Source organism: Papio anubis, chromosome 1, assembly GCF_008728515.1.
Source record: "Papio anubis isolate 15944 chromosome 1, Panubis1.0, whole genome shotgun sequence".
Classification (NCBI taxonomy): domain Eukaryota; kingdom Metazoa; phylum Chordata; class Mammalia; order Primates; family Cercopithecidae; genus Papio; species Papio anubis.
The window spans coordinates 198,819,105-198,922,875 of record NC_044976.1 but is presented as its reverse complement, the minus strand read 5'-3'; the positions used below and the strand labels follow the sequence as shown (position 1 = coordinate 198,922,875).

Below are 103,771 nucleotides of genomic sequence, written 5' to 3'. Positions count from 1 at the left end.
AAGCATGCAAACTTATTTAAAAGTTTAACATGACATAGGAGCCTTTGGAAATGAAGACCCAAGCAAACAGGGAAACTTGTGCATTTTTATGCTTAGGTTTGATGAGTGGACAACTTGCGGAAAGGTATGACTGGACAAAGGTCTGATCTAATGGTAATAACTGGGGGAACTTGGTAAAGCCTGTTTGTTCAGACTCTTCTCTGTGGCCCTGTGTCTTCAGAGATAAGGGTGTTTCTTTCCTCCAGGTATGGGGAAGGCATCTCTCAAATGAGGGTCTTATGACCTGCTTTAGGGGAGAAGGGTGGAAGAAGGTCAGAGAATGATCTTCCTGCTTCTACTGTGTTCTCAAATGCCAAGATGTCACATTTTGGGGTGGTAAGTCCTAAACCCTGTCACTGCACACACTATTTTTTATTCTATAAGGTGTACATGATGTTGATATGTGTATGCATAGTAAACTATAGTCAAGCAAATTATCCTATCCATTATCTTCCAGAGTTACCTTTTTTGGGTGTTTTTGAGGAGTCTATAAAATCTCCTCTCAGCAAATTTTTAGGATATAATACAATGTTGTTAACTATAATCCTTATGCTGTACATTAGATCTCTAGACTTATGCATCTTATGTAACTGCAACTTTGACCTAATTCTCTGCACATACTATTTTTAACCAAACTGCTTTTTAGAAAATTTGCACGAATATTTTCCTACATTGTTAAGTGTTCATTACTCACGTCCATATGTATTCTTTTAAATATAGCTTTTCATAATGCTTTTTTTTTTCAGACTCAGGACCTTAGTATTTTTTTTTTCAGTTTTCCATAATGTGGATGCACTATAAATCTATAGTTGGCCATTTATGTTACTTTCTACTTTCTTCACTATTATAAACAATATTGTCTTTATTATTTTATTTTTTTCACATAAATTTCTAAGGTGAAATTGCCAAGTAATTATAAGGCTTTTTGATAGAAATTGTCCTCTTAAAAGATTGTACTTTTACAATCCCACCAGATAGATATGTAAGCAGTGCTTGTTTCCCCACAGCCTTTTCAATATGAACTGCTACCATTTCTTTTTTTCTACTCTGTTGCCCAGGCTGGAGTGCAGTGGCCAATCTTGGCTCACTGCAATCTCTGCCTCCCGGGTTCAAGCGATTCTCCTGCTTCAGCCTCCTGAGTAGCTGGGATTACAGTTATGGACCCACGATGCCCAGCTAATTTTTGTATCTTTTTTTCTTTTCTTTTTTCTTTTTTTTTTTTTTTTTGGAGATGGAGTCTCGCTGTGTCGCCCAGGCTGGAGTGTAGTGGCGCAATCTCAGCTCACTGCAACCTCTGCCTCCTGGATTCAAGCGATTTTCTGCCTCAGCCCCCCGAGTGGTTGGGATTACAGGTGCGTGCCACCACGCCCGGCTCATTTTTGTATTTTTAATAGAGACAGGATTTCACCATGTTGGCCAGGCTGGTCTCAAACTCCTGACCTCGTGATCCGCCCGCCTCGGCCTCCCAAAGTGCTGAGATTACAAGCGTGAGATATGCACCCGGCCACTGTTACCATCATAAAAAAACATCTTTGGGAGGGTAGGGGGAGGAAGAGCATCAGGAAAAATAGCTAATGCATGTGGGGCTTAATACCTCAGTGATGGATTTGACAGGTGCAGCAAACCACCATGGCACATATTTTATTATTTTTTTTTTTTGAGAGAAAGTCTTGCCCTGTCACCCAGGCTGGAGTGCAATGGCACGATCCTGGCTCACTGCAACCTCCGCCTCCCAGGTTCAAGCGATTCTCCTGCCTCAGCTTCGTGAATAGCTGGGATTACAGGCACGCACCACCCCACGCCTGGCTAATTTCTGTATTTTTAGTAGAGACGGGGTTTCACCGTGTTGGTCAGGCTGGTCTCGAACTCCTGACCTTGTGATCTGTCCGCTTCAGTCTCCCAAAGTGCTGGGATTACGTGCGTTAGCCACTGTGCCCAGCCTATTTACTTTTTGAGACAGAGTCTCGCTCTGTTGCTCAGGCGTGAGTACAGCGGCATAGTATCAGCTTACTGCAACCTCCACCTCCAAGGTTTAAGTGATTCTCCTGCCTCAGCCACCCAAATAGCTGGGACTACAGATGCGCACCACCACGCCTGGCTAATTTTTGTATTTTTAGTAGAGACGGGATATCACCAGGTTGGCCAGGCTGGTCTCGAACTCCTGACCTCAGGTGATCTGCCCGCATTGGCCTCCCAAAGTGCTGGGATTACAGGTGTAAGCCACCGCCCCCAGGCTCTAACATTCCTTTATTAAATTCTTTTAACTACCTAACTTGAGGGTACCATCTGTTTTCTCTAGAATTTTTTCTTTTCTTTTTTTTGAGACAGGGTTTTGCTCTGTTGCCCAGGTTGGAGTGCAGTGGCGCCATCATGGCTCACTGCAACCTCCACCTTCCTGGCTCAAGCAATTCCCCAGCCTCAGCCTCCCAAGTAGCTAGGATTACAGGTGCACACCACCATGCCCAGCTAATTTTTTGGTATTTTTAGTAGAGACGGGATTTCATCATGTTGGCCAGACTGGTCTTGAACTCCTGACCTCAGGCAATCCACCTGCCTGGGCCTCGCAAAGTGCTGGAATTACAGGCGTGAGCCACCACGCCCGGCATTCTCTAGGATCTTATTTGACAGAGCCTAAAGGCCCTTCATAGTCTCTCCTTATTTCTCCAATTTCCTTTACTTTTAGTCTTTCAGGTTGATTTGTCTGTTTAAAGTCCCTGGTTCTAATCCCAGCTACTCAGGAGGCTGAGGCTGGAGGATCACTTAAAGCCACAGGAGTTTGAGACCAGCCTGGGAAATATAGCAAGACCCCATTTTTTAAATTGTATTTTTTTAGAATTTAAAATAAAATTTCTTGGGGAGACAGGGTCTCCCTATGTTGCCCAGGGGCTGGTCTTGAACTACTGGCCTCAAGCCATCCTCCCACACCTTAGCCTTGCCAGGTTCTGGGATTACAGACGTGAGCCACTGTGCCTGGCCATGAGACCCCATTTCTAAAAATGTATACATAAATAAAAAATAGGCAGGTGTGGTGGTACATGCCCATGGTCCCAACTCTGAGGCTGAGGCAGGAGGATCACTGACGCCCAGAAGGTCAAGGATGTGGTGAGCTTTCATCACGCCACTGCACTCCAGCCTGGGCAACAGAGTAAGACCCAATCGCTAGAAAAATAATAAAGTAAAATAAAAATAAATAAAGTCCCTAGAATGCACCAAGTCCTTTGCTGCTTCAGGACCTTTGGCCAAGGATCCTCTGCCTGAAATATTCTTCCTCGTATTCTCTTATGCTTCACGTCTCAGGTTAAATGTCCTTTTCTCCCAGAGGCCTTTATAGACCTCCATCCAAAAATAGGAAGCCCCAGTGATTCTCTCTCATACACTTTGCTGTTTTATTTCATAGTACACATCTCAGCTTGTAGCTGGATATTTGTGTTCATTTTTTCAGTGTCTGTCTTTCTTATTGGTCTGTAATCTCCATGAGGGTGGGACCTGTTGGACTTTGTTTAGTTATAAACCTTAGCACTTATCACATAGCCTGACAAATAGTAGGTACTCACTAAATCCATAACGAATGGATGACTTTTAGTGCTGTCTGCTCACTATCCTTCAAGTCATACATTTGGACTCCAGGAAAGTTCTTGCTCAAAGGTGCCGGCAAGTCATTCTAACTCCTGCAAACAACAGCTTTTACAATAGGATGGTGGGGAAACCACTAACCAGTCCAACAAGGCACAAGAATACAATTGATCCCACCAATCCTCTCAGACACAACTATTAATACTCTTTATTGCCTATTTCACACCCCTCCTTGTAAGAATGAAACAGGAGGGAAATGCACTGGGCTCTCAGAGCCCTAAGACTCAACAAGCTGCCAAGTTGGATTAGACACCCAGGTTGGAGAAGGAGTAAAGCAGCTAGCCTATGGAACCTTGGCAAGATAACTGCTCAGATGCCACTGACATGCATAGATCGATGACTGGCTTCCCAGGGGAATGTCAACAACTGACACCCACACTGTGGTCTCCCACATGTGGATACATCAGTGTTTACTTAACCATTCCCTTATTTCAACACGTGTTGAATGAAAGTCTACTATATGTCTGTTACTGTGTGCCACAAAGGTAACAAAGTCACTGCTCCTGCTGCTTTTAAAAGACATTTAAAAGGAGGTACTTGAGAGACAGTTATGAAAACAAACTATTATGCAGGATAAAAATACAGTCTACACAAAGGAGCAGAGAGGACAAAAAGGATAAGGGGTATCTAATCCTGTGGAAGGTTTCACTGAGAAGGCAGCAACAGAACTGACTTGATGCGTAAGGTAGGCGCCTTCTGGACCAACAAGGCACGGAGTGCATTCCAGGTGAAAAGAAACATGTACATGCGCATTGGAGGGGGATTTGGGTTTTTAAGTTCTTGGAATGTGGAGTACAAGTGGGAAGTGGTGGAAGTACAACACGTACAGAAAAGCCAACCTGACTTAGATCACATAAGACCTTGCAAAGGAGCTTAGCAAATAACTACTGGCAATGGTCAGCCACTGAAGCATTTACAGGCCCAAGAGCAGCATTAGGTTTGCCTTAATTCATTGGGTTGGCACTGAGAAGATAGAGTGGAGTCAGACTAGACACAGGTAAGGAACCATCTCCCCGTCTCTCGTCTCTCCCACTCCCTCCCGCTGGCAGTAAAGAGGCTACGCAGTGGTTGAAGAAAAGTACCAGAACCAGGGCAGAGGCGGTGCAAATGTGTGATCTAATACAGATACGTAGGAGCTACAACGTATACCAGGATCTTAGGGTGGAGGTAAGTGTGAGGGATGACTGCAGATAGAGCTCCTCTCTTTGCCTTGGACAACTGGCCAGTCTTACCAAGCTGGGACAGAGATGGTGGTAGGAGAGGGGTCCTAAAGGAAAACATGAATGTGCTTTTCATAAGCGGATTGTGAGGAGTCCGCAAGACTTACAGGTGAATGTGTCCCCTAGGGAGCTGATTTGATAGGGGTCTGGGGGTTTTGAGCTGGATCCAGGTTAGAGACACGGATTTATGGCGTCATTAGCGTGGAAGAAACTGTGCAAAGTTGAATGGGAAAATGGCAAACCTAGAAAACAGCAAATATCACAGTGCGATACCAGTGTCAGCTTTACGGCTTTTCTCCGTCCTCAGCTTGGACTGAGGAACATCTTTCATTCCACAAGAGGCTCAGGAACTACCAGTGTGAAAAGAGGCTGCGTTCAAGTTGCTGGAGGGCCAGTTCCAACTAGGCGCCGTCAAGAAGGAGGCCTGGCTTTGCGGCTTCACGTCCCTGGAAGCTCTGCACTCCAACGGTTCTGGATCTGGGGCCACGGGCCGCCTTCCCAACCTCCCCCGCGGGCTGGGCACCGCCCTTAACGTCACGATCACGCCCCCTCCAGCGCTCCTACCGCAACCCGCGAGAGCCACTGCGTTTGACGTCATCATCGCGCGCCATCCCTCCCCTTAGGTGTTTAATCTCCGCGCGCAGGCCGCGCTGAAACCCGACGGCAAGATCCCTCGCCGTCAAAGTCGCTGCTCCTTCGAGTCATGTTCCCAGCCGCCCCTTCTCCGCGGACCCCGGGTCCCGGGTCCCGAAGGGGCCCCCTGGCCGGACTCGGGCCCGGCTCCACGCCCCGTACGGCCAGCAGGAAGGGTCTGCCCCTGGGGTCTGCAGTCAGCTCTCCAGTGCTCTTCTCACCGGTGGGCCGGCGTAGCTCGCTAAGCTCGCGGTAAGTGATCTTCTTGGTTGGGTCTGGCAACCAGCAGGCTCACCGGCCGCAGTGGGCCGGATCGGTTAGTGTCTTCAGAAGCCTTCGGAACCGGGGGCGGCGGAAGAGAATGCCAGAGTATTGGAAAATAGACGTTTTTCCACTCTTGCAGGTCATACCTGCTTCACTTTTTGAGTTGATTCCCCACTTTGCATTTTTCATGGATACCTTTGTGCAGAAGTGAAGTACAAACCGGATTCGCATCAGTGGTTACCCACTTCCCACCTACTACCGCTGTGCTCTGGCGTAAGTCACTCGTGATTTTCTTCTTCTGTGAAATGGCGATAATATATGTCACCTGAGCCAGAGGAGCTAGTATGAATTGCCACGATGCAGATGTAAGGTGATGGTGATAATGAGGACCTGCAACCCTGAAAGATCATTGTTTAATGCCTAACATACCAACTGACATTAATATCTGATGATTGGTAATTAAAGGGTTTCTAGCTACGGAATTTAACTTTCTAGGTAAATTATAGGGAAAAGGCTTTACATAAGTGAGATAAGTACTGTGGTAATTTAGTTACTAAAACTGCTGGTTTGGAGCACCAGTAAAATCACACACACCCTTCCCCCCGCCCCCAACACACACAACATGTTCATAATTAACCTAAAACTTTAGAAGATAACGTGTTTCTGCATAGTTTTCTCTGAATTCATCTATAATAAATGAATTTTTCCCTGCAGGAAAACACCGAGTATTGTGTCTTGAAATTGTGGTTAAAATTTATCTGTAAAATTTTGCAGTACTTTAAAGGAGAAGTGGTTTTTAAAGAATACACTGTATCTTTGACTTTTTTTTGGCATATTTTGAAAAGTACTTTACAAAGTGCTGATCTTGGCATTGTTTTCTATTCCTTTTACGAAAAGTTGGAGAATAAAAGCGTACTTTATTTACTGTGTGTGTTGTTTTATTTAAATCTCTTCTTTCTGGTGATCATTTGAAGAAAAACTTTTGTTATCCTCTGTCAGGAAACAAAGCCCTCAGCCATTCTGTATGTGCATCTCCTCATTAATTCTCATAAGACATAGAATAACTTATTCTGGTGGCTTTACAGTATTCTAAATGTTAAGAGGGTGAGCAGGAAATAAAGTTTTTACTCTGATATCTGCTGTTGAAGACCATGTAACAGCTGATACTCGTAACCTGTTTGATTTCTTGCTTGGTTGTACAGATCTGATAGATTTTTTTTTCTTTTTTAAAGAGACAGGGTCTCACTCTCTGTCACCCAGGCTACAAGCTGGTGCCACAATGCCTGGCTAATTTAAAATTTTTTTTGTAGAGACAAGGTCTTGCCATGTTGCCCAGGCTGGTCTTGAACTCTTGGTCTCAAGCAGTCCTCCCACTTCAGCCACCCAAAGTGCTGAGATTATAGGCATGAGCCACTGCCCCGGCCAGATCTGGTAGATTCTTAAAACCCTAAAGCCAAATGAGAGCTTAAATCTCATCTAAGCCAATATTTGTAAAATATATTTGACCACAACATATGGTAAAAGCTGATTTTGTATTCTGTCTTTCAAAAATATTGATTGAGATCTGCAAAACGACCCACTGTTTGAAAAAAACACTGGTCTAGTTAAGCCTTATTTCACAGCTAAAGAGGCAGAATTATAAGGAGTTTAGGTGGATACAGGCATGCATTTTATTACTAGAGCATATGGAATTGAAGCCAAGTTTTCCTAAATCCTGTCTTTTTTTTTTTTTACATGAAAAATATTACATTTAATTACATGGTAAATATAAGCCAGTGTTAATTTTTTTCAAAGAACTCCTTACTGGGAAAATACATACATAAATAATTAGGATAATGGAAAATTTTAAGTTATAAGTAAGGTAATTAGACTTTTTTCTTTAGAGGAACACCAACACGAATGTTCCCACACCACTCCATAACTGAGTCTGTGAACTATGATGTGAAAACGTTTGGATCTTCTCTTCCTGTTAAAGTCATGGAAGCGCTAACATTGGCTGAAGGTAGGTGTCATCTTTCCATTTACCTATATTAGCAATTTAGGATGGAGCCTAGATGCGGCATAGAGATTAAATTTGTGTTTTCTCACGTATACCTTTACTTAAATGGAGAGAGATGGTAGCCTCTCTAGGTTTTGTTTTGTTTTGTTTTTTGAGAGAGAGTCTCACTCTGTCCCCCAGACTGGAGTCCAGTGGCACGATCTCAGCTCACTGCAACCACCACCTCCCAGGTTCAAGCGAGTTTCCTGCCTCAGCCTCCCAAGTGGCTGGGATTATAGGTGCGAGCCACCATGCCGGGCTAATTTTTTGTATTTTTAGTAGAGACAGGGTTTCACCATGTTGGCCAGGCTCATCTCAAGCTCCTGACCTCCGGTGATCTGCCCACCTTGGCCTCCCGAAGTGCTGGGATTACAGGCGTGAGCCACCACACCCAGCCACCTGTCTAGTTTCTTATTTTATTTTACTTTTTTTTTTTGAGATGGAGTCTCGCTCTGTTGCCTAGGCTGGAGTGCAGTGGCGTGATCTCAGCTTACTGCAAGCTCCTCCTCCTGGGTTCACGCCATTCTCCTGCCTCAGCCTCCCGAGAAGTTGGGACTACAGGCGCCTGCCACCATGCCTGACTAATATTTTGAATTTTTAGTAGAGACTGCGTTTCACTGTGTTAGGATGATCTTGATCTCCTGACCTCGTGATCCGCCTGCCTCAGCCTCCCAAAGTGCTGGGATTACAGACGTGAGCCACCGTGCCCAGCCCTAGTGTTTTACTATAATTGAGATATATAATAAATTTGAGAAGGAGAATGAGTTCATTTGAACACAATCAAATTAATGGTTTTAGGTACTGTACAGTAGTCCCCCATTATCTTTGAGGGATATCTTCCAAGATTCCCCAGTGGATGCCTGAAACCTCGTATAGTACCAAACCCTATATATACTGTGTTTTTTTCATACGTACACACCTATGATAAAGTTTAGTTTATAAATTAGGCACAGTAAGAGATGGACAGCAATAACTAATAATAAAGTGGAACAGTTACAACAATATACCAGCACTACTCTTGTATTTTGGGATCATTAAATAAGAATACAAGCATTGCATTACTGCAACAGTTGATCTGGTAACTGAGACAGCTACTAAGTGACAAACAGCTGGATAGTCTCGGGGTGTCCAATCTTTTGGCTTCCCTGGGCCACACATAAAATACACTTACCCTAACAATAGCTGATGAGCTAAAAATAAATAAATAAATACATAGATCTGTGTGTAAATCTCATAATGTTTTAAAAAGTTTACAAACTTGTGTTGGGCCGCATTCAAAGCTGTCCTGGGCCACACGTGTCCCTGGGCTGTGGGTTGGACAAGCTTGGTGTATACAGTATGGAAATGCTGCACAAAGGGTTGATTCACAACCTTTAGACAGGACAGTATGAGATTTTTATCACTTTACCCAGAACAACATGCAATTTACAACTTAGGAATTGTTGATTTGAATTTTCCATTTAATATTTTCAGACTACAATTGACCACAGGTATTTGAAACTGCAGATAAAAGGGGAAAATACTGTATATGCAAAATTCAGTCCTGTTTGAAGAGTTGATCAGGTTTATCAAGTTTACCATTAAAAAAAACCCCCAAAACTGGCACTTTATGTTATTGGGTTTAACAATACAGTAAAATCAAGTCCTACCTCTATTTCTGGATCCTATGTAGCATCCCAGAGGCTGTGTGCACAAATTTATGATGTTACCATTGTGGTGGTGTACCTTTAGAAGAGTCTGTTGGCAGAGAATTAGTGTGGAATTTTGACAGATACAATCAACACAAGCTTAGAAAGGCAACTTTAAAGATGAGCAATTGGATGACACTGAAAGAGCAAAGTTGAGAGCATCCTTAATATCTGCTGAAGTCATTTTTATTAAGGATTGAATTCTAGATCTTTGTGATTTTTCTGGAACAGTGTTTTTCAAATTGTAGGAGTGACCAAAATTTAGCGGTTCTTGACCAGCATTTAAAAAAAGAAGAAATAGAATGCATCTCATATAATGTTTAGTAAATTTTGTTTTACTTAAATTGTATATGGGTGTATCATGATGTAAAGTGTATTATACTGTGAATAACTCTGTATTCTGTATTTACTGTATATATTACTGTTAACAGTAAAAAAAAAAAAAGGCTGAAAGTACTCTGTTTTACAAGAAGGAATATATCTCATCAACTGGAACTTGCACATCTTGCCTATAGGTCCTTGGGAGCTTTAGGGATAGTTGTTTTCAGACAACTAAACTACCAACCTCTGTATACATTGTTCTGTTTTAAATAAATAAATATACATATTGTGTATATATATGTATATTTTTCTCCTCTAAAAATTTCAGTTTAAATTACATTTAAACCTTTTAACGTACTCCTGGTATTTTAACAGACTAGATTAAATAACACAGCCCCACATCTAGAAATTCAGAGAGTCCCTAGGAGTCAGGATATATAAAACAAAGAGATGTGTCAACTTGAAGAACTCTTCCACGCTTAGAATCCTGCCAACTACTGTTAAGTCAGCCCTTAAGGGCACACCAGTCGAAGATCTGGAGTAGTTGTAGTGCTTTCAAGAAAAAGGAAATTACTGAGCAGATAGTTCAGTTGAGCAAAAAGTCCTCACTTTAGCCTGGGCTTGGTTTGATATTTTCGCTTGTACATTATGCCTTTTACTTAGCCCTTCTACCTTTCTTTAAAGAGCAAAGTTCGACTTAATAAAATTTCCAGGGCTGTTAACACGTTTGTGGAGGTTTACCACCAATACTAAGACGTATGCTAATTTGGTTTTGTCACTTAATAGAGAATGTAACTCTTTGTCTCCATATAATAAATAGTTTATCATTTCTTTAAGGAGCTCTTATTTGAAAATTATGTGCTTTTGAAGGAGCATTATTTTCCTTGAAATGTTTTATATAGTTAATGAGTTTATTATTTGTGTTACTTTATCGATATAAATGTTGCTAAATATTTCTTTTTTGTTTGTTTGTTTGTTTTGAGATAGAGTCTCGCTCTGTCGCCCAGGCTGGAGTGCAGTGGCGCGATCTCGGCTCATTGCAATCTCTGCCTCCCAGGTTCAAACCATTCTCCTACCTCAGCCTCCCAAGTAGCTGGGATTACAGGTGCACGCCACCACACCTGGCTAATTTTTTTTTCTGTTTTTGGTAGAGACGGGTTTTCATCATGTTGGCCAGGCTGGTCTCAAACTCCTGACCTCATGATCTGCCCACCTCGGCTTCCCAAAGTGCTGGGATTACAGGCATGAGCCACCTCACCCAACCTTTTTTTGTTTTTGTTTCTGCTTTATTTTTTGATATGGAGTCTTGCTCTCTTGACCAGGTGGGAGTGATGTGATCATGGTTTACTGCGGCTTCAGTCTCCTGGGCTCAAGTGGTCCTCCTGTGCCTCAGTCACTCTAGTAGCTGGGAAGTGCACCACCAAGCCTGGCTGTTTTTTTTTTTGTTTTTGTTTTTTTTTTAAAGAGATAGGGTCTCACTTTGTTGCCCAGGCTGGCCTCAAGCAGTCCTCCCACATTGGCCTCCCAAAGTATTGGGATTTATAAGCATGAGCCACCATGCCTGGCCTAAATATGTCTTATAGAAAATAAGCTATCTGGTCTGTTTATAACAAAAAATTAAGGAATATTAAATGTCCCAAATACAACTGTTGCCTTTAGATATATTTCTTTTTTTTTGAGATGGAGTCTGACTCTGTTGCCCAGGCTGGAGTGCAGTGGTGCGATCTTGGCTCACTGGAACCTCCACCTCCCGGATTCAAGCAATTCTCCTTCTCAGCCTCCTGAGTAGCTGGGACTACAGGCACGTGCCACCACACCCAGCTAATTTTTTGTAGTTTTAGTAGAGATGGAGTTTCACCATTTTAGCCAGGATGGTCTCGATCTCCTGACCTTGTGATCCACCCACCCTGACTTCCCAAAGTGCTGGGATTACAGGCATTAGATATATTTCTAAAGCTGGTTATCAGAGTTAAGTAGATCTCTTGTTTTTGGTGTTGATAATTTTGGAACATTCAAACGTATTTGTTGTGAATTAGTCCTTTCTGAGTGTGCCAATTACTTTTTTTTTCCTTTTTTTTTGATAAAGCGTGTGGTAATAAAGATTTATACTATATGATTAGTCACTCACCTCATTTTTTCCTTTAGTCGATGATCAGCTGACCGTTAATATAGATGAAGGTGGATGGGCTTGTCTGGTGTGCAAAGAGAAGCTCATTATTTGGAAGATTGCTCTGTCACCTATTACTAAGGTAATGGCTCTTCAGAGAGCTGGAAGTAGATAGAGGAGAGGAATGCCAATTGACTTTTTATTTTTACCCTTATTTTTTTACAGTTGGAGGATAGTTAATATGAAACTACTTAGGCATTAAGGGTTTGCATTTTCATAGTGATGTGAAATAATGAGCATGCATACACATTTGTATATTGGGAAAAAAGTCTCCCCCTTTTAAAGATCTGTATTTACATTTAATAAAATTAGAGACATTGAAATTTTCAGTGAATATTGTGCTAATCCGTCTGCCTAATGAAGTATCAGACTAAATGCTACCTATATAAGCAAATGAACTTTGAGTTTGCATATTTCCGAGAAGATAGAACTATGTTTTGTTGAACCTACTGAATGATGCTTAATAAAATAAGAAAATATGATACCAATTGCTAGTTAAACTTTTCCCTTGTCCACTTCCAACAGTGGGTTATCATTTGCATGTCTAGTAACTTATCCTCAGCAACCTTTTTCTATTCGTTACAGCTTAGATGCACTACTCTTTTCCACCACTCATTACTCACTTGGCCATGTTCCATTGGAACTCAGGGCTCCTGGTTACCTCAACTCTTCACTTCTGCTGAACTGTGTTGCTGCTGCCTAGAAAAGGGTATATGTGGTTAGGAGTAATAGGTGAGGGAGAAGTCCTGGGGGACATACTGAGTTAGCTGAGGGATCCTGATATTTGGCTGAGAGTCTAAGAAATATTTCCTGGGTAACTTGGTATAATTACTCTATGTTCATGCTAATTTTAAATGTCAAATAAACAAATCAATAGTAGATTGGGAAAGTTCCATAGGAAGCCTAAGCACTTCTCTTAACCTCATTTAGCCTTCTCTTAAGTGGACTTTTCTAGCCCAGGAAGAGGTTAGGATAGTCGTTCTTCAGAGTTTGGTCTAGCTTTAAGTTTTCATGATTCAATATCTCTTAAGATACTTTGTTTTAAAATTACTGAAAGCCTGATTAAAAGGAGATGTGAGAAGAAAGAATATTTGTAGAATGGTGTTTCCAGCAATGAGTCAGAATCTAAAGTATGCAGAGAAGGGAAATCAGATGCATCTTCAAAATATTGGATTTGATGTGAAAGATTTTCTGTTTGGGTTTGTTCTACAGTTATCTGTTTGCAAAGAACTTCAGCTGCCATCTAGTGATTTCCACTGGAGTGCTGACTTAGTGGCTCTTTCTTACTCTGCTCCCTCAGGTGAAGCACATTCTACTCAGGTAGGTGACTTAAAAGCTTATTGAAATAAACTTTTTACAGTAAGGACATCCAAAGTTGAAGGAATCATCCTATTTGATTTTGAGACATAACTATAAAGCTATAGAAATCAAGATATTGCGGTATTGGCAAAGAGAGCCACACACATGGGGCAGTGTAACAGAATAGAGAATACAGTTACAGATCCACATAAAGGCGCCAGTTTGATCTTTGACGAAGGTGCAAAAGCAATTCAGAAAGGATGGTCTTTTACGATGATTTTTCTCTATCAATGCATAGTGTAGGAACATTTGTGATTTTAAAATTACAGATGACCAATTTGTATTGTATTGAATTTTCCCTTAAACCTCATACCTTGTTATAAAGATTAATTTGAAATGGGTCATAGATCTAAATGTAAAACAGTAAAACTTTTAGAAGAAAACAGGAGAAAATCATTATGACCTGAGATTAGACAGAGTTCTTGGAAATCACCAAAAGCATGATCCATAAAAGAAAAGTTTGATAAAATTAGTATTAAAATTAAAGTAAAATAAAAATTTAAAGCATTGCTTTGCCAAAGACAAGAAAATGAGGAGACAAGCTACAGAGTGGAAGAAGACATTTGTAAATCATGTATCCAGTAAACGACTTGTATCCAGAATATTTTTTAAAATTCTAAAAACTTGATAAGAAGACAATGCAGTTTGAAAATAGGGACTAGGACTTGAACGGACACTTTGTGAGGACATAGGATGGCAAATAAGCACATAAAGAGATGTTCAGCATCATTAGCCATTAGAGAAATGCAAACCAAAACCCTAGTGAGTTCTTATTTCTGATTTTTCTTGATCAAATAGTAGATTGTCCTGTTTTTTATATCAAATAGTAGATTGTCCTGTTTTTTATATCAGTGTCATCAGACTCCTGGGTTTGGGGTTCTTCTTGTATTGTGATTGCTGATTGTTGTGATCTTGTTTTGAGGCTGTTGCTGTCATGGTTGCCACCAGAGAAGGATCCATCCGCTATTGGCCAAGCCTTGCTAGTGAAGATACCTACACAGAGACTTTTGTTGATTCGGGAGGTGATAAGACTTACAGTTTCCTAACAGCAGTGCAGGTATACCATGGATATTCCTTTATATTTATTGGAAAGCTGTGATTTGGCTTGGAAATGAGATTTTTATTTATTTTTTAAAATAGAGACCAGATCTCCTTATGTTGCCCAGGCAATTCTCAAACTCCTGGGCTCAAGCAATAACTCCTGCTTTGGCCTCCCAAAATACTGGGATTACAAGCATGAGCCACTGCACCCAGCCGTGGAAATGAGATTTGATGACTAAAAATGTGGAGTTTTGAAGAGACTGTAGAGACCAGGGAGGAATCAAAAAGAGACAAGGAAGAGAAGAATGTAAGGATCTATGATCTGAACAGTTAGACGAGGGAGGCTCTTCTCACAGGCTCTAAAATACCAATTTCAGATAGTAGTTTGTGATATCTTTTAGAAACATTTTATGAGAGTGGCTTGTTTTTAAGCCACCATCAGACACTGTAAAGAATAGTTTGCATTATCTTCTTTGTAGGTTCACAAAGAAAATCTGGCTGAGCATAGTGGCTCATGCCTGTAATCTCACCACTTTGGGTAGCTGAAGTGGAAGGATTGTTTGAGGCCAGGAGTTCAAGACTAGCCTGTGCCACATAACGAAACTTTGTCTCTACAAAAAAATTTGAAAATTATCTGGACGTGGTGGTGTGTGCCTGTAGTCCCAGCTGCTCAGGAGGCTGAGGCAAGAGGATCTCTTGAGCCCAGGAGATTGAGGCTGCAGTGAACTATGATCTCACCAATGCACTTCAGCCTGGGTGACAGAGCGAGACCCTGTCTCTGATAAAATAGCAGACAAAAAATATAAATAAAAATAAAATCTGATAACCTAATTTGTTGAATCTGAAATATGAGCTTGTAGTTTAAAAATCAGAATTTAAAAAACATGGACTTTTTTTCTGCTACAGAAGTTTTGTGTTTTTTTTTTTCTTTTTTTTTTTCTTTTTTCAAGACACAGTTTTACTCTGTCACCCAGACTGGAGTGCAACGGTGTGCAATCTCAGCTCACTGCAACCTCTACCTCGTGGGTTCAAGCAATTCTTGTGCCTCAGCCTCCCAAGTGGCTGGGATTACAGGTGCGTGCCGCCATACCCAGCTAATTTTTGTATTTTTAACAGAGACAGGGTTTCACCCTGTTGGCCAGGATGGTCTCAATCTCCTGACCTCAAGTGATCCACCCACCTTGGGCTCCCAAAGTGCTGGGATAACAGGTGTGAGCCACCATGCCCAGCCAGTTTTTCTTTTTTCTTATGAGAGTTTTTCTATGTAGGATTAATGATATCAACTGAATGGATTCTGAAATGTATTACTTTAATAAAATAACAACATTCTATTTTGTATTCTTTCAGATTTATTTCAATTACAATGATTTTTCTCTGTATCAAAGAATTTTTTGTTAGCTTTCTTTATCTTAGCGTTAGATGCTAAACTGAACTAATCTCATATTTTTTCACAGGGAGGAAGTTTTATTTTGTCCTCGTCAGGAAGCCAACTAATTCGGTTGATACCTGAGAGCTCAGGAAAGATTCATCAGCATATCCTGCCTCAGGGGCAAGGCATGCTTTCAGGAATTGGTCGAAAGGTTTCTTCTCTTTTTGGAATTTTATCTCCTAGTAGTGATCTCACAGTAAGTTTATAAAATAACTATTTTACAAGCTTATTTCTTAGTTAAATCAATAAGTTGAAAGTATGCTCTGAAGTTAGTGTTGCCTCCATATGGACAATAGTTTATGCAAAATAGAACCTTTGATCTTTTTAGTGAACTATTTTTATTATGATGAAATGAGTTCATACTAGCCTTCTCCCATAACTTGTAACACTAATATCTTTAAATCAGATTATCTCACAAGAACATTTTTGGAACTAAAACTATTATGTAAAATTTAAAATGTATTTCTTAAAGATTAATTTGACTTTTTCGATTTAACCGGAAGCGTGTCTCTACTGCCATGCCTCCAGCTGTCTGTGTGGATGACTGAAATCTAGATCTGTTGGTTGGATTTGTCTGCCCCATATACTCTAGTATAGTGAAGGGAGGATGATAGGAACTAATATTTATGGACCATCTACTCACTGCTCGGTGCTCCGTAGTTGTTATATTCATATTGTGTAATCATTGTGACAACCTGTAAGATAGTGCGCTTTCCCTCCAGTTTACAGATGAGGAAGCACCCTCAGCGGGAAGGTGTGTAACTGCTGAGTGGCAGAGCTGGGGATCATACCCAGGCCTGCTCTTTTTACTGTGCTGTTTCCCTCTTGTTTCAGATAATTATCATCACCTGCTTCCTTGAATGTTCTTTAAACCTAAACTTAACATGTTTAAAAACAAATTTATTGTATTCTTTCATCTCTCCTATTGACTACTCACCCCTATAAAACTCATTTCTCTTTTGATCTGTTTTTGTTAAGAGCACCATCACTTTTTCTCAGTGACCCAGGTATAAAACCTTGTTATTTTTTGTGTCTCGCTCTCCTTCTATAGCAAACTAGTTATTTACCAGGTGCTGTAGATTTAACTTCTGTCCAGTCTGGTTTCCATCCCCATCTTTCTGCTTTTGATGTTATGCCCTAACCTATATTCTTGATAAATTTCACCTAAGTTCCTGGTACCTGCTCAGTTTGCTTGCTGTTGACCTTTCTGCCCCATCACTGATGGGTTTTAACACAAAGCAATCATGTATATCCAGCTTTAAAAAGCCAAATACCTATACTTCATGATTAAGCATATTGTGAACAATTCTGTGTTCAGAAGCTATTGATAATATCTCCCTTGCTTGCTACACTTACAAATTCACATTCAACACTCTCTGCTGTATGTCCCTGATTTTTCATTTTTTATTTTTATTTATTTTTAAAAATAGACACATGGTCTCACTATGTTGCCCAGGCTGGTCTCAAGCTCCTGAGCTCAAGTGAGCCTCCCTCCTTGGTATCCCAAACTGTTGGAATTATAAGCATGAGCCACCACACCTGGCCTCATTTTCCAAAAAATCCTTATTTTTGCTTCTTTTTGACTTGTCATCTACATTCCAATGTTAGAGGATGACTTTTTATTCTCTAAAGACGCTGTAACTTTCCCACCTTTCAGCTCTGCTCCTCCTGGGCCTTCCGCCTGTATCCTTCTTCCTCTAGAGTCCAATGTTGCCCTCAAACTCTATTTCAGGATCACTTCTGCTGCTGCTGTTGTTGAGATGGAGTCTCACTCTGTCAGCAGGCTGAAGTACAATGGTACGATCTCGGCACCTCTGCAACCTCTGCCTCCCGGATTCAAGTGATTCTCCTGCCTCAGTCTCCCAAGTAGCTGGGACTATAGGCGTGTGCCACCACACCCGGCTACTTTTTTGTATTTTAGTGGAGATGAGGTTTCACCATGTTGCCCAGGGTGGTCTTGAACTCCTGAGCTCAGGCAATCTACCTGCCTCGGCCTCTCAAAGTACTAGGATTGCAGGGGTAAGACAGCACACCTGGCCCAGGATTACTGCTTTCTTTAAATCCCAAAGGAAGAATTCTGCTAGGATTACTAATCACATATGTGAAATTTGAGTTTTAAAACAATATTTCCTTAACATTAGAACTTAATCTATGAATTTGACTTCTTTTTCTTTTCTGAATAGCTTTCAAGTGTTCTTTGGGATAGTGAGAGATCAAGCTTTTATAGCTTGACAAGTTCAAACATCAGTAAATGGGAATTAGATGATTCTTCAGAAAAACATGCATACAGTTGGGATATAAATAGAGCCCTGAAGGAAAACATTACCGATGCTATTTGGGTAAGAAAAAATAATATTCATCTCTAATTCATGCTCTGGTTGTATGATAATGCTGGTTCCGTTAATTATTTATTTCAACACATTTCAGTGTAATAAACAACATAATGTATAGTTATCAGATTAAGTGGAAATGGGGTAGTCAATCTCTAGAAATATTGGAATGTACTGGTTTACTTGCTTAGCAATTTTTTTAAATGTATACATTATTTATTCATCAACTGAGTTACGGATGAAGCACTTCACTAGGTGCTAGGGGTATAAAGGTGAAAATAAATCATTCCTACACTCAAGCTTACATTATTGATATTTTCATGTAGGGATCTGAAAGTAACTATGAAGCTATTAAAGAAGGAGTCAACATTCGATATTTGGACTTGAAACAAAACTGGTAAGCAATTAATTTGTCATAAAGAACATAGATAAGAGTTTGCAAAAAATAAGTTGATATTTATTATAAAATGATGAGCAATCTCACTGTCTGCTCTTTTTTTGGAGACAGGGTCTCACTCTGTAACCCAGGCTGGAATACAGTGGCGCCATGATAGCTCACTGCAGCCATGACTTGCTGGGCTGAAGTGATCCTTCTGCCTCAGCCTCCTAGTAGCTTATACTGCAGGCGTGTGCCGTCACACCTGTCTGATTTTTAAAATTTTTCGTAGAGATAGGGTCTCACCATGTCACCTAGGTTGGTCTTGAACTCCTGGGCTCAAGCAACCCTCCTGCCTCAGCATCCCAAAGTATTGGGATTACAGGTGTGAGCTGCTGTGCCCAGCCTGTTCTTTTAATGCTGATCTTCTCATGCTATCTATTAAGCTTTACTGAATGGTCTTGCTGTTGTTTATTGAGTGATGCTAGTTCATTTGGGAAATTGAGACATTTGTCAGCCTTAAATGGTATAATCTTACATTGGTATCTCATTCATTAGAGACAAAGCTTTTCTGCTCTTACAAGTAGAGCTTCTCTTCTTCACTGCCAAGAGATACCTGAGACCCTGTCATTGCCCACTGCTGTGGGTGCCCCATGGTGTGATCTTTCTCTTATTGGATGTATCAGGCACATGTTTCCCACCCTCTGTTGCTCAAGGAGCTTTCAGCCTACGTTTGTGGCTATGCTGAGTTAAGAATGGGATAAGGCTTTGTCTTGTTAGTACAAATTAGAACTTTATCATAGTTCATACTCAGAGTAAATTTCCTCATAGAAGCAGTGCTCTAAGTGGTGCATAGGATCCCGGGTTAGTCTGATAAAGCTAATTATCCCATGTTACTATTTAACTTGAATGCTCAAGGTCACATGGAACTTAAAAACAATTTGTAACATTGCTCATAATGAATCCAAATATATAACTAGTAATCCTTCAGAAGACAACTTCTCAGAAGTTGAAGACTATTTTTTACAAGTTTTAGAGTAATTTTTACTGTTCTTGTTACACATTTTGGGTTAGTAGAACGAATTCTACTTGTTCCTTGGAGAGAGATTGCAGTTGTACTGCTTTGTGTAATTTTTCTCTCCGTTGGGCTGTTTAGACTATTAGTAGGCTCCTTTACAGTCTGGAAACCTTATAAAAGCTATCAAAGAGGTAAAAGTAGAGGCCGGGCGCGGTGGCTCAAGCCTGTAATCCCAGCACTTTGGGAGGCCGAGACGGGCGGATTACGAGGTCAGGAGATCGAGACCATCCTGGCTAACACGGTGAAACCTCGTCTCTACTAAAAAAAAAATACAAAAAATTAGCCGGGCGAGGTGGCGGGCGCCTGTAGTCCCAGCTACTCGGGAGGCTGAGGCAGAAGAATGGCATGAACCTGGGAGGCGGAGCTTGCAGTGAGCTGAGATCTGGCCACTGCACTCCAGCCTGGGCGACAGAGCGAGACTCCGTCTCCAAAAAAAAAAAAAAATCATTTACATATATATGTATATTTTTAAACATTAGAGACAGGGTTGCCCTGTTTGGTCTTGAACTACTGGGCTCAAGCGATCCTCCTGCTTCAGCCTCTCCCAAAGTGCTTGGATTAAACACATAAGCCACTGTGCCTGGCCTAAAATTATTATTATTATTTTTTTTTAGTTAGAGTCTCACACTGTTGCCCAGGCTGGAGTGCAGTGGTATGATCTTGGCTCACTGTAACCTCTGCATCCCAGGTTCAAGTGATTCTCATGCCTCAGCCTCCCGAGTAGCTGAGATTACAGGCACATGCCACCATGCTGGGTGTTTTGTATTTTAGTTGAGATGGGATTTTGCCATGTTGGCCAGGGTGGTCTCGAACTCCTGGCCTCAAGTGATATGCCCACCTCGGCCTCCCAAAGTGCTGGAGTTATAGGTGTGAACCACCACACCTGGCCTTTTAAATTTATTTTAGAGATACATGGTCTCATAGTGTTGCCCAGGCTGGTCTTGAACTCTTGGGCTCAAATGATCCTCCTATCTCAGCCTCCCAAAGTGTTGGGATTACAGGTGTGAGCCATCGCACCTGGTGGTAAAATTTTTTTTTTTTAATGTTTTTCCTCTGGACAAAAGCGAGTAACCTTTAAATAACTGGGTACATCAGGGATTGGCAAACCTTTTCTGTAAAGGGCCAAAAGTAACTGTTTTAGGCTTTGGTGGCCATATAGTCTTTACTGCAGCTACTCTATTTCACCAATAGTATCATGAAACATCCCTAGAAAATGCATAAATGAATGTGTATGGTTGCCTTCCAACAAAACTTCGTTTATAAAAACTGGTTTGAGATCAGTTTCACTGGAGGGCTGTACTTTGCTAATCCCTGGATCAGATAGTTGTTTTGATCTTTTTTTTAAAGTCCGGTTTATTGAGCTATAATTTGTATAGAGTAAAAAATTTACCCTCTTTAGTGTATAATTCTACAAATTTTTTTTCTTCTTTTTTTTTTTAAGATGGAGTGTTACTCTATCACCTAGACTGGAGTGCAGTGGTGCGATCTCAGCTCACTGCAACCTCCGCCTCCCGGGTTCAAGCAGTTCTCCTGCCTCAGCCTCCCAAATAGCTGGGACGACAGGCATGTGCCACCATGCCTGGCTAATTTTTGTAGAGATTGCTTTGCCACATTGGCCAGGCTGGTCTTAAACTCCTGATCTCAGGTTATCTGTCCACTTTGGCCTCCCAAAGTGCTGGGATTATAGACGTGAGCCACTGCACCCAGCCCTAATTCTGCAAATTTTGACAGATACATAGTTTAGTCATTTAATCATAACAATCAATACAGAACAGTTGTATAACCCCCCAGATTCCCTTGTGCTATTCTGTAATCGACCCCTCCATCCACCCTTAGCCCCTGGAGACCACTGATGTGGTTTCTGTCTCTATAGTTTTGCCTTTTGCTTAATGCCATAGAAATGGAACATACAGTGTAAAGCCTTTTGAGTCTGGCTTCTGTCACTTAGCATAATACATTTCAAATTCATTTGTTTTTTTTTTTTTAACTACTGAATAGTATTCTTTTGTATGGAGATACCATCGTTTGTTTGGCTGTTCAGCAGTTGGAAGACATTGGGTTGTTTTCAGTTTTAGGCAATTATGAATAAAGCCACTACAGTCATTGGTACACAGGTTTTCGTGTGAACATAGTTATTGGTTTTTTGTTTTTGTTTTTTAATTTTCTCTTGTATAGGTATCCACGGATGGGATTGCTAGGTTATTGGAAGCATATGTTTACTTTTATAGGAAACTCCTAAGTTGTTTTTTAGGGAGGCTTTACATCTTTATTTTTTATTGATTAGTGATGGGCTGGTGATTTTGGCAGCAGCATGGCACTCAGCAGACAATCCGTGTCTCATCTATTACTCTCTGATAACAATAGAAGATAATGGTTGCCAAATGTCAGATGCAGTTACTGTAGAAGTCACTCAATATAATCCACCTTTTCAGGTAAGATTTATGTTGGTTAAATTACAAAGTAATAATATGTTGAATAGTTTTCTAAGTATTTCAGGGTCTTATTTATTTATTTACAGAGTTTTGCTCTGTCACCCAGGCTGGAGTGCAGTGCCTTGATCTCAGCTCACTGCAACCTCTGCCTCCTCTTCCAGGTTCAAGTGGCTCTCCTGCCTCAGCCTCCCGAGTAGCTGGGACTGTAGGCGTGTGCCACTATGCCCAGCTAATTTTTATAGTTTTAGTAGAGACAAGGTTTCACCATGTTGGCCAGACTGGTCTCGAACTCCTGATCTCAAGTGATTCCCTCAACTTGGCCTCCCAAAGTGTTGGGATTACAGGCGTGAGCCATGATGCCCGGCCCATTTCAGGGTCAGATTTCTTGACAGATTTCATCTGCAGGGCTTGGCAATATTTTAAAATAGCTTGTTTCTAGACATTGTTGCATTTTCTTTGCCATCTCAGGCTTGTTCTTTTGCTTAGTTTTGGCTAAAGGAAAATTAGAATGGAAGCAACTAGCAGAAAGCAGTTTGTTTATTCTGCTCTAGGTCTTTGGAGGTATTGTCATCTCTGTATTTAAGTAGAAAGAAGGTATTGATTAATTTCAGGGTGAAAGTAAGGAAGAAACCACGCTGGGCATGATGAGTACATGCCTGTAGTCCCAGCTACTCAAAAGGCTGAGGCAGGCAGATCACTTGAGCCCAGGAGTTTGAGGCTGTTGTGTGCCATGTTCACACCTGTGAATAACCACTGCATTCCAGCTTAGGCAATATAGTGAGACCCCATCCTAAAAAAAGAAGAAAAAGAAAAGAAGAAAGCTGGTAGGAATTAGGGTTTGGTTTAGAGCTTTGCATATTATAGAAAAATCCCCCTTTTTACCCAAAGCAAGATTATATTTGTATTCAGCAGTGTTACATAGTCATCAAAGTTCTTGTAGACAACTGAAAGGCAGGCTTTCTAATTTTAAGTTCATTAATAGCAGTTAAACATGTTTAATAACAGATATTCATGAAGAAAACGCTGAACATCTATAAATTTATTGTATTTACTCTTACATGGTATCTAATTCTGTTAAATCCTTGTTTGTTTATTTTTGAAGAGGGAAAGTCTTGATATGTTGCTTGGACTGGAGTGCAGTGATATTCACAGGTCCGTCAATAGTGCATGGTAGCCTCCAACTCCTGGGCTCAAGCAATCCTCTCAGGTAGCTGGGATTACAGGTGTGCACCACCGTTCCTGGCTTAAATCCTCACTTTTTTTTTTTTTTTTAAAATCCTTACTCTTAACATGACTTGTTTAATTGAATCCTGTAAGAAAATCTTTTGATTTGTTCTTTTATGTCAAACAGAAATAAACTTTATCGTGTGTTCTGATTATGCAGTGTGGAAAACATGCTCAGTGTTAGAAAAAAATTCAGCCAGGGCAGAAGACTATAAAGATAATTTGAAGATTAAAAAACAATTCTAGGACCTCGCATTTAATGTTTCTATAAAATAACTTCTTTAATAACAGCTTATTTTTAGCATATTCTAATTTTATTTAATGAGATTTATTTTTATTTCTGCCTCTGATTTTATATGTAAACAAATCAACTAAGTTTTCTTGTCATTAGTATCTTGCCAGTAAGGTAAGAACCAAAATGTTTGTTTTTCAGGGATCATTTATAAAAAATTGCCAGTTCTTAATACAATGAATTAGTGCTTTCATTTTCTCCCTTGAATTTGTCATAGGCTTCTAGTTATAGTCATCATCATGGAAATGTTTTCAAAATTTGTTAATTTTGGACATTAACAAATTAGGCCAGGTGTGGTGTCTCATGCCTGTAATCCCATCACTTTGGGAGGCTGAGGTGGGTGGATCACCTGAGGTCAGGGGTCTCTACTAAAAATACAAAAAAAATAGCTGAGTGTGGTGGCATGCGCCTGTAATCCCAGCTACTCAGGAGGCTGAGGCAGGAGAATCGTTTGAACCTGGGAGGCGGAGGTTGCAGTGAGCCAAGATTGCACCACTGCACTCCAGCCTGGGCAACAGAGTGGGACTCTGTCTCAAATAAATAAAGAAAGAAAGAAATTTTTTTAAAATAAGCAAATTATAAGCAAGTTAACAAAATATATGTCTAATTGATGTTTATAAACTTTGTAACGTTTTGCTAATCATCTCATGGGTAGTGTTTAGATTTTTACAAAGAAAATAGGTGAATTATTTTATCATTTTTATGAAATGTACAAAAATGAATTTTAAAAATCATACAAACAAATATTTTTGTTTTACTTCTTGTTAAATGTAATCTTAAATTTAACTTTCAGTCTGAAGACCTGATTTTGTGTCGGTTGACGGTCCCAAACTTTTCAAACCAGACTGCCTATCTGTATAATGAAAGTGCTGTCTATGTGTGCTCCACAGGAACTGGGAAATTTTCTCTTCCCCAGGAGAAAATTGTCTTTAATGCACAAGGTATGGTAGCAGTTTTAGAAAGCATGATTGGTGAGCTCATTAGTCATTCTGAGTGCTTTTTTTCTCTTTCCCTGAGTGTCACTTCAAGCATGCTGCCCTCAAATGTTACTGAGACATTTCATACCACAACTACAGCAGCTGAAGTGACAACCCTACTAAGAAACCAAAAGGGTACTAGAATTTCCAAACTATTATATTTACAGGCAAAAATAGTAACATTTGTTCCAGGAGAAGATGCCAAGAAGCAAAGAACTAATGCCAAGAGAAGTAATTGCTCATTCCTAGTTAGTAAAAGTGACTTATTCTGAGTCGATGCTCTTTAACTTTTCCACACCCCTGGATAAGAGCCTCAGGTGCTGGACTCATGCAGGGGGGCCGGTCAGGATTGAAGAGAAACCAAGCAGATACTTAGCTGAAGGGGTTGAGCAGAGGACAGAGTCCAGGTAGGCAACAGCATGGAACCCAGGTTTAACAGCATGGAACCCAGGTTTTCTAGTCCCAGCACAAGAACCTTGATGGAGGGTGGGTAGGCTGTTACTAAGGCGCAAGGTAGGCTTAGACTTTTTTATTTTTTTTTCAGTCCCTGTTGACTGATGTGGTAAGTTAAAGTCAGAATTAAGCAAGAGAACTCCACAGGATTGAAAAAGCTCTTCTGAGTTTTGCAGAATGAATATTTTTTTTTGGCTTACTAGATTGCTCTCTGGCAAAGCTAGTTTTTATTGTCTTTAAAGCTGAAAGACACAGAGCCTGCTTCTTCAAATAGCAGCTGGTTCTTAACATTTGATTCTGGGATTTAAAGGATGAGTTTGAAGTAGGAATAATACTGTAAAGGAAAAAATGTGCTTAATATATCATCAAGATGATTTTCTGCCCAGGGTGGTAGATTTTACAAAGCATTTTGTTGTTCTTGTTAAATGTATTTGACTCTATGTTTTTCTTTCTTTTAGGAGATAGTGTTTTAGGTGCTGGTGCCTGTGGTGGTGTTCCTATCATTTTTTCTAGAAACAGTGGACTGGTGTCCATTACTTCACGGGAAAATGTGTCCATATTGGCAGAAGACCTGGAAGAGTCCTTAGCATCTTCATTTGCTGGACCAAACAATGAGGTAATGTGATTCTATAAGATTTTGAAGTTTTTATGTTATTTATTTTTTAGAGATAGGGTCTCACGCTGTCACCCAGGCTAGAGTGCAGTGGCACAATTATAGTTCACTGCAGCCTCTAACTCCTGGCCTCAAGCAATCATCCTCAGGGCTTTAGTAGGTGCCTGGCTAATTTTGGTTTGGTTTGGTTTGGTTTGGTTTGGTTTGGTTTGGTTTGGTTTGGTTTGGTTTGGTTTGGTTTTGAGACAGAGTCTCACTCTGTTGCCCAGGCTAGAGTGCAGTGGCATAATGCCGCTTACTGCCGGCTCCTCATCTGGGATCCAGCAGATCCCTCCCTCTTAGCCTCCCAAATAGCTGGAACTACAGACATGTGCCATCTCACCTGACTAATTTTTTATTTGTTGTAGAGACAGGATCTCCCTATGCTGCCTAACCTGGTCTCAAACTCCTGGGCTCAAGCATCCTCCTGCCTCAGCCTCCTAAAGTGCTGGGATTACTGGCATGGAGCCACCATGCCCAGCCTAATTTTTATTTTTATCAGAGTATTTTATACAAATGGTCTCAACACTGAGACAGTTTTCAAAGACTTAACGATGCAGACATTAGTTCTTTTTGTCTTCCTCATCCCCTCTGTCCTCTTTGCCTGAAGCAACTACGTTTAAGCCTTTTAGTGATTTATTCTGGTATTTTTCTCCATATATCTAAGTAATGTACATATATTCCTGTCTCCTGATTCATCTGTTGATTTTCTACTATAGAAAATGAGGTTTTGGGTTACCTTATACTCCTTCCTCTGCCTTTATCATTCTAACATAAATTTTTTCCATTGTAATGACAATGTGAATATTGTTTATGGTTTGCTGAGCCAAATACTGATTACATTTCCTTTATTATACAACTTTGTGCGACTCTTGGAGTGTATCATGACCTCATTTTATATTTTCTCACTTTCCTTTCATATGTGACTTAATCTTTTTACACACTCCGGGAGTTCTGTAGAGTGCCCCTCAGTGTGGTTTTTCCCAAAGTCAAGTCTCCACAAACCTTCCATCTGCACAGCTCTCATCCCGGAACTTCTCTCCTCCACGGTCCTCAAATCCTCGGGAGCTGTCCCTGCACCATGCATAGGTGGCCTCATTTCCTGTCAGTGCTGCCATTTCCTGTTCCTTCTGCTTTCTGTCTTCCTTTGTTGTAGTTAGAATCACAGATATTTCCATGGAACTTGTATTTCTGTTTCTTTTTATTCTGGGATGATTTTTTTGAGAGGAATAGCCAGGTAAAAATTACCAATTTTTTTTCCTGTTGTCTTGAAACCTGAAATATCCCATCCATGAGGTTTTTATCATTCTTTTACAGAAGACTAAGAATAATTAATACTGTTTGGGGTAATTTCCATTTGAATAGTGTATGAAATATACAGACTACCTCTATAATTCAAAATTAAAATGATTGAGTCTAGTTTTAAAGGAAAGTAACAATTTTTTACTTTTTTTTCTTTTCACAAAAAGGATTAATACTTTGCTTATTTTGTAATTGTATGGTTATTGTAATACTGTTACACATTCTGAAGCAATTTTAGTGTTCCATTTCTTTAAAATTTTTCTAAATCCTTGTTTAAATTTGTAATCAACCATTATGCTTAGGTGGTATACACGGTGGTGAGTCGTGTAAGAGCAAACCTATAAAAAGATTCTGTTAATTGTGATGAAATCTCCAAATTGTTTTACTTACAGCATAATCCCCGAATTACCTGTACCTTTTCTGTATGACTGGTTGATCATTTGGTGCTATTTATAGTGTTTCAATAAGTATACGAATAACTGGTATAGACCAAGCTTGTTCAACCCACGACCCATGGGCTGCATGTGGCCCAGGATGGCTTTGAATGCAGCCCAGCACAAATTCGTAAACTTTCTTGAAACATGACTTTTTTTTTAAACTCATCAGCTATCATTAATGTTAGTGTATTTTATGTGTGGGCCAAGACAATTCTTCCAATGTGGCCCAGGGAAGCCGAAAGATTGCATACCCCTGGTACAGACAATATGGCAAACCGCTTGTGTATATGCAGAGTTGCTGTCATAGGATGGGTACAGTTTTTAGTCCAATAATTAAGAATATTCAGATACCTTTACCTCTAAACTATACTTTGTTATTTTGCAGAGTATGATTTTTGAGACCACTACAAAGAATGAAACTATAGCCCAGGAAGATAAAATCAAGTTGCTGAAAGCTGCCTTTCTGCAATACTGCAGGTATAACATGTTTTTTAAGTTATGGATTATTTTATGTGTGAGGATGTGTTTTACTGACATGTGCTACTTATTGACTGGTGGGAGCAAGTTGGAGGAATGATGCTATCAAGAGGATAATTTTTTTTGAGCTTTAGCACTTTAATAGACTGTTCTTCTGAAGTTAGTAGCCATGGGAGGTTTCCAGCTAGCTAGGCTAGGGATCTAACATACTCTCTCCACTTCATGAAAAACAACGCACCATTAAAAATGGTGATCATGAAGACATCTTGCAAGCGTCTTTTATGAATAATGTTAAGGTGCAAATAAGTTGCTTACAAAGTTTTCTTTTTTTTTTTCTTGAGACACAATCTCACTCTGTCACCCAGGCTAGAGTGCAGTGGCATGATCTCAGCTCACTGCAACCTCTGCCTCCTGGGTTCAAGCGATTCTCCTGCCTCAGCCTCCCAAGTATGCGGGACTGCATGCGTGTGCCACTATGCCTGGCTACTTTTTTTATTTTTAGTAGAAACGGGGTTTCACCATGTTGGCCAGGCTGGTCTCAAACTCCTGACTTTAGGCTGACTCCTAAAGTGCTGGGATTACAGGCGTGAGCCACCACTTCCAGCTGCATACAAAGTTTTATTGGTAATATGAAAGAATTATGGCCTGGTGTAGTGGCTCACACCTGTAATTCCAGCACTTTGGGAGGCTGAGGCAGAAGGATCTCTTGAGCATGGGAGTTCAAGACCAGTCTGGACAACATAGAAAGACCTCATCTCTACGAAGAAAAAGTTTAAAAATAATTAGTGGGGATGGTGATGCATGCCTCTAGTCCCAGCTACTCAGAGAGGCTGAGTTGGGAGGATCATATGAACCCAGGAGGCCAAGTCTACTGTGAGCCATAATCACACCGCTGTACTCTAGCCTGAGTGACAGATCAAGACCCTGTCTCAAAAAAAGCAAAAGAATTAGACCTGGCCTATTAGTTGAGTTTTGCTTTATGCAAAATCACCACAAACCTTAGTGACTCAATTAACATAGCTGATGATTCTGCAGTTTGACTCTTGGGGCTGGGCTTGGGGGGTAGTTTTACTGTTCTGAGTAGACTCACTCATTTTGGTCTGCTACTGGGCTGGCTGCTCTTTACTGTACTCACATTTTTGGGCCATTGGCTGGCCAGCTCGCTCTCTACTTTCTGTGACATCTCCTCAACTAGCAGGCTGCCCTGGGCTTATTCACGTATCACAGGGTTCTAGAGTGGCAAGAGAGCAAGTGTCACTGCACAAGCACTCTAAGTCTTTGCTTAGATGGCGTTTGCTAGTGTCCTGTTGGCCAGAGCAAGTCCAGTTGTGTGAAAGCGTGCCTAAGCAGATGCGTGTATGGGGTGGGGAGTGATTGTCCTCACTTGGTCACACTTGCTGCTCTAATTCTCTTCTGGGTTTAAGGCGAATGCAGATTTCAGTTTATCTTAGACATGTATTCTGCTCATGTATTCTGGTACTTTCCTTAAAAGGTATGGCAAATTCACATTTGAATAAATACTCAGAAAAATGGTGATCCAGCCCCCATGCGCTGCCTGTTGTTAGCTGTGGGAAACTTTGGACAGATTGCTGAACATTTCTGCCATTCTGTTTGTATTTCTTCCTTTTTGAAGTATTGAGTGGGGAGTGAGTTAGAATGGCTAAAGGATCATTAGTTTATCGTCAGATCTTTGTTTTGAAGGAATATGCTGAGTTTACTACCTTCATTTCCCCCAGTTCTCAGCCCATGATTCCATAATCCCACTCATACTGGTATCTGAGGCATAAAGGCTCACTCACAGAGACAACAGATTCCGAAGTGCTTTTACAGTTCTAACATTCTGTGTCTCATGATCTACTGAGCTTAGTTTGTCGCCAGAAGGGGGCATCATTAGGCAAGTTTTTTGTTTCCGTTTAAAATTGTGTTCTTTTAATCTTGTTCTTTTACATGGTTCAGTCTTCAAAAATCTTGGTTGAAATGATGAGTTTTTATCTTTCACAAGTTTATCCTGTAATGAAAATTCTGTCAGATTTGTGGCATCTCAAAATGTAAATGATAATGCAGCAAGTGACTAGTCATTAGATTTGTTTCCTGTGGCTGCCGTAACAAATCACCACAAACCAGGAGCTTCAAACATCAGAAGTGTCTTCTCTCACAGTTCTGGAGGCCGAAAGTCTGAGAGCGAGGCATGAACAGAGCCCTCTCTCTGAAGGCTTTGGGAAAGGATCTGTCCTCACCTCTCAGCTCCTGGTGGTTGCTGGCAATCCTTGGCTTGTAGATATGTCACTCCAGTTTCTGCCTCCATTGTCACGTAGCTGTCCTCACATTCACGTGGCCTTCTTTTTTTTTTTGAGACAGTTTCACTCCGTCACCCAGACTGTAGTGCAGTGGTGCGATCTCTGCTCACTGCAACCTCCGCCTCCCTGGTTCAAGCAATTCTGCCTCAGCCTCCCAAGCAGCAGGTACACACTGCCATGCCTGGCTAATTTTTTGTATTTTTAGTAGAGACGAGGTTTCACCACATTGGCCAGACTGGTCTCAAACTCCTCGACTCGAGATCCGCCCACCTCAGCCTTCCAGAGTGCTGGGATTACAGGCATGAGCCACCATGCCCGGCCCACATGGCCTTCTTAGAAGGACAACAGTCATTGGATTTAGACTCATCGTAATTTAACACATTGTATCTGCAAAAACCTTATTTCTAAATAAAGTTGCATTTTGAGGCACTGGGTAGATACGAATTTGTGGGAGACACTGTTCAACCTGGTGTAGTCATCTTAAGATGTTTTACAGGGGAAAATTAATTAGGCACAAGAAGGGACCCCTGATCTAAGTGCTGAGCAAGCAGTAGCCTCAGGAACAGTGTCATGGGCCCTGTAACACAGCTGTGCTGAACTCATCCTGCCCAGCATGGGTGAAGTACTGTGGACTTAACAAGGGATGATTTCTGGGGGAGTGTCAGCTAGCTCTCTTAAAGATGTAGACTCCTTACAAACAGAACTGTGGTGCCTTTAAAGCAGAATTTCTCAACCCCATTAACATTGACATTTGAGGCCAGACTTGGTGGTTCACACCTGTAATCCCAGTACTTTGGGAGGCCAAGGCAGGCAGATCATTTGAGGTCAGGACTTCGAGACCAGCCTGACCAACGTGGTGAAACCTTGTCTCTACTAACCAAAAAAAAAAAAAAAAAAAAAATTAGCTGGGTGTGGTGGCACATGCCTGTAATCTCAGCTACTTGGGAGGCTGAGGCAGTAGAATCACTTAAACCCAAGAGGCGGAGGTTGCAGTGAGCCCAGATCCCGCCACTGCACTCCAGCGGTGCAATGTAGGCTGTTTAGCAGCATCACCAGCTGTTTCCTTGATGTCATTAGCACCCTTTCCCCCAACTTGTGATGACCAAAGTTATCGTCAGACATTGCCAGATGGTCCCTGGGGTCACAATTGGTAGATAACACTTTTAAGTGTTATTATCTGTTTAATTTTTTGCTAAGATAGTATTACTGTTTTTATAGCATTATTTCTTTGAAATTAATTTTTATGTTATTTCGGTTTTCATTTTACTTAGCCCAAAAAATACAAAATCTTTTGTTCATGAGAGTTTTGGGGAACTTTTTCTGTAATTTTTTATTAAATCTTGCCATAGTCACCTTTGTATTTCCATAATCTGTAGCATGACTGGGTCTCCAGTTTTACCCTGGCCTTTCATGTTTTCAAGAGTTTTTCTGCGTTTCTCCAGTCAGCTGTGTCTCCTGTTCTACCAAGGGACCATGACAGCCCTTTTCCAATCTCCTCCCACTTCCCATTTCTCTCCCACTTCCCTCAGACTTAGCAGAGGACTTAACTTCATACTTCACAGAAATCACAGAAGCCCTTGATAAGAGCTCCCTGTACCTCCTAGCTTACTAGCTATGAATGTATCTGGATCCCAAATCCTCTTCCTCTTTCCCTCCCAATAAAGTAGGAAGGTGAGCTCTTCTTCCTATCAGAGACTGTTCTTTGTTTTGAAGGCCACTCTCTCCTGCTTCACTTAAGACTACATCCTTTCAGTTCTCCCTTTCCTCTGTCTTTTGACCTTTCTCGTGCTGGCTCCTTCTCATCAGCAATTAATCATATGTAGTCTGCCGTTTGTAAAAAGAACAGTCTTTGACTTTGCATCCTTTGAGCTACCACGTTATCTATTTGTTCCCGTTAATGGCTAAACCACCTGAAAGGTTGTCTACATTCGCTATTGTCGACCACATTCCCCGTTTCTCTACTCCCTTAGTGATCTTTTCTCCTCCATGGCTTCATTTGCTGAAGAAACAGATGTACCATGAGCTGGGCCATTATATGAAAATGGAGTGTCCAGCAGCAGTATATATTTCACAGGCACCTGCATTTCAACGTATCCAAAACCGAGCTTATCTTCTCCAAAGCTTATTCTTCCATCCCTACCTCCTGCTCCAGTGACAGGCACTACTATCTCTTCAGTTCAAAGCAACAACAGAGGAGTCATCCTTATATAGACATTCCCCCTTACCCACAGGGCGATATGTCTTAAGACCCCCAGTGGAAACCTGAAACTGCATATAGTACTGAATCATATATATATACACTATGTTTTTCCTATACATACCTATAATGCTTAATAGGCACCCTAAGAGATTAAGAACAATAGTAATAAAACAACGATAACAATATACAATTGACCTTTGAACAACATGGCTTTGAACTGCGTGGGTCTACATAATATGCAGGCTGTTTTCAATCAAATGCAGATCAAAAAAATCACAGCATGTTTTCAACCAAAAGCAGATCAGAAATTCACTTACCTATACAGAGGGCCACCTTTTTGTACACTGGAGCTCCACACAGCCAGCTGCAGGACTTGAATATGGGTGGATTTTGGTGTATGTTGGGGGTCCTGTAACCATTCCCCTACGTATACTGAGAGATGACTGTACTGTAATAAAAATATGTGAACGTGGTCGGTCTCTCCTTCTCTCTTTCTGTCTCTGTCATCTGTTTTCAGACTGCAGTTGACTTCAGGTAACTGTGACTGTGGGAAGTGAAACCATGGATAAGAGGGGGCTACTGTACCTCCGATCCAGCAGTAACCTTCTATACCTCCGATCCAGCAGTAACCTTCTAACTGGATTTTTCTCTTTCCTATGTTTTCCTTTCTGCAGTAACCTCCTAACTGGATTTTTCTCTTGTCTGATCCGACATCCGATCCCGTCTCCATATGATAGAGCAATCTTTTGGGACACTGGAACAGACTGTGACACTCCTTTACAGTGCCTGTCCATCGTCCTTGGTGTTAGGTTCAAACCCCATAACATGGTTTACAAGACTGTATCCTCTAATTTTGTGATTCATCCCTTCTCAGTATCCCTCAGTTCTTCATATGTGCCATGGTTAATCCCCTGGTGGATTCATGGACACGCTGGTTGTCCCCTAATCTCTCTAAGTTAGAAGAGTCTGCTGCTTTTTATGGGCTCACCCTTCCTTTAACTGGTTATCCTGCAAGCTTTTTTCCAAACTCTTGCTTCCTGGGTGATCTCAGCCTCTCCCGTAGGCTCAGTTCTCTCCTGAGATAGAGGCTTACTTGGTGACGAATGTGGATGTATGTTCTGTGTGTAGCTATATACCCCTCTCCCAATTCTCCCCAGCCTTCCATGACCTCCTCTTTACCAGTTAGGAAGTTTTCCCCATCTCTGTCAGTTTTTATCCCCTGTGTCATTGCTTGCTTAATTGCCTGGACTGTTTTTTAAGTCTTTCTATCTTTCTGTGTCCAGAGCCTAGCACGTTGTAAGTATTCCATGTGTATTTATTGAATTAATGAATGGATAATAGTTTTGTCCCTTTTAATTAAATAAATTTTATTAAAAGTGACTTTGAGCCAAAACCTATAAATGGTTTTTAGGTTACATTTAACTTGACAATTAACTTAAAAAAATTTTTTTTTAAAATTTTTATGGGTACATAGTAGATATATAACGTTTGTGGGGTACCTGAGATATTTTCATACGGGCATACAATGTGTAAATAATCACATCAGGGTAAATGGGATATCCATCACCTCAAGCATTCATCTTTTTTGTGTGTTATGAACATTCTAATTATGCTCTTAGTTACAGTACAATAAATTGTTGACTGTAGTCAGCCTGTTGTGCTATCAGATACTAGCTCTTCTTCATTCTGTCTATATTGTTTTACCCATTAGCCATTTCCACTCCCCGCCACTGCCACTACTCTTCCTACCCTTCCTACCCTCTGGTAACCATCACTCTGTTGTCTATCTCCATGAGTTCAGTTGTTTTAGTTTTTAGCTCCCACGAGTGAGAACATGTAAAGTTGGTTACATGCCTTTCTGTGCCTGACTTATTTCACTTAACATGTCCTCCAGTTCCATCCATACTGTTCCAAATGACAGGATCTCATTCTTTTTTTTGGCTGAATAGTACTCCACAATTAATTTTTTTTCTTGGTGACTTTTGAAAATATTTTGCCTTCCTTAATACTTGTGGTTTCTGATTTTATTTCAGAAAAGATTTAGGTCATGCTCAAATGGTGGTTGATGAGCTCTTTTCCTCTCACTCTGATTTGGATTCTGATTCTGAACTAGACAGGGCAGTTACCCAAATCAGTGTCGACCTGATGGATGACTACCCAGCATCTGACCCACGGTGGGCTGAGTCTGTCCCTGAGGGTAAGAACGTTTCAATTATGGAATGGTGTGTTTTGAACATACTCTGGTTTCTTTATTAGAGGCATCTCTTAAAGCGTGTTTTTTAGCTTCTCAAACAATTTAATACTAATTCAATATTTTTTAAAATATTGTAACCTTCCTTATAGTATGTTTTGAAAAAGGCTCAGAACAGGTCTAAATAACAGAATAAGAAACTAAAGGAACATTGGGGCAAATCCTAATTATTCTATCTGAGGCAGATTAATCAGCTTTACTTAGCTTTCCTGGCTTTTGTTTCGAAAACAAAATTGGTAGCATAGGTAGATAGTTGGCACTTACCTGCCCCCCAGTTTGCTTTTGGTTTTGTTTTTGTTTTGTTTTGTTTTTTTTGAGACAGAGTCTCCATTACTCTGTCACCGAGACTGCAGCCTCCACCTCCTGGGTTCAAGTGATCCTCCCACCTCAGCCTTCCGAGTAACTGAGATTACAGGTGTGTACCACCACGCCTGGCTGATTTTTGTATTTTTAGTAGAGATGTGATTTCACCATGTTGCCTGGGCTGGTCTCGAAGTCCTGACCTCAGATGGTCCACCCACTTTGACCTCCCAAAGTGCTGGGATTATAGGTGTGAGCCACCATGCCCAGCTTACTTACCCCCAAATTAAATAATTTTGGCATAATCAGTATATTTGACTAATAGAAATGGTCCATTCCCCTAAGAGCAGCAGTGATCAAATGTCAATATGTAGAAGTAGGCGAGACATGTCTTGCTGCCTATCCCAGGTGACTGCCCCTCTTACGCTTACTTCCACTTCAGCAACTTGAGGGGAATTCTGGGGTCCCCAGGTGCCAGGGAACTGTCTCAAACATGTTTCTCTCCCTAATTATCCTACTTCTTAGCAAGTTCACTAAGCTACATTAGAGATTTAGGAAGAAAACATCAGAGTTCATCTCCTTTCTTTGACTGTTTTTGTTAGTGCTGTCGAGCTTAAATTGTTATAAATGATTAAACTAAAAATAACATATTTTGCCTTTTGAATAAATACAGTATGAATTATGTCAAACCTCCAGAATTTTCTCCTAAATTTTAAAAACTCCTGAGTAATGTTATAAATAATTGTATTATAAGGTTGATATTTTTCTTTTGTATAGACTTTCTTAACTTCTTTTTTTTTCCTTTTCTTTTTTGAGACAGAGTGTTGCTGTGTCGCCAGGCTGGAGTGCAGTGGCGCAATCTCGGCTCACTGCAACTTCTGCCTCCTGGGTTCAAGCGATTCTCCTGTCTCAGTCTCCCGAGTAGCTGGGACTACAGGTGCATGCCACCATGCTCAGCTAATTTTTGCATTTTTAGTAGAGACGGGGTTTCACCATGTTTGCCAGGATGGTCTTGATCTCTTGACTTCGTGATCTGCCCGCCTCAGCCTTCCAAAGTGCTGGGATTACAGGCGTGAGCCACCACGCCTAACCTTAGCTTTTTATTTTAATAGCAGTTGGCCACTAATATTAAAATAGCATAGTTGTAAAACCACTATGTCCTATGTTTAAGTTTTATCACTATGTTTTAACAGAAGCACCTGGGTTCAGCAATACGTCACTGATTATCCTTCACCAGCTGGAAGACAAAATGAAAGCTCACTCTTTCCTTATGGACTTCATTCATCAAGTAAGAGCCCGCAGTGTCTGTCTGCTCTGCCTTTGTCAGTCTCTCCAACACAGTGGGAAGTCCCTTCTCTCTATTTTGAGGTGTTTCATTGGTTGGGGCATGACTAGTGTTTTCCATTTTCTGTACTAATTTAAAAGTCCATAATTCCTGGGCTGGGTACAAGCCTGTTAATCCAGGTATAAGAAGCAGGACTTCATTCGGATTTCCTGTGTGCATTTGTGGAAAAAGTTTTCATGAGTCGATTTTGTATTTGACAGATTTTTACATATGACTTTTAGTTTTGAGGTGCCGTTAGAATCAAATCCTCATTTAAAGTATTCCTTTTATTTTTTGTGTAAAGGTTATCCTCATATATATTGTGCCTTAATTAGAAAATGTTTTTGCTACTGGACAGAATTGTTACATAAATTCACCCATTCTTGTCTCATCATTAAAAGTGACTTGCAGACATATTACATAGCCAAATGAATGAATTTCAACCTGTTTTGGGTTTTGTTTATTTTTTGAGACAGGGCACTCTGTCGCCCAGTCTGGAGTGTAGTGGCACAGTCTTGGCTCACTGCAGCCTTGACCTCCTAGGCTCGAGCAATCCTTTCAGAGCCTCCTGGGTAGCTGGGACTGCAGGTTTGTGCCACCATGCCCATATAGGTTTTGTTTGTTTTTTTTTTTAATTTTTGTAGAGACAGAGTCTTACTACGTTGCCTAGGCTGGTCTGGAACTCTTGGGCTCAAGCAATCCCTGCACTTCAGCCTCCCAAGGTGCTGAGGTTTACAGGCATGAGCTACCAGTCTCTTCCCTGATTGTTTTTCAAACTCAGTAGTGCCTACTCACTACTACACCTGGCTAATTTTTTATGTTAAGGAGATTCTAGTGAGTGCTGTCCAATCCAGTGCTTTCTGTGATCATAGGAATGTTCTCCTAGTGTGACGTCTAGTGGGACAGCTGCTGGCCACGTGTAACCTGAACAGTTGAAATGTGACTAGCAACTAAACTGAATTTTAACTTATTTAAACAGCCACTGTGGGCAGTGGCTACCTTAATGGACAGTGCAGCACTAGATAATTTCAGGAATAACTGATTGTTCCTAATCCCACATTCTTTTTCAATTTTGTGCATGGTTTGTCTCCTGTCTACTCTTGTATCGTCTTGGCAAGGAAACTAATCATTCATTTAGTCTCTTTTTTTGTTGGTATTTTAGGTGGGATATGGATTAATGAGGAAAAAACACATTTTCTCCCGATATGGTCGTTTAATTAGCCAGATGTATCAGTTAACTATTACTGCCTTATAAACCACCCCAAAACACTGTGGCTTAACACAATTCTGTGGGTTAGTCAGGCAGTTCTTCTGTTGGTTTCACCTGGAATCACTCGAACTCCATTTAGGATGCACTGAGCTGGAGAGTCTGCCTGCCTCTTCCCGCTTTCTGACAGTTGGTTCTGTCAGCAAAGGCTATGTAGTTCTCCTCCATTTAGTTGCTCATCCTGCTCCGAGCTGGACTGGCTTCCTGTGGTCTCAGTGGACGAACATAGAAGCTGTGAGCTTCTTAAGGGCTTATCTCAGATGTCACATAATGTTACTTACAGTAAAGTGACATTGGTCAAAGCAAGTCACAAGCTCAGCTGGGATGAAAGATTAAATAATTGATTATACCTCTTTTTTTGTATGTGTGTGACAGGGTTTCACTCCCACCGACCAGGCTGGAGCGCAGTGGCGCAATCTCAGCTCACTGCAACCTTTGCCTCCTGGGCTCAAGTGATTCTCCTGCCTCAGCCTCCCCAGTAGCTGGGACTACAGGCACATGGTGCTGAACCTGGCTAAATTTTTGTATTTTTTGTAGAGAAGGGGTTTTGCCATGTTGCTCAGGCTGGTCTCGAACTCCTAAGCTCAAGTGATCCGCCTGTCTCTGCCTTCCAAAGTGTGAGATTACAGGTGTGAGCCACTGTGCCCAGTGTGATTGTACCTCTTGATGGGAAGAGTGGCAAAGTCATTCTCCTTGGAAGAGGATGTGCATATTGGGCCGGGAGGAACTTGCCCTGACCTGATTTGGCACACTGAGAGCATGGATGTATCAGAGGCCCGAAAGCCATGAGGGCATGAGCACTCATGGCTCAGCCTTCCTGGGTTCCAGAGAACCCTGACAAAGTCCCACGGCTGCTGGTAGCAGTATCTGTCCCAAGGCAATCTGTAGCTAGTTCTGAAAACCCCATTCCAGCCATGCCTTTTATGTTTCTATTTCCTTTACTATTTAGAGCTCATTTTACTAATCGGGAAGAATTTATATTAATAATCAGGAAAGCCGTGTGCTGTGGCTCACACCTGTAATCCCAGCACTTTGGGAGGCTGAGGCGAGCAGATCACAAGGTCAGACCATCCTGGCTAACATGGTGAAACTCCGTCTCTACTAAAAACATAAAAAAAAAAAGCCAGGCGTGATGGCAGGCGCCTGTATTCCCAGCTACTTGGGAGGCTGAGGCGGGAGAATGGCGTGAACGCAGGAGGCAGAGGTTGCAGTGAGCTGAGATCGCACCACCGCACTCCAGCCTGGGCGACAACGAGACTCCATCTCAAAAAAAAAATATTAAATAGTAATAATAATAATCAGCAAAAAGCATAACTAGATACTTCTAAGGAAAGTTTTTTTGGATACAGGGTCTCTATTGCCCAAGGTGGAGTGCAGTGGCATGATCACAGCTCATTGCAGACTCAACCACCTGGGCTCAAGCAATCTTCCCACTTCTGCCTCCCCAATAGCTGGGACCACAGACACTCACTACCACGCCCAGCTAATTTTTTTATTTTCTGTAGAAACAGGGTCTCATAATGTTGCCCAGGCTTGTCTCAAATTCCTGGCCTCAAGTGATCCTCTTGCCTAGGCTTCCTAAAGTGCTAGGATTATAAGCCTGAGCCGCTGCACCCAGCCCCAGGGAATACTTCTGAATATAGAGAAGTATTCCTTTTCTCCTTGAGCCAAACTTGGCATCTGTGGGGCCATATCTTCATTCTGAAGGAAGTGGAGTAACACCAGTGCGTCAGAACAGTACCCTTGCCTCTAGTTTTCTGATGTTGAGGGAAGCCTCTGTGTTCATACATTGTATCTCCATACAATACAGAAGCAGGGAGGTAATCTGATCATATTCACTGTGTGACTAGAATGATTTTTTTTTTTTTTTTTTTTTTTTTAGTTTTTTAATTTTTTTGAGACAGGGTCTCACTCTTGTCACCCAGGCTAGAGTGCAGTGGCATGATCATAGCTCACTGTAGCTACAGCCTGCCTGGGCTTAGCTGATCTTCCCATCTCAGCCTCCCAAGTAGCTGTGACTACAGGCATGTGCCACGAAGTCAGCTAATTTTTGTATTTTCTGTAGAGACAGGGTTTTACCACATTACCCAGGTGATGGCCTGCTTCTGCCTCCCACCAAGTGCTGGTATTACAGGTGTGAGCCACCGTGCCTGGCCTAGAGTAGTTTTAATCTAGAACTGTTGCTTCCCTGTCAGTGCCACAATCAAAGCAAAGTAGAGCAGGCAATTGGGATAACCTTGCGTGAAAACTACACCTAAAATTTTTTTTTTTTTTGAGACGGAGTCTTCTCTGTCACCCAGGTTGGAGTGCGGTGGCACAGTCTCTGCTCACTGCAAGCTCCGTCTCCTGGGTTCATGCCATTCTCCTGCGTCAGCTTCCAGAGTAGCTGGGACAACAGGTACCCACCACCACGCCCGGCTAATTTTTTTTTATTTTTAGTAGAGCCTCCTACCTCAGCCTCCCGAGTATTTTTATTTTCACTGTGTCAGCCAGGACGGTCTCGATGTCCTGAACTCATGATCCACCTGCCTTGGCCTCCCAAAGTACTGGGATTACAGTTGTGAGCCACCACGCCTGGCCAACTACACATAAAATATTTTTGAGGGAACCAGGAAGTAAATTCAAGTCAGGAAACACCATGTAACTTTTATTTTAAAATAATAAGGTGAACAGGTTGAATACATTAGGATTCAGTGAAGTATTCCACAGTCATTAAAAATAAAGAAGAATATCTAAATGTGTTATAAAAAATACGATACTATCAAATAAAACAAGGTACAGAACAATATATATAGTGTGACCCCTTTTGTGTTATAAAAAAGATATCTCCTAGCATGTAAATACTACAAGAGCATGCAGAAAATGAAGGATAAGAAAATCAGATCACTTATTAACGAAAGAGAATTATACTTAAAATGTGAAAAAGTATTCATTATTTATGCCTGTCTTTTGGCTTCTTCCGAGTTCAGGTTATTGTAATGTCGTATGCAATGAGAAAGCTTAGGAAAACCCCTAGAAGATCATAACACAGCACAGATGGGCACCACGCAACTCAGTAGGAGATGCAAAGGGTTGAAGACGTCTTCACCCTCCCGGCAGCATTAGGGGTATGGAATCAATCCTTGAAGGTGGAGGTTGCTGAGTTTCTGATTCCCGAAAGTCTGGAATCTAGGGGAGTTAACTGATATAGCTAGCAAAGGGCAGTGTGAGGCTAGGTGCAGTGGTTCACACCTGTAATTCCAGTGCTTTGAGAGGCCGAGTCAGGAGGCTCACTTGTGGCCAGGAGTTCAAGATCAGCCTTGTAGAGACCCCCATCTCTACAAAAATAAAATGTAAAAATTATCCTGTTGTGGGGGTGTGCTGCTTGGGAGGCTGAGGTGGAAGACGGCTTGAGTTGAGGGTTCAAGGTTAGGGTGACCTGTGATTGTGATTGTACCATTGCACTCCAGCCTGGGCAACAGAGCAAAACCCTGTCTCAAAAAAGGCGAAAAGAGCAGTGTGACTGTTTTGATAACCGTAAACAATAATTTGGGAAACATGATATGTAGAGACAATAGTAGTGGACAGAAGCCCTGGAGTGACCCTGCTCTTAGAACAGGAATGTCTGCACTTCCTTGTGGGTGTTACTGGCCTGGCTGAAGTGTGTCTGTGTGTTAGAAACAGCTAAAACAAGAGAGAGCTGGAGGGACTTGCTGGGGGAGAGCTGGGGCCAGTGACTGCCCAGGGTGCTTCTGGGGAAAATACAGCTATGGTATTTTGCATGTTACCATATTGCTTTCTAAGAATATATGTTTGCCTTTTTGCAAGGTTGGCTTATTTGGACGTCTAGGCAGTTTTCCAGTTAGAGGGACACCGATGGCCACTCGACTGTTGCTCTGTGAGCATGCCGAAAAGCTGTCAGCCACCATTGTTCTCAAGAACCACCACTCCCGGCTTTCTGATCTCGTCAACACGGCCATATTGATTGCTTTGAACAAGAGGGAGTATGAAATCCCATCCAACCTGACTCCTGCAGATGTCTTTTTCAGGGAGGTAAGATGAGTCCTCTTTCATGTGGCTTTGTAGAACTATGCCATTTAGTGATCATGCCCTAGGCAGGAAAGTGGGTGAGGACAAGTTAAATCACAAAAGATCTCACTGAAATGTTAAATTGGACCCCAGATTTTCTGGCTAAAGTATCACTCAGAAGTAAAAGAAGAGCTTGCAAAGTTGACTGAGAAGTGCTCCCTGTTGACTTTTTTTTCCCCTTGGTGACTATCTCCAAGTACCTATTTGCTTTGCGTGCTGATCTTCTCCTTTTTTTTTTTTTTTTTGAGATGGAGTCTCACTCGGTTGCCCAGGTACCTCCGCCTCCCGGGTTCCGGCGATTCTCCTATCTCAGCCTCCCGAGTAGCTGGGATTACAGGTGCCAGCCACCACGCCTGGCTAATTTTCATATTTTTAGTAGAGGTGGGGTTTCGCCATGTTGGTCAGGCTGATATTGAACTCTGACCTCAGGTGATCCACCCCTTCAGCCTCCCAAAGTAATGGGATTACAGGCGTGAGCCACTGCATCCATCCTGATCTTCTCCTTACTTTGTCTCTCGATCTACTGTTTTTTTTTGAGACTGAGTCTTGCTCTGTGGCCAGGCTGGAGTGCAATGGTGCAATGTCGGCTCACTGCAACCTGTGCCTCCCAGCTTCAAGCAGTTCTCCTGCCTCAGCCTCTCAAGTAGCTGGGACTACAGGCCTGTGCCACCACACCCAGCTAATTTTTGTATTTTTAGTAGAGACCCTGTTTCACCCTGTTGACCAGGCAGATCTACCCTTGACTCTGCCACGGCCAAGTGGCCTTCCTGAGTGGGCTCCCTTGCCCTCCCGCTTCTGCCAGGTCAGATGAATGGGAGGCCCTGCCAGAAGGCCGGAAGTTGGAGTAGTTATTCCCCCAGCTTTCTTCCTTGCCTGTGCCCACTTTACATTGGCTGTGCCCCTCTGTCAGAGACCATGCCTCCTGTCCAACTGCTTTCTCTTGTTTCCAGTAGCTGCCCCCTCCTCTTGCCTCTTCAGGCCCAAGGTTGATAATGACTCATCCTAGGGTGCTGCCCCATCCCCTTTTGGACCCCTTAATATTGTCCACACCTTTGCAAACAGTCCCTTCACTGAACTCCTCAGCTACCTCCTAGGATCCTGTTGCTACACCTTACTTGTATAATCAGATTTATTTTCAGAGAAAAAGTAAAGTCTGCTACAAACTTCAGAGACAGAAATGGTTAAGATGCTGGTCAGCCAGTGACAGCTGGACATTGTGGAAATAGTGGCACAGTCCTCACGCTTTTGTGAAGCTTCACAGCCTGTTGAGGCAGCAGGGTAGACTTCGCTGTCTCCCTTTAAAGGTGTGACATTAGAACTTAGACCTATTGTCTTAACTGAGACTGCAGAATGATCTAGTTTTAGAAACAGTGCCAACTCTTCCCTCAGCTCAGTGAAATTTGGAATTCCTTATGCATCTGAGGAACTTCAAACTCTATTTGGTATCTCAGATTTTGCTTCCTTCCTCCTATAGCCTAACTGTATTCTAGCATGTAACACATTATGCCAACAGGTGTCTTTTTCTTAATGCTTGATATACTGTAACCTAAGTTTGATGTACTATAACCTAAGTTCAGTCTTCTGTTGATTCCATAAATGTGTTTAGTGTGAATTCTTTGTTTTTATACGTTTGGGTTAGTTCCTAGGGAATGGAAGGAAAAGGGCTTTGTTGTGTTTTGTTTTTAATCTAGAGAGTATGCCAGAAATCTGAAAGAAAAACAAATCACCTCAAGTTTTATGATCTAACAAATCAAATTGTTGTCTTTTTTGTGTCCTTTTTGGTTTTTATTCATACGTAGTTTTATATGGTAAGACAATGAATTTTAAAAAATTAATGACAGACTACTTGTAAGAACTGAGCAAGAGCCTGGTTTATTATTCTGCATTTGTATCAAAGGGCAAAGTGTAATTGTCAATGCAGTGTATGTACATGTTTCAGTTAGCTGAATTGTTAGAGAAGGGTCTGGAAATTATCAGTTGGATACATAATATAGAATAGTATTTTAGGACTATGATACAGCAAAACTAAAAATGTGATTGGCTCCTCAAAAGAATGTTCCATATGAAAAATGGTAATGTTTAGGACTGTTCACGTCACTATTTATCTTCATTTCTCATGATGTTCATTGGTCTTCACCTTCTCTGGGGTGTAGTTCTAAAGGTTTTCCCCCCTGTCATAATCATCATGAAAAGAGAATATAATAGCTATGTACATATAGTAGTTTTTCTTTTTACCTGTCCTTCCCCTTGGGGGTGACAAAGTACCTTTCTAAGGAGTATTTGTGTTTTGGGACGAGCTGGTTAACCAAAATCAATCTCTGATTGGTGAGCCATATAGAAAAATATTTTGACTTGGCAGCCCTGATAGAAAGTAAAACAATACAGAGCCTGCCTGAGGGTGCACTCTCCACTTTGCCTCTGTCTCCAGTTTGGGAAGGCCCTGTACCTCCCAGGGCTCTGGAAAAGCAGAGCTCACTGCTTAAGAAACAGACTATGTTGACACGGCATATGAGCAATATTTGAAATCACTGAATATATACATGATAAGATAATTTAACAAGTGTTTTGGCATTTTATGCGCTTTTATGTTATTTTCTGTCTTTTATGCTCTCCTTTTTTTTTTTTTTCTTTGGAGACAGAGTCTCGTTCTGTCACCAGGCTGGAGTGCAGTGGCACAATCTCTGCTCACTGCAACCTCCGCCTTGGTTCAAGCAATTCTCCTGCCTCAGCCTCCCAAGTAGCTGGGACTCCAGGTGTGTGCCACCACGCCCAGCTAATTTTTGCATTTTTAGTGGAGATGGGGTTTCACCGTGTTTGCCTGGATGGTCTTGATCTCCTGACCTCGTTATCTGCCCACCTCCAAAGTGCTGGGATTGCGGGCGTGAGCCACCGCGCCGGTCCATTATATAGGCTTTCATTGTGTTTTTCACGTTAACAATGTAAAATATTCTTGTGCTTAATCTTACAAATTAAACGTGCTAAAGATTTCTTGCCTGGGCTGTTAGGATGCCTTTGGCTCACATCAGAAATGCAAAAGGAAGAACAAGGTTTGCAAAAGGGAGGGATTTTGTTTGGGTCTTGTTTTATCTGTGACTGTGTATCTTGTTCCTTCAGCCAGTTTGTGAGGTCCTTGAGGGCAGCTGATCTGATTTTTCTTTCCTCTTATCTCTGTCCATTGCTATGCAAACTCTAATAACAGGGGCAAGCTCAAATGCAGACTTGAACTTGAAACAGGAGTTTCAGTGCCTGATGGTATTTTTGCATTGTTACCTCCATGTATTAATTAATGACAAAGGAAGAGTCAGAAGTTATGTATTTAGTTCATTATTCTCTTATGTTGCTTACTTCTATTCTGCAAACATTTCTTTTATGTCTGAAGAAGGGGAATTCCTCAAAGAAAGAAATTAGCAAGTTCATGTTTTGAGGTCATTATTTTAGTCTAGTAGTGCATTAGTTTGGGGTATGACATTGTAAAGTGACGTCATCTGTAACGTAGTGCCATTTAAAGGTGCCCGGAGCAGAGTAGCTATAATAAATAATGTTGTTTAAAGAAAAAAATCTACTTGGTAACAATCCAGAATTTGCCTGTTTATAAGGCTTACTTGGGCACTCTTAAAAGTTAGGAGATCTGACTTTTCTTGATTTTTGAATTTATTTTTACCATCAACTGTCAATAAATTTTCTTCCATCTATAGGTCTGAGGATATGGCTTAATGAGTAAAACTCACTGGGTAGTTGTTATCCATCACCATAATTTTTGTTGAAGTCATTGACTTCTGTGTATTCTCTCAGGTGTCCCAAGTAGATACCATCTGTGAGTGCTTACTGGAGCATGAGGAGCAAGTCTTGAGGGATACACCTATGGATGCCATTGAATGGGCTGAAGTGGTGATCAATGTGAACAATATTCTCAAGGTACAAAAATATAGTAAAGGTTTCAGTATTTCAAAGCCCAGAGCATGGATAGACAAGGAAGTCCTACTCTGTATTGCCAATAATTTATAAGGTTGTAGACATTTGTTAATCCCAAAAAAGTTAGAAAAATGTCAGTCATCTTGTTATTAATCAGCTAATGAATATTTTGAATGTTAACCTGGTGCCTATTAATAAATTCCTATAATCCTGAGTTTCTATTTGGTAGAATAGTAAACCTTTCATTTGGGAAGATGTGTTTGTATCTTTGCTGTTTTTTTAGTTGGTTTTTTTTCGGAGAGAAGGTCTCACTGTCACCCAAGCTGGAGTGCAGTGGCACCATCGTAGCTCACTGTAACCTTGAACTCTTGGGCTCACAAGTCCTCCTGCCTCAGCCCCCAAGAGTGTTGGGATTACATACCTGAGACACCATGCCTGATTGCAAACGTATTGTTAATGTAACTGTCTAAATATTTCTCATTTCTATTTTTTTAATTACTCAAAACCTTGCTACTTTTACTGTTGACTAAAGTGTTGCATTTAATTTTAGCTAGTGGACTTATAGTAATGATTTTCCTACTTTGGTAACTATTGTTTGCCAAAACTTGAAGCTAAATTACGGAGTAAAACAAACTTCAGAAGCAGAAAGAACCAAAAAGTAATCATGCAGATCTGTGCTGACTTTTTTCTCTTATTTTCTTTTCTTTTTTATTTTTTTTTTTTTCATTTTTTAATTTTTTTTTGAGACATGGTCTCACTCCATTGCCCAGGCTGGGTTTGCAGTGGCTTGATTATAGCTCACTGTAGCCTCCACATCCTGGGCTCCAGCAATCCTTCTGCCTCAGTCTCCCAAGTAGCTGGGGCTGCAGGTGCACACCACAATGCCCAGGTAATTTTTTAAATTTTTTTGTAGAGAGGGGCTCTCACTATGTTGTCAGGCTAGGAGCAATCCTCCTACCTCAGCCTCCGAAAGCACTGGGATTACAGGTGTGAGCCAACATTTCTGGCCCCTGAGTATTTTTTCTTACTAATTTACTTTGATGTCTTAAGTTATCTTCAGAAATACTGTGATCCATCACCTTTTGCATGTGATAACACATTAATTTTTTTTCCAGGATATGCTGCAGGCTGCTAGTCATTATCGCCAAAATAGAAACTCTTTGTATAGAAGAGAAGAATCACTAGAAAAAGAACCTGAATATGTTCCATGGACGGGTAATATACTGATTTATTAACGGTTGTTCAAAATATATTTCTAATGACCCATCATTTTTAGAAGTTGTGTTATTCCCCTAGTGTAGGTTTGTAACTGAAATGAAAAAGTGCCGTCTCCAAAATGAGCAGCTCTTGTCAAAATCACTTTATTCTTCCCTTGCTCTTATTTATTGATCTCTCTATAATGTATGTATTTAACTGGTACTTTTGCATTTACTAGGTTTTAGTTCAAATAGTTATTCATAGAAGCAGGTCCTGGCCTTGGAGGTATGAACTATATTTTGTGTCGATTTAATACAAGAAAGTAAGTGGAGTAGTGGAGTTGCATTAAAGGAATTTAGATGGAAGAAGAATCATGTTTACCTGGCTTTGCTGAAGAAATCTCTTTAGAGAAGATGGGGTTCAAGCAGGGCATTGACAGGTATCACCTGAATCCCTGTTTGATTTAATTTTCCAGCAGTGATGAAAAGGCATAATTTTTATGCAATTAGTCTTTCCTTTAGCCATCACTAGAACCCTTACTTAACCATATTATTTTGTGTAATTTCACAGCAACGAGTGGTCCTGGGGGCATCCGAACGGTAATAATACGCCAGCATGAGATTGTCCTGAAGGTGGTTTATCCACAGGCAGACAGCAACCTCCGAAACATCGTGACCGAGCAACTGGTAGCCCTGATCGATTGCTTCCTGGATGGTTATGTTTCTCAGCTTAAGTCGGTGGATAAATCCAGTAATCGGGAAAGATATGACAATCTGGAGATGGAATACCTACAGAAAAGATCAGATCTCTTATCTCCTCTTCGTAAGTTCATGATACTTGGCAAGCGTTTTAAATTTGCTGAATGGATGAAAGGGTCGAATAGTTAATGCAATATATTCAGTGTAGTCATGTTAATCCAACTGTAATAAAGAACTTAAAGCAAATATGCACAGCTTTCTGTTCTCATTTATTCAACTTTTTTTTCCAGTACTATCTAGGTATAAGTACCATAGATGATACTGAAGGTGATTAATGAATACATAAATAAACAGTATGTGGAGACTACCCTTAAAGAGCTTAGCATCACAGACCTTTACATGAGTAACTAGATTGCAAAGTAGAGCCTAATGAGGGCTGCTTGAGGGGGACAGATAAATAGTATGGCTCTTCAGCCAAGGACACATTATACTCCAGGCTAGGATTGGGAAGAGTTTGCTTTACTCTTACACGAAGGAAGGGAATAGCGTTTTGGGGAGGCAGTGATGAAACAAGGGTCTGAATTTGCATCTTTTTTTTGTTGAGGCAGAGTATCACTCTCTCGCCCAGGCTGTAGTGCAGTGGTATAATCTCAGCTCACTACAGCCTCTGCCTCCTGGGTTCAAGCAATTCTCCTGCCTCAGCCTCCCAAGTAGCTGGGATTACAGGCGTGTGCCACCACACCTGGCTAATTTTGTATTTTTGGTAGGGACGGGGTTTCACTATGTTGGCCTGGCAGGACTTGAACTCCTGGCCTCAGGTGATCTATCCACCTCAGCCTCCCAAAGTGCTGGGATTGCAGGTGTGAGCCACCACACCTGGCCTGAATTTGCAGCTTTAAGGAATTGATGTGAATTGTGAAACTAAGTGCCAGTAAGTGGGAAGGTTTCCATTCCATTAATGATTCTTGATTTATAATAGGAATAAAGATAACATTTCAAGTCATATTTTTTATTACAGATTTTAAGTTTTGTTAACAGGATTTTTTCCCATCTGTTCTCATTCCCACAGTTACACTAGGCCAGTACCTGTGGGCTGCTTCTCTAGCAGAGAAATACTGTGACTTTGATATCTTGGTACAAATGTGTGAGCAGACTGACAACCAGAGCCGACTCCAGCGCTACATGACCCAGTTTGCTGATCAGGTGATGAGTGTTGGGTGTGTGGCCACTGAGTCCTTTAGTAATCAGGGCTTTTGGAATATGATACGATCTTTTTGTAGTTAACTTTGATGAGAAAATACTAATTCGTATGTTGTGTTTCTTTGTAAATTTTGTGCAGTAGCGAGATCACAGCTCACGACAGCCTCAACCTCCTGGGTCCAATCACTTCTCCCACCTCACCCTGTCCCACACCTCCCGCCTTCCAGTTGATGGGACCACAGGAGCTCGCTACCACGCCTGGCTAATTTTGTTTATTTTTCAGTAGAGACAAAGTCTCACTATGTTGCCCAGGCTGGTCTCAAACTCCTGGGCTCAAGCGATCCTCCTGCTTCAGCCTCCCGAAATGCTGGGATAACAGGCTTGAACCATCGCCTGGCCACACAATTCTTTATATATAAATATTACTGAAAGATTCTTTGACCTTTGGAAAATATGTTATAACTTTCATTTCTGTTTATATATTTTCTAGTTATTATAAAACTACTTAGGTATATGAATGTTGATAAAGTTCTTAAAAATTGGATAGAAGATATTCAGGAGCGTAGAACACTACTTTAAGAGAGCTTAGCTTTACATACACCTAACATTCTCGTTTTCCTTGAGGGATATTATGCTTCCTGTTTAAAAAACAAAGTTCCCAGCCAGCCTCAGTGGCTTATGCTGTAATCCCAGCACTTTGAAAGGCCAAGGCGGTAGGATCACTTGAGGCCAGGAGTTTGAGGCCAGCCTGGGCAACATAGTGAGACTCTGCCTTTACCAAAAAAAAAAAATTTTTTTTTAAAACATGCCAGCACACGCCCATGGCCACACCTATTCAGGAGGCTAAGGTGGGAGGATCATGTGAGCCCAGGAGGTCAAGGCAGTGAGCCAAGATTGTGCCACTACACTATAGCTAGGTGACAGAGCAAGACCCTATCTTTAAAAAAAAAAAAAAGTTTCCATTGTGACACTATCTTAAGTAAATTTAAAGTTGTTTCTTAAAGCCAGTCTAGTCAGTTGATTACTATGAAAAGCTTATTTTTTTATTACTGTAAAAGTGATACTGTATAAAATTTAGAAAACCACTATAAACAGGAAAGATAAAAATCACTCAAAACGCCACCACCCAGAGAGAACTTTTTAAACATTTGCTTTTTATTTTCAGTCTTTCCACTCTATGTATTATAGACAAACGTGTTTTGTCAATTGCTTTTTTCACTTGATACATTGCAAACATTTGTTCATGTTATTAAATATTCTATAGCAGCATTTTTAATAGCATTATAGAATTTCATTGGGTATGACTTACTTGATTAACGATCAGTTGTTGGGCTGGGTGCGGTGGCTCATGCCTGTAATCCCAGCACTTTGGAAGGCCGAGGTGGGTGGATCACCTAAGGTCAGGATTTCGTGGCTGGAGGTTGAGGCAGGAGAATCACTTGAACCCAGGAGGAGGAGGTTGCAGTGAGCCGAGATTGTGTCACTGCACTCCAGGCTGGGCAACAGAGCAAAGACTCCGTCTCAAAAAAAAAAAAAAGTCGTTGTACATGAACTTATTTAGTATTTCAAAACATTGCTAAATAAATATTTTTTGCACTGATCATGATTTTAAAATTATTTTTATGGATTTTCTTTCTCTTTTGACATTTTGATGCATTTTTGCATTTTTTCTTATATTTTCTTTAACATGTTTAAATGTTATTTTAAAGTCCTTTTGTGCTTACTCTGATCATCTTTGAGTCTGTTTCTGTTGCCTGCTTTTATGTTGCTTGAATCATATTTTTCTGCTTCTTATATCTGGCAATTTTTAAATTGTATTTTAGACATTGTATATTTTTAAAACTCCATAGTATGGAAATCGATGTTATTTGTTCCCTAGTGGATTTTTCTTTTTCTGTGTTAGGCAATTTAGAGGAGAGGAAGATTACTCAGTCCATTAAGAATAGAGGTGGCCCAGGACTCAGTCTCAGCTTTTGTAATATTCATTTCATTTCTGGTTTCAGAAGTCTTTCATGGCAGGATCCCTGCTTTAGGGGAAGCATCTCTTAAACACTGTGAGACTGTAGGACGTCTTGGTCTTCCTCTCCAGCTCAGCCTCCACACCACCCCAGCACTCCACAAACAGCCAGTGAGGAAAACTGGCTGGGCATTTGGGCCTTTCTAGATTCTAATGTATCGTGCCAGCCCATGTGGCCAGCTGGCACATAATTCTGGAATGTTACAGTCTCAATGCTGTTCCACAGAGCTTTCTGTGATAATGGAGCTGTTGATATTTGCTGTCCAAATGGGAGCCACTGGCCAAATGGGGCTACTGAGCACTTGAAATGTGGCTAATGTACCTGAGGAACTGAATTTTAAATTTCAATCTAATTTTTTATTTAAGTTGCTACCATATTGGCCAACGCAATCTAGATTCTGCCATTAATCTTGTCAGTGATCTTGAGCGAGGTGCCCTTTCTGAATCTGAATGTACACATTTGTCAAATGAGATGATTGAATTAAGTGATCCTACAATATAGGAAATCATTGTTTAGAACAGGTTTTGGAGGCCTTTAGAACAAAGTTATGTTTTGTTATCAGAAATGTATTTTTTAAAACTATTACGAATAGATTATATGTTCTGTTATTTGTAGAATTTTTCAGACTTTCTCTTCCGTTGGTATCTGGAGAAAGGAAAGCGAGGCAAATTATTATCTCAGCCCGTTTCTCAGCATGGACAGTTGGCGAATTTTTTGCAAGCTCATGAACATCTCAGCTGGTTACATGAAATTAATAGCCAAGAATTAGAAAAGGTAAGAAGGATTTTTATATGGAGCAGATGTGTGCAATTTAGGTAGTTTTAATTAGTTTTGTTTTTAGTAATTAAAATACTGTTTACTGTCATACACCTGAGAAGGGGTTACTATCCAAAATATATATAGGAGCTGGGCATGGTGGCTTATACCTGTAATCCCAGTACTTTGGGAGGCTGAGGCAGGTGGATCTCTTGAGTGCAGGAGTTCAAGACCGGCCTAGGAAATATAAATACAAAAACATTAGCCAGGTGTGATGCACACCTATAGTGTCAGCTACTTGGGAGGCTGAGGCAGGAGGATCACTTGAGCTCTGGAGGTCGAGGCTGCAGTGAGCTGAGATTGCACCATTGCACTCCAGCCTGGGCAACAGAGTGAGGCCTTGTCTCGAATGAATGAATGGCAAAAGACCTGAATAGACATTTCTCAAAAGAAGACATGCAGATGAGCAGCAGATGTGTGAAAAAAATGTTCTGCATCACTTATCATTAGGGAAATGCAAATTTATACCACAATGAGACATCACCTTACATTTGTTCAAATGGCTATTATCAAAAAGGTGAAGGTAACAAGTGCTGGAGAAGACACGGAGAAAAGGGAACCCTGATGCACTCTTGGTGGGAATGTAAGTTAGTACAACCATTATGGGAAACTGTATGAGGGTTCCTGAAAAAGTTAAACTTAGAAATACCATATGATCTGGCAATCCCACTTGTGAGTATATATCCAGAGGAGTTGAAGTCAGTATGTTGAAGAGATACCTGCACTCCCATGTTCATTGCAGCATTTTCATGATAGCCAAGTTACGGAATCTACCTAAGTGTCCATCAATCAGTGTAAATGATAAAGAAGATGTATGTAGAATACACAAAGCAGTAATAGCCTTAAGAAAGAAGGACATTCTCTCATTTGCAACAACATTGATGAAGCTGGAGGACATTACACTAAACCAAATAAGCCAGACACAGAAAGGCAAATACCACATGATCTCACTCATATCTGGAATCCAAAACAGTTGAACTCATGGAAGCAGAAGAATGGTGGTTGTCAGAAGGGTGAAGGGATTTTATACCCACACATATACACACACATACACATATCCATATATACATATATAAGGAACTCAGCTCAATTGCAAGGAAACAAATAACCCAATTTAAAAATGGGCAAAAGGGCCAGAGAAGTTGGTCAAAGGGTACAAGTTTCAGTTAGGAGGAAGATTATTTTTATTTTTGTTTTTGTTTTTTAGAGACAGGGTCTCACTGTGTTGCCCAGGCTGGTCTCGAATTCCTGGGCTCAGGCGATCCACCCACCTCAGCCTCCCAAAGTGCTGGGATGATAGGCATGGGCCACTGCACCCAGCCAGGAAGATTTTTTAAATACATTGCACAGTATGGTGGCTAAAGTTAATAATAGTGTATTGAACATTTTAGAATTTCCAAGAGAACAAATTTGAAATGTTCTCACCATAGTAATAGGTATTTGAGGTGATGGGCATGTTAATTCACTTGATTTAATCATTCCACATCACATACATATAACATTACTTTGTATCCATAAATATATACAATTATAATTCATCAGTATACAATAATTTTTTTAAATTTTAAAGCATTTATTATGGATTATTTAGAATGTGTACTCCTATTCTCTCACATAATTTGCATAAAACGTTCTTAATTTGTGATGATATTGCCATTACGTCTAATATCTCAATGAAAATATGCAGTCCAGGCTGGGCGCCGTGGCTCATGCCTGTAATCCCAGCACTTTGAGGGGCCAAGGTGGGTGGATCGCTTGAGCTCAGGAGTTTGAGACCAGCCTGGCCAACATGGTGAAACCCCGTCTCTACTAAAAAAAACAAAAATCAGCCAGGCATGGAGGCACATGCCTGTAATCCCAGCTACTCAGGAGCCTGAGGCAGGAGAATCACTTGAACCGGGAGGCGGAGGTTGAGTGAGCTGAGACTACACCACTGCACTCCAGCCTGGGTGACAGAGTGAGGCGCTCTCTCAAAAAAAAAAAAAAGTAGTCCATCATGGTTTGACATCACATTAAAATCACAAAAATTTTAATGATGTGTCTGTAACAATCATTGGCCTTTTTGCAATGAGTATATTGTTGTAATAAATATGCAAATTATGAGTAAAAACACACACATTAATTTTAAAATTTGTTCTTGACAGGATGTTCAGGTGAATATGTAATTGTTTTAGAGCAAATGTTTTGTACATGTCTCTTTTCCCAATGTTTAATGAGGATGGTTGATATTTTGCTGTGTGATTACTCTCAATGTTATGGTACTGCTCAGTTTTTAGGTTTGCTAACTGTTGACTTTTCATTCATTGATATGGCTTGGGGAGAAAAACAAGTTTGGGGTTTACTTACCTTTGTTTCAACTTGAATTGGTACTCAGTATCTTACAATGGTTTGCATATTTTATTGTAGGCTCATGCAACACTTCTGGGTTTGGCAAATATGGAAACTCGTTACTTTGCAAAGAAGAAAACCCTTCTTGGCTTGAGTAAATTGGCTGCATTAGCTTCAGACTTTCCAGAGGATATACTGCAAGAAAAAATTGAAGGTGAAAGAATTTAAACAAAAAGATTTACAAATTGGTCATGCCATCAATTAACTCATGATGTATTCCTGTCATCAGTTAGCAGGATCTGTCTGTTAGAAACAGGACCTGTCTCTAAGAGGAATGCATTTAGTTAATGTCCAGGTGTAGTTACTCAATTATATACTTGGAATTTTTTTTAGAGAAAAGTTATTTGTATTTTAAATAAGAATTCCTAAAGAATAGATTCAAATGGTTTTGAATGGAGAGGTCTGATTTTGTACCCTTAGTGATACATATTCCAAGGTCAAAAAGAACTACAAAGCAATCTTGACCTTTACACAGTGGGTTTGTTGTAGGTAGTGTGGTATAGGTGCAATAATTCTGAACAATTTTGTGTATATTATAGATGAAAACTATTACATGTAGTACAGTTGACCCTCCATATTCTTGGATTCCACATCTGCAGATTTGACCAAACATCAAACATATTTGAGGAAAAAAAGAATTAAAAATAATTCAACAGCAGTTAAAATTACAACAATAAAAAATTAAAACAAAAATAATGCAAAATTGAAACAAAATAGTGTAAATTTTAAAAAACCAGTACAGTATAACAGCTATTTACATCGCATTGACTTTGTATTAGGTATTATAATCTAGAGGTGATTTAAAGTATATGGGAGGATGTATGTGGGTTATGTGCAAGTAACTACCATTTTTATATAAGGGACTTGAGCTTTTTGGTATTCCCAGGGGTCCTAGAACCAGTTGTCAGCGGATATTGAGGCATGAGGGTATTATTTTCTGAACCAAGGAGAAAGGAGATACAAAGAGAAAGACAGTGAAGAAGAACTCTGTATTACTGAATTTGCATTGGAAATACCAGATAGAATCTGATTTTTAAAAACAATATATTTTCTTGTTTGAGGTGATGGATATTCTAATTACCCTGTGATCATTACACAATGTATACATGTACTGAAGCATCACATTGTACCCCATAAATATGTATAATTATTATGCATTAATTAAAAAAATACATTGGCTGGGTGTGGTGGCTCACGCCTGTAATCCCAGCACTTTGGGAGGCTGATGTGGGAGGATTGCTTGAGCCCGGAGATTGAGACCAGCCTAGGCAACTTAGAACTTGTCTCTACAAAAAATTTAAAACTTAGCCAGGTGTGGTGGTGTGCGCCTGTAGTCCCAGCTGCGGGGAGGCTGAGGTGAGAGAATCACTTGGGCCTAGGAGGTCGAGGTGGCAGTGAGATGTGATTGTGCCACTGCCCTCCAACTGGGGCAACGGAGTAAAAACCCTGCCTCAGGAAAAAAAAGTAAGTCTCAGTCTCTCTCTCTCTATATATATATATATATATACATAAAATATTATATATTATATATATAATGTAGATATAGATAGCAAAATGTGTGTATATATAAAATTGTGTGTATATATACGTAATACACATATATATGCATTTTATTATATATACACACACACATCTTGTCTCTTGCAGTGACACACCAGTAGCATGAGTATACCTAGTTCCGTATTTTGGTTTCTGAGTACCATTTTCCAGTAAAAGAAATGAGGGCTAATTGAAGAAATCTTGGAGAGTCTTATTGGGCCAGAAAGCAAGGTTAATGTACAGATACTAAAAGAGTACAAGAGCCTTGAACAGCTCCCACTGTTCAAGTTTGGGGACAATTTTAATATCGAAAGAAAGGTAGTAAAGGGTATATTCCACAGTCTATAAAAGAAGAAAATTCATGAATCTATAGTGATTTTCAAAAAGGGAAAGGGTCAGTGAAATGCTTCTTTACAGGAGAATGCCAACTAATAATTGTGGAAAGAATGGCAGAAGTCACTATTACAACCACAGTGAATAACTGTCACCAAAGGATACTGAGACCATTGAGTTTAGGGGCTAGGGGAACAAGATATTCCCGTGTTTTTGGAGTATCAGTAGACAGATCTAATAGACCCTGTCATCAACCACAAAACAAACCCACATTGTGTACTTCTGAAGCAGTGTACTACCATCACCTGTGTCCTGTTCTTGCCAAAATGTTCACCATGATTCTAATCACATGAGAACAATCAGACATAACCTGCTGGTGGGACATTGTATAATACAGTTGCCCTAGACTCTTCAAAAATTTTACCAATATGAAATGAAAGACAAAGATAGAGGCTCTTTTAGATGAAAGGAACCTAAGAGCCATGACACATAAGCAAATGCAGGGTGAGATTCTCAATCCTGAATCACCCTCAGAATAACCATAACAGTTATGGTGAATGTTGTGGAAACAAGTGGGAAAGTTTGAACATACTTTTAATATTAGGTGATATAACTGAGTTGATGTTAAATTCTATAAGTCTGATAATCATATTGTGGTTGAATGTCCTTGTTTTTAGGAGACGATGCTGAGTATTTAGAAAGGAAATGTCATGATGTCTGCAACCTTCATATGCTAAAAAAAAAAATTACCTATATACATAATTCGCAAAAGGGACAGAGTGTTAGCAACAGATAACTCTAGCTGGAGGATATAAAGTGCACATTGGCATTTAAAATTTTTTTTCTGTAGATTTGGCCTTTTTCTGTTTTATTTATTTATTTATTTATTTATTTATTTATTTATTTTCTTTGAGACAGGGTCTCACTCTGTTGCCCAGGCTGGAGCACAGTGGCAAAATCATGGCTCACTGCAGCCTCGAACTCCTGGGCTCAGGTGATGCTCTTGCTTCAGCTTCCCCAGTAGCTGGGACTACAGGTGCATACTCCATGCCCAGCTAATTTTTGTATTTTTTTTGTAGAGATGGGGTTTCACCATGTGTACCCAGGCTGGTCTCAAACTTCTGAGCTCAAGCAGTGTGTCCACCTTGCCCTCCCAAAGTGCTGGGATTATAGATGTGAGCCACCACACCCAGCCTGGAATTTTTCAAAATAAAAATTGGAGTGGGGAATCTCAGCTATGTGGTTTGGATCAAGTATATGCAGATATGGATATCTGGTTATGTGACTTATCCACAGAGTCCAGCCTAAGATCTGGGTTTAAATTTTACTGCTGTCATTTTTTTCCTTTTGAGGGAGTGGATATAGTAGAAAGAATTGGGATTTCAAATATTTTCTCCAGAACTTACTAGCTTTGTGACCTTGGATAGTTGATTTATGCTCCTTCATCTGAGTTTGTTCATCTATAACAAGGGTAGTTGTAAGGATTGAGGACACTGTCTTGAGAAAAATGGCTTACATACATTAAGTACTCAGTAAATTCTAGATATTAGCCCCTTTTATTATTAAAATTATTTTTCACTGTTTGGGATAATCTTCCTTCAATCTTTTTATTTTTTGTACTAGTAGTGTCTCTTCTAAAAAACGTGTGTTTATATTCTATAGGACTGGCTGATAGTCTGAGAGGGGAAGCCATATTTTAGCCTGGCCACCAGAGATAGATCATGTTAATCAAAGTATTTTACCACAGGGCTTTCCTGTTTCTTCTTTCTCCCTGCTTTGCATTTGATCACTTCTTAGCTTTTACTTCTTAACACAATGGGAACATTTGCAGGTCTCAGTGATTCTACGGACTGTTAGCACAGTGTATCTAATCGGAGGGGATAGGCTTTTTTAAAATAACTCTTGTAATTAAATAATTCCTCATGGAAAATGTGTAAATTATAGAAAAAATACAACAGAAAAAATAAGTCGTGTATAGTCCCACCTCCGCAGAGATAACCACTGGTACTGTTTTGTAGGTATCCTCCCAGTCTGTTTTTCTAGGTATAGAAATGGACAAAAATGTTCCATTTAATTTTTCCAAAACCAGGATCATGGGAAATGCTGCCAGTATTTGAACGAAAGTATCTGTGCTTTGGTCACTATTTTGCTGTGAATGCTACCTATTATGAGGCTACCTAGCAGTTCTCACCCTTTCCTGCAACTCGGCACATTCCCTGGGGTAGAGCCAGGTCATGGGCTGCAACCTGGGGAGTTTATGACAAACAGAAGCCCCTGTTACCTCTTCCAGTGGAGATAACCCTTGCTACCTAGGATATGTGCTGTATATTCTTCCAGGTCTTGTTTTTCTTGATAGACTCATGGTAGCTTTTATATCATTTCCATTTGTGAATGAAACTGCAGTTAACCCTTGAACAACATGGGTTTGAACTGCATGGGTCCACTTACATGCAGATTATTTTCAATCAATATATTTCGGAGATTTTCAACAACATGAAAACACTCATAGATATACACCATGTATAACCGTGTAGCCTAGAAATACCAAAAACAAACAAACAAACAAACAAAAAAACAGAAAAAGACAGGTTATGAATACATAAAATATGTAGTCTATTTTATCATTTACTACCATAGAACATGCACAGATCTGTTATAAAAAGTTAAAATTTATCAACACACAAACACAGACCTCACATAGCACCATTCACAGTGGAGGCAAATGTAAACAATGTAAATACACAGCGTTAAATCACAACTGCCTGAAATTAACTGTAATACTGTCCTTACCATAATAATTTCATAGCCATATCCTGTTGCTATTGTGGGCAAGTGTCCGCTTGTTCAAGTGTTACCAGTATTCAATTAAAACCCCAATTAAAGTGATGATCCAGTTAAAATGATTCTGATCATCTCTGTGTGAGAATTTTGTTTACACTCCAGTAAACTGCCTATTGCAGCAAGAAGTAAATTTCCTATTGCAGTAAGAAGTGATTTCTCATAGTTCTCAAGTATTTTTTCCTGTGTTTAGTGCAATACCATAAACCTTTAATAACATCTTGGGACTCATATGAAGTGCCACTAAGTGATGCTTGGCATGCTCCCAAGAAGCATAGGAGAGTCATGACATTACAAGAAGTGGAATTGCTTGATAGGCACCTCAGATTGAGGTCTGCAGTTTTGGTTGCCCCCATTTCAATATAAATGAGTCTTCCTTAATGACCATTGTTTAAGAAAAAAAAAAAAGAAAATTTATGAAGCTGGCAGCAGCAGTTAAGTTTTTGGGAAGTCAAAAGTTACCCTCCCAGCACTTTGGGAGGCTAGAACAGGAGGATCACTCAAGCCCAAGAGTTTGAGACCAGCCTGGGCAGCATAGCAAGACTCCATCTCTTTAAAAAGTTTTGCTGGGATTTTTGACAGCACAGGAGCTTAGTGGCCCATCCTCCTTGTTATTTAAGGGCCAACTATATATTAAAAATTCCAGTGGGAAAAATTTTACTGAATTATAAAATATGATTGAGAGATCTCCACATTTAGGAAGTTTATACCTCATGAAATAGCTATCTGCTGTCCAACTTCTTCAAGCAGTAGAACGTATTTCCTTACCTGTTCTCTCCCCTCCTATTTCTCATTGCTGCGATAATTTATAAGACTTTGATCAAACCATGGATATGTTGTAAACATAACCAGCAATCAAGAATAAGAATTAAAAGCATTCTAAGATCATTGAATAACGATGGGATTACCTCTGGAGCTATTTTTTTCTTTTAAAATTCAGATTTGTTTTATGACAGCAAAAATGAGAGCAAAAATCAAAGTTCCATCATTTTCTCTTTCCCTCTCTCTCATCTTGAATACTAGAAATGGCTGAGCAGGAACGCTTTCTACTGCATCAGGAGACCCTACCTGAACAGCTGCTAGCGGAGAAACAGCTACATCTCAGTGCGATGCCAGTATTGACTGCACCACAACTCATTGGTGTATGTGCTTTTCAAATCCTTAACACTGTTTCTTAAACTCAAAACATTGTTGGTGTTTATTGGGCCATGTAGTATAGTTCCTAAGGGGAGTTACCGTTCTACTTCCTACCTTCCAGAAAACTCTCCTAGAAAAATATTTTTGGAAGCTGTTTGGGAACAGAAAGTTCATTACAGAACAATTCATCAGCATCTGCCTCCCCATACATTCCACCTAAAGGTGCTGTATCTAGGCGACCAGGAGAAATTACTGATATTTTGCTTTTCTAGTGTAGGACAAATAAGTACCATGAGATAACTTTTATTTCCCCCACAGAATTACTTTTCAAGCTCTTCTATAAGAAAAAATAAATTAAGGAACTCAGTTTACATGGTCTGGCAGCGCTGTCCTTACCCCTTTCCTCTGCAACCCAACACATCCCCGAGGGCAGAACCGGAGTACGGGCTGCAGCCTAGAGAAAAAGCATCTGTTTGCCAGAATGATGTTGTAGGATCACCTTAAATTTGTCCTGTCTGTATGAAAAAGAAAGCAAACAATTAAAAGATGTTAGCATTTTAGCCATTATTAGTAGCAGATTTCCTGTTGTAACTGAATTTACAACAGCCCTTCCTGATAGAATATATATTTAATTTAGAAATGTAAGATACTATCTATTGTAACTCACCATTATATATCACTAAGAAAAAAGTAGTGCCAATTTTACTCTGATACATCAATTTAAATACCACAGTCCAATTTCAGAGATGGTGGGGTAAAAAGGATGTTTAAGAACAACAAAATAGTATTTTTTGACTGCTGTAAGACAATGAAAACAAGCAGATAGCTTTTTTTCTGAAATGATCTGAGTATTGTTGCTATTAAAGGATTATATATACAATTTTTTAAAAATGGAATTATAAATAGTTTTTGGAAAAGGAAGACGGGAAAAATTCAAATTGATATTTTTAATAAGGCAAGTATTTTTCTGACCATAAAAATTACAGGAAATTTGAATACAGAAATGAATACGCGATCAGCTGTAATCTAACCAGGGATAAGTGTTGGTAACATGTTGATGTGTTTTTTTACATTTTAAGTAAATATAGATCAACTGTACACTTTATTGTAGGTCTCAATTTTTTTTCTTTTTTTTTTTTTTTTAGAGACAAAGTCTTCATGTTGCTCAGGCTGTCAGGCTGGAGTGCAGTGGCACTATCACAGCTCACTGTAGTCTTGACCTCCCAAGCTCAGGTGACCCTCCCACCTCAGCCTCTGGAGTAGTTGGGACCACAGATGTGCACCACCATATCCAGCTAATTTTTATACTTTTTGTAGAGACAGCGTTTCGCCGTGTTGCCCAGGCTGGTCTCAAACTCCTGTTCTCAGGGAATCTGCCTGCCTCGGCCTCCCAAAGAGCTGGAATTATAGACATGAGCCACTGTGCCGTGCCTAAAATACGTGTTTTTTAAAAAGACAGTTTAAGGTAGATGCAATTCAGTTTCCAAATATGAGACTGTTTTTACTATAAAAATACAACTGGCCAGGTGCAGTGGCTCACACCTAAAATCCCAGCTTTTTGGGCCAAGGCAGGCAGATCACTTGAAGTCAGGAGTTTGAGACCAGCCTGGCCAACAGGGTAAAACCTCTTCTCTACAAAAAATACAAAAATTAGCCAGGTGTGGTGATGGATTCCTGTAATCCCAGCTACTCAGGAGGCTGAAGCAGGAGAATCACTTGTACCTGGGAGGCAGAAGTTTCAGTGAGCCGAGATTGTGCCACTGCAGTCTAGCCTGGGTGACATAGCAAGAGTCTGTCTCAAAAAACAAAACAAACTGAAAAACTACAACTTCCTTACAAGACATAATGACTTCTTTTCTCCATAAATGTCTCTAGTATTAGTTATATGATTGTATACAGTAATCTTCTACCTTATTTTAAGACATAATGACTTCTTTTCTCCATAAATGTCTCTAGTATTAGTTATATGATTGTATACAGTAATCTTCTACCTTATTTTAACTTGTCATAGCTATATATCTGTGAAGAAAATAGAAGAGCTAATGAATATGATTTCAAGAAAGCTTTGGACTTGCTGGAATATATTGATGAGGTAAGTAAAACCACTTGAGATGATCTCAGGCAACTGAATACATTTGTAAAAAGAGGGAGATGCCTCTTCTAGTCAATCATGAAAATGAATTAAGCAAAAAAGACTGTATCTGGTTCAACTACCTTTAATCCTTAGAATGTATATAACTCTTGAGAAAAGCTGTCAAAGTCAAGAGACTCCTTTCGTGATAATTCTCACACGTTCCTGGATTTTTTTTTTTTATGCACAAATACTGCTTTTAAAAGTCCTGAGATTTTTTTTCTGTTTCATTTATTAAGTCATTAGTTTCTGAATCTAATATATGACTCTATCAGTTTATTCTGGCTGGGTGCAGTGGCTCGTGCCTGTAATCCCAGCATTTTGGGAGGCTGAGCCAGATGGATCACCTGAGGTCAGGAGTTCGAGACCAGCCTGGCACACATGGTGAAACGCCACCTCTACTAAAAATACAAAAAAAAAAAAAAAAAAAATTAGATGGGTGTGGTGGCACACACCTGTAACCCCAGCTACTTGGGAGGCTGAGGCATGAGAATTGCTTGAATCCAGGAGGCAGAGGTTGCAGTGAGCCGAGATTGTGCCACTTGTACTCCAACCTGGGTGACTGTCTCAAAAAAAAAAAATATATATATATATATATATAAAATCTTCATAGTATTAATCCTAAGAGTAGCTGTTTCTTGTGTTTCAATAGGTTATAGTGAAAATTCTGTAGGATGAGTAGTTCTATTACCTGTCCATGCAATTGAAAGTAATTTGGTAGCTTCTATAAAACATAATATGTTGACTTTTACATTACCTTATTTTAAAATGTTACCCCTCTCAGGCCGGGCGAGGTGGGTCACACCTGTAATTCTAGTACTTTGGGAGGCCAAGGTGAGCGGATTGCCTGAGGTCAGGAGTTCGAGACCAGTCTGGCCAACATGGTGAAACCCTGTCTCTACTAAAAATTAAAAAAAAACTAGCCGGGCATGGTGGCGTGCACCTATAGTCCCAGCTACTCGGGAGGCTGAGTTAGGGGAATTGCTTGAATCAGGGAGGCAGAGGTTGCAGTGAGATGAGATCGCGCCACTGCACTCCAGCCTGGGCGACAGAGTGAGACTGCGTCTCAAAAAAAAAAAACACAACTCTTACCCCTCTCAAGGTTGCTAATAAAATCATCACAGAGTAACCTGAAAATAATTCATAGATATTAATTGGCTTCTATGTATGTAGTATTAGCATAATGAAAATTTAAGCACGTATTTCTTTCAAAGCCAGGATTTAATCAGGATTTTTTGTTTTGCTGTGAAGGAAGAAGATGTAAATATAAATGATCTCAAACTGGAAATCCTTTGCAAAGCTCTTCAGAGAGATAAGTAAGTGCTCATGGCATCGCTTCTTTGGAAAGTATAGAAACTGCTTTTCCTCTGCTGTCACCACACGACAGTCAATACAGAAGACTTCTGTGACCAAACGTGTTGGGATTTCCTGCCTCCCACACTGGGCAACCAGTGAGTTCTGTTGGTGGACACCTGCTGAATGTCCTTTAATTAAGTTCCGTCCTGACACTGCCTACAACCACAGGTTGAGGGCTCAGACTGCCCCCGACTCCAATGCCACTCTAAGCCCCAGATGGTTTTGCCTGTGCTTCTCACCGACCAGCTATAAATTGGGGTTCCCACAACCCCCTCTTTGGGTTTGATTAATTTGCTAGAGCAGCTCATAGAACTCAGGAAAACGTGCCCACCAATTTATTATAAAGGGTATTGTTACCAGAAAGGGGTCCTGATCCAGACCCCAAGAGAGGCTTCTTGGATCTCGTGCAAGAAAGAATTTGGCGCAAGTCCACAGAGTAAAGTGAAAGCAAATTTATTAGAGAAGAAAATAAAAGAATGGCTACTTCTTACACAGAGCAGTGGCATGGGCTGCTTGACTTGAGTATACTTATGGTTATTTGTTGATTATATACTAAACAAGGGGTGCATTATTCATGAGTTTTTCTGGAAAAATGTGAGACGTTCCCAGAACTGAGGGTTCCTCCCCTTTTTTTAAAAATTTTTATTTATTTATTTTGAGACAGAGTTTAGCTCTTGTTGCCCAGGCTGGAGTGCAGTGGTGTGATCTTGACTCACTGCAGCCGCTCCCGGGTTCAAGCAGTTCTCCCACCTCAGCCTCCCAAGTAAATGGGATTACAGGCATGTACCACCACGCCTGGCTAATTTTGTATTTTTAGGAGAGATGGGATTTCACCATGTTGGTCAGGCTGATCTCGAACTCCTGACCTCAGGTGATCCACCCACCTCAGCCTCCCAAAGTGCTGAGATTATAGGCATGAGCCACCTCGCCTGGCTCCTCCCCTGGCTCCTCCCCTTTTTAGACCATATAGGGTAACTTCCCAACGTTGCCACGGTATTTGTAAACTGTTATGGCGCTGATGGGAGTGTCTTTTAGCATGCTAATGTGTTACAATTAGTGTATAATGACCAGTGAGGATGACTAGAGACCACTGTCTTGGTTTTGGTGGGTTTTGGCTGGCTTCTTTACCACAGCCTGTCTTATCAGTGGGGTCTTTGTGACCTGTGTCTTGTGATACCAGTCCTGCTGACCTCCTGTCTCATCCTGTGACTAAGAATTCCTAACCTTCTGGGAATGCTGATTCTAACACATCTGAAAGCCTCACATAGAATACAAATGAAGAATTCATAGGGTGAGGTATGGGGGAAAGGGCTTGGAGCTTCCAAGACCCTCTCTGGCCCTCCAACTTCCAGGAACCTCCACCTGTTCAGCTATTAGGAAGCCCTTCTAACCCTGTCCTTTTGCGTTTTTATGGAAGCTTCGTTATGTAGACATGATTGATTAAAGTTGGTGACCAACTTAACCGTCAGCCCCTCTTCCCTCCCTGGATATTGAGGAATAGGACTGAAAGTCCCAACTCTAATTATGCTCTTTCTGCTGACCAGCCCCTATCCTGAAGCTAGCTGGGGGCTGCCGGCTATCAGTCAACTCATTAGTATTAAAAAAAAAAAAAAAAAAAAAAAAAAGACATATCTGGAGATCCTAAGGATTTTAGGAGTTGCAAAGCAGGAAGTAGGGTGAGGAAGAAGACTAAATATATATTTCACAGTATCACAGGAAGATTATGATATTATATGTCAAATGGTTTTATAACCTAACATATTGTAACATATATTATGACAATTTTAATGGTTATATTAGTAATATTTATTTAGCCTTGGTCTTCTCTATTTTAATAATTAAGAATAACCTAAAGACTTAGGACCACTGATATAATAAATCACTACTTTTGATTTTAAAATTTAGATTGTCAGTTTGCATAGAAATACACATCCCTTATTTTCTTTATTTTTTGTGGTGGGGTTTCACTCTTGTTGCCCAGGCTGGAGTGCAGTGGCACAATCTCAGCTCACCGCAACCTCCGCCTCCTAGGTTCAAGTGATTCTCCTGCTTCAACCTCCCAAGTAGCTGGGATTACAGGCGTGCACGACCACGCCTGGCTAATTTTGTATTTTTAGTAGAGACAGGGTTTCTCCATGTTAGTCTGGTCTCGAACTCCTGACTTTGTGATCTGCCCGCCTCAGCCTCCCAAAGTGCTGGGATTATAGGCGTGAGCCACCATGCCTGGCCACATCCCTTATTTTCACAGAAGCAAGGTTTATCATGCCAAACGAGACTTGAAGCTATGATTTTGTTTGTATTTATTTTTATTTTTTATTTATTTTTATTTTTTATTTTTTTGAGACAGAGTCTGGCTCTGTCGCCCAGGCTGGAGTTCAGTGGCACAATCTTGGCTCACTGCAAGCTCCACCTCTCAGGTTCACACCATTGCCTCAGTCTCCCGAGTAGCTGGGACTACAGGCACCTGCCACCACGCCTGGCTAACTTTTTTATGTATTTTTAGTAGAGACTGGGTTTCACCATGTTAGCCAGGATGTTCTCAATCTCCTGACCTCGTTATCCACCCGCCCTGGCCTCCCAAAGTGCTGGGATTACAGGCTTGAGCCACCATGCCCGGTCTATTTTGTTTCTTATGTTACTACAAGTTGAGGGTCAGTGCCCTTTTCTAAGGCATTAAGTACTACTCTCTCTTTTTTTGTTGTTGTTTTGTTTTTTTTTTTGTTTTTGAGACAGTGTCTCGCTCTGTCACTTAGGCTGGAGTGCAGTGGCTCAATCTCAGCTTGCCACAACCTCCGCCTCCCAGGTTCAAGCGATTCTCCTACATCAGCCTCCCGAGTAGCTGGGAATACAGGCATGCGCCACCACGCCCAGCTAATTTTTTGTATTTTTAGTAGAGACTGGATTTCTCCATGTAGGTCAGGCTGGTCTCTAACTCCTGACCTCAAGCGATACGTCTGCCTCGGCCTCTCAAAGTGCTGGGATTACAGGCCACCTCTCCTGGCAAGTACTACTTTCTCACTATCATACCCTTTCTGCAGAGGAGGACTTCCACCTATGGAAATGGTGTTTATGTTACGATTCAATGGCAAAGACTAAGAATAATCAGTTGAAGGAACGAATTCTTTCCAGGAAAAGAATTTTAAACAAAGCATGACTTGAATGCTAAAAGCCTTCTTCTACTCACAATTTTCCTTTTTCCTGTGGTAAAATATTATAGAAGAGCTGTTTTTACTAAACCATTTCTTCCCTCCTCTCATCACTCCAAAATAGTTAAAATTGCTGTTAAGTTTAGTCTTAGAGGTCAGTCCCTGAAGCTTCTAGCTTTATGCCTACTTGATTGTTTTGTCCCTTCCCAGTCGTACAAAAGGATGCTATCATTTTGATTAGAATTCCTTGTCTTAGTTTCTTGTTTAAAAATTTTAAAAGTATCTCATCCATTGATTACAGAGCAGTGGTTTGGTATTTTTAATTTAGTAGTAGATAGTCACAACTACATAAAGAAAGCTTCTGGTTGGGTCCAGTGGCTCATGGCTGCAATCCCAGCACTTTGGGAGGCCAAGATAGGAGGATTGCTGGAGCCCAGGAGTTCAAGACCAGCCTAGGAACATAGCAAGACTTTGTCTGTACACAAAAGTAAAAAATTAGCCAGGCACAAAGTGGTGCATGCCTATGGTCCTAGCTACTTAGAATGCTGAGGTGAGAGGAACGCTTGAGCAGAGGAGTTCGAAGCTACAGTGAGTCATGCTTTGGGGTCCATACTGAATATGTTACTTACTAATTGAATTTTCTTCAGAAAGATACCTCACTACTTGGTTTTTGAAATCAAATACATAAGAGTTATACTGAGTCAGTAGCTACCTTGAGTGTAACGTCTTTTTTAAAATGTATTTTCCTTGGCTTCTCTTGCATGTTTCCTAGAGTGTAACATCTTATATCTAATGTAGAAGCTGTCAGTGTATTCAACATGTAAAGTGCCTTTATTTAAATGATTTGAAACAGTATCACAAAACTCAGATTCTCCATACCCCACACCCATCAAAATAAAACCATGATAGCAAGCAAATCATTTATTTCAGCTATATCAGTGATTTCATTTTTCCCTCATAATGATTTTGTTTTCTAGCTGGTCCAGTTCTGATGGCAAAGATGATCCAATTGAAGTATCTAAAGACAGTATATTTGTGAAGATCTTACAGAAACTTTTAAAAGATGGTAAGTGGTTTGACTATACTGTTGGAAATTACAGTGTCACTCTTCAGTTTTTTGGGTTTTTTGTTTGTTTGTTTTTGAGATGGAGTACTGCTCTGTCGCCTAGGCTGGAGTGCAGTGGTGTGATCTCGGCTCACTGCAAGCTCCACCTCCTGAGTTCAGGCGAATCTTCTGCCTCAGCCCCCGGAGTAGCTGGGACTACAGGCCTGCGCCACCAAGACTGGCTAATTTTTATGTTTTTAGTAAAAGCAGGGTTTCACCATATTGGCCAGGCTGGTGTCAAACTCTTGACCTCGTGATCCACCTGCCTCAGCCTCTGTCTAAAGAATAAAAAAACCAAGAAGCTTTCATTTGGCGTCTATCCACACTGATCTCCATGTGTTAGTTTTCAGATTTGTAGCTTCCATTTGTAGCTGTAAAAACGCCACAGACTGAATTGTGTCTAAGTATCTAGCGCTAATATTTAAGGGCAGCTTTGCAGTTTTTGTTATTCTTAGTGGATTATAAAACAGGTGAAAAACAGGAATGGAAAGTCATAATTTCATAAAGGACAAGAATAGTAGAAACTTTTTTTTTTTTTTTGAGATGGAGTCTCATTGTGTTGCCCAGGCTGGAGTGTAGTGGCTCAGTCTCGGCTTACTACAACCTCCGCCTCCCGGGCTCAAGTGATTCTCCTGCCTCAGCGTTCTGAGTAGCTGGGATTACAGGCACGCACCACCATGCCTGGCTAATTTTTGTATTTTCAGTAGAGACAGGGTTTCACCATGTTGGTCAGGCTGGCCTCGAACTCCTGACCTTGTGATCTGCCTGCCTTGGCCTCCCAGAGTGCTGGGATTACAGGCATGAGCCACCGTGCCCAGCTGAAACTTTTATTTAAATAAAAATATAGGCAGGTGCAGTGGCTCACACATTGGGAGGCCAAAGTGAGAGAATCACTTGAGTCCAGTAGTTCAAGACCAGCTGGAGCAACGTAGGGAGATCCTGTCGCTATATTAAAAAAAAAAAAGAAAAAAAGAATTAGTTGGACACAGGGGTGCATGCCTGTGGTTCCAGCTACTGGGGAAGCTGAGGTAGGAGGATTGCTTGAGCCCAGGAGATGGAGGCTGCAGTGAGCTGTCATGGTGCCACTGCACTTCAGCCTGGGTGATAGAGTGAGACCTTGTCTCAAAAAAAAAAAAAAAAAATTATATATGTGTGTGTGTATTATATATGTATATTTTACCTATATAAGGCGTGTGGTTTTTTTTTTTTTTTAAGAACAGGACAAATGTATTTTTAGAACCTTCTTAATAATATGGCTTTCATGCACAGTAGTGTTTTTAAAGGACAGATTCTGAAGGTAGGGAGATACAGATAACCTTGCGTTATATTTCATAGGCATTGACAGTGCAACAGCTACTTCAGCCTGTGCATTCGTCCTGCAGACATATTTCAGTTACCCACAAGGTTTGTTTTTACATGTTACCTGAAATACATTATACATATAGAACAAAATGCCTGTCTCATTAAATGAAGTTTAAATTTTTTTCTAGTTAGTCACCAACATTTAATAGTTGAGAATAGTGTTATGAAAGTCTTATTTTGCCAGGTGCGGTGGTTCATGCCTCTAATCCCAACAGTTTGGGAGGCCGAGGCAGGCAGATCATGAGGTCAGGAGATCGAGACCATCCTAGCTAACATGGTGAAACCTTGTCTCTACTAATACTACAAGATAATTAGCCGGGTGTGATGGAGGGCGCCTGTAGTCCCAGATACTCGGGAGGCTGAGGCAGGAGAATGGTGTGAACCCAGGAGGCGGAGCTTGCAGTGAGCCGAGATTGCACCAATGTACTCCAGCCTGGGCGACAGAGCGAGACTCCGTCTCAAAAAAAAAAAAACAAAAAGTCTTATTTTTCTGGCTTCGCTTGAAAATCAAAGATTTGCCTATATGAGACTGAAACTGTTACACTGAGCAGTCAGCTTGGGCTGAAGAATGCTGCCCTCCTGCAGCCAGGCCATTGGCTTAAGTTTACCAAGATGCCCTATGGCTGCCTTCACTCATACAGTCTGTTACTTACCAAGCTTTTGCAAGCATTTGAGTTTTAAAAGTCAAATAAAATGTTACTTTTTAAAGAGAATTTATCTTTTACAAATTAATGTGGTATCTTTACAAGTATATCATTTTACAGAGAAATAACTTTTATTGAAAGTGTGTTTGTTAATCATAATAAATGATATACAAATATTTTGTTTGGATTTAGTCTCATAACACTTATCAACTCAGATTTTTCTTGTATAACAATTAAGTACCAGGTGTGGTAGCTCAAACCTGTAATCCCAGGACTTTAGGATGCAGAGGCAAGAGAATCCCTTGAGCTCAGGAGTTCAAGACCAGCCTGGGCCACATAGCAAGACCCTACCTCTACAGAAAAAAAAAATTAGCCAGGCTTGGTGGTGCATGCCTATAGTCCCTGCTACTCAGGAGGCTGAGGTGGGAGGATCACTTGAGCTGGGAAGGTCAAAGGGTTGAAGTTACAGTGAGCTATGATCGTACCACTCCACTCCAGCCTGGGTGAGAGTGGAGACCTTATCTCAATAAAAAATAAAAACTACAATTAAGAACCAAAAAATAGGCTGGGCACAGTGGCTCACGCCTGTAATCCCAACACTTTAGGAGACTGAGGTGGGTGGATCGCTTGAAGTCAGGAGTTCAAGACCAGCCTAGCCAACATGGTGAAACACCGTTTCTACTAAAAATACAAAAAATTAGCTGGGCGTAGTGATGGGCACCTGTAATCCCAGTTACTGGGGTGGCTGAGGCAAGAGAATCATTTGAACCCAGAAGGCAGAGGTTGCTCTGAGTTGAGATAGCACCATCGCACTACAGCCTGGCCAGCAGAGTGAGACTCGGTCTGAAAAAAAAAAACAAAAAACAAAAAATGATGCAAGACCCCTTGAGGATTTTTTTTTTTAAACCAGTATTTGATTTTGAGAATCTTATGGTAATGTAGCAAATTATAAAATACTATTGGCTTATTATTTTGAAAATTTTCATCCAGTTTTCTCTATCAAATGAAAAAATTGTATATGCTTGTTTGTAACTACACAGATGTCAGATAATCCATTTAGTTCATGTTCATTGGCTTTTCAGCTCTATGGATGACTTGTGAGGAAATGATTCTTTTGCCCATCTAATTTTAGATTTATACTGTAAATACATTTTGAGATACTATAGCTAGCATTCATAACAGTGTTTCTACTAAATTATTCCCTAAATAGGGGATCCTATAAGTGTTTGAAATACTTGTTTTCAAGCTTGGGAATACATGAAAACGTTTCAGATCTTACTAAACACTTTAAATAGAATGGCTCTTTTGACCACTGGAGGGAAAAACACTCAGGCAGCCCCTATGAAGAGTAAGTATCACATTGTTAGACTTGAAAGTATGTTTGACAGGTGGAAGGAATTTAGAAGAGAGTATTTCCCAACAGCGAAGTGACGTTATATTTAAATAGAAGCACAGGTGTTTTTGTCATCAATCATCTGAATTCATTTGAGAGTTTTATAATAATTGAAAAATGACTTCTTGTGTTTGTGTTTATAGGCATTCAGCTCAGTGAGTACTTACCGGAGGTGAAAGACCTGCTGCAGGCAGATCAGCTTGGAAGCTTAAAGTCCAATCCTTACTTCGAGTTTGTTTTGAAAGCAAATTATGAATATTATGTTCAGGGACAAATATAACTTTTTCTAAAAATGGCCATTGTTCATGAAATTTGTATAAGTGTGTCCTTATAAAAATTTTAGGCCATAAACAAGTATAAGTTTGTACAATTTCAGAACATGTATAGCTGAGTTTTTACACTTTATATGTAGGAAGCTAATATAAAATAGTTATGTAACTGTGATTTTGGTTTTCAGTTACGTGACTTGTTTTTTCCACCTGAAATGTGTCAGTTGTTGTTCCTGTACTCGGTGCCCTTTCTTCTTCCTCTGACGTGGCCCCAGGTTCTGGAGTTCTGGTCCTGGTTCTAGCTACCCACAGGCACAAATCACTTGTAGGCCTCAGTTTCTGTGACCATGAAAATTACTAGATTGCACTAGCTTGTCTCTAAAATTCTGTGATTCCAGATACTTTGCACCAAAGAGAATCTAGCATGTTTGGTATCTGTTTCAGTTAGGGCTAATGGGAAATGTCCAGTAAGATAAATGTCAACTTTGCTGACTTATTATGAGATGAAAAACAAAAGCAGAGCAGGCCTAACTCATGTGAGCTTGATAATTATGAACTCACTGGGAGCATTTTAAACTTTTCTACATAAATAATAAATGAGCACTAGTGAAAGTATTTTAGTGAATGAAACATTTATGTGGTTTTCTAACCTGTCTATAAATTACTGTTGATGTTTAGTTCTTTCAGTATGGGGATTCAGTCAGCCTCATGTATTTTCAGAATGACTTTCATGAATCTTGACCACAGTCGGCGTAGTTAGTCAAAAGCGTGAATGATACTAGAAACCATTATAGGCTGTCCTAATATGGCAATCGATGTGACTAAAAGGTACTGTTCTCTCAGAGCTTTGTCCTGACCAGTGTCATCACTCACTCGGTGTTTATCTGAGTTTTAAATAAAGGCCAGAGGTTGGACAGGGAGTTGCTGGCATGTCCGCGCCTTGGCCCAGTCGAATGCCCACTAACCAGCTTGCTCCAGCATCTGAAAAGGTCAGAAGTTAAACATGGTGAAGAGTCCAGTTCCTGGATTCACAGAGCCCAGCATCAGGCCTTCTCCCCCGCAGACTGCAAGGCCAGCCCTTGAGTATATTTGGAAGATCAGATTAATGGAACTGTTTGTAAATCAAAGAGAAGAAACTAGCAGCCTGGTCTTTTTCTCTTTGCAGCTCGTGTGTCAGGACAGCATTAGGGTCTGGGTTGGGAACATGTTGGAAGGTACTAGGAGAAGTTGGGAAGAGCAGCTTGTCAGATGGCTGGTAAGAAACCGCTGAGTACTTGTATTGTAAGATAAGGCTTTGTTTTTACATGGAGGTCAGCTGTCAGTGTTCACTTCTCACCTGCAGGACTCTGTCAGGTGATAATGTGCTCTGGGACACACAGGCTCCCACCACCCTCCTTTGCAGCTGCAAACCTAGTGATCCCTGGTGGATGGGATGGTACCACAGGAAAGCCGATCTGATCATGCCCCAGAACCCACTGATTGTGTGGATGTAAAACGACTGCTCTTATGGTGTGAAGTGGAGCATCCTGTCAAGGGAGGAAAAAGCTCACTCTTCTAATCCTCTTTCTCTCTATCTCATAGTTAGTGGCTATTACACTCAAATGGTTGAGTTTTTAAAAATTATTTTAACAGTGAAAATGAAATTAAGACCTAGGATTTTGAATAATTTTTTCTCTAGAATTTTAAAAAGTGGTTTCACAGCAGAGTCTTCATCAAAGAATTATTAATGGTTTTTGTATAAAGTAGCTGATAATTATACAGGTGCTGTGTGACATTTCTATGGAAAGAGACACTTTACTGACTTGGAAAAGGTTTGTGATCATGCCTGTCTTTAAGTGCTGCCCTGAGAGTCCCAGCTTGGGACCTTGACAGAATACAAGAGGAAAGTGTTGTGTGTGGTCGTGAGCAGAGGGGAGTGTGCGCAGGCGTGGGGACTGGCATGTCTTGAGAATTTGTGAACAGAATGGTGTCAAGGATTGCGGCAGACCTGGAGACAGTAAAAACTTGCTGAACTCCTGAGTGAGGTTAAGGCTACTGACACCTCTCTTTGAGGGCTTTCATTGTTTGTTTGTTTTTTTTTTGTTTTTTTTTTTTTTGAGACGGAGTCTCTCTCTGTCGCCCAGGCTGGAGTGCAGTGGCGCGATCTCCACTCACTGCAAGCTCCACCTCCTGGGTTCACACCATTCTCCTGCCTCAGCCTCCGGAGTAGCCGGGACTACAGGCGCCCGCCACCGCGCCTGGCTAATTTTTGTGTTTTTAGTAGAGCGGGGTTTCACCGTGTTAGCCAGGGTGGTCTCGATCTCCCGACCTCGTGATCCGCCCGTCTTGGCCTCCCAAAGTGCTGGGATTACAGGTGTGAGCCACCGCGCCCGGCTGAGGGCTTTCGTTTTTAATGATTGAACTGTGTTTCTTTTTTTACTTCAGGGGCTGAATTGTAGTTTTCCTAACATCACCCACCTACATCCTAGACACCTGGACATTTTGAGGCTAACTTTAAAAACAGTGTAGCCTGTTCCTGACATGTTATCCTGAGGATGCCTGAAAAAAAAAAATATATATATATATATATATATACACACACACACACACACACACACACCCGTGTAAACAAATCCACTGATTAAAAGCCAACATACATTTAAAAAAAATAATACTGGGTCAGGCATGATGGCTCACATCTGTAATCCTAGCACTTTGGGAGACCAAGATGGGAGAATCGCTTGAGCTCAGGAGTTCACAAGCAGCCTGGGCAACATAGCAAGACCCTGTCTGTACAAAAAAAAATTACAAAAATTAGCCAGGCATGGTGGTGTGTGCCTGTGGTCCCAGCTACTTGGAAGGCTAAGTTGGGAGGATTGCTTGAGCCCAGGAGTTTGTGACTACAGTGAGCCATGATCATACGACTGCACTCCAGCCTGGGTGACAGATTAAGACCCTGTCTCAAATAATATGTAATTCTAAATTTTAAGAAAAACACTGTAGAAAATGAATTAATCACCCCTCCTGAGGAGCCTTTTTAGACAGTTTTTCCTAATCACCTCCCACTCCAAAGAAAGTGTAATACCACAGACCTACTATATATCATTCATTCGTTCGTTCATTCATTTATTTATTTGGAAATGGAGTTCTTGCTCTGTCACCCAGGCTGGAGTCCAGTAGCATGGACTCAGCTCACTGCAACCTCTGCCTCCTGGGTTCAAGCAATTCTCCTGCCTCAGCCTCCCCAGTAGCTGGGATTACAGGCACTCGCCACCACGCCTGGCTAATTTTTGTATTTTTAGTAGAGATGGGATTTCACCATGTTAGCCAGGCTGGTCTCGAACTCCTGACCTCAGGTGATCTGCCTGCCTCGGCCTCCCAAAGTGCTGGGATTATAGGCGTGAGCCACCACACTTGGCCGACTATCTTTTAAATATACTGTGGCCTTTGGAAGCCACAAACCATTGTACTAGCTGAATTTTTTTCACTCCCTAAGAACCAAGTTTTCCCCCTTTGAGAATGCCCATCTTAATTATTCTTTAGAATACAATTTTTTAAAATGCGTGATACTTTACCATATGGCAGAACCATAATTAACATAACAGCCCTTACCCTCTTGCTGTATCTCTCTCTCTCTCTCAAAAATTAAGACACATGGGGTTTTGTTTTTTGTTTTGTTTTGTTTTGTTTTGACCATTTTAAATACTAGAATAAATCTTTGTACAAAAATCTTTATGCCCTCCAAATACGGTGAACATGACATTGACTCTCGCTGCTCAGTTGTGACATTGATGTGTGTATACTGAGCAGGCCAATTTCTAATATTCTTTTCTCGCCTTTCCTGCCACTGCACTGTGTGCATCTGCCCCAAGCCCTTAGTTATTGGAAGCAAGACATGGCATCATGTGCTGAATGTTTCATGTCTCAGGTACTCACCTAGTTTGTTGTTTTGTTTGTTTTTGTTTTTGTTTTTGTTTTTGTTTTTGTTTTTGTTTTTTGAGACGGAGTCTCGCTGTGTCGCCCAGGCTGGAGTGCAGTGGCGCGATCTCGGCTCACTGCAAGCTCCGCCTCCCGGGTTCACGCCATTCTCCCGCCTCAGCCTCCGAGTAGCTGGGACTACAGGCGCCCGCCACCACGCCCGGCTAGTTTTTTGTATTTTTAGTAGAGACGGGGTTTCACCATGTTAGCCAGGATGGTCTCGATCTCCTGACCTCGTGATCCACCCGCCTCGGCCTCCCAAAGTGCTGGGATTACAGGCTTGAGCCACCGCGCCCGGCCTTGTTTTTGTTTTTTTGAGACGGAGTCTTGCTCTGTCCCTAGGCTGGAGTGTACTGGCATGATCTCAGCTCACTGCAACCTGTCTCTTGGGTTCAAGATTCTTCTGCCTCAGCCTCCCTAGTAGCTGGGATTACAGGCACCCGCCACCATGCACAGCTAATTTTTTTGTATTTTTAGTAGAGACCAGGTTTCACCGTGTTGGCCAGGCTGGTCTCGAACTCCTGACCTCAGGTGATCTGTCCACCTGGGCCTCCCAAAGTGCTGGGATTTCAGGCGTGAGTCACCGCACTCAGCTCTCCCCTACTTTTAATCCTCAAATCAGTCTTAGGGAGTATCGTGAGTTGAGAATGCTTTCTGGAAAGTCGCTTGTCCAAGATCACATAGCCAGTCAGAGGGGAAGGTAAATGTGGCTCTGCTTGACCCCAGAATGCAAGCTCCTAACCAGTTCTTGATATTCTGGGTATAAAGGAGGTTGAAGAGTAGGCACTGCTCCAATGAATCAACAGGCTCTTGGAGGTGGCCATGAGTGCACACACCACCAGCTTCAGGAGGAGGAAAAAGGAGAAAATCCAAGCCCTTTTTTTGCGACTGCCAGGAGTTGACCCAACCTTTTTTTTGTTTTTGTTTTTGTTTTTTTTTTTTGAGATAGGGTCTCTGCTGCCCAGGCTGGAGTGCAGTGGTAGGATCTCGGCTCACTGCAACCTCCACTTCCCAGGTTCAAGTGATTCTCGTCCCTCAGCCTCCCGAGTAGCCAGGATTACAGGCGTGCACCGCCACACCTGGCTAATTTTTGTATTTTTAGTAGAGATGGGGTTTCACCATGTTGGCCAGGCTGGTCTTGAACTCCTGACCTCAAGTGATCCACCCGCCTCAGCCTCCCTGAGTGCTGGGATTATAGGCGTGGGCCACCACACCTGGCCGACCCGACCTTTTTAAGTAGCTTGTAAGGAGAATGAGTTTGTCTTTGTCTACCCAGTCCCTGGAATGTCTCTAACTTGGAGTGCCCAGCCAGCCCCTCAAAGCTGAGTTTCTGGGGAAGCCATGACTTTTCATATTAGGATGGCTTTGGCTCATTACTGGGAAAGATCCCTCAAGGGCCTGTTCTGTTTTGAACTGTACTCAGTGTTGGGGAAGATTAGAGAGAAGCCGCAGTCCTTGCCCTCCCTGGCCACTGGCAGTAGAAGGAAGGACAGCCCAAGCCTGTCTCCACTGGCTGCTGTGGAACCTGGGGTGTGTTTTAACTCATTAAGCCTCAGTTTTCTTTAAAAAAAAAGAAAAACTGGAATGAGTAATACCTATCTTATTTACCTTAGGATAGTTAAAAGGTTAATTGAAACATAAAAGCATATTATGAAGTGTTTTACCAATTCCTGTTTAAATTGATAGGAAACAGTAGGGAAGACTGGGACTGAGCGAGATTGGGGTACGGTTGAGTGGCACGATTGGAGAGAAGGGAAGTGCGAACACACTGGCGTAGTGGTAGCAGAAGGGCCCCACCAGGGTATGAAGAGCTGAGACTGCACCTGAAAACTTAGAAGCAGGAACTCCCTGTCAAGCACACCCTACATGGCTGACCTTTACTTAGTGACAGTTCTCAAAATGCTGTGCAGGGCGCTGCTGTGCTCCCCCAAAACGTACATGTATGGAGACGTGGCTCTGCCACCCACCGTTCAGTCTATTCTCTAAGCCAATGAGAATGCAACAAGACCAGAATGGGACTGAGGGTGGCCTGTGGTGACCTGTCAGGGACTATTTAAACCAGCTGCAAATCATGTGGGCAGGGAACAGATGCCTGAACTGGCCACTTCAGGGGCCATCTCCCACAGTTTGCTGTACTAGCAGGTCTCTGTTCGCTTGTGAGTGTTTTTAATCACGGTCAGCATTTAGTGTGGGTTTGAATGTAACAGACTGAGCTTAGAAAAGCTTTCTGTAAGGAAAGGTAAGAGTTGGACTGAGCAAGAGTTTTGAAAAATAGTGACAGTCCCATTCTCCTTTGGAATGCGAACAGATATTGAGGTATCCAGTGAACGGCAGCAAATTTCCTACTTTCAAGGCCTAAATGTAAGCTAGTCCCCTTATGTTACATGCAACTCATTTGCCAGGTGGTTTTTTTCAAGTACCTCCACTACTCGCTGACACAGGAGGACACAGGATATTAAAAATGAAATACAGTTCTGTCAGTTATTCACTTATTCTCCAAAATACTTAGAAGAACTAAATATGATACCATAGGAGCCTTTATATTCACCACGTAGTCCCTATACTAGCCAAACTCCTTATTTTTTAATTGATTGTTTTTAGGAGGGTAGTATTTTATTCACTAAAACATTTTTGTTAATACTTCTTTATTTTTAGGATGAGCTGCCATGATGTGGGCTACCGAGGAGGGTCACATATGCTTCTATCCCCCTTTTAGAGAATCCGCACCTGTCCCAGTTGCTGATTTCCACTACCAAATGTGAATTGCAACTATTTTAGGAGCACTTAAGCACACCAGAAAAATGAGTGATTCTGTTCTGGCCCACACCGTATCACTGATGTACCCCCTTAAAGCATGTCACTGAGTTCATCACAAAAGACTGCTCTTCCTGTGCCCTCCACAAGGTTGGAACTGTCCTTGTCTTGGGGAAAAGAGAGAGAGAGAGAGAGAGAGAGAGAGAGAGAGAGGCACCAGCTGGGTAACCTCTGCTGACCCCCACTGTACTTTACCATAAGTAGCTCCAAATCCTTCTAGAAAATCTGAAAGGCATAGCCCCATATATCAGTGATATAAATAGAACCTGCAGCAGGCTCTGGTAGGTGATGACTCTAAGGTGGACTGGGAGGCAGCCCGGCCTTGGCAGGCATCATCCTCTAAATATAAAGATGAGTTTGTTCAGCCTTTGCAGAAGGAAAAACTGCCACCCATCCTAGAGTGCTGCGTCCTTGCCCCCCCCCCCCCCCCCCGCCCTTTATTGGCAGGAAGGACCAGCAAAGCCTCATCTAGGAAGAGCCCCTCACCCATCTCCACCTCCATTCCAGGTCTAGCCAGTCCCGGGTTATGACCCTCGTCTTTCAGCCCCAGGAGAGGGACACACATAGTGCCACCGAAGAGGTTGGGGGAGGGCCTCAGCCCACCAAAACCTGGGGCCAGTGCGTCCTAGAGGAGGGGAACCCTCACCCCTTCAATCCCTTTAGGAGACCCAAGTACTCTGCGCGTCCCTGAGGCGGACAGCTCCGTGTGCCCAGGCTTTGCGTCTGACGGGCCTATCCCCGGGAGCCCCCGCGCCTCTTCCCCGGCGCTCCGCCCTCGCCTACCCCCCCCCCCCCGCCAGTTGTCTGTCCTGCGACAGCTGCGCGCCCTCTGGCCGCCGGTGGCCCTCTGTGAGGTGGGGGAAGGGGTCGACGTGGCTCAGCTTTTTGGATTCAGGGAGCTCAGGGGTGGGAAGAGAGAAATGGAGTTCCAGGGGCTTAAGGGGGAGGGAGTTCGCCTTCCTTCCCTGCCTGAGGCTCAGGAGTGACTGCTTCTCCAATCCGCCCAAGCCCACCACTCCACACGTCTCCCTCCTCCCGGTAGTCGCAAGTGGGAGTTTGGGAATCTGAGCAAAGAACCTGAAGAGGAGTTGAAATACTGGAAGTTAGCAGTCAGGCACCTTCCCGAGCTCCCAGGGCGCTCAGAGTGGGCATGGGTGGGGAGGCCTTTGGAACAGGTGTGGTTCCCGGAGCGCAGGCGCACACATGCACCCACCGGCGCACGCGGTGACCCTCGCCCCACCCCATCCCCTCCAGCGGGCAACTGGGTCGGGTCAGGAGGGGCAAACCCGCTAGGGAGACACTCCATATACGGCCCGGCCCGCGTTACCTGGGACCGGGCCAACCCGCTCCTTCTTTGGTCAACGCAGGGGACCCGGGCGGGGGCCCAGGCCGCGAACCGGCCGAGGGAGGGGGCTCTAGTGCCCAACACCCAAATATGGCAGGAGAAGGGCAGCGACATTCCTGCGGGGTGGCGCGGAGGGAGTGCCCGCGGGCTATATAAAACCTGAGCAGAGGGACAAGCGGCCACCGCAGCGGACAGCGCCAAGTGAAGCCTCGCTTCCCTCCCGCGGCGACCAGGGCCCGAGCCGAGAGTAGCAGTTGTAGCTACCCGCCCAGGTAGGGCGGGAGTTGGGAGGGGACAGGGGGACAGGGCAATACCGAGGGGAACCTGAAGGACTCCGGGGCAGAACCCAGTCGGTTCACCTGGTCAGCCCCAAGCCTGCGCCCCGAGCGCTGTGCCTCGTCTCCGGAGGTACATGCGCTTTAAAAAGGAGACAAGACAGACTCTGGAAATTAGACGTCTCCAGATTTTTCTCTAGCCCCTCTGGGCTGCTTTATGCGGCATGTAGGATGTGCCTAGGGAGATAAACGGTTTTGCTTTAGTTGTCGCCAAGGCAGTTCCCTTCCGAACTAGCGCTAGAGCTAATGAGCGAGCAGCCAGGACCACCCATGCTCCGTTTCCAACAGGCAAAAAGGCCCTTTCTGAGTTTGAAATGTCATAGGGTTCCTAACAGGTCACTCTTCCTTGGATGGGGTGCCAACGCCTTTCCCATGGGCATCTCCTTCCACCCTCACGCTGGCCCAGCGAGCAGGCAGTGCCCAGGCCTTATCTTCCTAGGTGACAGATGTGGTCAGGGAGGTGCAGAGAGCATGGGCACCAGCGTCCAGCTCCTGGAGCAGGTGTCAGGCAGGGAGGGCAGACAGGTCTTGGGGGACATGTTCCCCTGGCTGTGTGGACAGAGGACTTCTCAGTGTGGTCTCACGACCCTGTGCCCCTTTTCCTGGTGCAGGGCAGCCCTTAGCCAGGGGCAGAGCTCAGGAAGAGACCCCCTGGTCGCCGCCCTGGCAGAATTTGAGTGGTTCTGGCAGGGGATATCCCTAGGTTCCTGGGGAGGGAGGACGTCTGGGCCGGCCAGGCCTCCCCCGCTGCCGCTGAGACGTCTGCGCTGATGCACCGCGCCTCTTCGCGGTCTCCCTGTCCTTGCAGAAACTAGACACAATGTGCGACGAAGACGAGACCACCGCCCTCGTGTGCGACAATGGCTCCGGCCTGGTGAAAGCCGGCTTCGCCGGGGATGACGCCCCTAGGGCCGTGTTCCCGTCCATCGTGGGCCGCCCCCGACACCAGGTCAGGCTGCCGCTCCGCGGAAGGAGCCGGGTCGGGGCCCCCGCGTCACCCAGTCTGGTGCCACCCGGAGCGGCGTTAATGGGTGCGTGGTGTCTCGGATCCGCAGGGCGTCATGGTCGGTATGGGTCAGAAAGATTCCTACGTGGGCGACGAGGCTCAGAGCAAGAGAGGTATCCTGACCCTGAAGTACCCTATCGAGCATGGCATCATCACCAACTGGGACGACATGGAGAAGATCTGGCACCACACCTTCTACAACGAGCTCCGCGTGGCTCCCGAGGAGCACCCCACCCTGCTCACCGAGGCCCCCCTCAATCCCAAGGCCAACCGCGAGAAGATGACCCAGATCATGTTTGAGACCTTCAACGTGCCCGCCATGTACGTGGCTATCCAGGCCGTGCTGTCCCTCTACGCCTCCGGCAGGACCACCGGTGAGTGCCCGCTGCGCCCAGGGCCCCTCTCCCGCCCCCGCCCCCGCCCCTAGCGCTGAGCGCCCAGCCTTGGCCTCGCCCCCAGCGACTCACTCTCTCCCGCGCGCACAGGCATCGTGCTGGACTCCGGCGACGGCGTCACCCACAACGTGCCCATCTATGAGGGCTACGCGCTGCCGCACGCCATCATGCGCTTGGACCTGGCGGGCCGCGATCTCACCGACTACCTGATGAAGATTCTCACTGAGCGCGGCTACTCCTTCGTGACCACAGGTGCGCGGAGCCCCGGCACCCCGGGAGGGAGGGCCGGCGGTGGGCCCTGAGTGAGGGCTCCTCTCCTGCTTCTACCCTGCGCAGCTGAGCGCGAGATCGTGCGCGACATCAAGGAAAAGCTGTGCTACGTGGCCCTGGACTTCGAGAACGAGATGGCCACGGCCGCTTCCTCCTCCTCTCTGGAAAAGAGCTACGAGCTGCCAGACGGGCAGGTCATCACCATCGGCAACGAGCGCTTCCGCTGCCCGGAGACGCTCTTCCAGCCCTCCTTCATCGGTGAGCCCCGCGCGCCCGCGCCCCCGCCCCCAGGCCCCGCCGGCCCCCGGCGCCCGGAGCTCCCGCTCACGCTCCCCTCCGCGGTCCCCAGGTATGGAGTCGGCGGGCATTCACGAGACCACCTACAACAGCATCATGAAGTGCGACATCGACATCAGGAAGGACCTGTATGCGAACAATGTCATGTCGGGGGGCACCACGATGTACCCCGGGATCGCTGACCGCATGCAGAAAGAGATCACCGCGCTGGCCCCCAGCACCATGAAGATCAAGGTGGGCGGCGGCCTGTGCGGGCTGTCGGTGGGGTGGGCTCTGGGGTGAGGTCTCCCCACCTCACGCTCTGTCTTGCAGATCATCGCCCCGCCAGAGCGCAAGTACTCGGTGTGGATCGGCGGCTCCATCCTGGCCTCGCTGTCCACCTTCCAGCAGATGTGGATCACCAAGCAGGAGTACGACGAGGCCGGTCCTTCCATCGTCCACCGCAAATGCTTCTAGACACACTCCACCTCCAGCGCGCGACTTCTCAGGACGACAAATTTGCTCAATCGGCTGGCGACTGACCTCCAGCCACCCCGCATTCACTTGCTTTGTAACAACTTCCTTTGTTGCCATCGTAAACTGACACAGTGTTTATAACGTGTACATACATTAACTTATTACCTCATTTTGTTATTTTTCGAAACAAAGCCCTGTGGAAGGAAATGGAAAACTTGAAGAAGCATTAAAGTCATTCTGTTAAGCTGCGTAAAGTGGTCGTGTTTATTTGCTTGGGGTGGGAGTGGAGCCAGAAAAGGGATTCCCATCCCCCCACATCCTCCTTAATCACTTTTCACAATACCCCAAATGAATGGGCTCCCTGGAAGACAAAAGTTACAACTTCCCATGCTCCCCTGCCGGTTTCCCCAGTGGATCAGATCCATCCCAGATCACTGGCAGCTGTTGGTGGCCTGACCTGACCCTCTGGGGCGTGGTGAGGCAGCTTTCTTCCTCTGCGCAGCGCTCCCAAGAGTTGCAGCCCTGCGGCGGCGGCCTCGGCTGGTGGCCCTGGGCCCCTCTGGCAGCGGGCGCTGACCATGGTGCTGGGGCCGGAGAGCTGTTTCTCAGAGGGCATCTCAGCTCCGCCTACGGTGTTCCCTTACTGAATCTCCAGATCTGAGAGGGGGCTGTGTTCTGTATTTAACAAGTCATTTTGTTTTTGTTTTTGTTTTTGTTTTTAATAGAGACAGGGTCTTGCCCCTGTCGCCCAGGGCGGAGAGCAGTGGTGCACTCAGAGCCCAACTGTATCCTCTAACTGAGCTCAAGGGGTCCTCCCACCTTAGCCTCCCCAGTTGCTAATATTTTCGTATGTGCCACCGCGTCCAGCTAATTTTTTATATTTATTGTAGAGACAGGGTCTCAGGATCTTGTTATGCTGCCCAGGCTGGTCTCGAACTCCTGGCCACAACCAATGCTTCTGCCTCAGCCCCCCAAGGTTCTGGGATTACAGTTCTGTGCCACTATGTCCAGGCTTAATAAATGAGTTTTAATTTGCAAGTGAAGACCGTCACTGTCTGTCTCCAATTGGAAGGCCTTTGCTTCACACCAGGTGCTGCTGGTAGAAAGAAGCACCCCCTCCTGCAGGGCCTGGGAAGGAAGCAAGGAAGGGCCAAGTGAGAGCTCCAGAAAGAAGGGCAGCAAAGAAGCGTCGCAGGGTGGGAAGCTGAGGCTGGCACTGGAAGATGGAGAGGTAAGCAAGGGAAGGAGGTACACCCTCCCCCTCCGAAAAAAGTTTTAAAGGCACCAAATTTATCAACAGTTTGAATTTCTGTGGGAGAGTGCAATACCTATTCCTTAAAATGAACTTAAAGTTTCCTAGTCAATGTTCTCAAGAGCAGTGGCCCCTAAATACAACGAATTCAGACTCAAAGGAATAAACTCGTTTGTAAATAAGTTTATAGCTGCAATTGACAAAATAGCTATGTTATATGCCACATAGTCATATGTTTAATCCCTCATTTTCTGGCTTATTGAAAAACTTCAGAAATCTTTGAGGCCTCCAAGGGTGTGGTACTGTCAAATCCAGATATCAAGAGAATTGACAATAATCCTAAAATTTAAGATTTTAATAAAACAATTATATAATACCATGTTCATTGAAAACCTTGTATTGTCCCACTCGGGGTGGATGAAGGTTAAAAATGGGCTAAATACTAGTCTTTCAGAGAGACACCGCTTTTGCTGATAATACTAACCACTATAGACATATCTGATATAATAATACACCAGCATATTGGTAATATTGAATATGGAAAGGCATATCTGAGCAAACACAACCTATACACACATAGCTTAAATATTTCATTCGTGGCCAGGTGCAGTGGCTCACACCTGTAATCTCAGCACTTTGGGAGGCTGAGGTAGGAGGATCACTTGAGGCCAGGAGTTCGAGACCAGCCTGGCCAACATGGTGAAACCCTGTCTCTACTAAAAATACAAAAATTAGCTGGGCATGGTGGTGTGCACCTGTAGTCCCAGCTACTGGGAACGCTGAGGTGGGAGAATCACTTGAGCCCCAAGAGGCAGAGGTTGCAGTGAGCCAAGATTATGCCACTGAACTCCAGCCTGGGGGCAGTGAGACCCTGTTTCATAAATAAATAAATAAATAAATTCATGCAGCCATCAGCCTGGTAAAATATCACTATTACATGTGTTAGCTGATTGTCATGCTAATGATGTTTGAACTAGAAACCTAAATCAACTGGGATTTAAGTAAGATATATAAGGCCTATTTCTCCTATGATCATAATCTGTAAATGACTCATAATAGTTTAGAACTGACAGAAGTTTTCAATATACTGTGATAGTATTTTGTCAAGCACCAATTTTTAAAACCCATTACTGACATTACTGTTTTACCAAAATAAGTGCAAAAATTATAAATTACATGTTTTCACTGGAAATGCACAAAATCTAAAAAATGTCATTTATTATTTATTTATTTTGAGATGGAGTCTCGCTTTGTCGCCCAGACTGGAGTGCAGTGGCTCGATCTCGGCTCACTGCAACTTCCGCCGCCTGGGCTCAAACAATTCTCCTGCCTCAGCCTCCCGAGTAGCTGGGATTACAGGTGCGCACCACGCCTGGCTAATTTTTGTATTTTTAGTAGAGACAGGGTTTCACCATGTTGGCCAGGCAGGTCTCGAACTCCTGACCTCAAGAGATCTGCCCGCCTTGGCCTCCCAAAGTGCTGGGATTACAGGCAAGAGCCACCATGCCTGGCCAAAATGCCATTTCTCTTCCGACACTTCTCCAAAAGGAAACAAGCATCTTGCATTTTATTAGTATTCCATATCTTTTCTGCTCTCATATTGGGTTGTGGCTATAGATATTTTGTAAATTGTGTTACCAGTATTAGGCCCGAAAGAGGATTTTTTTCTGTGGTATGGTGTGGTCAGGAATGAATCTTTAAAAACAATCCAGAACATATACAAATATTTATACTATATGAGGACAGAAATAACTATTTTCTGCAGCTACACAGTGTTTGTGGTAACAAGAACCAAGACCCTGTGTGGCAACACTGTACTGGGCCCTGCAGAGGGGATTATACCACAGCAGACTTCCCACTGAAAAGCCCTCTCAGAGAAGCCATTTAGAGCTATGATAGAAGTGAAGGCCACAGAGATTCCCCCCACCTATTGCTTATCGTGTTTCCTTAGACGTGGCAAAAGGACTCATCAAGGATCTAACTGGACTTATTTCCTTCTCATAAAAGCTCATTAAGCTGCCACTAACATTTTCCCCACTAAATCTATATTACTAGTGCACAGGAGGAGAAAGATAGGGGAAAGAAGAAAATGGAAAGAGGAAAGGTGTCAGGATTAAAGCGTGGGACTAGGATTGAGAAAAAAGACTGAAAGGTCTCAGGACTGGGGCACACCCTGGGCTCTCTCATTTAAACCTTTGAAGATTAGAATTTGGGGGTATCAAGGTCCTTCCTGCTGCATCTGTCCCAAGGCCTATCACATTCACCTCAGATGTGGCCGAATGTACAAAGGGTTAGTGAACTATTGTATTGCTCAGCTTCTTGGTTTTTTGTTTTATTTTTCTGCAGACAGAGTCTAGCTCTGTTGCCCAGGTAGGAGTACAGTTACGTGATCATAGCTCACTGCAGCCTTGAACTCCTGGGATCAAATGATGCTCCTGCCTCAGCCTCCCAAGTAGCTAGGACTACAAGCGTGTACCACCACACCGGCTAATTTTTATTTTATTTTATTTTTGTAGAGATGGGGTCTTGCTATGTTGCCCAGGCCAATCTGAACTCCTGGGCTCAACTGATCCCCCTACCTTGGCCTCCCAAAGTGTTGGGATTGCAGGCGTGAGCCACCATGCCTGGACATATTGCCCAGTCTCTATGTGCAAGGGGTACAGAGAAGGCCAAGATATGTCCCATCCTTAGGAGTCTGCTGCCATGATCCTTACCACGACTAGCCTCTCATGCCTTGGCTCTTCCTGTTAAAATTCATTTTTATTTTTTATATTTTAGAGACAGGGTCTCACTCTCTCACTCAAGCTAGAGTGCAGTGGTCCAGTCATAACTCACTGCAGCCTTGATCTCCTGGGCTCAAGCGATCCTCCTGCCTCCGCCTTCCAAAGCACTGAGACTGCAGGTGTGAGCCACTGTGCTTGTCCCTTTGTTAAGACAGGGTTTCACTATGTTTCCCAGCTGGTCTAGTAGCTGGGATTATAGGCATGGGCCATGGCACTAGGCTCTTCTTGAGTCTCTTTTTGGCACAGAGCACACTGGGGGCTACTGGTGGAGAGGAGGTGGGGGCACACCCTGACTGTGAACTGTGTGGATTCTGTGGGTTCTGTGCTGTTTCTCACTCTGTTTAGTTAGCTGTGGCTGTGAGGCCGCTCCACTGCACAGTATTGCTTTCTCACAAGATGGGCTGAGTTCCAGATCCTGGTTCTTGTGGAGGAAACACATCCCTTATTGTGCTCAAGAAGGCCTTCTTCTCTCCCTGGCTCCAGGGACACAGAAAGTGGCATGGCCTCACCCAGCAGTGCCTCAGCCAGAAGGACTGGAGGGAAATGGGCTCTGCCCATGGGGTCAGCCTGCCTGCCTGCCTCTGCTCTTTGTCTCCCTTTCTGTCATTTCCATTTCCTTTCTGCCCTGCTGTGTCCTCTGGAAAGCATTTGTTTTACCACTGTTGCTATGTCCCAGGGCTTTTGAGGAGCTACCACGAACTTTTGAGCTTCAATGTGGCTCTCAAAAAGAAGCTGAGGAAGCCTGCTCTGTTGTTTAGACAGGTGGCACGGTGGGAACACGGGGGTCCCATGTCCACCTGCATCCTTGTCACTCCCAGCCAGAGCCCTGTTCAGGCAGGCCATGAGCTGCAACTTCCAAAAGGGGTGTGAGGTGGCAGAAGCAACTTCAGGGTAGCTCATGGGAGACGGGAACATGGGTGGCTTCCCCAAGGCCATTCATATCACATAGGAAGCTGGAGGGCCTATCACTGGGTGAAGGAGCCCCAAGCCCTTGACTGGCCCTGCCTTCCTTGTCAGTTTCTTAATGGCTTATTCTGATATTGAACCATTTCTGGGGATGGTGAGTGAGGGAAAGGGAAATTTTGAAGGGTGCAAAGATGATATTGGTGGTTCTCATGGGTGTGAATAGAATCAGGGTTGCCTTTTACCACCCCATTTTCTCCAGTTTCCTACGTGGTGCCTGTGTTCTGTTTTGGGTGCTGTAACAAAGTACCACAAAATGGGTGGCTTCAAACAACAGGAGTGTATTCTCACAGTTCTGGGGGCCAGGAGCCTAGAATCCCAGTGCTGGCAGGATAGGTTCCTTCTGAAGGCTCTGAGGGAGAAACTTTCCATCCTCTCCCAGCTTCTGGTTGTTGCCAGCAATTCTTGGCATTCCTTGGCTTGTAGATGCATCACTCCAACCTCTACTTTCATCTCCACATGGTCTTCCTCCCCATGTGTTTCAATGTATCTCTGTGTGTTCACCTGGCTGCCGCCTTCCTCCTCGCCCTCCTCCTCCTCCTCCTCTCCTTCCCTCCTCTTCCTCCTCCTTCTCTTTTCTTCTTCCTCCTCCTCCTCTTCTCCTCCCCTCCTCTTCCTCCTCCTCTCCTTCCCTCCTCCTCTTCCTCCTCTTCCTCCTTCTTTTCTCTTCTTCCTCCTCCTCCTCCTCTTCTCATCCTCCCTGCCTCCTCCTCCTCTTCCTCCCCCTTCCCTCCTCCTCCTCTTCTTCAATCAGAAATCTTAATTTTTTTACACCTATTATGCCACAATTTCATAGAGAATAGGTTCCAGCAGCTCAGGCTTCTTCGGTTCTCATGAAGTGTGCTGTTCCAGATGAGGTAGGCTGGTGTTTCAGTTGAACCTAGGTAACTTTCTCTTTGGCTTCTTTCTTTTACTGATTTTTTTTTCTTTTTTCTGTCTTTCTTTTTTTTTCTGAAACGAAGTCTCACTCTGTCGCCCAGGCTGGAGTGCAGCAATGCCATCTCGGCTCACTGCAAGCTCCGCCTCCCAGGTTCAGGCCATTCTACTGCCTCAACCTCCTGAGTAGCTGGGGTTACATGTGCCTGCAACCATGCCCGGCTAATGTTTTGTATTTTTAGTAGAGATGGGTTTTCACCGTGTTAACCAGGATGGTCTCTATCTTCTGACCTCGTGACCCACCCACCTCGGCCTCCCAAAGTGCTGGGATTACAGGCGTGAGCCACTGCACCTGGCCGTGATCTTTTTTTTTTTCAATGTGTTTTAGGAATTTATCTTGTGTGCCTAATATTCTCAATAACCACATTTATTATCTCCGCAAGAATCTTGTCCTTAACTTGTTTGTTTGTAACAATGTCAACAGCATGCTGGGTAACGTTGTATTTGTGGGACATTCCCCCCACCCCTTTTTTTGAGGCGGAGTCTCTCTCACTCTGTCATATAGGCTGGAGTACAGTGGCATGATCTCGGCTCACTGCATCCTCCGTCTCCTGGGTTCAAGTGATTCTCATGCCTCAGCCTCCTGAGTAGCTGGGATTACAAGTTCCTGCCACCACGCCCAGCTAATTTTTGTATTTTTAGTAGAGACGGAGTTTTGCCATGTTGGCCAGGCTGGTCTCAAACTCCTGACCTCAAGTGATCCACCCACCTCAGCCTCCCAAAGTGCTGGGATTACAGGCATGAGCCACTGCTCCTGGCTGACATTCCCTTTTGAACAGTGCCCATTCCCTTGATGTCATCGGAAAGATTCAAAATAAAAGATATATCAGACATTCCTATACATTCATGATTATGGCTAAAATTAAAAAGACTGGTAACACCAAATATTGGCAAGCATGTGGAGTAACTGAAATTCTCATACTCTGTTAAGTGGTAATATAAAATGGTACAACAACTTTGGAAAGGCATTTGGCAGTTTCCTATAAAACTAAATATACAACTATTCTAATACCTGAGAATTTCACCCCTACGAATTTACCCATGAAGCATGAAAACATATGTTCAAACAGAGACTTGAGCAAGAATGCTAATAGCAGCTTTATTCATAAAAGTAGAAACTGGTAACAGCTTGGGTATCCATCAACAAGAAAAAGAAGAAACAAACTGTGTGTAGGCTTATAATGAATACTACACAGCAATAAAAAGGAACAAACCGGCCGGGCACGGTGGCTCACGCCTGTAATCCCAGCACTTTGGGAGGCCGAGACGGGCGGATCACGAGGTCAGGAGATCGAGACCATCCTGGCTGACACGGTGAAACCCCGTCTCTACTAAAAAATACAGAAAACTAGCCAGGCAAGGTGGCGGGCGCCTGTAGTCCCAGCTGCTCGGGAGGCTGAGGCAGGAGGTGAACCCGGGAGGCGGAGCTTGCAGTGAGCTGAGATCCGGCCACTGCACTCCAGCCTGGGCGGCAGAGCGAGACTCCGTCTCAAAAAAAAAAAAAAAGAAAAAAAAAAAAAAAAAGGAACAAACCATGGATACACAAAACAACATGATGGATCCCTAGAATATGCTGAGTAAAAGAAAATTTACACAGAGAAGTATATACTGTAATATTCCATGTATATGAAATTTGAGAATAGGCAAAACTAGGAAAAAAAAATTAGAACTGTGGTTGCCTCTGGAAAGTAGAGAAGGAAATTAAGAACCAGCATTATGAAACTTTTGGTGGTGATGAAAATGTTCTGTATCTTGATAAAGGATTGGGATATACAGGTTAAATTCAGGACTATACTCTTAAGATGTGCATTTTACTTTACATGCCTTTTAATAGAAGCAAATTTTTTGTAAGCAAAAACTAGGATGTCAGAACTTCTTGATATTCTTTACATTTTATTTAATTTTTATTTTTTATAATTTTTTTTTTGAGGCAGGGTCTTGCTCTATAATTTTTTTTGAGACTGGAGTGCAGTAGCATGATCACAGCTCACTGCAGCCTCAAACTTGGCACAAATTATCCTCCCACTTCAGCCTTCCAAGTAGCTGGGACTACCGTTATGCGCCACCACACCCAGCTAAAAAAAAAAAAAAATGTAGAGACAAAGTCTTACTATGTTTCCCAGGCTGCTTACATTTTACAACTTTACAACTTCTTTTCTGTATTTTTACTGGGGGGTTTGGCTGAATGGCATTGTAGGTAATTTCCTCCAGCTGATCTTCCAGTTCACTAACTCTTCCTTTAACTTGCTTAATAGCCTGTTAACCAATATCATTGGGTTTTAAATTTCTAGTATTAAATTTTTTTGTTTTATAAATTGTTTTGTTACTTTCCAAATCAACTGGGTCACATTCTTATAGTTTTCTGTTCTCTGAAAAAATTTATTTATCTTTTACTTCTTTAACAGAGCAAGCATACTTTCTTAATAATACAGATATGAGGCCAGGCACAGTGGCTCATGCCTGTAATCCCAGCACTTTGGGAGGCCAAGGCAGGTGGATCACCTGAGGTCAGGAGTTCGAGACCAGCCTGGTCAATATGGTGAAACCCCATCTCTACTACAATACAAAAATTAGCCGGGTGTGGTGGCACGTGCCCATGATCCCAGCTACTCAGGGGGCTGAGGCAAGAGAATCACTTGAACCCGGGAGGCAGAGGTTGCTGTGAGCTGAGATCACACCACTGCACTTTACCCTGGGCAACAGAGTGAGATTCAATCTAAAAATAATAATAACAATAATAATAATAATACAGATATGATAATCCCAGTGGCTGAAATCATTGTGTTTGTTTCTGTCATTTCTGCTTTAGTTCTTACTCATGCTTCCTTATTTCCATGTGCACTTAAATGTGCCACGTTCATTGTCCTTGAAGAATTACTTGTGGGACACTTAGAATAAAGGTGACTCTCCCCAGAGAGGGTTTGAGTTTGCTTCTCCCAGAAAAACGCTTCTAATCCAAGACCATGTTAAAGTAAATTCAAAGCTTTAGGACTCTTGGTCCCCCAGGTGATATGAATTATCAGTCTGTCCTGCAATTACACATGAGAACTGAGTTTGTATTTACCATTTCCTAGAAGTTTGCATTCCATCCCATACCACGACCATCAGCATCCCATACCATGAGCATGCACTCACTGCCAAGACAAGTTGCAAATTCCCTGAGTGTAGCTCTAAGGTAGGGTTAGCTTATAGTTCACTCCTATAAGCTTACCCAATGGTGCAGACTTTCAGGGTCTTAGTTTCCTGTAAGGAGATCCCAGGCTTTGCAAAGCTGTTAAACCCCAGTACGAAGTAGTTGGAATAAGCAAACACTCTCTGAACAACAGCTATTTCTAGGATCCTTGCACTTATAGCTTTTCTTAAATTTTGGCTAATTCTTTTTTTGGTCTGAATTTTTAAAAAATATTTATTTATTTATTATTTTTTAGAGACAGGGTCTCATTATGTTGCCCAGGCTGATCTTGAACTCCTGGGCTCAAACGATCCTCCTGCCTCAGCCTCCTGAGTAGCTGCCACTACAGGCACATGCCGTAATGCCCCACTCTGGCTTAGTAATTCTTTACCAACCATCAATTCTTCAGTGTTTATAAGAAGATTAAAAAAATATCTTAGGCCAGGCATGGTGGCTTATGCCTATAATCCCAGCACTTTGACTTTGGGAGGCTGAGGCAGGAGGATCATGAGCCCAGGAGTTCAAGACCAGCCTGGGCAACATAGTGAGATCTTGTCTCTACAAATATATATATATATATATAATTTTTTATTTTTTACTGTAAATTCTGGGATACACGTGCAGAACATGCAGGTTTGTTACATAGGCATACATGTGCCACGATGGTTTGCTGCACCTATCAACCTGTCATCTAGGTTTTAAGCACCACATGCATTAGCTATTTGTCCTAATGCTCTCCCTCACCTTGCCCCCCAACCCCTGAAAAGAAATTTTTTTTTTTTAATTAGCGGGGGTAGTGGCGTGCACCTGAAGTCCCAGCTACTCAGGAAGCTAAGGAGGGAGAGTCATTTGAGCGTGGGAGGTGGAGGCTGCAGTGAGCTGAGATTGTGCCACTTCACTCCAGCCTGGGCAGCAGAATAAGACCCTGTCTCAAGAAAAAAAAAAAGTTGTATCAAGCATTTTTAGTTGGTTTCAATAGAAGTCTTAGTCCCAAGAATTTAACCCACCATATCCCTAAAAATAGACCTCAACGTACCCTACTTTGTCTTTAGCCACTCCTGAAAAACATCTCAAATGTCACATGTAGGCTTCGGAAAGCGTGCCCCAAATTCTGATGCCTTATTTTAAAGCTGTTGCCTTTTTCCCGGGCCTAAAAATGCACTGAATCTGAAAATTTTCCCAGGATGACAGGCCACCAGCTGGGAGGCCGAGATGCCTGGAGTCCTTGCAGCCCAAAGCTAATGTGCCATGTGGCAACAGGGATCAGTTGAACCATGAACATAAAAAATAAATAAATAAATAAAAGAACGAAGGGCGAAAGGGACGAAGAAAGTAGGTCAAAGTGATAAATCACCATGACAGCTTCCGTGGGTGGAAGAGTGGGGGATTTTTTTCCTGACCTTTTTGTACCTCAATGTTTCCACCAATGTCATATTTTCAACAAATACGTGTTATGTTAACATTAAAAATATAAAATCAAAAGGCACAAATGAATAATTAAACAGAAAAGAAAGGCTCTCCTAGTCCAGCAGCCCAGAATTCTCTTTCCAGTAGCAGAGACAAGTTTGGGCGGATCCATTCACAATCCTGCTGATGACCAGAGGCCAGGCTTCTGCGACAGATGGAGAAGCTTAGGGGCTTGGGCTGGGTAGGGGATCAGAGGATCATACACAGTCATACACGTGTATGACACACAGGATCATAGGTGATGCAAGGCGGCACCTGCTGGAAGGAGCTCAAGTTGCTGCTTTCATTGACCTGCCCCGTGCACCAGAGCAATTCTGGATGTACTCAGCAGACATCTGTGGAAAGAGAACACTTGGAGTTCCGGAGACTGAGTTCTAGTCCCAGCTCTGCCTAGCCCATTGGGTTTCCCCCTCCAATACCATTCTGCCATGGGAGAGGGAGGAGCAGCTTTTCTGCCGGATGAGGGAGCAAGCTAGGAGAAGTGGGAGAGTCACATTTTTCCAAGGGCACGTTCCTTGAAAGCTTCGGAAAAGGCTCCACTGTACTCTTTCTCCTTCCAATGCTACAGAGCTCAAGATTCTCCCCCACTTTCCTCCCTCTCTTTCGTTTTGTCCATTCATCAACACACACTTATGGAGTATCTCTACCATTGCAGGCACGGAGAGGCACAATATGGAATATAGTTATATGGAATAACTTAGCCCTACTTGAACTTCTTCTCAAGTAAATGCTTCAAAAGGATGCCTGTCATCCCTGGGCACATGTCAGGGCGCATGTCATCTGTTTCTAGAATCTGGATTTTCCACTAATGTTAGTTTCAGCCTCTAGGGCTCAGTGCAAGGCAGGCAGGTGGAAGCAAGTCCATGCAGGTACAGCGAGGCCCCAGGAAGACGCATGCTCAGATCTCCAGGTGCCCTGGGGCGGAACCTACCAGGGTCATTCTCCCCGGGTTGGGGGATGGGGGAGCTGCATGTGTTTTCCCACACCATGCTGGAACTGGAGACCAGGAATTTGAAAACCAGGAAACTCAGCATCTCTGAAATTATCATGGGATCTCTTCCCGACATGGGCAAAGCAAACACTGGTTCAGGCTGGGATGAGGATGAGACGAGAGGCCCCAGAATCCGCACGTGCACTTGTACCACCAGCACAGAGGATGTGCCTCCCTTCCCATACCTAGCCCCAGCCCTGCACTGGATGGCTGTAGTTTTTCCAAGGGGCAGCCCCGGGCACCATGAGGCAAAGCAAATTGTTCCAGGCTACAGGAGAGCACAGGCACCGTGGCCCCCAGCCAGGGAAGTGTCTGTGTCCTTTTTCCTCCACGTACTTTCCTGGTTATGGGACTACATGAGAGGGAGCTGTGCTGCTCCTCAGCCTGAGAAATTATGCTTCAGCTTATTTTCCAAATGGATCCAGAACCCCCTCCCTTGCTATTGCCCTTCTTATTGGCACCCACTCCAATCCTCCATTAATTCACCAATTTATTCAACCGACACTTGCTTAGCGCCTACAAATCAGTGCCTCGGCCCTCAGGGAGCCGGCAGTCTAGCTGAGAGGTGGATATTGATCAAACAGCAACATGGGCTGAGCGCAGTGGCTCAGGCCTGTAATCCCAGCATTTTTGGAGGCCAAGGCAGGTGGATCACCTGAGGTCAGGAGTTCGAGACCAGCCTGGCCAACGTGGTAAAACCCCATCTCTCTCTCTCTCTCTCTCTCTCTCTCTCTCTCTCCTCTTTTTTGAGACAAAGTCTCACTCTGTCATCCAGACTGGAGTGCAGTCGCGCAATCTCGGCTCACTGCAACCTCCGCCTCCCAGGTTCAAGCGATTCTCCCGCCTCAGCCTCCTGAGCAGCTGGGATTACAGGCATGAGCCACCACGCCCGGCTAATGTTTATAGTTTTAGTAGAGATGGGGTTTCACTATGTTGGCCAGGTTGGTCTCTGTCTCATATGTCCATGTGAAGAGACCACCAAACAGGCTTTGTGTGAGCAACAAGGCTGTTTATTTCACCTGGGTGCAGGTGGGCTGAGTCCGAAAAGAATCAGCAAAGGGTGATGGATTATCATCAGTACTTATAGGTTTTGGGATAAGCAGTGGAGTTAAGGCACATGTTTTGCGGGCAGGGGGTAGATCTCACAAAGTACATTCTCAAGGGTGGGGAGAATTACAAAGAACCTTTTTAAGGGTGGGGGAGATTACAAAGTACATTGATCAGTTAGGGTGGCGGCAGAAACAAAGTACAATGGTGGAATGTCATCAGTTAAGGCTATTTTCACTTTTTTTGTGGATCTTCAGTTGCTTCAGGCCATCTGGATGTATATGCACAGGTCACAAGGGATATGATGGCTTAGCTTGGGCTCAGAGGCCTGACAGTCTTGAACTCCTGACCTTGTGATCCGCCCGCCTTGGCCTCCCAAAGAGAAAGGATTACAGGCATAAGTGCCCGGCCCATCTCTCTTAAAAACACAAAAATTAGCCAAGTGTGGTGGTGGGTGCCTGTAATCCCAATTACTCGGGAGGCTGAGGTGGGAGAATCCGTCTAACCCAGGAGACTGAGGTTGCAGTGAGCCGAGATTGCGCCACTGCCCTCCAGCCTGGGCAATAGAGTGAGACTCTGTCTCAGACAAACAAACAAGCAATAGCAACTTGGACCTCTGTGCACATTTCACACATGCTACAAAAGAGGGGTGTGGCATGAGACAGCATTGACCGAGCCTCAGGTCAGGGAGGGCTTTCAGAGCAAGTGCAGCTCTGAAAGGCAGGTTGAACGGCTCTAGCAAGGTCCTGAAGGGAGGTCTGTGTAGCTGTGAGAGAGGGTAGGGGTGGCGTGGGGTTGTGGAGGAGGCACAGGTGGCAACCCAGCCCGTGCAGACCCTCCACTGCTGAATGTACATATACTTTTTATTTGAAGAGCAATGGAAATCCATTGAACTGTTTTAAGGAGAGAGAGGGAGAGAGAGACACACACGCACGTACACACACATACACACAGAACCAGGCCTCGGTGGGTGTAGGAGGGAGAACTGAATGACAGCTCTCAGGTCTCTGATTCACACATTTGGATGCTCGCCGAGGGCACCTCCCTTTGGGAGCTTTGACCGGTATGGGGAACCAGTCAGGATGGAAGCCCTGGAGATGGCCTAGTGGGGAGATGTGCCTAGTGGGGAGACAGGGGCAGGCTGGGCCTGAGATTGTGGGATGACCTGGGTCCCAGGCTTTTTACTTCCTCTCAGTCTGTTGGAGCCTTGGGGCTGGCAGGGAGGGTCATTAGAATATTCTCTGCAGAAAACTCAAAAAGCCCACAGGAGAATGAGAGTCTGTGCTATTTCAGCATTCCCTCCCATTTGACTCACTGCCTCAAGGGAATGTAAATGATAAATGAGAAACCTGCTCAAATAGCCTGGCTGGACCCAGGGTCTGTTTGAAGGCCTGTGCTCTGGTGCTGGAAAGGGAAGGGGGGAGGGGAGAGGGAGGAAGGAGAGATGAAGGAGAGGGACAGGAGAAGAGAGAGGGAAAGGGGAGGAAACGGAAGGAAGGGAAGGAAGGGAGAGGGAACTAGGAGGGGAGGAGAGTGGAGGAGAGGGAGGGGCGGGAGAGGGGAGGAGGGGACAGGGAGAGATAGGTGAGGGGAGGAGGAGGCCGAGGGGGAAGGCAGAAGGCCTGCAGCTGTCTGCAGAGCCCCACGCCTGCCACACGGTGAGTCACAGTGCCAGCTCCCACTGCCTGCCTCTATTTTTATATCAGCGCCTGCTCATATCTGACTCGTTAACTAAGCCTTCCAACTGGTGGAGGGGAATCTGGTGGCAGAGGATGAGGGCTGAGGGAATAATTTAGAAGTCTACATAGGAATTATAAAGCGATCCCTCTCTCTTATCAGGAGCTCTTCGCCTTTTTAATAACCAGGCGCTTTCAGCTGCTGCTCTAGAGGGCTGTGGGGAGTTGCCAGCCCTCCCAGCAGTAATCAGGGTTCTGGGAAGGAGAACAGAGTGTCAACCAGAGCAACCGCCTGGGCTTTGGCACCAAAGGGTGGTAGCAGCTGCAGGAGGGTCTCAGGGAAGCTGTGCTAATAGGCACTTACATGTGACACCCACATAATAAGGATCCTAAACAGATGGTGGGGGGCTGCTGCTATCGTGCGGTGCACATAATAGATGATCAGAGCGAATGACAGGCACGAGGCCTGGGGCTACCATTCTGCAGAGGGTTGATTCAAATGGGTTGACACCTGCTGGCTTAGGCAGGCATCCCTTTCCTCCCTCACTGCTCCATGTGAATCTCTCCTGAAGCTGCGTGCTGGCTGGAAGAGGAGGATCTTCTCTGATAGAGGACAACTGTTCTGTGGTCAAGTGTATACCATTCCCTGCTAGAACCGCGGACGAGCTCAAACCAGAAGGTGAATGGTGAACATGGACATCCTGCTGCCTTCAAAGTACTCAGAAGAGGAGAATTCAGAAGAGGGGAATTCAGGTTTTCTTTTGCTAAGAGAAACTTGGGGTGAGCTGGGAGCTCTGTGGCAACCCCCTTTCTGCAATGCTCAGAGAGAGATGGGCAGCCAGAGCTGATGTGTGCTCCTGTGTGCCTGGGATGGATGCCGGCCCTGCTGTTCTCTCCCAGCTCCTGGGTTTGGTGGAGAAGAGGCATGGGCACATGTCTACTCTGTCCTCAGGAAGAATCCCCGTGTTCAGAGCAAGATGCTGGAGACGCAGGTTCCCAGGGCCTGCCTGCATGCAGAAGCAGAGTCCTGGCCCCAGCATAGCTCCAAGGGCCCGAGGACCATGCCTAGAGTGGGGACATCTGGCCGTGTCACAGACCTCTCCTTTCTGGAGGCTCCTGGATGTCAGCTGTCCTCTCCTTTCCACACTCTGCCTGAACGTAGAAGGAAGAAGAGGGCCTCTGACAAAGGGCTTGTTCTTTCCCCCAGCCGCTTTGACAATAAGCACAGCTTTAAATCCAAATGTAAGAGCCAGGAGAGCGGCTCTGGTGGGCATCTCCCCAGAGTTCTCATGCTCTGGGGGAAAGACAAGAGCATCCAGACCCTGCCTGGGAGCTCCCCGGGCCCACGGCCCCAGTGCATACCCTGTGCTCTCCTGTGCCACCCTCCCCCATCCCCTGCACCACCCCGTCCTTCTCTGCACTTTGGCCCCTTCTCAGGGACATTGTCTCTCAGTGCCTCAGGTGCCTGGCTCCAGGGAGGCCTGGGAGCTCACTTCATACTGTGCTCCCCACCCTTCTGATCAGGAATTCAAACTGCTTTGCCTTTCCTCCACAAGCACACGGAGCTGTGTACGTGGGGTCCGCGACTCTGGGCAGAAGGTAGCCTTGAACTGCTTGGACACCCTCAGCACCAGCTTTCTGACTTACGTCTTGTTAATCTCAGGTACTCCTTGAGAGCAGTGACCAAGTGTCCTTTATAATGTGCCCCTTAGGAGCCCATGTAGGTCCTTACACCCAGGGCTGGCTCAGGGAGGGCCTGGTGACTGATCAGCGAGTCTCCTGGCATCTCTGTCCACCCTGAACTGGGTGAAAGGATCTTTCCTCCGGGGCCAAGAACTTAATGAGCCACCTGCTTGGGAGGAAAGCTAGACATATTCCCATTGAGTAGATTTGAAAAACAAGGCTGATGGTTGATCATAAAGTCATGGAGCCTGTGTCTCTAGTGTCACGGAATGTTCAGAGGGGACGTGGTGGTGGGAATGGTGGGCAAGTCTGGGGCATGGAAGCTCTCAGACTCCTTCCTGGGTGGAAGATAAAAGGGAGTTTCCCTCTAGATCCCGTCAGTCAGAGCCAGTGTTGAGAACAGTACCCTCCGCCTTCCATAAGCAGGTTTTTACCTTTGCTCTCCTCTAAGCGACCTCGACCTCCTCATGTTTCATTTCACAGGCTCCCCATTATCAGGCTGCATTTATTCCCCTTCCCCTCCCTACAGCTGCCTGGTCCTCCTAACTAGGCTGAAAGTGCCTGAGCTGGTCTGACCGCAGCTCCTCTGCTGGCTCCAGAGCCTGGGACAGGAAGGAGGCTGTGGAGTGGGAGAAGCCTGAAGCAGGCAGCCGGGGCGGCCCACGGGGCTGTGCTCACTGTGACAGCTGGGCCACATGCCTGCCATTCCCTGCAGCATGCTCATCCTCTTGATATAGGGCGCTATTGGCTGCCCAGCCAGTGAGTCCTTGGGCTCTGGGACCAGACGCCCTGCTGCTTTTAGGGCAAGCCAGTGGGGACACGCTAGGACAGGCGTCAGCTTTCTTTCTCTCCTTGCATGGCCAGGGCCTGCAGCCCGCTTTCTGATTTGTGTGTATAATTAGGTCCCAGGGATTCCTGCAGCCTGGGTGAGCCTCAGTGGGTGGGGCCCACCCGGATTCCCACCCGGATTCCCACCCCATTCTGTGGAGGAACTGTATCGGGAACCTGAGCTCTGTCCAGGGTCCTCAGCCCGGCTGAGAGAGACCTGGCCCACTGCCTGCTTCCAGGCAGAATGAAGAAGGTGCCACTTCTCATCCCCACTGTCCCTGAGGCCACATGCGGCCTGCCTTGCTCAGATGTCCCTCCGGCACCCTGCGCGTGATGGATCCTTTCTGTTCTCTAGATTATCCTAGCTCACGGCTGACAAGGGTCTAACAGCTTTCTCCTCTTGGTAACATACGGGCAAGTTTACCAGGGTGGATAATGTCGGGACCTACTGCTCCTGGAGGGGTGGGTGGGGTCCCATCCAGGGCAGAGCCCACCTTGCCCCACAGGCAGGGCCCTGTTAGGCTGAGCTTCGGGCTGGGAGGAAAGCGAACTCTCCCACCCTTTCCGAAGCCTCAGGACCATTGACTGGAGGGAGAGGGGCTCTGCGTCTTTGCACGGGGGATACGGGCAGGGCCCGGCGTATTTAGGCAAGTGAACCCCCTTCATTGACTGCGTTTAGCCAGGGGAAGCGAGCCCCTGCCCAGGCCCATCCCGGGGTCGTAGAGGTAACGTTAAACAGGGCGCCTTGGAGCTGAGCCGGTGGGGCGGGTTCGCGTTGCCTCGGCCTCGCCCGCCTCTGAGCGGGAGGGTGGGGGCTTAGGGCCCTGGCCAGGCCTACGAAGCAGATCTGGTTGGATCTGATCGCTCCTCACCTTGGTTCGAAGGTTTGTGTGAAGAGCTGATTGCCCTGGAGGCGAATTTCCGAGAAGCCGCTGGAGAGCCGCGTGAGTGCGCCCAGCTGGGGCATCCGAGGGCGAATCCGGCTAGGGTGCCTTTCCTGCGGCGCGGAGCTGCAGCACCACAACCCGCGTGGGGCCGCGATCGCCTGCCCTCCCTCCACAGACTGCTTTCCCCAAAGCAGGCACCCGTCAGGCCAGGCTCATCTGCGTGCCCTCTCCACCCTAGGGTGTCACCTCCCCGCGGTAACCCCTCCGCCGCGCACGCCAGATGCTCAGTCCGCGGGGCGCTCCGGGCAGGGCCTGCTCCCCCTCCCCACCTCGCTCCCTCCCGGGACAGCCCCTCAGGAACCAGGGCTCCCTCTCGGGCTTTATCTGCCACATTTGTAAAGCAAGGGGCACGTTAATCACTTCCAGGGTCTCTCTTTCCCCCCAGCTCTGAGCTCCTGCCTCAGCTGCCGCTCCACAGCTCCGGGACGCTCAGGTCCCCGAATGCCAGTTTTGATGGGGGCGGCCTTCAGATCCCAGAGGACGCGCTCGCTCTGCGTCCCCGACTGGCGGCGCGGTGCCCCCTCGCCTATGCAGCAGAATTAACTCGGGGCCTTTTTTGTGTGCAGGAGTTGTTCACGTCGTATTTTGCCTGTTGAACTCCAGACTCAGGGCACGTCTCTTCACTGTGGGGAAGAAAGGACACTTGTGAAAAACTTTTCCCCCATGGCACGGACTGCGTAGGAGACAGTGGATGAAAGAAGCGACCAACCTCAGCATGAACTAAACCTAGAGACCAGGGCGGGAGGGGAGGAGAGGGGGGGGGAGGGGTCAGAGGCCAGGCTCTGTCTGGTGGAGAAGCCCAACCACTGCTTCTGAAACAGCAGAGACATCTGATACACACAGAGGTCTTTTGTGAATGGCCTTTGTTTGGTTTTGGGGAGGTGTGTGGAGGACGCGACACTTTTTTTGATGGCAATCGAAGCAGGGGCTGAGACCCACCTTGGTTGATATGGTGCCGACCACAGGCTATAAACAGGAGCTGAGAGGTAGGATAGTAAGTGGAGGAGAATGTCCGGCTGAGCCAGACAGCAGCAGAGGGGTTACATGTGATAACAATACCACAATGAGGAATTCACATTTGTGCTGCACTTGGAACAGTGCCTTGAGCAGGTGAAGTTCTATATGTGAGTTCATTGAATGCATTTTTAAAAGGATACGTTTTTTAAAACCTCAATTAGAGCTCAAGCTTTTATTCAAGTAAACTTTTATTTTGGGCAAATTTGAGATTTGCAGAAAAATTTGAAGTTGCCCTGGTAGAACATAGGTTTCCACATATCCTGCACCCAGTTCCCCTTGTTAACACCATATGTTACCTTGCTATAGCCATCACACTGAAGAATCAGTTGTGGTGAATTCTATTTGTTTGTTTGTTTGTTGTTTGTTTTTGAGATGGAGTCTTGCTCTGTCGCCCAGGGTGGAGTCGGTGGCACAATCTAGGCTCACTGCAACCTCCACCTCCCAGATTCAAGAGATTCTCCTGCCTCAGCCTCCTAGGTAGCGGGGACTATAGGCATACACCATCACGCCCGGCTAATTTTTGTATTTTTTAGTAGAGACGGGTCTTCACGTTATTGGCCAGGCTGGTCTCAAACTCCTGATCTCAAGTGATCCACCTGTCTCGGCCTCCCAAAGTGCTGGGATTACAGGCATGAGCCACCCTGCCTGGCCTATTTTTTTAATTATAAAAAAATTATTTGTAGAGAGAGGGATCTTGCTTTGTTGTCCAGGTTGGTCTATGGACTCCTGGCTTCAGGGGATCCTCCCACCTTGGCCTCTGAAAGTGCTTTGATCATAGGTGTGAGCCGCCATGCCCTGGCACATTCACATTACTTAAACTCCAGGTTTTACTTGGATATTTCCTGTTTTCCCATAGAATGCCCTCTTTCTCTTCCAGGATCCCGTTGGGAATACCACGTTATACACAGCCATCATGTTTTCTTATTCTCCCTGGTCTGTAATAGATTCTCAGTCTTTCCTTGTTTTTTGTGACCTTGACCATTTTGAGAAGTCCCGGTAAGACTCCTTTGTAGATGGAGATTTGCGGAATGTCCTCAATGTGGATTTTCTCTGATGTTTCTCTCAATGATTAGTCTGGGGTTATGGGCGTTTGGAAAGAACACTAAAGAGGTGGAGTGCCAGCCAGGCACGGTGGCTCACACCTGCAATCTCATCACTTTGAGAGGCTGAGGCTGGTGGATCACAAGGTCAGGAGTTTGAGACCAGCCTGGCCCACATAGTGAAACCCTGTCTCTACTAAAAATACAAAAAATTAGCTGGGTGTGGTGTGGTGGCAGGCACCTGTAATCCCAGCTACTTGGGAGGCTGAGGCAGGACAATTGCTAGAACCCGAGAGGCAGAGGTTGCAGTCATCTGAGATTGCACCACTGTACTCCAGCCCAGGCGACAGTACAAAACTCCATCTCAAAAAAAAAAAAATGAGGTAGAATGCCCTTCTCCCGGCATCCTAGCAGTGGGTACGTGGCATGCCATCCCCGATAATGTTCACACTAATCATTTGGTTAAGGTGGTATCTGCCAGATCTCTCTACTCTTAAGTCACTATTTTTCACTTTTTCTACCACATTCTTTGGAATCCAGGCTTGTTGGGGGTGGGGAGATTAAACTCCACCTCCTGGATCGGGATGCATCTAATATACTGTTTGGAATCCTTTGTAGGGAGAAGCCACCCCTTCTCACTATTCAGTCATAATTTATATCAGTATAAACGTATATATATTTATTTTGTACCTTGGGTTATAATTCAATTATTTGTTCTTTATTTTGTTGCTTAAATGGTTCCAGCTTTGCCCAACTGAAGCTCTTTTGGACTAGCCCCTCTGTTCTTTTGACATGCCCTAATACTTCTGCTTATCCAGCACTTCCTTACTAAGGGTGTTGATCTGTCTCTCGGGCTGCAGTGCCGTGGTGTGATCCCGGCTCACGGCAGCCTCAACTGTTCGAGCTCAAGCCATCCTCCCACCCCAGCCTCCCGAGTATCTGGGACCACAGGCATGCACCACCACACCCAGCTAACATTTTAAAAACTATTATTTGTAGAGATGAGCTCTCCCTATGTTGCCCAAGCTGGTCCTGAACTCCTGGACTCAAGCAATCATCCCATCTCGGCTTCCCAAAGTGCCGGGATTACAGGCATGAGCCACCACCACACCTGGCTGCTTATCTTATTTCTATCTCAAGAGGACATATGACCCCAGAGGACAACTAGATTACAAAGAGGACATCTGATTACTCTGTATTTTTACTTTTCACCCAGTTGCCTGCCAACATATAGCTACCAATGGAGTCAGACTGAAATGGCACATCCCCACGAAATAGCCCTCATGCCAGAGCCAGCTCTGGTAAGGATGGGAAGGCGTCCTTTCCTCATGCTCTGGCCTTTGTCTTCTAGGCATCCTTTCTCTGGTCTCTGGGTGCCACCCTTCCCCCTTACTATGCTGGTAGCTGCTTGGCCACTTTAGAGCTGATGCTGGCACCTCCTGCTGGAAGGGGTGTCCTTGCTCAGGAACCTCTAGGTGCCCTGGCTGGATCATTAGAGTCCAAGGGTTCCCCTTTCCTGAGGGGGAGGCATGCCCACAGGTGCTGCTTTGGCCACATGGACCATGAGAAACCTGGTCTTCGCTCCTGCAGGAAAAGGTCATTCTAGTCTTCCTCCTTCGCAGCACAATCTCCTCCCACTGCCAGGTGCTATTGGCTTCCTGGTCCTGCAGTCTGAAAGTAGCCCTGAATTTAGTGTCATTGCCTGAGCTCTGCCTCCACCTTTGGGGCCAATGGCAGTGACTGGCCACTGCCCCCACAGCCTGTTTTAGAGGAGTTTGTGGTCAGGGTGGGAGCGGGCCCCGGCTCCCTTCCACCTGTCCCTGCTCTGCACCAGGGCAAAAGGGCCGTGTCACTGGAGCTTTGGGTCTCGCTCACTCGGTAAGTCAAAGACACAGAAGACATATCCAAGGGACATACAGGGGTCATAGATCCCAGATGCTTCTGGATTAAAGGAGAAAGAATCTTGGCTGAAAGAACCCTGGAGGATGAAGCATGAAAGGTTTTATGAGGACAGGCTGTGTGGAGAAGATGTCCTCACTCTTC

The 103,771-nt window shown here is 43.5% G+C and overlaps 2 protein-coding genes and 2 long non-coding RNA genes across 4 annotated transcripts; 3 read left to right on the top strand and 1 right to left on the bottom strand.

Moving 5' to 3' along the window:
* Positions 1-5,463: 5,463 nt before the first annotated feature.
* Positions 5,464-71,267, top strand: NUP133 (nucleoporin 133). The gene is made up of 26 exons (XM_003893791.2): positions 5,464-5,777; positions 7,673-7,791; positions 11,982-12,085; positions 13,216-13,323; positions 14,285-14,419; positions 15,858-16,028; positions 18,016-18,171; positions 18,489-18,559; positions 21,901-22,048; positions 24,358-24,505; positions 25,453-25,610; positions 27,771-27,862; positions 34,393-34,556; positions 36,104-36,198; positions 41,309-41,533; positions 45,362-45,484; positions 46,597-46,696; positions 47,249-47,500; positions 48,446-48,579; positions 51,210-51,368; positions 53,817-53,952; positions 59,532-59,650; positions 61,657-61,737; positions 63,028-63,092; positions 67,256-67,344; positions 70,926-71,267. Exons 1-26 carry the CDS (start codon positions 5,596-5,598, stop codon positions 71,060-71,062), a joined length of 3,471 nt encoding a protein of 1,156 aa, XP_003893840.1. The 5' UTR covers positions 5,464-5,595; the 3' UTR covers positions 71,063-71,267.
* Positions 61,483-61,696, bottom strand: LOC103880791. The gene is made up of 2 exons (XR_642020.2): positions 61,637-61,696; positions 61,483-61,555 (listed from the first exon to the last, which is right to left on the bottom strand). It is a non-coding gene; the product is annotated as an uncharacterized LOC103880791 (long non-coding RNA).
* An 8,042-nt stretch (positions 71,268-79,309) lies between the features above and the next one.
* On the top strand, positions 79,310-82,180 carry ACTA1 (actin alpha 1, skeletal muscle). The gene is made up of 7 exons (XM_003893792.4): positions 79,310-79,439; positions 80,311-80,451; positions 80,558-80,882; positions 80,994-81,155; positions 81,240-81,431; positions 81,523-81,704; positions 81,783-82,180. The coding sequence occupies exons 2-7, from the start codon at positions 80,323-80,325 to the stop codon at positions 81,924-81,926; spliced, it is 1,134 nt and encodes a 377-aa protein (XP_003893841.1). The 5' UTR covers positions 79,310-79,439; positions 80,311-80,322; the 3' UTR covers positions 81,927-82,180.
* A 13,917-nt stretch (positions 82,181-96,097) lies between these two features.
* On the top strand, positions 96,098-100,845 carry LOC103880793. Its single transcript, XR_001898500.3, has 4 exons — positions 96,098-96,195; positions 96,786-99,127; positions 99,609-99,668; positions 100,238-100,845. It is a non-coding gene; the product is annotated as an uncharacterized LOC103880793 (long non-coding RNA).
* Positions 100,846-103,771: the final 2,926 nt, after the last annotated feature.

Excerpts from the sequence above, each read along its gene's own strand:
- NUP133 (XM_003893791.2), top strand. The coding sequence starts at position 5,596 with ATGTTCCCAGCCGCCCCTTCTCCGCGGACCCCGGGTCCCGGGTCCCGA. Across the intron at positions 18,560-21,900 it reads TTGGACTTGAAACAAAACTG|TGATGGGCTGGTGATTTTGG; the intron begins GTAAGCAATTAA and ends TTTATTGATTAG. Across the intron at positions 36,199-41,308 it reads TTATGGACTTCATTCATCAA|GTTGGCTTATTTGGACGTCT; the intron begins GTAAGAGCCCGC and ends CCTTTTTGCAAG.
- ACTA1 (XM_003893792.4), top strand. The coding sequence starts at position 80,323 with ATGTGCGACGAAGACGAGACCACCGCCCTCGTGTGCGACAATGGCTCC. Across the intron at positions 81,156-81,239 it reads CTACTCCTTCGTGACCACAG|CTGAGCGCGAGATCGTGCGC; the intron begins GTGCGCGGAGCC and ends TACCCTGCGCAG. Across the intron at positions 81,705-81,782 it reads CCAGCACCATGAAGATCAAG|ATCATCGCCCCGCCAGAGCG; the intron begins GTGGGCGGCGGC and ends TCTGTCTTGCAG.